This window comes from Scleropages formosus, chromosome 14 (assembly GCF_900964775.1).
Source record: "Scleropages formosus chromosome 14, fSclFor1.1, whole genome shotgun sequence".
Classification (NCBI taxonomy): domain Eukaryota; kingdom Metazoa; phylum Chordata; class Actinopteri; order Osteoglossiformes; family Osteoglossidae; genus Scleropages; species Scleropages formosus.
The window spans coordinates 5,413,171-5,557,349 of NC_041819.1; the positions used below are offsets into that span (position 1 = coordinate 5,413,171).

The 144,179-nt window shown below is 43.8% G+C and overlaps 4 protein-coding genes across 14 annotated transcripts; all 4 read right to left on the reverse strand.

Annotated features, from left to right (window-relative positions):
* Positions 1–7,096: 7,096 nt before the first annotated feature.
* LOC108918543 (rho GTPase-activating protein 6-like) lies at positions 7,097–88,889 on the reverse strand. 2 transcript variants are annotated; one of them, XM_029258027.1, is made up of 13 exons: positions 87,509–88,889; positions 23,225–23,384; positions 21,242–21,313; positions 18,145–18,401; positions 17,833–18,028; positions 17,374–17,429; positions 15,980–16,130; positions 15,465–15,613; positions 12,691–12,870; positions 11,021–11,118; positions 10,174–10,421; positions 8,620–8,700; positions 7,097–8,503 (listed from the first exon to the last, which is right to left on the reverse strand). In XM_029258027.1, the coding sequence occupies exons 1-13, from the start codon at positions 88,010–88,012 to the stop codon at positions 7,980–7,982; spliced, it is 2,676 nt and encodes an 891-aa protein (XP_029113860.1). In that variant the 5' UTR covers positions 88,013–88,889; the 3' UTR covers positions 7,097–7,979. The 2 variants fall into 2 exon arrangements, with proteins under 2 accessions (XP_029113860.1, XP_029113861.1); XM_029258028.1 differs by lacking the exon at positions 87,509–88,889 and adding an exon at positions 45,703–46,314.
* Positions 88,890–93,839: 4,950 nt separating this feature from the next.
* On the reverse strand, positions 93,840–98,736 carry LOC108942515 (uncharacterized). 4 transcript variants are annotated; one of them, XM_029257735.1, is made up of 3 exons: positions 97,817–98,736; positions 97,611–97,655; positions 93,840–97,050 (listed from the first exon to the last, which is right to left on the reverse strand). In XM_029257735.1, the coding sequence occupies exon 3, from the start codon at positions 97,048–97,050 to the stop codon at positions 94,459–94,461; it is 2,592 nt and encodes an 863-aa protein (XP_029113568.1). In that variant the 5' UTR covers positions 97,611–97,655; positions 97,817–98,736; the 3' UTR covers positions 93,840–94,458. The 4 variants fall into 4 exon arrangements, with proteins under 4 accessions (XP_029113568.1, XP_029113567.1, XP_029113566.1 ...); XM_029257734.1 differs by having other exon boundaries at positions 93,840–97,053; XM_029257733.1 differs by having other exon boundaries at positions 97,611–97,690.
* A 16,078-nt stretch (positions 98,737–114,814) lies between these two features.
* LOC108920584 (uncharacterized) lies at positions 114,815–119,709 on the reverse strand. 4 transcript variants are annotated; one of them, XM_029257746.1, is made up of 3 exons: positions 118,791–119,709; positions 118,585–118,629; positions 114,815–118,024 (listed from the first exon to the last, which is right to left on the reverse strand). In XM_029257746.1, the coding sequence occupies exon 3, from the start codon at positions 118,022–118,024 to the stop codon at positions 115,433–115,435; it is 2,592 nt and encodes an 863-aa protein (XP_029113579.1). In that variant the 5' UTR covers positions 118,585–118,629; positions 118,791–119,709; the 3' UTR covers positions 114,815–115,432. The 4 variants fall into 4 exon arrangements, with proteins under 4 accessions (XP_029113579.1, XP_029113578.1, XP_029113577.1 ...); XM_029257745.1 differs by having other exon boundaries at positions 114,815–118,027; XM_029257744.1 differs by having other exon boundaries at positions 118,585–118,664.
* A 16,343-nt stretch (positions 119,710–136,052) lies between these two features.
* Positions 136,053–140,671, reverse strand: LOC114912176 (uncharacterized). Of its 4 annotated transcripts, none has more exons than XM_029257754.1 (3): positions 139,761–140,671; positions 139,555–139,599; positions 136,053–138,991 (listed from the first exon to the last, which is right to left on the reverse strand). In XM_029257754.1, the coding sequence occupies exon 3, from the start codon at positions 138,989–138,991 to the stop codon at positions 136,400–136,402; it is 2,592 nt and encodes an 863-aa protein (XP_029113587.1). In that variant the 5' UTR covers positions 139,555–139,599; positions 139,761–140,671; the 3' UTR covers positions 136,053–136,399. The 4 variants fall into 4 exon arrangements, with proteins under 4 accessions (XP_029113587.1, XP_029113588.1, XP_029113586.1 ...); XM_029257755.1 differs by having other exon boundaries at positions 136,053–138,994; XM_029257753.1 differs by having other exon boundaries at positions 139,555–139,634.
* Between the last annotated feature and the right edge of the window lie 3,508 nt (positions 140,672–144,179).

Below are 144,179 nucleotides of genomic sequence, written 5' to 3' on the forward strand. Positions count from 1 at the left end.
CCCCTTGCCTGATCTTCGACTCACGGTTTTCGGATTCTCCTCGCAACGACATCTGCACCTCGGTGACCCTTGCTAGTTTCCCGACCACGACCTTCGGATCCTCCCATCACCTTGTGCGCCTCTGCGCTGCACTTGGGTCTGATGACCCACTTTCTGGATGGAAACATGACAAACATGATCTGGACTTGCAGCATTACTGAATAGCCTGTCTGTTCCTCTAATTGAAGAAACAACTTCTTTGTTTGCATCTGAGTAATGGCATAAAGAAAATACCAAATGACAAACTAATAAAAAAAAAAAAAATTTAAAGTTGCTCAAGTCGATGTGCATCTGTCCATGTACATCTGTGCCAAAAACTAAAACCTTTTTTGACACAAAATATATCCATTTCTTTCGTATGAATCTAATGTTCTGCCTATGTTTCCTCTACATTTCTTTTGCGTGACTCTTATGAGACTTATATTCCTTTATAATTGACTATTCATAATAAACTTAAATTACTGTGTCATTATGCATTTTGATAATTTACAACTGTATAAATTTGCAAATCAATGCATCATTATGGTTTTTATAAGTCATCTGCAATTCAAGAAGGGTATATTAAAAATAGTGGTGCTGCTTCTGCTGTAACAATATCAGTGTCAGCATTTGATGGTGTATTTGTGCATTTGTCTTCACTCTTTGAAGTTTCCAGATAGCCTTGCAGGTGGCTGATATCATTATCCAAGGAGAAATTACTAGTATAGTTTTTAAGAACAAATATTGGGACAGCACAGTGGTGCAGCAGGTAGCCTGGTTTGTGGATTCAAGCAAAGCTTGTCTGTGTGGAGACATTATGTTCTGCCTATGTTTCCTCTAGATGTTCTGGTTTGCTCCCACTGTCCAAAAAATTATCTAATTATTGGCTATAAGTTTACATTTATTTATTTAGCAGACGCTTTTCTCCAAAGCAGCTTCTAGTGAACTCCATGTAGTGTCATCAGCCCACACACCTTATTCACCAAGGTGACTTACACTCCTATATACACTACTTACACTGGGTCACTCATCCATACATCAGTGGAACACACACTCTCTCTGTCACTCACACACTATGGGTGAACCTGAACAGCATGTCTTCGGACTGTGGGAGGAAACCAGAGCACCCAGGTGGAAACACACGCAGACATGGGGAGAACATGCAGACTCCACACAGACTGAGCAGGGATTGAACCCACATCCTCTCACACCACCTACTGTAGGTGTTGTGAAGCAGAAGTGTTGCCCCATAGTGTGTAAGGTATCCTGTGATGGACTGGTTTCCTGGCCAGAGTGTACCCTGCCACACACCAAATGCATCCAGGAGTGGCTCCAGATTACTGCACAAGCCATTATCAATAGTGAAGGAGTGAGTGAATCTTGAAAATAATTTATTTCTGGATTTCTTCTGAAATCTTTTAATTCATTGCTCTACATCACAATTTACCCTGTTGTACAAGTTCGTTAATTGCCGTTAAATGCCACTTAACTCTGAATTCTAACTGCGTGTGCCAAAAATCATTAGAAGGGTTGAACGTGAATGGACTTGGCTATGAATCCTTTAATCAATAAGTCCACTGAATGGTCAGAACTGTACGTAAAGACTGACTGTGGATAGATTTGGCTTCAGTCTAACCAGGGCTTATAGAATGATGAACACTTTGCTGCTCATCGCCAGTGTCTATAATGAAATATGAAAAAGCTGGAAGTTAATAGACTTTTCAATTGATTTTGTGGAATAGAAGTTTGAAGTGACAGACACCCAGTTGCAATGTACATTATATGCTTGTTGATATTCACTGAGACATAATATATGTCTAGTGATTAAATTTTACATTGTCTTCCTTCACCATCCTTCAGTAACCCTGTCCCAAGAATGGCCCTTTTGTATGATGTTATGTGTTTCTAGTGTTTCCGTGTTAAAGTATGGATACAGGGGACGTGGTTGGATCTGCTGACGGGGGCAGATAGTAATGTAGTGGTTACAGCTACTGCCTTTGGATCTGAAGGTTCTGGGTTCAACACCCACCTTTAACTGTAGTACTGCTGAGGAAGGCACTTACCCTAAATTGCTTGAGTGAAACTAACCAGCTGCATAAATAGGCAAATAATTATAGCCTTAACATTGTAAGTCACTCTGGAGAAAAGTGTCAGCTAAATGCAACCTTATCCTGAGCACACATGTTATGTCAAGGTTACAATCTTTGCCTTACAGTTAAAGGATGTCAGTTCTAATCCTGCTGTACTGCCCCTCACCAACCCTGAAGTACCTGAATCAGAACAGCCCGGATGTGTCAATGGGTAAACAGAGTATTCAGAGTAAATAGCTTAGCATAGAAAAGATGACATTTTAAGTAGCTTTGGAGAAAAGCATCAGCAAAACGGGTGTAAAGACAAACAATGTGGTAACAAGTAGTGTAATCAGTAAGTGCACACGCAGGCCACTTGTTCACCCTGCTGCAATAACAGGCAAGCACAACTTTTACCTAAATTCTTTTAATTGGCTATATAAATCGGATAGATTTGGATAAAAATATTATCTTAGAAATTAGAGTATAAGAAGGACAATAAGAGTGTTTGTTGCAGGCTGGACAGGAAGAAGAAGCGGTCACCAACCGCGTTCCCGTGGAAATGTAATGAGACACCCCTGTCCCACTCGGGGAGCCTCCGGCCCACAGCCGGCCACAGCTGCGGTCACGCCGAGGACCAGTAAAGTTTTACTACATTTTTCAGTGCTGAGGGAAAGCCGGCGGCAGCTGAGAAAGCATCATGTTGGGAAACAAGGGGGCCAGATGTCTTGTTTGGGTGGGGATGCGGTCGCTGATCACAGGAGCACCAAAGGAGGCCACTGCACTACTGCCTACCCAAAAACACCGGGGCGAGGACACATTCAAAGGAAAACAAACTTTCTTTGCAATGTCATGTAAGGACACATGTAGCCTAAAGCCAAAAAGCTATACATATATAATCTAAAAAATCACTTTTATCCAGTGGGCTGAATGTGAACAGCTGGTAGTGTAGTGGTTAGAGGCGTTACCTTTGGACCCAAATGTTACAGGTTTGAGTGTCACCTCTAGCTGTCATACCCTTCAGCAAGGTACTTACCCTGGATTGTACCAGTAAAAATTATTCAGATGTATAAACAGGTAAATACTTTAACATCACAAATCTCTGGAGAAAAGCATCAGCTAAATAAGTAAATGTATGTAATGGATGGGATTATGTATACAGCTGTATATTAACCAATGCTATTTTGCTTACTTGCGTGACAAGAAGTATTGGTAAGACAAGTGGAAAGACAGACACTCCATTATGAGGACATGGAGTATGTGTTGACAATGAAACCCACATTAGGGTGTGTTCTGCTGTGTTTGAGCAGACCAGTTGTAAAGGGTTGGTCTGTAGCATTTACTTCCAAGTCGAGATGTAAAATATACTCTGAGCCATGGTTCCCCCTTGTGGTCGGTCAGACACACACACACACACACACACACACACACACACACACACACACACACACACACACACACACACACACAATTGCAAAAAACCCTGCAATGTCAGCGGCTCCATCAAAGTACTGAATGTAACAACACTATGCTTCCAGGATAGGCTTCATACTCCCAAAACCCTTCACTGGACTAGAGGTTTGTTGTTATTATTATTATTATTATTATTATTATTATTAGTAGTAGTAGTAGTAGTAGTAGTAGTAGTAGTAGTAGTAGTAAGTAGTATTTGTATTTATATATATAAAGAAGAAGATTTGTTAAATTTTGTATTAAAAAAAAATTATACTACAAATACTTGAAGTAATGGCATAATGACCTGGGGGACAAAAATGATGTAATTAGTGTGGGTACCTCAGTGCGTTTATCCACAACATGCAAAATGCAAATGCAAAAATGATGAAAATTTAATTTTCGGCTGTGTATTAAGGGCAGACGATGGGATTTTTAGGCCGCTTCTCCTTTCTCCACAACCAGCCACATCCAGCATCCCACTGTGCAGCCTCTCACCCTGCACCAGTCTCAGTCGCAGCCTGAACAGCCCCAGTCATTCCAGTACCTCCTGGTGCTGGAGTGGGCTCTCCGTGAGGTCGGGTTCAACTGAGCGCAGCTCTTCTTAACAGTGTTGAAATGAAGCCTTTACAAGGACTGAAGCTGCGCCAAAAGCAGCAAGCCTCCCTTCCAATTCATTAGAGCACCCACCAGGCCAGTTGTTCGCCACTTCCTCCGAGGGGAAACATGAAAGTGCGCCACAGTTACGAAAAGGCATCAAGAACCAGCTGCTTCACAGTGATTAGTTCTTTTATGAATAGCGCGCACAATAGGAAAGGTCGAGAGAGACACTTCTAGTGGAGCACTTCCCTTTTATCCAAATGTGGGGAAGATGGATTCTTTTTCATTTCTTGCATGGTGCGTTGCATTTACGTTGTACTGGGACTGAGTGAAAGTATGCAGATGAAATGCAGCAATCAGTTTATTTTCATATTTACTACATCATGGCATACTGAAGACAAAACACAAAAGCTTCTGATGCATTTCAGACCTTACAAATGTAAGTATATTTGAAGCAAAAACAATCGTATGCTTTACAAAACTGAATAAAAAATAGTTTTTGTATCATATAAGTACAAAACCCTCAACAGCTCAGAGCAATAAGAACGATGACGACATTGAAAGAAAACTACTGTGTCATCTATGAAGGCATGTGTTCGAAATGTGTCATGTACCAACGGTTATGGCAGAAAGACTGTCAACCACGCAATGACCAGGCTGTTCAAATGAGCCTGCACCTCACATCACAATTTTAGGATACGCATGATTGATGGTCTGTGTAAAATTCATTAGGTCACCGTAAAGCTCCAAAAATCATAAAAAATTTTTGTATAACTTGGCTTCAATTGTTCTGCTGGAAAATTTCAAAGTGAAAAAGTATTATAAGTATGGCAATCTTGAAGTTTTCGTTTCCTTAGTGCCGCTCAATGACAGTCCTGGAAATATTACTCCCATAGACGTTCTAATAAAGTCGTTAAATAGAGAAGGAACGGATTTCTTCAAGAAGGAATAAAACATTTCCAAACAAAGACAATTTAGGTATTTTACAAGCAAAATATGCAACTGAATCACAAAACATTGAGCACAGAATATATGTCTGGAGAAAGCGATATCAAACAAGAGTGGTATTCGAAAAACCACTAATTTTGATAGCCAACATTACCGATACTCTGGACTCACTTGTTCAGTTTATTGACTCAGTTTGTGCTAATACTTCAAATGATGGGGAAAAAAATGAACCCATCTTAACTCTCATGTTATTTTATTTCTTTAAAGAAACTTCCAGTACTGGGGATGAATCCTGAATATGAACTCTGATGTTACTAAAGTAGAGGTTCCTCGAAGACCCAATTCAACATGAGTAGTTTTATAGATGTTGCTTATATCAAACCCAAGATGTGATGTGACGCTACCTTGCAACTTTACTGACTAAACACAAAAAGCCAGGTTGAAATGTAGGATTTCATGTTTATTGCTGCAGCCGTGGGTGCTGTGTAGTGTAGCTAGTGAAACCAGTGCTAACACTGCGACTGGCAGAAAATATTTGCAAGTGTGTACCTCGGTGAATATTGTATATGTGTTTTTAAATATGTAATAAGTAACTCTTACTGTAAGAAGTACAGCACAGTACAGAAGAAACTTGAATTTATAATGGGTTTGTATGCCATGCTTCTTTGTTACTATCCAGTCCAACTGTAGATATTAAGGAATATGTTATGATAGAGAAATATGACACATTATTAGAAATGTATGTGATATTATTTTCTATATGAAAGAAAGATATGATGGAAGTACTGGTGTGCTTCATGGAACTTCATGGAAATCTACTGTATCCCATATTCATAACATAGCTTGTTAGTGTTGTTATTATATGCACTGAAACCTTAAATGAAACTGCTTAATGGGCCAGTGATCATGATTTTACTGAGAACTTTTTGAAACATGTCCTTGTGAGACACGGCCATTTGTTTTCGTCCACTTGAGCGGACATGGTTTTTCCATGCATATCTCCAAAACTGTGCATGCTACAGTGTCAATCTCTAGTGCACCTTGCAGAGGACACTCTGTGCTTTTAAATTATACCATGTGTTTGGGGCCTTGGCTCGAACCACTTCCAACAAATCCAAGCAATATAGTATCCAAAAGGCTTCTTTGAGGATGTGATGCCAGAATTCCCACGTTAACGGTATAGTTTCCGCACGTGTAAAATGCAATTTGAAGTCTCATTATTTTATCATTTTCTATGATACGATGAATCAAACTATCTTGCATACAACCTAAGATCTTGCCAAAGCCCTGCTAGGACTCATTTGTGATAATGAACGCGCATTTGGTCTGCAGTTACCACAGTGGGGAAAAAAAGTGCAAATGCATTCTATGAAAAGCCGTTGTTTGAGAAAGACAGAGAAAGACACGCAGACAAGAAGTTTAAGTCAATGAGGTGTGACAGCTGTACACCCGGAACGCAGTGTTGCTAGAGACACCCCTTTACAAAGCTCTTTCCTGTGTGCATTCCTACAGATTCCGAAGTAGGACCCAAAGGTCACAGCATAGCCCAATATACAATATACCACTAAAATCACTGCCAAAGACAATAATTGACATTTATTTTGCTAAATACAATGTGGTTTCTGTTAAAATTAAATTATATTTAATTCTTTTTAACAGCTGTTTAGATAGGAACAGTATTTATTTATTATTGCAACCAATACAAATTAGATCCAAATAAAGTGTGGAATTTAAAATTACGAGCAGTTGTCTGTGGCCAGAAAATTTCAGTTCGAACTGTAAAAGAAACTTTTACAGTCATTGAAAGCAACACTGCAAAGTACCAAGTACATTATGGACCCAGGTGGTCAGAAACTGTACTGTGACATCACACTGTTTCATAAATCTGCTGTATCGAACTGTAGATAGGATTTTAAGAAACAAATAACTATGATAATGAGCTATGAAGAGGAAACATGGAAATGAAGAGAATCTGAAAATGGGCAGGAAGAAAATGCTATAACATAAAAATAGTATTTTCTTTTTGTCAAAATTAGTCTAAATAAATATTTTTAAAACGTGAATTTCTCGCATACACTTTTTTGTTCTAAAGTACAATCTCTCTGCATCAAGCGCTTTGTTTTCCGACAGCCATAAACTGTGTTTCAATGCCGAAACGTAAATAAAAATATACAAAATCTCTACAAAAACACTTCAGTTCCGTCCATCTTACAGCTGAACTTTTTGGCAGGTCTTTGTGACACGAAGAGAGAATTCCATTTAAAAGATGCCAGCAAATGTGGAATATCAAAATGGAACTTCACAAGCAGCCTCTATAACAAAGGTTAGTTTCTTAAGGCATATAAGATTTACTGAAAATCATTTAAAAAATACTGAGACTATGGGTAAAACTTTACATTAAGAGAACCATTACTTGATGCTTTTAAGCTGTAACTACTTCATAACTACTGTGTAACAACTGCATATGTACATTGTGTTTTGCTCGGGATCTCAGGTGAGTGGCTTATCACCTGTTAGATGAATAATTTTTAGTCGTAATCCTCACCAGTTCCATCTCATCCCGCCATTTAATTACCACAACGGTTGCATTCCTGTGTCTGCTTGCGGTTACTCCGCAAATTTATTGTAGTACTTTTTCAAATTTGTCGGTAAACTTCTCTACATGCTTTTACGCATTTTCCAAAAGTTCATGTACATTTTATGTTTGTTATGAGGTATGCCTGAAGTTTATCAAAACCATGGTCATTCCGTTGAAACTCACACAAGGTATTTTAAAAATGAGCAAACATAAAACCAAATGTTTGCACATCTGTTGACAGCAGCAATACATACATCACATACCAGAAGGGGGCGCCATCTCAACAGCAGTGGCAGGTCTGGGGCGAGTCTGGGTCACACCAGTGTCTCTGGCAGAGTGTCTGTATTGTCTGACGATAAGAGCTGCCAGATCTGCCACCTCTCCCTCTGCCACTCCTGCCACTCGGAGCTGTCTGAGCCCTTAGTGTCCGTGGTGCAAGTGGGGGGCGCTCTCAAAGGCCCTGGGCTCCCGCCCTTCGGAGGACACTGGTGTGAGTTCGGCACAGAGGACCCCGGTGGTGAACTGGCGAGCTCGGTTTTCCCATGGTGCGGCTGGAGTCCACAGAGAGAGCTGGCAGGGTGTGAGCCTCTCTGCGGGAGATCCTCCGTGCTGCTTGATGCCGACTGTCCGTCCAGCTGGGAGGGGGGTGGGGCGCTGCCCAGCCGCCCGCACCCGGTCTTGTCCTGTGGGCTGCTGAGTGCCCGAGTGACAGGCGGGTGCTGCCGGCACCGAGCTAGACCGAGGGCGGTCTGTGCCCGTCGCATTTGCTGCTTCCCGTTGCCTTGGTGACCATCGAGTCCCTCAGAGGAGCTGCATTCAGACATGCTGCCCTGAGAGCCTGAAAAAGCAAAAAAAAAAACCAAACCGTGAACATCTGTACAATTTCCTAAAAAACATGAAGCACCTTGGATATTGGTTACGGTTACTTTTGCAGGATATGCAAAAGGCGTGTACCTGTGCAGGGAAGATCCTTAAGCCCTGACTTCAGTGTTGCATGCCAGGCTCCCCAGATATTGGTGTGCTCATCAGACGAGTCTAACAAAGACACGGCACACTGAAGAACAGGCATACATACATACATACATACATCCTATCTATCTTCTGGAACAACATCAACTCAGACCACGACTGGGGCACACAGTGTCAACAATAAACACAGTATATGCTATGATGATATATAGCATGGCACAGAAAAGTTACAGGGATATTTCAAATAAAGAAATAAAAAGATATGCAAATAAACATAAAGATTTTACATTAATTAATTAATCAGACCATACAGAACCATCAACCTTCCTGTTTACTCCTGCATTTCCAGAGCATTAATATTGTAGCAAGCTGGATGAAAAGGTTTAACTGCAGATGGAAAGCGTTACGGGTGCGGAGCAGGAATGTCTCATATATCTTCTCTCAGGGGAGTGTCGCCGGAGCAGATAAACACACAGAGGAAATCCCAGGGAGAAAAGCACGTCTGACTGTCTGATCCGTGCTCTACGCACATTGCGGCGCTCTTCATTACTTATTTCAGTCATATTCGACAGGAGCTCAGCCTTGTTCGTCAAGTGGATGCCGCTACTTAGAAGTGATCCTGACACGCTGACTTAATGGCCAATGTGCTGTCTGCTATTACTGAATAATAATAAAAATAATAATCATCATCATTGTCTCAAGAGTGTTGTGAATTTCATTACTCATTACTGCTCACCAGAAGGAAAGTACACTGAGTACACTCTGGAAAGTGCTTCCGTTTCTAGATTTCAACTTCATTCTCTATAAAGAACCAGCTGAAATGCAATGATTTAAAAAACCTGTTCAGACCTATTTTGATTTGTAGTTTACTTTACAGGCCCAAAAATGCATCATGTAGAGAACATAAACCTTTCCATATTTATTTTTAATAACTCTGAAGCACATGAGCAGCAGAAAAACGAAAAAAAAAATAACAAATGACCGAGCTGTTGCTCTGGGAGCTGTAATTACGGTGTGATTTAAACTTGTGTGCAAATATTGAGGTCAGTCTTGTAAAGTGATCTGTAAATAAAGCCATAAGCAAAAACGGCTTGGAGAAACTTATTTTTTTTAATTATTGTTATGTTTAGTAGGATCAGATGTCCAGAAGTACACTTCATGAACTGGCTAGTGATTGATAGCATTAGATATGACTTGGAAATTACTAATGAAGTGATTACAGTTGGCCTGTACCTGTAAAATGCCGCAGACAGCAGGTAGCGTAGAGGTTAGGGCATTCATAGGTTCAAGGTTCAAATCCATATTCCTGCTGTGGTATCCTTAATCAAGGTACTTACCCTGAAGTGCTCCAGAAAAAACTCCCCAGCTGTGTAAATGAGTAAATCGCTGTAAGTAGCATAGTACACAAATCTGAACTAACCTAATGCAGTAAGTCGCATGGAAGAGAAGCACTGGCTAAATGAATGGACCTGGTCGATGCTGTAAATGAAGTAGAACTTTGCTGCTGTGACAGCAGGCACAATAGTGGATGCAGCTCACCCTTGGTGACCCACTGGGTTAAGTGGGGCTCCCTGGAGCGGGATGCGACGTGGCCCGTCGGGCTGCTCTGTTCGGGGACCCCAACGAGCCGCTCCTCCCCCAAAGGCTGGGCGAGCAGGCGGTCTGGCAGCACTGGGGAGTTGTTGTCGTACGGGGACACCTCCCCACTGGAGGCCTTATTGGAGTCGCTGGAGGAGTGGCGCTCACTCAGGGAGAAAGTACCGCTGGACCTCAGTAGGTCTGGGTTCCTGTTGGGGAGGTTAATTAGAAACTGCAGGGGGGGCAGAAGGTCCACTAATGAACAATGCGATCCATGGATTATCCTTGTAGTTCACAGTCTAATGAGATGCGCCATAAGCGAGCGAAAACAGAGAACAGTGCTACATTCTAAATGTGTATACTTTTTGGACATATTTAATAATATATACATTAATAAAGACAGGGAGGAGAGAACAACTGAAATTAAAATGAGGGGGGGGCTTAGTGGCTAGAGCTGCTGACGTTGGACCCAAGGGTCACAAGTTCAACCCTAACCTCCAGCTGTAGTACCCTTGAGGAAGGTACTTACCCTGAATTGCTCCAGTAAAAAAAAAAAAAATTACTCAGCTGTATAAATGAGTAAGTAACTGTAAGATGCTCTGGAGAAAAGCATCAGCTAAATGAAGTAATGCTTGTTTGTTTGTTTGTAAAAGTGTCTAAAGTTATTTAAGGTTAACAGCAGCTGAAGCACCATAGAGCCTCTTGTGGCACCAGACAGAGGTCCTCAGGTTGTGGATGGTGTGCAACAGGAGACCCCTGTCAGTGCAGGTGGAGCATGAGGAAGCAGTGAAGGGGCAACCATACTCACGTGCACTGAGAGGCCTTCCTCCGGAGCAGGTAATCTACCACATCCGGATCCGTCTCCAGCAGGCTCATCAGAACCTCGTTCTGCAGGTCTGGAGGTACCTGCACAGGAGGCGAAGCCAATATTTTATATCTGGAGTTGTGCGATACGCTGCCGCTTATTCATATTACAACAACAGAGATCGCTCTCGGTCATAAAGACCTAACATCAAGTGCCCAGAATTCACATCTTACCAGTTATATCCCATCAAAGAGTCATGAATAACTTAATGTAGAGCAATACACAACTGTGAGAAAGACGTAACCAAAGGTCCCCAGCTTTCTTCCAAAGCTCTCTTAGAAACATGTCACACCCTTCATTTACATTTCTTTATTTTTTACACATCTCATTTTATTATTCATTTATATATTCATTTAGCAGACAGATAGTGCTCAAAGTACACAAGTGCATTTCACGAAGGGCAAAGAGCCACAGATGCAGACACTCGATTACTGAAGCAGCTGGTTCGCCTCATACCTACTACTGGTTTATGCCAGCACACACTAATCCAGCAGGTGCCGATAAAACTAATAGTTGAAAATAGAAAGATGATCAGAGGGATGGTGTTTTGTACATTCACGGAGCTGTAAGGTGTCATAAAAGCAGCGGCTCTGAAAGAGATGCGTTTTGAGACCCATTGTGAATTCAGACAGAAATTAATGTGCGTATAGACTGCATACAGTGTCCAATATGCTGGTATCACAGTGGCGCAATAAAATTAGTGAATTTCACAAGTTTCACTGGTAAGAGCTTTACAGTTTCAACAAACAGGGCAATTCTGGTAACACTAAATGAAAAATAGCTGATGCAAAATTATAAACACACATAGAAACTCCTCTGACATTATGGGACATTTCCAAGAATTCCTCACCCATCCATCTGCTGTGAAGTTGACAGTGGATCCAGGGGATAAGAGGAGAAACAATTAAATGTCGGCTGGCCCAATAAAGCCCCTGGCTCCAGGACAAAGTTCCTATTTTTACAGCGGTCTCCATTTGGGATTTGAGCTGAAGCGGTCTTATCCAAAACACTCTCTGGCAGAAGAGCAGTGTTTACACTGTGTAAGACAGAGGTATTGTCCACTGAGCTCGCTGATCCCCCAAACCTAAACAGCTTGCGGCTGCTCTTTCTAGGCCATGCTTCGTCAGCCTCGCCCCCCGATCCACCCACCCACTGGGCACGGAGACCGGGCCTACCATGTTATAAAAACATTTACAGTAACAGGACTGTCCGAGTGTCCGCTGCTGCACGTGACCTTAATCAAATATGATTATTTACTGTGGAAAAGACACATTCGGAGTATCGCTTAACAGCAAATTATTCATCATTTAAATGCATGGGTAACCAAGGACTCCTCGTGCCTTAGCTGAAGGTTCGCTACTCTCATTGCGACGTTTGGAAATTATTTTCATCGGGATTAAGACATCTGGATAACAATATGAGTGGAATAATCAATAAATGATTCCTTCACTTGTCCAGGACGGTGACCGTGTACGTTGTTCACAATGCCATGTGAAGTGCAAGACGTTATTCGGAAGCTTAGGGCGCCCCACAACGGTGAAGAATGATGTGGTATGGAGGATATCTGCAGTTCTGCTGACAGTTTAGCTTGTAGAACTGAGGTTCCCACTCACCATGAAGAGGTGCTGGTAAGTGGCGATCATCCTCTCCACCACGGCGATGATGGCTGTGCTCTCCTCGGCGCGGGCTGAGCTTTGCACCGAGAACTCCTTGTCTGAGCTCTTCTGCTTGTGAAGCAGGTTGGGCCCAAATATGGTGGCCAGGTTCAGCGATGTCATCTTGTTCCCCGTGACCTGAGGACAGCAGCACGCCCACGTTAGTGACACTTCGCCGCTGAAACACGAGATCGGGAATGGTGGAACGGTCCAGCAACAGCTGCCAACAGCAGCACACCTGAACGCCTTCTGCTCAGCGGGACTGGGCGAGTTTAGTTACGCATCGCCATGACATCCTCCATAATGGGGGATAATGAACTTTTAATTGGGATCACGTCGCTTTTTTTGGCAAGCGCCTCAACATCCTTGAAATTTCACTGTTTCCATAGCAACGGATTGTTAAACCAGGGTTCCCCTCCTCTCCTGCTTCATATCTGATGGCTTAAGAGAGTTCTCAGATATTGGCAGAAACCTGCACTGCTGCAGGAATTATTGCCAGTGACATATTACACCCCATACACTGAGATACTTGGGAAAATTATTTTGCGATGTTCTGTGATATATTTTGACTGTAAAATCTTGATTACAGTCATTTGCATTAGCAACAACTTAATTTTACACATGGTTTCTACGTGATAAGCTATTCAGGCTTCTGTGCTTTCCTCTCAATCAAATTTGATAGAGCACTATTCTGTGCTTTGGCACATACAACATATCATTAGGCAATCATTAATTGATGGGGCTTCCACCATAAACAGCCATCCCCGCTGTATCCAACATCATATCGTAATTGGAGTAACGCAAAACAATGTCACTTGGCAGCAAAGGGGCTTTTTTCATACTCTCAATCCCCCTTTTTCACAGGGTTGGAGCAACGTGATGAGAAGACTGATCTTTTTATCCAAACCATGAAATTGACCAATTTCAGCATCGATTATGCTCTGCGATACTGCACAACCGGTACAGCCTGATCACAGATAGCTCTGTGGGAAAGTACTCTGCGAAGCAGACTTCCTGTGTGCCCATATGAACCCAGCTGTTTCTGTCACCTTGTCGCAGCCGAATGCCAGCAGCTCTTTTGTACTCCACTTTTCCAAGGTCAGAGTAATTGCTCGAATGTGAGGGCTGTATCATAAGTGGTGCAGGATTTAACACACAAACATTTTTTATATATGTATTACCTCATACATACATACATTATACACACACAGATATATATATATATATACACACACACACACACACACACACACACTTTCTGAACCGCTTGTCCCATATGTGGTCGCAGGGAACCGGAGCCTAAGCTGGCAACTCAAGGCGTAAGGCTGGAGGGGGAGGGGGCACACCCAGGATGGGACGCCAGTCCGTCGCAAGGCACCCCAAGCGGGACTCAAACCCCAGACCCACTGGAGAGCAGGACCCAGTCCAACCCACTGCACCACCGTGCCCCCACTATAGATAAATATATATACACACACACACACACACACACACACACACACACACACACACACACACACACACACACACACACACACACACACACACACATAAAAACCCAAGCACACAGCCGGGTGAAAGGACTGGAGCAATCGCAGGGCAAGCACCTTGTTCAAGGGCACTACAGTCGGAGGCGGCAATCAAATCGGCAACCTTCAGAGCCCTACAGATATATATATATATATATATAGACAGACACACACATACACATTTTCAGAACCGCTTGTCCCATATAGGGTCGCAGGGAACCGGAGCCTAACCTGGCAACTCAGGACGTAAGGCCGGAGGGGGAGGGGACACATACACAATATATATATATATATATATATATATATATATATATATATATATATATATATATATATATATATATCACATACTGTATATATTTTTTACTGCTTCGTGGAGCTTGTTTGACTGGGACAAGGTAGACCACTGGTGTGGGAAGCCCTTATTCCAGCACAAATTCACAGGTAATCGCTGCTTTTGAAATACGATGATTGCTGGTAGTGCACAGACTATAGGGAGTGAATCTCTTGGAGAATAGTTCAGGACATTAACTAGAAAACAAATTTATCATGTCCTATGGTTTTGGAGTGGAGTAAAGATAGCATAAGAGAGAAATGTGCTTTTCTAAAAATGAAACAAAGTGTATCACACACACACACACACACACACACACACATTATCAGAACCGCTTGTCCCTTACAGGGTCACGGGGAACCGGCGCCTACCCGGCAACACAGGGCGTAAGGCCGGAGGGGGAAGGGGACACACCCAGGACGGGACGCCAGTCCGTCGCAAGGTACCCCAAGCGGGACTTGAACCCCAGACCCACTGGACAGCAGGACTGCGGTCCAACCCACTGCGCCACCGCACCCCCACAAAGTGTATCATATAATTATAAATAAAAATAGGGACTTTAATAGGGTAGTACTCAGTGGACATGTAAACAGGACCAATGGGTCCACTGCACTTCAGGCATACATATACACACACACACACACACACACACACACACATTTTCAGAACCGCTTGTCCCATACGGGGTCACGGGGAACCGGAGCCCAACCCGGCAACTCAGGGCGTAAGGCTAGAGGGGGAGGGGACACACCGAGGACGGGCATACATATACACTTATCTTTAAATCTGTGGGATGACAGCACTTTCTGAATGCCTTTCAGAAAAGATTAGACACAGATTGTTAGGAAAAAAACCAGTCAGCGTGTCACCTCCTGTCCGTCTTTGTCGTGGGTGTCGTCCGCGTGGGCCGCCACCGTGGATAGGAAGTGAAGGAGGCGATAGAGCGTGTCGCTGTTGCAGGGAGGCAGCAGGTAGATAAGGAGCTGCATGGCACCCTGCTGCTCCTCATATTCCAGCACTGGAGACGAACAAATGCACACGTGATGAGCGCCAAGCACAGGGCCCTAGGGCGCAAAGCACAAGCTCCGATTTCAGTGATTGCAGAATAGTTTCCTGTTGTTAATGATTCCACTTCCCTTTTATCAGACATGGTAAGCTCTGTTATTAGCTCACACAGTTATTATGTTTAAGGTACTGTTATTAGCTATGGGACAGCTGGTGGTATATCAGTAGTTAGCTTCCACTAAAAGAAAGCAGATTTTAATCCCTCCCCTGCTGCAGAACCCTTGAGCAAAGTACTTACACTGAATCGATGCAGTAAAAACAGCAGCACAAATGGGTAAATCATTGGACATAGTTCAACAGAGCAAGAGCATCTGCTCACACACGGTGTTGATGAAGGCCGTGTACAGCTCCCTGGTCAGCAGGGGGTCAGGCATGTCCCGCAGGAACTCCTTGAGCAGAGCCGCCACGTCGTGGACGCTGTGTTCCTCATCGAGCTGCACGTCCACGCCCCGATCAAACTCCTCCCGCAGCTGGGACAAGACGGAACCGCATCGCAACGCTTCCAATCACATCGCATCGCTCCACATCATACACATCACAGGCTCCGGCTAATAGATTAAATGAGAATATCCGAAATGTTCACTCAGAAGTTTCAATAACTACTGTTCATTTGCAGAAGGGAGAAATTGCCCCTAAGGAGATTCAAGCAGAGAAATTAATTTCACATGCAGATGTTCAGGTGTGTGCTCTCCGCCTGCTCAACTTCAAATACTTTTCCTTGTCTTCATCGCATCAGCATGTTTTCCTTTGCAAGGAATCATGGTCAGACACACTCCCTGTGCAGTCTGGACTTCATTTACCGGCAAATAGATGACAGCTGTTACTTATCTCCCTAATGTACTTTCCAAGCTGCTAATGAATATGATAATAGGCTGAAATTAGCAAAAATTTAACAATTTTAATCAATTTCATCAATTCAAGCCTGTTCTTTTTACACATTATGGTGATGCATGGCAGGGATTTCAGTTGGCAGGAAATTAGTACGGGAGATAATAGCTCTCATCCCAGAATGCTCTGCAGCTGGATGTTGCTAATTGTTCCATAGCTTTTTCCCTTTCGTATTGAATTAATTGTGAACACTGGATGTGTTCATACAACAAATTTGCATGCTACCATACTACCAGTAAGTGCTTTTTTAAAATTTTTGGACAACAGCCATCCATAAGTAGCTTAATGGAGTTTGGGACGTATTAATCAAAGTAACAGTTTGAATTGAACTGGTTCACTATAAAATTTGGTACTTTTAGAGAATTGTTGAACCTAGTTGAAGCTCAAATCACAATATGAAGTACCAATAAATGAGATATGTTTATATTATGATTCTTTTAATGACTCAAAGACAGAACCAAGAAATTTTTGGACGGGTCACTGGCCATGGTTCAACACGTTTTGTTTCTGCAGCTGCTCTTCTGTTTTTTTACTCCGTTTCATTTTCTGGGGAAAAGATATGTGGAGCATAAACAACAATGAACAGGGTTCTGAGACAAAATGGCACATATTAAAATGCTGTGCCTTAACATATATAATAATATGGGTTTAGTTAACCATAGGAAACTAGTGACCTTATACCTTCTTGTATTTTCCCCATGATAACGGCAATATCAATTTGAGAGATGACGAACGACGAAAGAAAAACCCAAATAACATGTTTTAATGTGCAGTTGCTCTTAAAACCCTCCTACGGACACGTGCTACAGTATTATTTATTCTTACCTGCCTCACTCTTTTCTTTGAACTCCCAACCCGGAAAATCCCAACCGTTTGAAGACCTTCACCAAATGAAAAACAGAAGAAAAAATGTAGTGCTCCTTCATGAAAAAAAAGCTGTAATCATGAATTTCATGCATTGTGACCTTCAAAAATTCATTTCCAGGATGCCCTATGAGAACTTGTTTACATTTTAGAATTTTAATTTATGATAATGAAATGTCATACAATGTGACAACAGCACCAGCTTTACAATCCCAAAGAAATGTGAATAAAGGTCTGTTTAAGGGTTATGGCACTAAAGCAATATAAGGTTATATTGTCTTCTAACATAAGTCGAACTGCAAATATCAAAGTGCATCTGCCAGGTGCCCTCGGCTTGGGTGTGAAGATGCACTCAGAGCAAACATTCCAGATAACAGAGGAGCCGTTCCATAGGTGTTCTCCTTTGCAGGCCAGGCGTACCATACTTCTCCAGGTGTTGGCAGCAGCTGTCCACCAGCCTGGGCACCTGCCTGTAGATTGGATTCAGGCTCAGCTTCTTATCACGCTGCTTCTCCTTCTTGCTGGGAGCCTCTGCCGGCAGCGAGAGCTGCAGGGCCTCCAGGAGGCGGGACTGATTGTCATCCAGGTCGGTGATGGAGTCCACAGACATCGCTCCCTGCCAGTTGCAGAGTATCGTGAGGGGATTACATGACCACCCAGAGACACCGTCTCCTTCCACTGCCATGAGTAGGAACATCTAAACAAATAAGGAATCTCTGAGGGTGCTCCTACCCGCCTCCGGGCCCGGGGGGCTGCCTCGGGTGTGTTGGGGGAGGTGGACTCGTTGGGTGTCTCTGAGGTGGAGCTGACGGACGAGTTGCTGCTGGACAGCTCCTTGTTGGGCCGCTTGGTGGCAAACTGCAGGATGGAGGAGACCAGATCGGTGGCATCCTTGTGCTCCTCTTTGTGGCTGTCCTGCCGCTGCTTGTGGGTGCGATCGTTGGCAATCACTTGCGACAAGGGCATGCCAAAGGCCTGGGGCACAAACTCTTTGGGAAAGAAGCAGAGAATGAGAAAGGTTCATTTCAATTCTTTCTATTTTCAGCGTACAAATCTACATAACAAGTTGCTGTTTGTGTTTTTGGCTCACATGGTTAAGTGAAAAAAAAAAACGCAAGCCATACAGTATTCTGTGAAGAATAAATCACTTCACTTAAAGATAAAAAAAGTTGAGCCTTTCTGAGACTTGATAAACCTATTCTTTAGTTTATTTACTATCTCGATAAAGTATTCCCTAACCGTTTACTGTTGGACCATCGATAGCATTCAAATGGGCAAATCACATTTACTGAGCTGATGCTTTCTCTGAAGTGACTCACAATGTTAATCTACCTGTAGCTATTTACCCATTTAAACAGCTACTGGAGCAATGTCAGGTTAAGTACCTTGGTCCATGATACTACAGAAGCAGGTGAGATTTGAGCCAACAACTTTTGGGTCAAAAGGCAGCAGCTCGAACCACCATGCTATCAGCTGTCCCATCCAAACCCCCACCCAAAGGAAACGGCAAAAATCGACCGGCACATGGATGTTGGGTTTTGGACAGAATTACTTTTCTGTGCTACATCTGTTAATAATGACTGGTATTATTCTTTTATGCTGGACGTAGATGTTTGTAAAACAAAGTAAGCAGAGTAAGTAAAATAAGGTATAAAAGTGTGAAAACTCCACTTAACTTTCCTTCTGATGTACATGCTGGTGAAAATAAGGGCACATGTTTTGTTCTCTTAGTGTCATCGCGTGAGTCTGGAAAACACCGTTTTATTGTGTTCTATAATGCCAATGATAGTGAAACAGTTCCAAGAAGGAAGTATTTCGCTGATAAGATGTTTTAGTCCTGGAGACTATGAATGGATATATTGTTTTTGACTTACTGGTCTTTTTGGTATTTTAAGACTATTTTTTACCATGTTTTCAGTGTGTGATCCTTAATGTTGTGTTCTTAAATCTGTTTGACATGAATTGCAATGCATAGGATTATGAAAGGTCTTCACTTCAAACTCAATCACACACTTGCCAGAAACATTAATTCCCATTTTTTTTTTTTTCAGTTTGGTCATATCAGATCACTTACGTTGTTCACCTTGTTGATATCAAGCTGTGTGAAATATTACCGCCCGATGTTCCAGTTTGTTTGTTTGCCTAATGTTGCAGTTAGTTTTAAAGCATACCAATGACTCTTCCCAAAAGTGTCATCTTTTATAAACACATTTTATTCTCTATTTTCTCTTCAATGCACAATATTCACTTGTGTATATTTGTGTAAGAAGTGAAACTGCCGTTAATAAGCAATGTACTTCTGCAAGTTCAGTACAATGCATGTGTTTTCAAAATGTGCTGTTGCTGACAACAGTGAACGTGAAAGAAAATACGAAAAATCCTGTGACTGGGGACAAACAAGAGATTCATGAGAATCAGGCATGAAGAAAAAAAAATGTGAGTGCTGAATATTTTATACATGAGTGAAGCTGTTTCAGATTAAACAGTGGTACAATAAAAGTTTATGAAGAGAAGAATTCATTGTACTTTTTAGCCGGGTACCAGGTGACCAGATGTAGTAAAGCCATTGCGGTGCGTGTGTTATTACATGTGGAACAGACCTTCTGAAACAGTCACTGAAAGAGAAGGTTCAATAAGGTCATGACATTTTTCCTGTTCGACGTTCCGCTCCCATAACTATAAAGAAGGAACAAGAAGGAGCCGCCTAAGCATATCCTAGTTTGACCTCCCTGATTGTTTTTGCCCGATGTCCGGTCTGTCCGCATTCCTGCAGACACTGCTGCTGTGAGTGAGTGGAATCAGCCGTAGACACGGTGCTCCTTTCGGAACTGCTATTCCATGTATGTGTATGACTTCCATTCACTGTTATGTCAGCACCCACAGCTGCAGCTGAGCCCGCCCGGCTCGGACCCTGTCCCGCGCTGCTCGGAACCAAGGGATCAAAGGGTCTATTTTCTGCTGGCCAGCGACTGACAAAACAGAGGCCAGCTGTGAGGGAGCAAAGGCCCACAATGCAATACCACTATCCCCGAAGACCCTTTGTCCTGTAACTTACAAGAATTACCTTTGCTGTCATCTTTTTATTAGCAACTTGGTTTGAGAAATCACCATCATCTTTTCCTTTGCCACAATCCCACAGACCCTTCCCTGCAGCAAAATTACTGAGACTGCCTCTGCGGGGACGGACAACCTAACCAGCAGCAGAGCTGGAGAAATGATCTTTTGCTCTGTTTCTGTCCTGCAATCTTGTGACTCCTACGATTTCCTGCATAAAATTGATTTTTTTTTAGCTTATTTGGGAGCAGAAAAAAACGGGAATGTAGATTTGCATCACTGTTGAGTTAACTGGAGGCTCATTTTATAATTAATGCATTCATGTTGCATTAATGTTGAGAACCTGGGAAAAGAGCCGATTCTTTTCTTTTTTACATTTTGAGCTTTTTTTATCTTTTTATGTTGAGGAAAGTGGCTGAATTTCTATTCTGTCCCCTTACAAAGAGTTACCCAGTTTTCTATTTATATCCTGATAGAAATGTACCTGTGTTTTTTATCCCCATAATTTATCAGTTGTTGTGTGAGAGTAAAAAACATTCTGCATTCAGTATAAAACAAAGTGTAAAACAATAAAAAAAAGCCTTGGGGAAAAGCTGGAAAAGAAAAATGACTCTTGCACAAATAGTTTATTTTTCTTTTCCACAGAATTTGTGTTCTCCATGGGCAGTGGTGTCTTGGTTATCATAACGAATAAAGCAAACCACAAAGATATACTCTCACTACATGTATGTATCATAGTACAGCTTCCAAGTTCCCACAGTAAAACTTACAATACCTTTGTCCTTGTTCTTCTCTTTTGCTAAAGAATCTAACTTCCTTCTCAGTGATTTCTTGCGCTTCTGTCCATCTGAAAAGAAAATAGAAATTTGGTTTTGTGCACTTTACTTACTTGTAGTCTGTGTCTCTATGCCTCATCAAAATGTTGGAACAACCCAACTTTGAAATTCTTCTTTGTATATTCAGAGCACTGGGTAAAAAACAACTGTTAAAAGCTATCTGGTAGGCACAAAGCGCTGGAGACTATTCACACCTGCAAATCATTTTAGTGTAAAATGCACCGCCTTTAAGAGTATAAGCGGAAATGGTTTGGATTCTTTGTAGAGAACTAACTCTACGTGAAACACAGAGGAATCTCTTGTCCTTCCCTCGGTGCCAACCACAGTGTCCTAAAGGCAATTTCAAGTCAAAGACTTTTCTGCACAAAAATGTGAAACTATTTTTAAAATAACTTTACACAAACATACCATAGAGCAGCACTGATTACAATCTTAGAAAAAACCTCATGCAGTAAGTCTCAAGCAATAAGTCATTACCAAGGAGATACTGCTGAAGTACGGAATGCCGTCTGCAACAAATTTATAGCCTGCTAAAATACGTCACTAGGAGGGACAACACCTCAATAAATAACTCATTGCATTCTCAGATGGCAAGCTTATATATGTACTTTATAAGAAAAGACATCAGGCAGTAAGGTAAATTCATGTAAGAGTCAGTTTACATAGAAATTTACGAGATGGAATATGACACACGGCCTGAAGACCTGTTGATAAGTATGCTGGTATTTGTGTTGGACACCCGCAATCCAAGGCAGAAATTGGACAAGCGACTTATTGTAGGCCCAAACAAATCATAACTGACCGAGTACGAACCGGGGACTTTTCTAGAAAGGCGCGGCCTCAGTGTCACGCGGTGCCGCACAGGGTGGGGGAGCCGTCCCGGCATCTGTCCCAGATTACAGCCGCTGAGTGCGAGCGTATATGAGGGAATTTGAGCCACGGGCGTCTCAACCTGACAGCGCAGGCTTGACGTGGAATAGAACGGCACGGCACGGCGAAGTGTGCAAAGTTCCCCTTAATCCTGCCGCACACTTACTGCAGGTTGTTTTCTGCCTCACTGTCACCCATCCCACCAAAATATCACCACAGTAATATTTCTTAAATATTTCCTATTCAAATACAAAACAAAATTGTATGTTTTCTTATAAAATAAATGGCAACTTCAATAAAAATCATATGTGCTGTGTTATTGGCAGGGATTTGGACTTAACCTGGCAGCCTATAGGTTACAACTTCACATCCTTAACTGCAACCTCAGCTGTTATCACTGCTTTACAGCAATTTTGAGTCAAGTACCGCATGTCTTTCGAAAATTTATTTCAGAAATTGAACTGACAAAGGTAGCAGTGGATATGCTTCAGTTTGGATGTCCAAATGATAGAGCATTTATGCAGTCAAGGGAAGATGTCAGAAGTAATGCATGCAGTACGCAGAAGCATGCCAACCTGCACAGGAAAAGGAAGAAAAATGAGGCAAAATGAAACAACTGAGAGCTCGTGGTTGAGAATGTACCACCCCGCCACAGCTGCATGGGAACCGATGCAATTGCTGCCTCGCTGCGGCTTGCAGCAACAAACTACCACGTTCACCAGGGTCCACACTAACCAGTACTTAACGCTAAGAGACTGTCGAAAATCAAACTACAATTAAACCGCAATCCAGAGTATGAAACTGACAAAAAATGGAGCAGAGAGAATGTAACTGTCGGACTGCGTCGTCTAGGCGATGGGGAGGAAGCAGAAGTGTTGCAATATCATATTTGACGGAGTTCGTTAAAGACACACAGTATTACGATAGAAAGGCAGCATACAAAGGAGATGATCATTTGAAAAAGAAAAATCCGTAGAGCAAATCTGGACAGTTGTAGTAATCCAAGATGTATCAACAGTCACAGAGCAAGGGGCTGGAGGGCTGCTCTGCACCTTTGGGGATGGTGATCTGACAGCCCAGGTCGTAGTCCTGCAACAAGCGGCTGAAGGCCACCTCCTGCAGACGCACGCGCTCCAGCTCGGAGAGGCTCTGAATGGGCACCGGCTGCAGGCGCACGCTCCGGCCGGACATGCTGCTCCACGTGAAATCGCCCTGGGGGTGGGAGAGAGTCACACACCATTACTACTCTCACACACTGACACAGCCAGCACACTTGAAACAGTAACTGGAATCAGACACGTGGGCAAACTTTTTTTTCTGTTCGTAGCTCCACAGAGATGAGATGCATATTCTACTTGGAGTAAGGCAGATGTCCACGTGACGTATTAACACATTTTAAATAAATGCACAAAGAACCAGAGATTTGTACACTGGGCTCCCCACAAGGCCTCCCTGTTCGTGTGAGGAAGTGTTAAAGGAAGGGAGCGGGCGTTCTGCCAGTGAACACACACTGCAGTTTGTCGGCTACTGGTTACCCCCGGGTCACACTGCAGAATGCATTTTGGGAGGGGCAGATTGCAGGTGCCTGAGGGGAAACAAGGAGGTGTTTATGTGGTCATCAGACAAAACGTCCCCGGAAGGCTTAAGCGCCCCTTCTGAGAAAAGATCTGCTGCTCACATCTGATGGAAGACAGAGGCAGAACTCCGGTATAGGGCTCTGCTGGAGAAAACTGGTCGGTTTCCATTGTGCCGCTGGGAAGTCTTGCACCCTTCCACCTTCAGTGCCAATCTAAAATCATTTATCAAGCTTTATTTACAAACACAAACATTTCCTACATCTTTCTGTATTTCTTAAACTTGAACAAACCAGCTTGTATGCAGCACAGTAAACACACCGATTTCCCACAGCATTTTTAACATTAAGACCAAACAGCGAAATGACCAGTCTTCCTTGAAGAGAATTTCCAAAGCTTATATTGGATTATGAAACCAATGAGACTCTATAATAATGCTGGCAGTTATAGAACTAGCTGGAAGGTAATGGCATGTATGTGCTTCCAAATGGAATCATTATTTATTTCAGTCCTGCAATGTGTTTTTCATTTCTCAGACCATATGAATTAAGACCAGAGTATCAACAGTGACAGTTTATTCTCTGCTTAGTGGAACAGGACCATCTGTCCAAAGAGGAATTTATTTTCCAAAGAGAAATTCATACGGAGGAGTAAATAATAATACAAAGTATAGCCAAGTGCTCTGAAAAAGAGAACTAGGAACACACACACATTTTCAGAACCGCTTGTCCCATACAGGGTCACGGGGGAACCGGAGCCTACCCGGCAACACAGGGCGTAAGGCCGGAGGGGGAGGGGACACACCCAGGACGGGACGCCAGTCCGCCGCAAGGCACCCCAAGCGGGATTCGAACCCCAGACCCACTGGAGAGCAGGACTGTGGTCCAACCCACTGCGCCACCGCACCCCCTTCAACTAGGAACAATGAAACTGTAAACCTCACATATTTTTAAACCTCATACATCGTTAATAATATACCTTGACCAAAAACCAGACTAAAGACCAGAGTATGTAGTAAATAAAAAACAGTTGCAGTATTCATTATAAGTTTCATAATGAAGTTATACCACAAAGTCTCAGTGGGCCACCAATAAGAGCCGAGTGTCAGTTAATCAGTAGCTTTGTCGAGTGGAGAAAACAACAATAATATTGGCTGTATATTTTACTAGTATCTTTGTTATTGGATTATCTAATGTGGTGTCTGCATGTTCTCCCTGTGTCTGTGTAGGTTTCCTCTGGGTGCTCTGGTTTCCTCCGGGTGCTCTGGTTTCCTCCCACAGTCCAAAGATATGCTGTTCAGATTCACCCATAGTGAGTGAGTGACACAAACAGTGAAGAAACAAGAGACAATACAATTTGCTGCTATGCCAAAGCATCATAGTTATTCTCACAGCAAAGCACATTTGCTAGATAAAATCACTCAGTAAATCAGAAATGTATTCCCTCTGAATATGCTCCAGTGGGGTTAGGTGACAGATCAAAAATAAGAACTGAAAAGAGCACCAAGGGTCAATGGAACGTGTGTGTTTGTATGTCAATGAATAATGCTGAAACAGTTTATTATCTAGTTTACATTACATTTATTTATTTAATAGATGCTTTTCTCTAAAGCAACTTCCAATGAACTTTATGTAGTGTTATGAGCCCACACACCTTATGCACCAAGCTGACTTACTGTACACTGCTAGATACACTACTTACAGTGGGTCACTCATCTATATATCAGTGGAACACAATCTCTCTGTCACTCACACACTATGGGTGAACCTGAACAGCATGTCTTTAGACTGTGGGAGGAAACCCACGGAGACATGGGGAGAACATGCAAACTCCACACAGACTGAGTGGGGATCAAACTCTTTTGCACCAACCAGATGCTGTGAGACAGCAGCAGTACTCACTGTGCCACCATGCCACCCGTATCACCTGCAATAAACCATTGGCTGGGTGAGACCTGAGTTGCTCAAATCTGAATTGCATTAGCCAAGGGGCTCCTAGCTGTCATGGAGACCAATTTAGAGAGGTCTCCACCTCTTCACAGAACAAAAAAATACCAGCCTGGATGTCCTTGATGGTCTTATCCAACCTCAATTTACATATGTTCATTCATTATCAGTTACTCTGCTCCCTACTATTTAAAACATTGTAAACAGAAAAATGGCCACGATTTATGCAGTCCTCAATTAAAATTTCAAATCTGTGATAGGTTTAGAGATGGAAGAGTTTATTGCATTTCGCTTAATGCATAAGCAACATTCAGCCTAAGAGATTCAGATCCTTATCTGATGCATTGAATTGGCCAGGGTTATTTTTTAATACCTTGACCAAACCAGTCAATTGTTACAATACAATTGATGTAAAATTTTCTACAGCTAATGTAAGAAAATAGATGATTCTGTGGTTGTCGTTCAGTTACAGAATAATGGATAACTTATTATAGCTGAAAGGCTGACAAATAAAGCTGGGGGTTATGAATTTCACAGCCAACTTAGGAAGCCCAGTAATGTAGATGTTACGTACATTTTCGTACAGAATGAACCCTAACACTAATATAACCTTCAACCTTATCAAAGCATCAGTGTAGTAGTCATTCAAATGAATGTCTTGCAAAACAACAGTATAATAAAGGTTGGAACTGGCACCATCCTGTGGTGTTGTCAGTGCTGAGGCTGGTAAGACACACAAATATTTTTACGGGTTCCACTGTCACCACAATCCAGCAGGAATGGAAAATGATGACTGAGGAGCTCGACTCTTCATAGCATCTCACAGCATCTCCTGGCTGCATGCTTTCCATGGCTCCTTGCTGTCCTGGACTGGGGCTACGCCAGCTCACATTCCAAACTAGTTGTGGACTGTCTCTTCCACATGGTCTTCTCATCATGGAAGTCCACGTTTGGCTCGCTCCCGTGCGCCCATGTTTCAGCAGTACACGTCTGAGCGGAGTTTAAGCCTAATGGATGGTTTCCACTTTAGTGGGGTTTATATAGGAGCAGTGTTCAACGTTGGTTGACAAAAAAATTAGGTTTTAGATCACTGAAAGGCTCAGGGCTTACAAATATAGATATACAACAGGCTAGAGGCATTTTCAAGAGTTCGACCACCTAACTGAGTAAAAGTATTAATGGGGTTTATGCCTTAGCAGAGCATCATCAAATCATCAAAATCAGTATAACCTCTAAGCTCTTGTCTTATAAACAATATCATTTTTAATTCATAGGTATTTTCCAGGCAAGAAAGTGTGCTGCCTTCATGTTACAAATATGTGCATAATAGAGTCAATGTAAATTCACCTACTCTGTAGATGTTAGAAGGCTTGATTTCAGAAGCACATGAACAGATAAAAATAAGGCTTTTCACTGAAGAGAAGGACTGAATAATGCTATTTAACCACACAATAAGGAGTATCTTTCCTTTATGAATTGTGGTTCTCCAGGTAAAACCTTGTGCAAGGAACACGGTGGAGCGTGTCATGTTTAAACAGTACATTCAAGAGCATCACAAGACCAGTATGTCCTTTTTCCATATGTGCCATAATGGTCCATGAAACAATACCAAACAGATTGCTTATAGCGTGACCACTGTGATGACAACCCCTTCCAGCATGTATCATTTGAATGTATCTACCTTGTTTAGAGAAAATACAAATAAAATGAAACGGATTTTTTTTTTTTTTAATATCATAAATACAGTGAAACAGTCAATGTTGCCTTAGTAGGACTTAAATATATAATTGTAAACACTTTCTGAAAGCTCAAACTGACCGTATTTAGATATGCATGTGCTCATGAACAGCCCTCTGTAAATATTCCTGTTAAATCCACTAATAGAATGTGAACTGAACTTCATATAAATAAAATTCATACTATGGGATTTGGCAGAAAGACAATATCTAAAAACTCTTGCTTAATAAACAGTCCCGTTCCAGCAGCGGACAACTATTTCTGCAGAACAGCACTCAGATACAGCCTCTTATTTTTATGGATACACACTGACATTCCTGAACAATTGCATCATTAACAAAAACCCTTAAAGTGGTACTCCACCAAGAAAAAAGAAAAAAAAAAGTGCATTCAATTCTATGTAAAAAACAGAAATTCGTGACTGGGACATATTTGGGACACACCTCACTGCTGAGATCTTAGAGTTGCTATGTAACATTAGAAAATGGACATGACCTTTATTAAAAAAAAAATCACTGAAATCTTTAGAGGTAAAAATAGCAGCATGCTCAATTTGAAAATGGGGAAAGCTGGAAAAGAGAGCAGCAAACCTGCTCACTCTCACGTTTCAAAAACACTGCTTCATGGATTTGCCACAACAGCTGCCCGAAAGCCACAAAGCACATAAAGCATCCTCTTTCAGCAATCGGAAGGTAAACTGTCACCGACATGTGCGGTAGGTAACACCATCGCCACATGTTAGTACACTCACCCGGTGCTTATTTATCAAACTCAGAAAGTGGAGTATCGGATTTGGCACTATGATCTTTCCCAGTTCTCTTCGGTCTTTCCAGGCATGACCAACAGTCTGCACTGCCAAAGCACTTTGACAAACTTTAACAAAGCAGTCTCCATGGCTCGGGGTAGCAAATAAACAATCAGGTAGACAATGAGAAAATAAACAAAAAATTAAGAGGACTGCATAACAATTCTAGGGTAAAAAAACAATCCTGATACAACATAATGGAAATGAACAAACAACGGAGACCACACTGGAAGGCAGTACACTGCTGTAAGGCTATACTATCATAACAGCACAAAACGCCCAGTTCTTCTCACACTCATGATTATTTGCCCATTTATAGAGCTGTTTTTTTTTTTAATTAAAGTAATTCAAGGTAAATACCTGGGTCAAGAGGACTACGGTAGGAATGGGCATTCAAGCCCAGATACTGTGATTTGAGGGGTAGCAGCTGTAACCACTACTCTCCTTGCTGCTCCCAGATGTACTATGCTTGGCAAGTACAACTACTACTTAACACTAGTCACATTCTTTTTTCAATTTTTTTTCAACTTTTTTCTTTTCTTGCCTATGCCCAACAGCGTGCAGGGTGACTCAAGCGAGCCGCTTGAATGACATCACTAAATCACTATGTGACAGTCAGAAAGCTAGCGGCAACACACCTCCCAGCTTGCTGCAGGTCCGCACACACTAGGCTCTGGACCTGTTGACTCACCAGTCTCAACCAATAAAAAAGCCATTATGGCAACGGATAACCATGTTTTACCCATTCAAATATTTATTATCAATAAAAGTGACAAATGAAATAATATTTTTAAATAAAAGATTATTAATCTTATTAATGGGAGGAGCAGACTACGGATGGTGTTTTGTCGATTTAAGAGTGTTATTCATTCATGTTTGCTGTACAGTATCTATACACTTCTGGCCGGCTCGCGCCCAAATGGGTGGCGTCTGGTGCTTTGCTCTTTGTTTGCTTTTTTATCTCAAATCGAATAATGTGAAACACAAGCAGCATTAAGTTTCCTGTTTTTGATAAGTCACACCCCAGTGTTTTTCAGTGTGTTTCACGACACAATGAACAAAAATGTAAGCTCGATGTTAACCCACAAGATGCTGCAGGGTTCTGAAACTGCACATGTGTTTGGGTTTTTCCACAGTGCTGAGTGCTGATGCGTTTAGACAGATGTTTCTTCTATCATTCCCCAAACCTGGCAGCCTACCAGGGAAGAGGAAACGCCCAGTGTGTAGAATGCCAAGGCCTTGAGATCCATTTTCCATTTTCACGCAGTTGGTATTACATCATAATAGCCCATGATGGCTTTGGGAATTTTGCAGTGATGCAAGTGCAGGTGTCGTTCTGAAATCGGTGTTAATTCTAACCCTTTAGGCAACAGAGATGAAAGAAATTACTATTCCAAGATGCACTTTTAAAAAAGCAAAAGGATTTAAAATAAAATAATATGTACACAGCAAGATTAATAGAAAAGTTTTATAAGCTGTGCCATGTTTATATAGTTTTTATGAAGATGCAAAGCATTTCTTATAAAAGTGCTCAACAAAGGCCGCCCTGTCATTAATAACTAGACTGTGGCCTATATTTCAGTTATCTTGATTTATTGATCCTTACGGTTGTGCAAAAAAGTGGCTTGGAGGCTCGGCAATATTTGTGTTAAAATGGCACATTAACATTTCTGCCCAGGAATGCAGTGCAGCAAGTGTGAACCATTTTAGCTCAAGTTAAGCTAACTACAACTGTCAACACTCCCATGGTGGAATAAAGGGTGTTACATTATGGTGATACACATTCCTCTATAGTAAGTGTAATGCTGCAGCTGGGCTGACTTAATAGCAAGTGTTTGGTATTTTGATACACTGGACAACAATAAACCCAATAAATGAACCACCATTAAAACTTGTGATTGATAATACTTCAGCAATTAGACGAGGAAGTGCATACATAAGTGCTCTTTCCATTATTTCTTTAATTTGCCATCAAAATTCTGTGAATTACCTTGTGTAAAATGTCTCATCAGCTAGGAAAGAAAACTATAAATATGCATTCATCCTTGAAAACAATAATATTTAACAATATATGTTACATATTATACAGTATGCTCAATTTTGCTTCTTCACTTAATCCCTACATCTACAATCCTTCCTCTCCAAAAGCTGAAAGGATTACCAGAGGTTTGTAAAATCTTTCCAATATGGTCCACAAAGACTGAGGTTTATATTTCAAAGCCACTGTACAGACAATCAACACCTACAGCTCCATTGAATGCGTGCTTCAGGGACTATTCTATGGCTGTCGGTTTGGTTGATGCCTCCTTTGTTTCGTTCTCAGTGGTTTACCTAGACATATGGGAGCTTAACTTGCATTTATTCTATGAACAGTAAGATGTCCTTGCATGTACTATATATCTATGCCTCTGCTAACAGTGAGCAACATTACGGACACAAACCAGAGGGGTAAAGCACACAAATCACGCAAACTGACCATGCCAGTGTGATCTCTTTATAACCTTAAAGTCTTGTCATGTCAAAAAATACACAGCATCCAACTGTCCAACATGAATTGGATGCTGTGAGCTGTCAGTGATCTGCTTCTGACAGGAGCTGTTATGAATGCACAGAGTGCAGGGTGTCACTGACACTTCAGTATTGCCAGCATCCAAGAAGAACAGCTTCCCTTGAACACAGACATGGTACGTACAGCTGGCACTATCCTATGATTCCCTTGAGGATGGAGTTGACAAGCAATATTGCACAGTAACCAACACCATAAAAAAGAAAAGTGCCAGATTCAGCTGAATTGCTACTAAAAGATTCAAATGAATTATACATGAGGGCCATTTCTAGGTTCCAGGCAGGAACAACAGGTGGGCACTAAGGATGCATACTAAAAAAAGCCCTGAACCATCTCCACCTTGTATAGCCATGTCGTACATAGTTACTCTAAGATCTTGACCACCAGGGCATTCAATGTAAGACAGATGATCTCCGAATGATCATGGGAGAGCTGAGCGACCCACACAGAAAACATCATGAGTCCATTTACACTGAACCATACTAAAGGGACCAAGAAACACAGCAATTCTAAAGGCTAACCAGTCATCGCAGCCATTAAACTAACTGAGCTTAACACCTCCATTCAAGATGGAGCCTGCAAGTCCTCCGGCATATAAAAGCCATCTTGTCAAAGGAAGTCGTCCCAACATGGTCTGTAAATCCAGCTCAACACCAAGGATGGAAATACACTGGACATGAGTCAATAAGTGAGTGGCATGTGGCAGGAGCAAAACTGCATTACAGACTATCTAAAGTTACATGACAACACAGTGCACCATTTGTGTATTAAGTACTCAACATACCAGAACTCTAAATAGCACTAGAATTGAAGTTACCACATTATTCTCAAGATTGTGCTCAGTAAATTGCCAGGAACAAACATACAATGTATTCTAAACACAGTTTACTTAATGGATTTGGACTAAGGGTTTGAATTTTGAAGAATCTTCAGTATTCTAAGCATCTCAAATATTATCTGAATTCCCTATTATACAGGGAAAATCCCTCACAACAGAGGAAATACTAATAAGGCTCAATGCATGTAGTCACCTCTGGACTGATTTTGAGCCCTTAAGTGAGAAGGGCTGGGGGAGGGTAAAGGCTTCTGAGATGAAATTCTTGACCTTAGAGCAGTCCCTCACTTAAATCAGCCCTGACAAGATTATACTTACTTTGATCCACTGAGTCTAAGCTGCCATAGGAGCTATGCAGCAAAGAGGCTTAGAGACTCTCTATTAGGAAACCAGAATAATAACAGTTTTGCTTCGATTGCAACACCCTTCACTCAGTGGTGTTCTCCAACTGCACGAAACGGCTCCTACAGTAAGCCAGCACAACTTTAAGTGAAGTCATGTTGACCTCCAAGCAGAGGTTTTTTCACAATCAAAGTAAAGGTACTTAATATTAAATGTAAACGTTACTTCATTAGGGTTACTACTACCAACAAAAATGACTTTATAGTTTTTGGTTACACCACTTCTTGAATGAATTTTGATATGGATAGTCATTCCTTCTTATTTCTGTCCTTGCTCTAGGGTTGGCTGCATATTTCAATATGCATGTAGGAGGAATATTAATAGCATTATAGTTAGATGTTCTTTCAATATATGTAAATGGCACCATTGACAGATGGAAGCATTTGAAACACTCTAATGATTCTGTTTTGAAGGTAATGGCCTTACATAGTCAGGAAGGAGGGAGCCACAGGGCAGGAGACTGTATTCTTTCACTTTCATTGTTGTCAGTTAGGCATTGCAGGCAGTAAACACCATGGTGAAAATGCCCACGACATACAAGAGTTACATATCAAGAAACCTTGTACTTTCAGAAAGTATGTAACTCGTCTCTAAGCCCTGACAGCATTCCTGGGAACCATACCAAGTGACGAACCCATTCCCCCACTCCTCTCAACCTTAACCTACAGCCAACATCTCAGGGAAGCTCCCCTTGCATTTTATCTCCATCTGACACAGCCAAGAGCTCAGTGGCCAAAGAATGTGCGCAATCTCCCAGGATGCCAAATAATAAACCCAATACACACTGCTGAGCAACTTCAAGAGAACTCAAAACCAACAGCATGAAAGTCCAACTGCCATCTTCGTCAACCAATACATTATACATTACAGATTATATAAAAGAGGTGTGAAATATTCAGCGCACTTTCGTCACAAGCTCCTTCCAACTGGAGGGAGAATGTGTCAGCAAGATGTTAAGATATCCAGACATATAAACTGTTTGTCCATGGGGGATTATTGAAGCTACCAAAGAAGTGCTGACAAATGGCAATATTAGTATAAAACAACGGCAGGGGCGCTTTATTCTCTGTGGTGCCACGTTTTGTTTATACTGACGTTCCAATCAATGCACAAGATGAAATGCCAAGTTGCGGGCCTTACCAGGAGTTTGAACACGATCCAAACCCTGGAGCTCCGTAGTGGTTTTGTCGGGCTGCCAAGTGCTCTGTTTTGATTGCAGCTCAAGATGAAAATAAAGTGGTTGAGTGCTGATGAAGCGACATGATTAATGGAGCTTAGCCAGCACCGTATATACTGAGGCATCTCTGTGTGGCATCTACACTCCCCTCTCCTTCGCCGCTTGTGAACTGCCAATGAGCCACGAGACGACTCATACATTCCGTCCCAAAGTACATGGGTACACAAAGTTAACTGTAGCCTCCCAAAATACAGGATAATAAACACATGAAGACTACTTTTCATGATTTTTCTGTAGAAAAGCTTTCATAGAAACCAGCATAAAACTTTAAGAACCTAAACAATGAAATATGTAGTTTTCCTCAGGCCCTGACTATGACTACAACCTGCAACTCTCTGGTTATGAATTAACGTACCGAATGCTATTTGCTATTTGGTGTTAAGTGCTCGGCAATACTTGCCAAAATTTGCTGTACATTTCTCACATAGAACAGACTGATTAAAATATGAAATATCTTCCCAATCTCACTGTGTTTTAGATGATGGCCTTGTCCAGTTCCTGTGATTAGGTGAGCTTGGATCACCACTTACATCACTTCTCCTACTGTGCCAGCACTTGATATTTTTATGCAGTATCTACTGGATGGTTACTTGGCAACAGGCAAATAATCCTGGCTTCATTTTTTTTCCCAACGGATTTTACATTTCTTTTCAATCTGAAATCCAGTAATTACCCTACATCAGTTTCCCACAGAACCTTTGAAACACTTTTACAAGATGATGAAATAGAAAAAAAAAAAGTTATTTATGTAATGGTGTAAGAAGACCTTACCTACCTTTACACAGCAGGTCGAGGGCCAAGTAGTCAAATGCCAATATTTTGTATGTATGTATATGTGTTTTGTTTAAAGTAGGAAGGTGTATCAGTTTTTGGTGTAAACAGCCACCATTGTCTTTCTCACTGCTGTAGTGGAAGTGAAAAGATTTCACCATTGGACCGAAGTATAGGATGGTTTCGCAAAAAAAAAGTGGTTCTCACCTTCTGTTAGCACAATAACAGCAGAACACAGAATGCCTGATTATTGAATGATAAATGAATTACTATTATTAGCTTCTTTTGCAGTTGTTTGTTCAAATCAAACATACTAATAATACTAGAGAGAGGTCATATGAAAGTAACCAAGATTTAATATACCCTACTGTAGCATAAAAGTCCATTAATGTCACTGTTAAGACATACTAAATTATTCAAAATAAGAACAAGAAAAAACATCAAAAATCATATATTGGCATAACTGTTCAGATACAATACATGTACAAATACAAAAAAAAAAACATCATATAACATCGAATGCAGTTCATTTGCAATTTCACTGTGATTCCAATGTAAAAAGCTGAACAAATAAATCTTTCTGGCTTGTACAAAGCCTTACTGTAGGCAATGGAGTGTAAAAACAATACACTTTGTGATGTCCATATTGTATCCTATGAAAGTCAGTGATGCCAGATTCTGGTTTGTTGTTTTCATTTGACTCCTGGACCACAGTAAGAGCCTAAAACTGATATTACCTTGAATGAACTGAAGCTTCTATTCTTTTGTAACCTGGAGGGCAGTGGATATCACAGCACTAAGGACATATACCTACAACCTCAAGGTTGCCAGTTTGTGCCTCATTCCCCTATAGTAATTTACGGCATACAAAAGAACTTTTTACAACAGACAAAGCACTTTAGACAGAAATACGGGAGCATATTGTTGTTTTGTAATATCACTGTTTTTTGCAGGTACACATTACTTGAGTAGCTCTCCATACAATTGGTGTTAGGAGATCAGGACGAAAGTAGGACTGAAATAAATATGTTCTCCCTCTTCACTTCTGGAAGGGACTGAGTAGTTCCGAGGAAAAGGGGGACTTCATTTTACCGCATTGGATCCAAAACAAATAACCTACAAACTTAATTTTGGACCATTCTTGTACGGGACCCCAAAGTGACCAGAGGTGGAGAAGCCTTTGGGGTCATTCTGGGGTTTACTGTGATCAGGCCCTGTAGGTATTGGAGAGCTGATCTTCTGATTGTCTTATAGGCCAGAGTCTTGAACTTGATATGGGCAACTACAGGGGGTTAGTGGAGAAAGACAAGGAGGGGAGTTACATGGGAAAGAGTTAGCAGGTGAAACACAACTTGTGCCACACCAATCTGGATCAGCTGGAGAGATTTGATGATGAAGACCAGTAGTCTGTAGTAGTCCAGGTTGGCTGTAACCATGATCTGGACATGAAACTGTGTACAGTGTATTGTGAGATATGGATGGATCCTATGAACGTTACACAGAAGGTCTCTGCAGGATCAGGTTATAGCATCAATGTGCTATTTGAGATTTGAGACAAATGTTACTCACGAAGTCTTGAGTGATAATGGAGATGAAATGAGCAGGCAATAATTCATGTCTCTGGCAAACTTCATATAGCTTAGAACAGAGATACACACAGACACACACACACACACACACACACACACACACACACACACACACACACACACACACACACACACATTTTCAGAACCGCTTGTCCCTTACGGGGTCACGGGGAACCGGAGCCTACCCGGCAACACAGGGCGTAAGGCCGGAGGGGGAAGGGGACACACCCAGGACGGGACGCCAGTCCGCCGCAAGGCACCCCAAGCGGAACCCCAGACCCACCAAAGAGCAGGACTGCGGTCCAACCCACTGCGCCACCGCACCCCCCTCAGAACAGAGATATCCAGGGATTTTTGCATTTTAGTGACTGTATTTAAAATAAGTATTGTGTTTCCTTACTTTCCTTCCTTTACTAACACAGTATACATGTTATTAATTACGGCTTAGGGAAGGCTGGGCCAAACTCCCATGCCCCCTCCATTATCTGTGAGATGGTAAAAAGCCGGTGCACTGTGAAACAGTGGACCGGCTTTTCACCCTCTCACAGATAACTGAGGGGGCGTACGAGTTCGCTAATCCAGTCTACTTGTGTTTTGTGGACTTGGAGACAGCCTATGACGATGCTTGCTGAGAAATTCTGTGGGAGGTGCGTTGGGAGTTTGGGGTGCCGGGGCCACTGCTGCAGGCCATTCAGTCTCTGTACACACAGAACGAGACGTGTGTCCACATACTCGGCATTAAGTCAGGCCTGTTCAGTGTGGGTGTTGGACTCCGCTAAGGTTGTGCCTTGTCCCCACTCCTGTCAGTGGTTTTAATGGACAGGATATCAAGGTGCAGCCAACATCAGGAGGGCATTCTGTGTGGGGGCCAGAGGTGATGTCTGTGCTTTTTGTGGATAACGTTGTCCTTTTGGTACCATCACATGGATGCTTCGAGCATGCATTGGAATGGTTTGAAGCCGAGTGTGAAGCGGTGGCATGAGGTTCAGCACCTCCAAGTCTGAGTCCATGGTTCTCTCATGGAAAAGGTTTAAGTATCTTGGGGTCTTATTCATGAGTGAGGGGAGAAGGGAGCGTGAGATTGGCTGCAGACTGGGAGCAGCGGCAGCAGTAATGCGGTCGCTGTAACGGACTTTAGTGGTGAAGGGGGAGCTGAGCCATAAGGCAAAGCTCTCTATTTACCGGTCGGTCTACGTCCCTACCCTCACCTATGGTCATGAACTCTGAGTAATGACCAAAAGAATAAGATCGTAGATTAAAGCGGCTGAAATGAATTTTCTCCGCAGGTTGTTGGGACTCACTCTCCATGACAGGATGAGGAGTTCGGACATCCGGGAGGAACTCAGAGTAGAGCCGCTACTCCTCTGCATTGAGAGGAGCCAGTTGAGGTGGTTTAAGCATCTGGTAAGGATGCCCCCTGGGCACCTCCCTTTGGAGGTATACCAAGCATGGCCAACTGGGACGAGGCTCCAAGGTTGGCCCAGGCCTCATAGGAGAGATTATATCTCCCAGTTGGCCTGGGAACAGCTGGGGATCCCCCGGGTTGAGCTAGAAGAAGTTGGGAGGGACAGCGACGTCTGGGCTTCTCTGCTTTCCATATTGCCACCGCGACCCTAGAAGGACAAGCGGTCAAGGAAATGGATAGATGGATGGAAGCCCTAAGCCATTGAAGGAGTGTGCATTTCTGACTTCTCTGAAATTGAGTATGAAACCACTTCACTTAAGAACATTTGGAATGACTACAAGTGTTCTGTTATACAATGCATGTATTGCCATTATGTAGGGAAAAATAACTGCATATGCATATCATCTATTTACTTTCCCTTGCATTGTATATAACATACCTGTACAAACATATAATGCCTAGTGTCTATTTTGTCCATTGTGTACTTTATACTAGATGTTTTTTTTTTTTATCTTTTAGTAGCCCACTCTACTTTTTATTATCTGTGTCTTGTCACTGTCATTCTGTCTGTGCTGTGGAAGTTCCTGTCACCAAGACGAATTCCTTGTATGTGTAAACATACTTGGCAATAAAGCTCATTCATTCATTCATTCATTCATTCATTCATTAATACTATATGGCAGTTCAGTATGTACCACAGTGTTACTGTATGATTGCCAAATTCAGTAGGCAATATTCATTACGGTCATTGAAAACAATATTTAGGGGCCAAAAATCACTTTCTTTCACAGTCATCTGACTCACCCAAAAGACCTTGCAGAGGGAACTCCAGCCATTACTCCAATTATCTTCTTGTGTTACTGGACAAAATTTGGGCTTTTATCTTGTGTTGATCTTGGCAGGGATGGAAGCAAAGGACTAAGAGGTGGAAGCCTTAGCCACACAGTTTTTTGTTCTTGTGAACAAAGCGTCTAAAAAGTCAAACAACACTCCCTCAGACCCTGACCAAGCACAGACTATTAAATCATGTAAGTCAGAATCCAGTAATGGATCACAAACACACCACAGATATGACTTTTTCTTAGCGATATCAACAGAGCAGATTTGAGGGTCAAAATCCTGAGGTTGTTTGTATTGCTGTGCAGAGAATTTGACACTGCTTAACCCACTGCCAATCACACAGCATGCTATGTTTGCCCTGCGAGGCCCTACAAATTACACCCGACAGGAATAAATAAAACCGACTAGATGAAACGAAACAACCGCAGCCATTTGTCAAGGAACAACTACATGGTTTGTAGAGGCTTTCTGATACATGCAAAAATAACAAGGATGGGAATCACAGCAAACTAACAAAAACCTACTGTTCCTGCAAAATACCTCAAAAATGTTATCATTGACCACTGTGGCCCCCATTCATTTCGCTTTGCGCTCAGAAAATGTTAAAACTGTAAACATGGCTCCCTCCGTTTATACCGTCACACAATTGACTTGAAGTGTAAACAAAATACAATGCACTGGACAGACAACAAGGCACCTACCAGGCTAACCAAACAATACATCTTTTGTTTTTATTTCCACCTTCAAAACACAAGCCTCAAACAGACTCTCAAGACAAACATGGGCTTGTGTTATGTAATATTTTGTTTTCACAGTTTCACTAGGTACTGGTGTAATATTTGCATATACAATTATTTATATAGCTGATGTCTTTCTCCAAGGCAACGTGCAGTGGTAGGTTTGTACACGAGCTCCTTACAATGTTTTTACCCATTTACACAGCTACTTAATTTTTACTCGCACAGTTGAGAGTGAGTACCGTGATCAAGCATCTTAAAATTCAACAGTGTATTTTGCATCAGTGTGCATGTCTGATGCAGAGTGACAGAGTGACACACTGATCCATTCCTTTCTGACACACACACTACTGAGGAGTCCACTCCGGACAGGGGGGACAAACCCTGTGGACATTCAGGTCTGCATTACCACAGGAGGCCAGATGTTTACGGGCCTCCCTCAGGCATAGACCCCCTCTGGGTGGCCCCAGAGCTGTCGAGCACCCCACATACACATGTCCACACATTCCTCAGTGGCCCGTGCGGAAAGAACTTAATAAACATACAAACAGAGCCCATCCCCCAGTCTTGGAATGGCGCACAGTTCGTACTCTCAAACAGATGGGTTTCTCACATGCTTGGATTTGCACTTGGAGCAAATGTGAATCACTTCTTAGAATCACACCCTTCTCTTTCCTTAGTTAATCATCAACCCTGCTAACCACTGTGTAAAATTAAACGTGATTGTGCATGTAAATATTACACGAGTAAAGATTATGTAGAGGGGCTGTGGTGGTGCAGCAGGTTTACCCCGTGCACACTGCGTGGTGGGTCTGGGGTTCGAGCTCTGCTTGTGGTGTCCTGTGATGGACTGGCGTCCCATCCTGGGCGTGCTCCCTCCTTCTTTGGCCTCTTGCCATGTGTTGCCGGGTAGGCTCCAGCTCACTGTGACCCTGCTTAGAACAAGCAGTTGTTGATGTTGGTTAGTAAATATTATATGTGTATAAGCATTTTAAAGAGCGGCCACTGACAATGTTTCTGTGGTTTCAGTGAGACAGACAGTGGCTCAGAAATCCACCTGACACGATGTGGATTACGGCCAAAGCAGTTTCCCTTCCGAAAGCTCTTTAATTGCACTTCTTTTACATGGGATTGACACCTGAAATAAGCTTTGTTGTTTTTTCCCCATTCTTTTCGCATAAGGCTAACCACCACATAGATTCCCACGCATGTGACAAGTTAGTACAGTTTTCTGAATTAAAGGAGTTCTGAAAAATTCCTTCCACACAGCGCTGACACGGAAGCCTCCAGGCAAAGCACAGGTCTTTCTTGTGAGAAAAACACAGAGAAACAACAGTGACGAATTAGTAATCTTAATATGTGTGTCATAATATGTTCTATGTTCTGAAGATACAAGAAGACTAAGAAAAGAGTAACAGAGGAGACATCTTGTCATTAAAGGAGATGCTTAATTAATTTTAATGTCTTTCTATGATACATACATATACATATACAAATTATTTGTATGGGCATATTCATGGATTTAATGATACTTTGAGAATCTTGCTTTTTCCCAGTTTGAATGCAGACAGATGATCATCATTAATTACTAAGCTGAATTTTTTTTCTTCAACTCAGTTTTTTACTGCAGTAATTTAGGGTAAATACCTTGTTCCAGGGTTTCATAGCAGGTGTTGGGATTTGAATCCAGCTACTTAGATTGTAAGGTGTTGCTTCTAATAACTATAGAACCTGCTGTCCAAGGAATGTTTTTTGAAGTAATCCTTATTTCTATTAACATTTCATAAATTGACAAGAGTACATTTCATTTTACTTTGGTCTACAGGGCTATGTTTGCCCCTTTGCCTTTACCTATGGGAAAATACTTTATTAATTTTTCTCAGTTTTATCCATGTCCTTCAGTTCTTTACCTGTGCCCTTTGGTAATGTAGACGCTTTCGAAAATCATAACCTTACAATGGAATGATGTTTGTGATAATGCTATGTAAATATTAAATGGTCACAATTCCCAATTATTTACTGCGAAAATTGGGTCCCTTTGACATGTAGTTGCAACCTTTGCACTGTTGAACTTTAAAAAAGGATCTCATCGTGGCTTTTAAAAGCTATTTTGGCAAGTGACCACAGAGAGAAACTGTTTTCACATCTGCCTTTGAGGAGTCGCCTGAAACACAACAAAAACATCTGTGAAGTTGGCCTCATTAAAATATTTATAAGAATTAGAGATACTTCTTGCTCTTTTTACTGCGACACTTTACTATCATGAGATAGCACGACAGGTCGTAGAGGGTCTGGGTTAGATTTGCAATGCAGTGCATTACAGCTGTTTTATGGTGTTTAAACCACATCACGGAAAAGTGCGAATTGCTGGTGTCTGAGGCTCATTTCACTGCTGATCTGCCGTGGGTGTGTGTGTGTGTGTGTGTGTGTGTGTGTGTTTGCCAAAGGAGTGAGAAAGCAAACATCCTCACTCACAGTGTAGCTATAGCTGGATCAGGTGTAGAGCAACGTACGCCACGGCATGACAGTGTTTTGTCATAAGGGAGGCCTTTATAAGGGTAAACCTTTGATAATTATATAATAATTATATAAAAACCCAATGATAATTACAATGGATGGAATTTTGAACTTGTCGGTGCAGATGCTGCAGCTAAAAAGTCCTAGGGAGATGCGGGCAATCCTGGGGTCTTGGTGTGTGTCAAAGGAGGCGAGGAATGGGGCTGCTGGGTGAGATCAGGGAGACAATACTTTACAAGACATTAATCACCAAAATTCAGGCAGCCACCTCAAACCCTCAGAGTTGAAGTCATTTCAGGATGCCAAGGGCCGACAGACACACCTATGCCTTTACATACTAAGATGACAAAGGTTCAGTCAAAGACGAGCAGTGGACCTGCTACAGATTTCTCTAAGAGAAGAGATTAGATAGGATGAGTGTTTTTTTTTTCCATCCATCCATTATTAATATCTGCTTGTCCAATGAATGGTCACAGTAGTACAGAGCTTAACCTAGAAGCATAGGGCATGAAACAGGGTATACCCTGAATGGGACACCAGTCCAACACAGGTTAATCACACAAACACACACACACATACACATACACACACACACACACAATATCTACAACCACTTGTCCCGAGCGGGGTCATGGCGAACCGGAGCATAACCCAGCAACACAGGGAGCAAGACTGGAGGGGGAGGGGCACACCCCAGACGGAACGCCAGTCCGCTGCAAGGCACCGCAAGCAGGACTTGCACCCCAGACCCACCACAGAGGAGGCCCCGGCCAAACCTGCTGTGCCACGGCACCTCCCTCACAGGTTAATCATCAAGACAGAAAGAAATCAGCGCACGCAGAGGAAAAACCCCAGATTAGAGTGAGGACATGCAAACTCCACACAGACTGAGCTGAATTCAAACCCACATTTGAACCCACAGTCCATGAGCTTTGAAGTATGAGCTCCAGAAGATTTTTTTCTACTATGAAATGGTGTCATACTTTGATGACAAACTAAAGGTTTGTGCAGTCAGCCCTGGTCAACGTGTCCCCTCCCATTCCACGTCTGCACTGGAGCAAAGGGCAATTGTTTTAAAACCAATTAAGGAAATGACCACTAATCCTATGATGTACAGTTCATAATGGATGGAGCCAGTCTGCCATGAGCAGCAGTGGCACTTATACTTTGGATGCATACCACTGTGACTGTTGAGCTAATTCCAAATTTACCTCCACCTCTACTCCTTTGCTGCTTGTCTCAGTAAAAGCTTCTATGAGCAGCTCTCAGCACATGATCTCTGATTTTGATGCATTACTACACCTGTACTTGAAAGTGCAAATAAGTTCGAATAACAGGAAAACCAGCAGTTTACAATCTTAAGCATACTTGAAATCACTAAGACAGCTGAGACTGAGTTTTGCATAACCATCAATCAGGACATCTAAATATTTCTGCTTTCCAAGTACTTCATGTACAAACAAATATATGCATTCTGTGTTGACTCCTGGAATGTGTTCTTTCTTTCTGGTTCACTGTGAATCTTAAATATGTTCACATATTTGAGCTTATTTATATGCAAAATACTGTAAGTGTTGGATGGCACAGAGTAGTAACCTAGGAACCCTTCTGAATATGGAATAGCTGAAGAAAATGATTTGGGATGAGTTAGGCAACTCAGACAATGTGTGTGTGTACGTAATATCACTTGTTGTGTTAAAATAAAAATAAGTGGTCTAACCCAACATGCATTAATTAAAACAATAAAACAGTTCACTGAGAATGATAGTGGAAGAACAGCTGGTTCTACTGTAATAAAAAGTGAAAAAAAAGAAAAAACAACATATGAACTGGATAGAGCACACGCATCACCAAAGTTTTATACAAACTGAACCTTGTAGGAGTCTAGTGTAATTTACTTTTAACCATTGCCAGAGCCTAAATGCTGAATTTGGTCAACATTATTATTCAGCTTGGAGTTTAATTAGTTATTAAAAAGGTTTTTAAAAGGAGAATTAAAAATACATGTTAAAAGAGGTTTCAAGACATGGGTGACTTGCTTTAATATACGTTGCATATTGCCTATATTTTGCATCTTCCTGAGTCTTTCTTTCATGGTATTAAATTTCAGTTGAAAATCTGGAGCAAATTATGTCTAATTGTATAAATTGATGAAAAAAAATGTTAGTGTGTTCACATTAATATAATAAAAGAGTACTTCATATATAAAGTTATGACTCATCTGATATGTCCATCAAATGCTGACATATCAATGTCAATCCACAGAAAGGCCTCAAGTATGAAAAGGAGCAAACAAGAAAAATTCCTCACATCTAACAACTCCTCTTATGCAAAACTGTGGGTTATTTGAATGGATCTGCATATTTATACACTGGTATTTTAAGTGAATAACACTGAATCTTGAGGAGAAATTGAGTACTGTATTCCTTTTGATAAAATAAGTTACACAACCACTGACAACTGGACTTTTCTTTGCAAAACACTACAGTAAATGCAACACATAACATCACAATGTCAATAATACACCATCACTTAAAATCCTCAGTTAACAAAGTTACTTTATTTCTCCAGGTCTCCATAATTTTTGTTCTTGGGCTGTGCAATTCATTGCAAATGTCAAATTGCTTGCATTGACATCAATGTGTATGAAAAATAGCACTTGGTGTTAAAGGTTCAACATTGTATGAATAGCACAATGAGCTTCTGATGTGATAAACGCTGTTACAAAGAAATGCAGATTAAACACCCACATTCTACAGACAATATCACACATAAATCACCCAAGACCAAACAAAAAAGTTGGCAGACAACACAAAAGTGCATTACCATGTTAGCTCAAAAGCTGTATCCATAATTGACCTGATTGAGCTTTACAGGAACTAGTGTCTGTACACTTTATTCAGATGTTTAAAAAATAGAAGGAAAAAAGGTAACTGGCAACCACATAAAATTGGAAAACAAAGCATAAAAAGCTTGATGGTCTTAAAGGTCCATAGGTTCTGGTTTTGTCTCTGATGTGGTTTGACTCTCTCTCCCTCAAAACTGCTGAATCCCTTCCTGCATTGACAAAGGGTCTCAGAACACATCTCTTTCAGACAACTTTTCTCCCAGTTTTCAAACAGCTGCATAAACTTGCATCAAATCTATCACAATGATCTTTCATTTCTTCCTCTGCCTTTCCGTTCTTCACAGCTTCTAAAAACTGTGATGTCATACATACTGCGCTTTAATAATCATCTATCTGCAGTACATCCAAAGCTCCTCATCTATTGTGATATGCACTTTTGTTAGCCTTGAGTTATATGTCACTTTGGGGGAAAGTGTTAAATGGATGATTGTAAATTTAAATGTAAAATAAACCCTTGAGATCTTCAACATTTCTATAACACTCAGGTGGAAAATGCATATAAATCAGGCGTACAATGAATACACCGAGGTCAAAGGTTCCACCATTCAGAAGACACAAATGAACTGTAATTGTCAGTTCTTCTCTTACATTAACAGATACATAAAAGAAAACAGACTATTATGTGACATGACATGGAAAATGACGTGACTCTTCAGCGGGGTCAATCCTGACCACGTGATTTTCCACGGATGGGCAGAGTATCTGTGTAAGCATTTCTCCGTTATGCTACATCACAAGGGTTAAAGTCGGAAGGCCGATGACTTCACATGGCATGACACAAGCCGGATGGTTACTCCTTGAGAAACACTACAGAGAGACTCTCAGCGTAGATCAGAGGAAAGGAGCAGAGAGAGGGGATAACCTAGATAACCAGAAACATTCCCACTAGATTAGCAGTGCAAACCCTAAATACAATCCATAATGCACACAATGGTTGAAGAAACACCATATTTCATCTGATGCTCTTAGCCATGGGTTTTGGGAACTTGTCTTTACAAGTTGAGCTAATCCTCCTTTTACACCAGTGGCAAAGACCTGCACATTTCCCGTCTGCTGTGACACCACCAAGTAAGGCTTAACACCATTTGCCTATACTAGTCTCTAAAAGCCTCTCTTACACTAAACACCTTTTTCCAGAAAAAAACAAGCCTAACATTTTTAATTGCCTTCATTGTTAAAAGAAAATCTCTCTGAGCACTGTCTACTTGCAATTGCAGTTGAGTTTGGTTCTATAAAGTAATGGGTTTTAGAAAAAACAACATAGGATTAGATAAAATTTCTAAACAAATTTCATAATTGCACTGAATTATTATTATTATTATTATTATTATTATTATTATTATTATTATTATTATCTGAGCAATGAATGTGTTTAGCCACTATGTGAATGCGAATCGCTATGAAAAACCCCTCCTCTACACGCGCGCACTGGCACTCATAAACAGACGCTCGCGAGCAGCAGCATAGCGATTCGCATTTCTGTTTGCATATAAACAATATTTGCTAACTTTAGGTCTCACCTTAAGGCTTAACTTCTTGCAACTGTTATAAAACACATAGATAGATAAGTATATTTTTGCTCATTTTTTGTTTCAAAAAGTCAGGACATGAAAAAATCAGTTATGTACTAATAGAGTTATGGACATGAATGGAGTACTTACAAGGTAAGAAATGTGTTTGTCGAAGAACACCGAGTCCCCCATGAGTGCAGTAAACATCCACACACACACACAAACACAACTGGCCAGCTGTGGGGAGGCAGACACAGATTCAGGAGCTCAGTGAATTCCTGCAGGTTTGCAGCGCGCGATGTCCTTAACCATCTTCTTGTCACGCATGGCCAGTGCAGGCGGGCGGAGACAAAAAAATAATATTAACTTTCAAAAAGCCCCATTTCGCGTTGCAGAAATGCACCATATTAAGACGGCGACTCGCTCTGATGTGTTTTATCCATGAGTGGCGCAGAGGATCTGCGAGAACAGCTGCGGCTGCAGACGCGCGCAGATGTGCGCGGTCGGAGCGGCGCGGCGCGGAGCGAAGTGCGGCGCGAGGCGGGGCGCGTGGAGGGGCTCGCGACGGACGGGACGGCCTCGGCGCAGCGCGAGCAGTGACTGACTGCACCTCTCTTCCGCTGCTTCTCACACATGCCCCGCGTGGAGGGGAAAAAAAATTTAGAAAAAAAACGCTCTCAACGGTATTCAATTTCGGTTCCCTTTTTAGAAGTGAAACGTTTCCGCACTGACTGCGGCTGCTGGTCCCACTTACACGACACCCGACGTGCGTCGTCTCTCACAGAGACTGTATAATTTAATTCTTATTCTGTGACCACGTCTCGCTATAAGACACTCGAGTCCGCCTCTACCCCCTCAGACGGACGCGTTCCATCTCTACGTGTAAAAAAGTTAGTCGTTAAGAACTGCTATGATTTAAAATAAAATACTGTAGTATTATATTCTGCAGCCTTTTTGGCTTTTCCTCTGCCACTGACTTTCGCTGTTCAGTCAGTGCCACGAAGTTCAGCGCCACAGCCGGGAAACCTGTCAACAACATGGGTCCACGTTGCGTTTTCCATTGTTTCCTATGGGTCAAATAGCCTCGCTTTGCGTTCTTTTCTGGCTCCCGTTGGAGTGGTAGTGGGGACCCCCCCTGCGCGCCACATATTTCTTTGGATGATTGAAGTTAAATGAAAAAAAAAAAACATTTTTACTCTCTAGTTTTGATTTAAAGTGCATACTGCAGGGGCTTAACGCGGGAAGTCTACTGTACTTCTGAGTCGTTACTCTAGAACTGCTGTTTGCAGTTAAGACAATGGAACAAAATAAAATCGAACAATAATCGTTAATGATACACTACAGCTACATAAATATGCTCTTTCAACTGTTTTCATGTAAGTCCGGGAAATCTATGTAGCAGTGTGTTGCTAGACTACAGCCAGGTACATCCATGATGTAATCAATTTTTATCTTCTGAAGTTGCATTTTTAGAAATCGATTTGCCATGATTAAACAATCTACATTTTGCTTTTTGCATCTTTTTGCAAGGTGTGAAATTGCTGTAAAATTTGTAAATTGTCTTAATTCTGCTTGGTAGCTGACAATCATATCAATCAAAGTAGGTTTGTTCATTATGCACAGATATGTTTTGAGCCCAGACTTAAGGCTTCAGTCAGTCAGATTATCTCAGAAATGTTACCTGACATGAAACAGTACATATTTTTTTTAAAAAAAGAACAGTATTGCTTACAGGTTGCCGACTCGTAGCAATCTCCTTAATTGCTGAACCAACAGGACATTGGCTAAGAGCCTGTTGCTTCAACAAAGAGGGGCTGGTAGCTTTGAGAGATCACATTGCACCAAACATAATGCATGCTTGCAAAGAAATTAAAATCAGATGCGGAAACAAAATAAAGGAGTCATTTAATATAAGAACTGGTCTGAGAAAGTGAAAACCAAGCATCTATGCTTTATTTCTGCAAGCTTCGTGTGAGACATTGTTAAGCAATGTGGACCAACTTGGCTTGTCAGTGTGTTGGAATGCAGAAAGTACTTATAGTTTTCATCTTACAAAGGCTAATAGTGACATGTCACTGAGATGTGTACAACAGCACTTCAAAATCCCTACATAGCCGACTTGTAAGAATCAAAAACATTTGCTGATCTTTTTTCAAGAGCGTGCCACCCAGATGTGCACAGTTCTTAGTTATTCTACAAGAACACATGAATACAGCACTCTAAACTTCAAGGAATTCAGGAATAGGATCAATGAAAGACGATCTTATCAGGACCATTAACCACATACAAAATCCCAGAGTCTCAAAATGCAAAGAATGTGCATACCTCGAAAAGTACCTTCTTTTACGTATGCATTGGCTTCATGAAGGAAGAAGTATTAACAACAATTCAATGGCACTAAACACTAAAATAACATTGTTAATAATAATAATAATAACCACCAAACTAACAAAGTAAACCAAATATATATTTGCTTGATTTGTCCAACAATTTGCAATTAATTATCTTTATAAATGCTGTAAAGTATCCATAAACCACAGAAAACACGAGTCGTGCATTGACTTCTTAGCAGGAGTCCTGTACATCAGTCAGAAGAACTTAAAGCCAAACTCAAATCAAGAGCAGTCTTTGCTTTCATATTTTATTGAAACTGAAAAAAGAAAAAAAAAAAAAACAAATCATATTTTTAGCTCAGATAGAACAAAGGCATTGAGGAGTACTGTTTCGAACATTACCATTATTCTTAACAGAGCCATACACATTGTTTATTTATTAATTTATTTTCAAATTACACAAAGCCAGATCTTGTCCAGGCTATTTCTGTTTCTCATCATCCTACAAATTCAGAATCCTCAGAAATTCAAGGTCACATGCCAGCGAAAGATCACAGGAAGTGGCTCGCTTTAAAAGTTTGTCCTTCTGTCATTCTCACTCATATTGCCATTTAATAGCTCTGTTGTTAACGCAACATGTGCTCATGCTGCTGAGATCCAGGGCAAGAACTGAGCAGACGTTAGAAATCAAGCTACACATCTCTTCATGCTGCTCAGAGTGCCTGGCTGTTTGGGAAAGGAAAACCCGCTCAAGATGCTCAATTCAGAATTTAAAATGGGTGCCCACTTCCCCTAAGACATAAACATGTAACTCAGATGACAACATATTAGATCAGGAAAAAAGATGTTATGACAAAGAAATGGAAGTAAACACATGGGGAATCGGGACTGTGCTTTATTTCTCTGTCTTAATTCTTAACTGTCATTTAGCCTCACTATTTCACAAGCGTAACTAAGAACTGGACCTGTTAACTGCGTCCTAATCATTTTGAAATGCCAAAAAGACGATTCAAATGTTATATGACATTCATATGATTCAAATGCTGACTGTGTCACAGTGTGTCTCAATATATAGTGATAGTAGTGACGTTATTCCCAGGAAATATATGTTTTTGCTGAAATATTTCAGAATTTCACTGTATTGCAGCATCTAACTCAATGGACTATCATATTTCCTGGATGCAGCCTGAATAGTCTAATGTTTTCATGGACTAAATGAAAGCCTTGTACGCTGAATTTTGTTTATACATTCGCAACTTGGATTAATTTCTGTAAATGGTAACTTGGATTAATTTCTATAAATGGGTAAAATCTTATCATCTTTACAGACTTCAAGGACCCAGGAAAAAAGAGCACACAAAGAACAGAGTGTATGTGGATTACTTCCAATACATTTTATCACGAATAAACAGAAATCACTCAGCAATTTCAAACGTTTACATTGTTCCTCCTAATTTATGTGTTCTGCAAAGCTGCAATGCATGCTTTTGCTCTGAAATCACTGACCTGTGTGGAAAGTTTTTTTCTTCATAAAGACAAAAAGTCAATAAAATTGTTTCTTACAGTGATCTAGCAAATGACAAAAGCTGCAAGCCTGCTGACAAATATTATTAAATAAATATAATTTCACAGCGCATCTAACGCTTGACACATCAACTAATTCCATTACTTTTTTTCTAGTTACAGAGCGTTTAAGAGGAAATAAGAGTGACAACTAGTAGAATTTAATTTGCAGTAAGGGGTAACATTCTTACAAGAATCAAAGCATATTCAATTTTTGTTTTTTTTTTTATTTTTTTTATTTTTACATTAATTTTATCATCTGACTTGAAAAGACACATAACCAAATTTCAAAGGAAACTTATAGGCTGGAGAAGGATGTAAAGATCAGACCACATACATTACTACTTTTTGCACAAAGCACGTGGAATGAGTTCATTGCTTGGGAATGTGGTTCCACTTTTCCCAATGGTGAAGGGAAAACACACATTTATCATTACGGTTTCATAGACGTCTTCAAGAGCGGCTGCCATCCCCTCAGGAAGAGCTCAAGGGGAGAAGTTAAGAGCTGGTGGCAGGTAAGTAACAGCACTCCCACATGATAGACTCTTTTTTCAGGACTGGCCTCCTAAATCACTATACGGCTGTAAACTGTAGCTCTGCACAAACTTCTTGATCAAGCAACAAAACCTTGACTTCTTCACATAGAAGCCAGGAAAATCAACTATGAACTAATCTAATAGAACTATTATCATCCCTACATCCACCCATTACTGATAACCAGTTGTCTACTGCATGGTCATGGTGGTCTGGAGCCTATCCTGGAATCATTGAGCATAAGGCAGGGTACGCCCTGGGCGGATGACAAGTCCAACCCCGGGCAAGCAGACACTCGCTTATTCACTCAAACTAAGCGGAATTTAGAGACACCATTTGACCTGAAACGCATCTTTTCACTGTGGTTGGAAACCAGAGCACCTGGAGGAAACCCATGAAAACATGGAGAGAAGATTTACAGCCCCAGCACTACTCACCATCCAACTGTGCCACCCAGAACAATAGTTAGGGAGTCAAAAAACACTCCTTTGAACAACACAGAGATATTTATTTAGGTAGGACAAGGAAGAACAACCTCATAACAGAGCCTCAGCATTGAAAGATGTGCTACTCCTTACTAATAGGGTACCCTGGAGCTTGTAAAAGGTCAGCTTTGTGTTGCACAACATGTTTACTTAAAGACCAACTAAACTGCTTTGGCCAAAAGACAGCAGAAAGAACAACGAAGAAGCTGACACATCAAAGTGTTTCTCGGCAGTCCTGGGAAACGTTGCCTTTAAAACATGCGCTTTCCTCCATTCAACGGATCCAAGTGGTCAGACTTGTTGAGTAAGTGAGAAATCTCTTGTTTTTACTTGGCCATATGAAATCTTGGCACACAAGCAAACTGATAGGGGCAGATTAGACAAAGTGTGTGTTCCCTTATTGTATTTGTGATAGACTGGAACTGAAAATAAAGAATCATCAACCATTTATGGGTACACACTTACTGCAGTTTAGTTTGAGTGGAAATGTTCTATATTTCCTGTATTCTTCTTTTACGTCAGGGTAACACAGTGGTACACCGCGTAACATACTTGGGCTCTTCAGGCATTGCTTTGTCTTTCTCAGTATTTTGCAGTCTGTGTGGAGTTTGCATGATCCCCCATGCTCAGATATATTTCTTCTCGATGCTCTGGTTTCCACTCACAGCCCAAAAAGACGTGTTTCAGGAGGACTGGTGACTCCAAATTGCCTCCAATTCAAGTGCATGTGTGCGAGAGTGGCTATCCTAAAACGGACTGGCATCCTTACTGGGGTGCACCCTGTACTTCTGGGAAAGGCTCTAAACCACCATGACCCTGACCCTGAAGCGATTAATGATAATAAGTGCTCTTCATAAGACCAGTTTATTTCTAGATAATAAACTAATAAATGGTACTTGGTTAAGTCTAATTGTTTTTCCAGTCAAAAGTTTTACCACACTTGCTGGAAACTTGATGGCTGAATCTAAACAATCAGGTTTCTATGACTTGACAAGTTCATCCTGCTAAGAGCTTTCTGTGTTGTTATTAATTGGGTGCTTAATCTTTGTAGAACAGTTGTTCACAGCAGCTGCAAAAGCCCAGTGTATTTAATATTTACAACTACATAACACATACTTCATAAAGACGTGAAGCCCTACATATCAGCCAATTATATACTTAGTCCAAAATGCCTCTAATCTAAAACTCTGCAGTGTACTGTATTTCTTACAGCATAACCATGTTTCATGCCTTTCTGGTTTCTGAGGTAAGAAAACTGGTAGTGTTTGTACAGTCATGCCTTCAAAAGTGAAATAATGATGAATTCAAAGTCTTAGTAAAAAAATATTTATTGTGCTGTTTAAGCAGAAGAAAACGTCATCAGAAATAGTCAATGGTTGTTGTCTTTTAATGGAGGGAAGCTGATTAGAAGCCACAGTAAAATGACCTTGTCAAAGGACAACGAACAAGACCCAAAAGAAAAATGATTCCTTATCTTCAGTGTATCTGGGCCACTTTTAACACCAAGCTCCATGACTTCAACAACAATGCATTCATTACCTTTTGTGAGATATCCATTGTTTCAGACGATAAAGCTTACAGTGTCACAATGAATTTTAGGTACTGGGGCAATTATTTATAAAATGTTTCTGTTGGAGTTACAAGTTTACATTTCAGCTGGTAGTGTAGTGGTTAAAACTGCTGCTTTTGCATCTAAAGGTCGCAGGTTTGATCCCTCTCCAGCAATAGCACCTTTGAGCAAGGTACTTACCCTAAATTGCTCCATTAAAAATGACCCAGCTGTATAAAGGGGTAAATAATTAATTGTAAGCTTGTAATTGTAACCTTAACACTGTAGGTCGCTTTGGAGAAAAGCATCATCTAAATGAATAAATGTAAATTTCAGATGGCATCGACACCAGGAGCTGTAGAACTCCGCAGGCAAGACTGCCGTACCAAAGGTCACTGGGAGCACAACCTCGAATTTAATTTTCAAAACAAATAGTTTTTCCTGAAGTGTGTTGAATTTAAGGAACATGTTGAAGATCTAAGAAAATTCTGTCTCCAGTTCCCTACTGACAGCAGTCTGTTTCCTTCATATTGCATCTATAACCTTTTTACTGCTGTTTCCCAGGTTCTGCATGGCTCTCTCCTAGGGTCCCCGTCCCTTTGCTCAGCATGGCGTGGTAGCATGAGTGTATCCTCACCCTCCAAAAGGAAGTTATTCCTGATCTTTTCCCCAAGGCTTCAGCTTGTTTACGACCAATAGTTTAAAATAACCCAAATTATCCAGATCTGGGCAAAACCAACACCTCCGCTCAGCTAATTTGTGTTAAGTGATTACTTTCAACTGACAGGATAGGCCTTGTTCACAGCATTTACAGATTTTTTAAATGAAACTAAGTTCTGAACCGCTTGTCCCATACAGGGTCGCAGGGAACCGGAGCCTACCCGGCAACACAGGGTGTAAGGCCAGAGGGGGAGGGGACACACCCAGGACGGGACGCCAGTCCGTTGCAAGGCACCCCAAGCAGGACTCGAACCCCAGACCCACTGGAGAGCAGGACCCGGTCCAACCCACTGCGCCACTGCACCACCGCGCCCCTGAAACTAAGTTAGATGATGAAAAAATCAACACGCAGAACTCTTGTTTAACACACTGTTTTGATCAAACAAAGTAATAAGACAGTGCTAATGTTAATTTGTGCCATTACTGTATGTTCTACAGTATGCTATGCCCCAGTGAATATGGATAAAAGTCTGAAATACCACCTGCTCTGCAGTGAAGCACATGAGCTACAGATGGCACTGGCCAGAAAACACATCCTAAGATCTTGCTGCCATTATAAAGGTTTTATTAGGAAAGGTCAAACCGTTCCAATTCCAGCTTGGTCCCCAGTGACTATTCCAATACTGATCCAACAAGGAGAGAAATGTAGTTTTTTTCTCTATTAAAAATAGACTCAACACCGGAGGAAAACTGACAAGGAAAAATAACATTTTTCCATCAGAAAATACAGTTTTAACAGTGGTTCCCAGCCGTTGACTAGCCCTCATTTATGATATTATTCAAAAGACCTTCAAAACCATAATTTATCAGTTAAGAAGCGGAAATATTTACATGTAACAGTGGCAACTGGCTGTACAAATTTTTATAGTATGGAAATGGCTTATTTATAGGTGCAGAGCAGATGATCAAGTTTTATTAAAACCAAAAGCAGGTCAAATCACTTCCCTTACCTTATTCCTACTTTTCCAAACACAACTGTCCCTTTTTAGGGCTATGCGTACATACTATACTGTTTATGTAAATGGCACATAGTTCAAAATCAGCAATTTTCTTGCATACACTTGTCCGTGGCCTTTGTCAAACATGGCACTGAAAGTAATGGAAGCCAGATGAAGGACCAGTGATTACTTAAGTAGCTTTAAAGGTCAGCTCATCACAAGAGGAGCTTCGTTTTCAAACAAAACTGTGCTATCACAGCCAAAAGTTACACGGCAACAGCAGTTTTTCATTTTTAATAGGACACGTGCCCATGCCTTTCCATGTTTGCTCACCATTCAGCTTATACATACAGTAAAAGCATCTGACAAACAACTACACACACACACACACACACACACACACATTTTCAGAACCGCTTGTCCCATATGGGGCCGCAGGGAACCGGAGCCTACCCAGCAACACAGGGCGTAAGGCCAGAGGGGGAGGGGACACACCCAGGACGGGACGCCAGTCCGTTGCAAGGCACCCCAAGCTGGACTCGAACCCCAGACCCACCAGAGAGCAGGACTGTGGTCCAACCCACTGCGCCACTGCACCCCCCTGACAAACAACTAAAAGAACTGAAAATGAAAATAAATAAATAAATCGTAAAAGTAACAATATTTCTTTGCACCACCCACAAATTTTAATCATATTTATTACATTTAAAAAAAGTGCTAGAAAATTAAGTAACAACAAGGAACATAAAGGACCTTTAGCTATATAATAAAAAAAAACATTACTCAGCATAAGCATAGAATGTAACTAGTGGACATATGTAGGTCCAGTAACTGTTTATTTGAAGTACCTCCTTTCTTAGACACACACACACTGGAGGAACAGGAGGAGATGGGACAGCCGATGGGGCAGAGGAATGCACCCCCTCCCCCCTTCTGTTGTGTAGGGGTTGTAGAGTACAGGGTGGGACATGCAAACATAGCAGCCTGTGACACACTGGACCACACAGGTAGTTAACTTCCCGCGGCTCCTGGTCAGTAGTTTTCTCTAAGTCGACTTAAAAAGCCCAACTTAGCAGTACGACATTGTTCTACTGGGTGTCAACCTTCTGACAAGCAAAGTCCCATGTTTCCAGTTCTCATAAAGATCTTACCAGCTCTGCTCAGAATGAAGGAGAAATGTTAGGAAAACTTACATACACAGACTACAGTTCCTAACTACTCTAAAACCCAAATTTAAACACATAACAAGATAAACCACAACTAGATAAAAATAACTATAAAACTACAACTGGTGGGATGACCTCCCTCTCTCACTCAGAAGTACTGATTCCCTGTCTACATTCAAGAGTCACAAAACACGTCTTTGAACCTACAACTTTCGAACCCACTTCTGTCCCGATCTCCTCTGCTCAACAAACCTTCAGTACTTACCTGTAGAAAAGAAAACTTTGTCCTCATCAATTATGTATACACCTGTTTGTGTATAATATGCAGTCAAAAACTAAGTGACTGTACTCTGTGAATTTCATGTCTGAATCTATATCTATGATCTTGTATGTCACTTTGAAGAAAAGCATTTGCCAAAGGAATAAATGTAATATATACTGTTCGTTTATTACTGAATTATTATTTACAGCGAACACATGCCAGTGAGTCATAAATCAATAGTTTAGAGTAGTATTTCAATGATTTGGTGGAATAATCATATGCTTTCTAGAATATTTTTGTCTACATTTTTCTGTCTTTATTGAATTATACAGTCTACTAGAACTGCACCATGAAGATTTTCAGTTTAAATAATTTTTTTGTATGTTCGTTAAGAAAATTAAATGAATAGATCTTTCAGACTGTTCACTTCTGGTATACAGACGAAGCACAGCAAATCAAAAACACGTTTCAGCATGATGACATAATGCATGAGGAAAATTGCAATTTGTAATTACTTTGTTTTTAATTGAGTTCAGTTAATCAGTTTGTCATATTGAAGTTGAGCCTAAAGAAGTCCAGAGTCCAACTGACATTTCATAGAAGTGCAATGGTTTCCATCATGGTAAAGTAGATCCAGGATGAAGTAAGGATCGGCATTCACGTCTTTAAACTCTAAATTATTTTAGTGGGATCAGTTGTGTTTCTGCAGCTGAGCATTGAGGGAAGAAGAGAAAATAACAGTTGCCATTTTGAACCTGTTTTATTGGCACCTATTACTATTCTGTCAGCAAAAACACAGGCTCAAGCATTACTCGTCCCAGCTGTCAAGACACAATGCGGGACACTGTATAGAGAAGTAAAAACCAGAAAAAAAGAAAATTTTTAAAAATCCATTTTTTTTCCCAATTAAATATCATTCATTTTAATCCAGACTTTATGATGAGTTATCTGTGAAAAACCTCGGTTCTGATATTGGACTGAATGACTGGATAGGACTGATGGTGACCTTAGAAACTTCTTCTGATGAAAAGCTTTCCTTTGCTGCTGATCTCATGGCCAGTGGTTTTTATGACTTCCAAAACCAGTTGTGTTAGTTAACATGACAGACAGAATGTTCCAGCAAAGCTCACCACACCCTTGAGATCAAAAACAAGTTTAATCCCTTGGTTTCTTCTTCTCCGAGGCTGTGATTGATATTTTTGTTACTTGGAAGCCCAAGTTGCTCCAGTGTGTGGACATCACAAATTTCTCACTTCCATGGTCTTCTTTGTCAATGCAACTTGTTATAAGGGCATCAGCACAGCAGTTCTTCCTGTGTTCATATAATAAATATAATATGCTAGGAGTGAATCTGGAAACGGGTTTTGGGCATCAACCCCTTATAGTACAGTAGGCGCCTCAAAGTTATTTATCTTCTCGGTGCCCTTGCTGAAGTTGTCAGACATGTGAATCTTCATTTTTTTTTTTACAATGATGGATTTAGAATGACAGGTACATCCATGTCTTCTGTCAGCTCTTTAACTTACTCTGCACTTGATCTCAATTTTTCTTTTCTATTGTAACTAATCACACACACACACACACACACTTTCAGAACCACTTGTCCCATACAGGGTCACGGGGAACCGGAGCCTAACCCGGCTGTAACTAATCATTCATTATGTAATTGCACAAATGTTATATTTATGTGCCACGGTAACCAAGGAAACTACTGTACATTTTTAGTGTTATGCAGCTTTGACACGATACATCAGACTTTGCTGGAAAATGTGATGTCAACATTGGTTGTATATTAGCGGTCACAAGGGGTTGTGTTCTTTGGGTTCTCTTAACATTGTTTTTGTCAACCGCTTCCAGATGTGGTAATGAACAGAGACATTTTTAAAAGTGAGAATCCAGTGTTTTACATTAGCAGCCCATTGTATCTTAATAATACCACACCATAAAGTACATGAAGTACTGAAAGCAATTCAGTTGTATTTTTCTCACCCCCTACATTGTTTTTACTCACAGGTCAGTTTCCATACAAGCTACTGAGATGTGCCTCTGTTCTATGTACTCCGGTTACAAATCATCACCCAGACAAATCTTGACTGTGCAATCTCTAAAGCGGGGCTGGGCCATCATTGCTTACGAAATCCTTGTACCAACAACCTATCAACGTGTACAATCAAGTTCGATAGTAATTTTTCAGAACAAATGTGAGCAATCATGCCTTTTGAGGGTCAATGGGTTTGTGGGGATTTTGCTATCCTGCACTCAACTAATTTCCTAAAGTCATCATTTAGGAAGGAAGCAATATCATCTGCATTTTGGCATTCAGAATAATTTACTGATTGGGCTTAATGCCAATCAGCAGCTAACGTGTGCCTGTGAACTTCAGATAATATTTTCATAAAAAAACTTTCACAAAATCCAAGAAAACCATGAAGTTTGATGAAGATGCTTGATTTTATGTGTTGATCTTTATAGGGTGTAAGAAGGACATAAAAGACTACAGACTACTATTCTTAAGACTACAGGGGGCAAAAAGCAGCTTGACCGGGTTCACTGTGAAAAACAACTCGGTTCACAAGAGTGATGCTCTTTCCCATAAGGACACTCCTCAATAACCAGTTTTTATAGTATCTCCAGGCTGAGAGACAGTCATTGGAATGACTCAGTAGAGGAGCACATTCACAGTGCTGGATCAAAGGATTTCACAAGCCCTGATTCTCTGTGTTGCCTCATTGCAAAATTAAGATGGTATGTCATGACGTCCTTCCCAGCAAAGGCATATCAAAAGAGTTACACTCACTGTAGAAACCAATCTATAAATCACATTATTTGTTGTCTGTACTTGATTTAAAAAAAAAAAGATCCAGAGGAAATCATAAAATCAGAAAACCTCAGAGTCAACCGGGGAAAAATATTCCCTAATCACAGCAAAGGTGGGTGAGTAAAACATTTAAATATGTGAAGAAAAAATCATCTGAACAAAGCAGACCATTAACCACAAATCTGCTAACACTTTGCATGCAGATTGTGGTTTAAGCTGTGCCAGGCTTGTAATCTATGCAGGTTGCTATGTGCAAAAGCATCTACCGTCAACACGACATAGTAATAAAGGTTTTCAGACATTAAACTGATCAGACTGATTGCAGAGACGGTGGCACAGCATTTAGTGCTGATGCCTCACAGTTCCTGGGTTGTGGGTCCAGACATGAGTTTGAATATAGCTTAGTCTGCGAGGTTGTTCTCCACGTCTGGTTAAACAGTTTAGTGTGATTTATCTAACATTCTAAGTTGTCTTGGCAAAAGGTGTCAGCTAAATGTGTTGATAATAATGAAATTATGATAGGTTTGCCCAGGTATGTATGTCTGTGATCTTACACTAAAAGTTCAATAGTTTAGTTTCAGGAGTAGAACTCCAGTCAGATTTTATATTAAATGGTCTATTACTGTGTAAAAAAGATGTACTTTAACTATATCCTGCAGTTCATGCTTGGGAGTAAATTACACAGTGGCTTTCAAAGTGGAAAGGCAAAAGTCACAAGGCCATTTCCTATATTCTTGCCCTCCAACACAGCAGGTTAAGACCAATCTTGTGGCTGGAATAGCAAAATGAAAGTGTATTGGGCTAAAGGTCAGATGGTCGAGTCGGCCTGGCTTGATCTGTTCCAGCTGCCGGCAAGCTGTGAATCCACAAGCGTCCAAAAAGAAAAAAGCATGAAACAAACACAAAGTATGTTTGCAATGCCATTGAATGAGTGTAAGATCAGTTAAATATGCACATTGTACATTAATTCTCTCGCAGCTGTAAGAGCAGTGATGCCTACTTGTAAATGTATAGCTTCATCTTGCACCCAACACTTTCCTTAGAGCAATTTATATACGTGTCTGTGTGTGTGTGTGTGTGTGTGTGTGTGTGTGTGTGTGTGCGCGCGCGTGTGTGTGTTGCCTGCTTACTTACCTTAATAGCGTTTCCCCCAAATTGTTTACCCAACTAATTCTGCTCCTTGGCTGTCGATGGTAACCCTGTTCCTTGTTTGTTTACAACATTCACCTGCTCCATGCCTTTTGTACCTTTTTACCACTGCAACTCGCTTGTTCATCCTCAATTTCCTGCTCTTTTCATACCCAGCTGCATAGCTGTAAGCACAGGATTCTGTTCCCAGTCAGCTTACTCAAATATCCTCGCTGCCTACAGACTTCACCCAATATTGCCGCAGCTGTTTGTTTTCCATATACACCTGCCCTACACTTGTTTACCTTCTTATTCCTGTCCCTAGGTTATTTAATCCAACGTCCCTGCCGCTTTTATGTTTGCTCAGTTTTCACACCACTGTTCAAATACTACTGCTCCCCCCTGTGTTTTTCTCCTGTACAGTAAGAGTTGAAACGAAGAATTATAGCAAAATTTTCCAATGTAGTTCTGCCAGTCCACTGTAATATTATTATTATTCATTAATTTAACTGACACTTGTCTTCAAAGTGACTTACCGTGTTATGCTTGTACACTAACTACTTACAATTATCTACCTATTCAAAGAGCTGCGCAGTTTTCACTGCAGCATTTCCGGGTCAGTACCTTGCTCGTGTGTTACGGCAGATGCAGGGATTTGAACACAGGTCCTTCTAATAGAGAGAAAACAGCTCCAACCATCACACCCCCAGGTGCTATGTTAAAAAAGGAAGGGAAATTGCTTATGTAAACCTTTTGTTTTTCTTCAACAGATGGAATAAATAAGCACTGTTCAAGCAACAGGTACAAAGGATGGCCAGAATATTTCAACTGAAGCATTCTTATTTTTTGTAGATCTCTTTGGTGCAATTTTGTAAATAGCATGCTTGAATTTAATTATAATCCTCTATGTTTTAACATTATTGCCTTTCATGCTTGTCTACAACACGTCAAAAGGTACTGCCCCAGTTTGTTACTCATAAATTCTTTCTCTCTGATGAATACATTTGTTTTTGTTCCTCTTACTGCCTCATCTTAGTTGTTCCGAGGACAGTTTCTGACCTTATGTGGAATCAACACCCTGGCAGGGACAAGGCAGTGAAACACAACCGCTTGCCAGCACCTGTGTCCTCATCTGATCCGAATCATGCCATTTACGACTTTATTTATCCGGCATCACTCATCAAGCCAAGATGTGAAATCCCAGCCACATGCATCGTTCACCTTCTCCCCAGGAACAACAGGACCCACAGTTGACTGAAGGCCCAGTAGTCTTTGTAAGACCTGCTGGTGCTGGTGACGTGTGCTCACTAGGTAACAGGAAGTGGGTCGTTTGTTTCCTGGGCCTCAATTCCAGGAATACAGCCTCTCGAGCGAATGCCGCACGCGAACCTGGGGGTGCCTGAGCCTCAGAGGCCCTCCACAGCAGAACAATGCTTCACTGCCAAAAAATGCAGTGTTTCCCTCTGTATCCTGGATAACAAAAGGATACTTGCGTCTCTACAGCTACACTACTATTTCATTAGCACTCAACTACTGTGACTCTGTCAAGCACCAGACCGCAGGGTCTACGGGAATGCTAGGGGGAGGAGGGGAGGGCGGGAAGACGGAGTAAAAAAAATATTTTCAAAACAATTTCGATAGTTTCGCTTAATCTCCTCCCAGAGTGGACCGTGTGCTTTGTAAAAGGGGGGACTGGGAATGTTCGTCCAGCGTTTTGGAATTGTGCACAGTGTTTACATTCCCTTGCGTTTGGTGCCAGTGCTGCCACTTCAGGTTGGGCTTCCCCCCAGCCCCAACACATCTCCCTATTTCATCCCCCACCCAGTCCACTTGGCTGTTCCCTCTTGGTCTTTCCAAGTTTACCATCATCCCACTTGGGCTTCCTAGTAGCACTGCCAATCTGCATCAGCTCTGAATCCTCAACCAGTTGTAAACCTTGTGCACACCTTGTGTGGAGAGCACAAATATCACACAGTGATTAAAAACACAACATGGGGACAGGTGATCAAGCTCAGCTCATGACTGTGCTGACTTTTCAAACCATGGTCAAAACCTCTTTTCGATTCACCTTTCTTTTACAGTGCCACCAGCTACAAGTGGAATATAGCAATCATGTACAAACAGTTCTCACAGTCCTCAAGTTCCTACCTATGGGTGCTGTTCATGGTCAAACGGAATGACACAAGCCACTCCTCACCCTCCCTCCACCGCACTGTTGAACAGTGTGCTGTAGTAACGACTTACTCATAACCCCTTTAAGACACAGACTATTGCCGAACTGGGACCCACAAGTAATGCATTTAATTTCAGCAGCAGGAAAGCCATCTAGTGGAAAATCCAAAAAGAATCTGTGAGTGATGTTTGAATTTTACTAGGATTCATTCATGAGAAGATAAGGTCAAGAGCCCCCTCTGTCGGCAATGTGAAACACTAACATTGAAAGGAATATACAGTGAAAGTTTCAGCATGTGGGGATTACAAATGCACAAGCAACCCATGGAAATGAATGTAAGCTCAGGACAAACACACTTTTACAATTAATAGAAACATTCTAAATGGGGTTTGCTTTAAGTGTTCTATTTTTCCACGGAGCGTTTATCTCCTGGACAGATAAGAGGCGTCAGTTGAATGCTCAGCTGCAAGAGGAGCACAAGCGGGTAGAGGGGGTGGCCTGAAAGGAAAACAGAGGAGACAAGGGGCACTAGGGGAGGGGGGAAACGACAACACAGAAGAGCAGCGTGAGGAAGATGACGACAGTCTGAACATCTCCACATGCATTTGGGGTAGTAAGACTGTGGCCTCAACATCCCCTTTTCGTCATTGATCCTCCATGTACCAAAAGTGCTGAACAATATGAGTCACATTGTCTCCTTCTCCTCAGTCCAAATGGTCTACTAGCATCGTCACAAAAGGAGTCATCTGGTGACCAGAACATCTCTAAAGCGTCACAAGAATGTAACCACAAGGTGTCAGCACAGATCCTGACGTGTCCTGGTGTCTTCCAGCCTTTGTACCATCTTCCCAGCAATAGCTTACATTTACAGTTATTCATTTAGCAGACACTTTTCTCCAAAGTGACGCACATCTCAGAGAAATACAATTTGTGCATTACATTAGGAGAAAAAGAGACATAGCTGCAGACATGTGATTCTTAAGTAAACCTAGTTTGTTTCTTTCCACTTTATGCACCGATGTTCATCGCACGAGTAGGTGCACAAAACTCAGAATAGACTAATGCTGATCACCTTCATACAGTTTTTTTTCGTTTTTTAAAAAAGTACACAAACATTTACATATAATACAGGAGTAGCAGCTGTGTAAAGGCTTATCTGGGCATGATCATAAAGTCACAGTGCATGAACATTTACACCGTACATGAGCTTGAGAGATCATGGGTGAAGTGAGTCTGGAAAAGGTGATTTTTCAGACCCTTCTTGAATGTAGACAGAGCTTCAGTAGTTCTGAGTGAGAGGGGGAGGTCATTCCATCACAACGGAGCCAGAACCGAGAACCTCCGTGCTTTACCTTTCGTGCACAGGACCACCAAGTGGGCAGATGTGGAAGAGTGTAGTGGTCTGGTTGGGGTATAGCCGTTGATCAAGTCATGTAAATAGCTGGGAGCAGTTCTATTGATGCATTTGTAGGCTATAACCAGGGTCTTAAATTTGATCCGGGCAGCTATAGGAAGCCAGTGCAAAGCTTACGCATGGCAATCATTATTTGCAGCAGAGTCAATTAATATTATTTTCTCTATAATAAAACAGGAACATTTCTCACTACCACTTATGAAGTCTGGTTTAAAAATAGACAACATCATGAAGTAGAAGAACGTTATAAAAAGTTTTTTTAAAAAAATCTGTATTTTAGAACTAAAAATAACCATGATTGATGTAAGAACAAACTTGGTGTAAGAGCAAACAAAATAAAAATATTACAGCCCAAAATCCAATTTGGACATAATACTTCTCAGGGAAAATGTTAATACAATACAATTTTTGGCAAATGTTTCCCAAAAATGGCTGTTAGCTGAACAAATATAATGATGAATAGAAACATATCGAGTTGTTGTAACATAGTGAGTCGCACTGTTGTTTCATAGCACTTGGGTGGTACACAATGATGTGGGTTCGACCCCCCCCCCCCTCAGTCTGTATGGAGTTTGCATGTTCTCCCTGTGTCTGTGTGGGTTTTCCCTGGGTGCTCTGGTTTCCTCCCACAGTCCAAAGACATGCTGTTCAGGTTAGTCCATAGTGTGTGAGTGACACAGAGAGAGTGTGTTCCATTGATGTATGGATGAGTGACCCATTGTAAGTAGTGTGTCTAGCAGTGTAAGTCACCTTGGTGAATAAGGTGTGTGGGCTGATAACACTACGCAGAGTTCACTGGGAGTTGCTTTGGAAAAAAAGTGTCTGATAAATGAAGTAATGTTTTTGATGTCTCATACATAGTAAACATTTCATGTTCCTAGACAGATCTCGGTTTTGGGCCTGAGTACACTGACTTTCAACCTTATAACTTCCTGAAAGAGGCTTTCACCAAGAGTAGTCATCCTGCCATGTAACAGGCTCAGATCACATCAGGGCCCAGAATGGACCAAGATCATATCATAAAAGTACCTCTCAGATGGACCCCACCTGGAAAGCAGAAACAAGGACACCCAGAAATAACATCTCAACTAAAGGAGATGAACCACACCTGGGGCAAAGCACAACATGTTGCCAAAGACAGGATAAGATGGAAACAAACTGTCTCAAGCATTATGTCCCAGCTGGGATGAAGAGGACTAAAAAATGAAGTAATGTAATGTAAACAGAATGGAAATGATTTTCCTTCAAAGACAGATTCATAACATATCATTCTGAAAACTTTTTTTCTCCAGTAAGCAAAGGTACTTGCAAACACAATTGAGATGTCTTTTAAAGCAGTGTTTATGCTTCCTGTGAGCCATAGTTTACCCATAGAATAAGTCATGGAGTACAAGCTTGATGAACAAGGGAAGACAGACATTTGTTTTCCCATGAAGGGAAAAAAAAAAAAAAAAAAAAAACAGTCACACTGAGCTTATGTTTTCACATGCGTAGAGTGCGGACTGAAAATTTTGGATTAAACTAGGGGATGCCACCTCACACACACACACGTCTACAACCACTTGTCTCGAGCGGGGCTGTGGCGAACCAGAGCCTAACCTGGCAACACAGGGGGCAGGGGACACACCCAGGACGGGATGCTAGTCTGTTGCAGGACACCACGAGCAGTACTCGAACCTCAGACCCACCAAACCCGCTAAGCCACCACACCTCCCCACAACCAAAACACACACACACACACACACACACACACACACACACACACACACACACACACACACACACACACACACACACACACACACACACACTTTCAGAACCGCTTGTCCCATACAGGGTCACAGGGAACCAGAGCCTACCCAGTAACACAGGGCGTAAGGCCGGAGGGGGAGGGGACACACCCAGGACAGGACACCAGTCCATCGTAAGGCACCCCAAGCAGGACTCAAACCCCAGACCCACCGGAGAGCAGGACTGTGGTTCAACCCACTGCGCCACTGCATCACCGCACCCCCCACACACAACCAAAACAAACTATATTAATTTCAAAACCATCCACACTTAACATTAACCACAACTTAACTGATACTAGGGGAGGTTGTCCAAGACAACTTACAATGCTACATTTATACACTAATCTACTAACATTTACCCATGTATTTATTCATTTATTTTCCCATCTTTGCTGCATCAATTCATGGTAAGTGCTTTGCTCCAGGGGGTGCGGTGGTGCAGTGGGTTGGACCGCAGTCCTGCTCTCTGGTGAGTCTGGGGTTTGAGTCCCACTTGGGGTGCCTTGTGGCGGACTGGCATCCCGTCCTGGGTGTGTCCCCTTCCCCCTCTGGCCTTACGCCCTGTGTTGCCGGGTAGGCTCCGGTTCCCTGTGACCCCGTAAGGGACAGGAGGTTCTGAAAATGTGTGTGTGTGTGTGTGCTTTGCCCAAGCAAATTGGAGCAGAAGCATGATTTTGGACATGAGGCCTTTGATTCTAAGGCGAGGGGGATATCGGCTCTCACATTCAAAAGTCAAACAAGGTGAGGCCAGATTTCTGATCTATTCCAATGACCCCCTACCCCACAAGAGACAGTCTCCTCCAACTAAAAAGTGGCAGTATACGCAAATTAAAGGTTGCTGGTGTAGAATTTATATTTGCTCTGTTTCGTACATTTGGTGGCTTTGCAGAGGGGTTTGCTGTGCAGTGTGTATTTTGCAGTCAAGGATGTGTGACTGGTGAGGGCAGCTAAACTCTGGTGCTGCACAGCCTCCTATACCTCCCTTGGGCAAACCTCTGTATGGCTGTAGCCCATCCCCACTTCAGCTTAGGGACCTTCATCATGAAGTCCGACTAGTGTAAATGAGACCCTGACTGAGAAGGGACAACCCACCACGACAGAGTAAATGTAACAGTTAATGTAACAGCTTAAAAGCTGCTCATTCTTAGTCTAGGATATGGAACATTATAGATTTCCTCACAGTAGCTTAATGCGTTTTGATACACAAACACACACACACACACACACACACACACACACACACACACACACACACACACACAGTATATATACTGTATGATACAATGCAGGACTACAGCTTTTTCAATCTCTTTATTTTATTAGAAGTGCGTGACATGGATGCATGCATTTATTTTATTTTCTAAATCACTTATTTAATCACAGAATTTCCAGTCTCTTCAGTTTTTCTGTCTTGAGCTTCATATCCTCTGGATACCAAGCACTGTTTTACCACCTCTTGAGAAAACATTTTCTGAGGAAGCACAGCACAGCTTAGGCTGCCCTGCCAAATCTGACAAGAAGTCGCGTTTTTGTTTCTTTTTATGTGCTCTACAGACCATTGGGGAATGTCTTTTTGCTGGTAAAATATGCTGTTATATTTACACAAATGGAGTTTAAAGTACGTGGGAATAGTGTGTGACTATCTGTAGCTTTATCAGTTCAAGAGAAAACAGATTCTAATTTGGGGCTTTTAAAACAAACTCCAGAGCAGTTGGGAGAACTAATTTCGCCTGTCATTCTGTAATACTTGGCAGCGGAAGAAGGGGTAGAACTCTACTGAACCCAAATATGGATATAAAAATCAAATTCTGTAAAGTTTCACATCCCTCCAGCTAAGGCAGAGCATTGCCTCATTAAGATCAACGAAAGAAAGAAAAATACCTTAATTATCAACATAGTGCTCACTGGATGATCTGCTTCTTGCTTATAACATTATTAACTCATTATGATAATAAATGCAAGTTGTATAAAACTAATATTAATGGTATGTTTCTGAAAGAGGGTATAGGATTTAATGATTTATGCACTATGTGCATGTATATAAAGTACATACAGACAAATATATGTATGTGTGCATTTATATTAGAATTTCCTGCCAAAACATCGAAATAAGTTATTGCTTCATTATTCAGTAAATACAAATACTGTCATTACAATAAGCTTAGGAATTTGACATGTATAAAGTGTGAGATGTGTGCATCGTATTTAATAAATTTGGCAATGCCAATGTGAATAGCATTATTCATTCCTGAGGATTATCTATCCACCTTTCATAACCACTTGTCCTTGAAGGGCCATAACGAAGCGATGCCTGCCCCAGAAGCGCAGAATGTGAGGCAGGGTACATTCTGGATATGATGCAGGTCTCTGTGGATTTATGCCCTTTGATATTCATCAACATCTTTATTTAAATTCTGGGTATCGTGCCATCTGATGAAAACAAAGCCTGTATGTGCAGCCTCCCCTCAGTCACTAGGATCTGTTGCAATGAGTTAACCGCTTTCTCCTGTTCCCCTGCCCTGTCAGGAGGGGGTCCTCAACCGCTCTGCACAGCATCAGCACCGCTCCCGAGGTGCAAGCATGGTGGGCGCATGCTTCTGCCTGCTTCGTGAAACCTCCAGATACTCAGCTAAGCTCTCCCTTTTCCCACATTCCCCTCAGAGCTTTCTCAGGACCGCAGGTTTACATTTCCACATGTGTTTGTATTTTTTCAGTTAAACAATTTTGTACTTGATGGTGCCTTAAGAAACTTGCGCACATGTAACGCACTGTAATTCCAAAACTCAATCTGGAAGAAAAGTCAGTAAATTGACATTCACAAACAAAGACTTTTAGGTGCCAGGTGAAGACCGTATAAGCTAACAAGAAAGTGAATCTTTATAAATTAACATCAAATTGTAAATTAACAGTTGTGAGGCAACAGCACAAGTGTGTCCATATACAGCAGCAAAGTGCTGAGTTATGCGGTCACTGTGTATTTATAGTGTGCTAGCTAGGCTGCCAATTCCATTTAGACAGTGAACGAATCTATCCACCAGCAAATTAAAAAAATCTCAAAAACATAAAAGAGTTAATGGGACACAAAAGGAGGAGCTAAGAAAATAGCGAAAAATCATCTATCTATCTATCTATCTATCTAATCTAATCTTCTGGAGCAACATCAACTCAGACCATGACTGGGGAACACAGTGTCAATAATAAACGTACAGTGTATACTTCGAGGGTGGCGCGGTGGTGCAGTGGGTTGGACCACAGTCCTGCTCTCCGGTGGGTCTGGGGTTCAAGTCCCGCTTGGGGTGCCTTGCGACGGACTGGCGTCCCGTCCTGGGTGTGTCCCCTTCCCCCTCTGGCCTTACGCCCTGTGTTGCCGGGTAGGCTCCGGTTCCCCGTGACCCCGTATGGGATAAGCGGTTCTGAAAATGTGTGTGTGTATACTTCGACAATATATAGTATAGCACAGGGGGAAAAAAAAAAAAATTACTTTTTTTTACACAGTTACAGGGATAAGGGATCTATCTGTTTTGTTGTTGTTGCAGCGAAAGGTTTGTGACTTACAAATAATACAGACCTGCAATGGTAAAAAAGAAAATAAAATACCACCAATGTAAACCAGAAGCACAGACATGGTGGGTTAAAAAGACAGGCTGAGAGAGAGGCATCCCCAAGAGGTCATCATTGTGAGAACTGAATAACACACACACTCCTCAGACTCATTCTATTTATAGCACTGAAGACGTGTGGCTGTTTTCTGAGGGCTTTTCTCTCTCTCGCCACTGTTTGTAGATTTCTCAGGGTGGGGCTTTGCTCCAGCTTTGAAGGCTACGAGGTGTTGCTGTGAAACCAAAACTCTTGGGGACACGAGTAACGTGCTCCTCCGGTCGTGTTCACAGAAGGGCCTTAGTCAGAGTGGAAGCTTTGATGGAGAATTTAATTTTGCAATCACCAAAAAGAGAAAAAAGTGACAATAAGAGAGCCGAAGTCATGCAAAAACAGATTTGCTCTGAATACAGAGTGAAGAAAAATCAATAAGAAACCAAAAGAAGATGCTGTACGATGTGCAACAGGCTTGTAAATGTGGAAATTCAGTCATTTTTCAGTAAACAGTGTAGCCCATGTACCTTTGAACAAGAAAGGCTGCTAACTCAGATGAATTAATTATTTCCCTATAAAATACAGGGCCACTTTAACTTAAAATAATAATTAGGCAAATGATTGACTAAAGGAAGCACAGGAGGAGATTCATTGCAATGAAATATCTGTTGAAATTCTCATGAGGGATGAAGGCTCAGCTTTGGGAATGTAGCCAAGGAGTTCAGATCAGATCATGTTCTTCAGCTACAAGAGGCCGGAGTCAGGGATTACTTCATGTAAACCAGATGTCCCTCCTCTTCTTTTTTGACCCACCAGTTTAATGCCCAGCCGTTCCACTGAGTTTCTCAACAAAAGAAAGCCTGCAGAAAAATACGGGAACCACAAACTGAATAAAATAGAGCTAATAATCAAAGAATCTGATCCAAGTGCCAATTAATATAAGTTGTTTAGCAGGCAGATAAAATAGGCTTCCTTCTACACTGACTGCAAATTGTTTTTCAAACTGTATGTCATTTTATTCTTTCATCACGGATTTTAGCCAACACCTTTGTCCAAGATCACTCAACCTCTTAGGTTTGTATACTAAGCTACTTACTTTGATTTATCCCTTTATATGGCTAGGTAATTTCTACTGTATGAACTGTAAGGACCTTCCATTATCAGGAGTACTATAGTTAGAACTGGAATTTGAGGTCTGGACCTGCAGTTTCAGTATGATGGCTCTAAGCACTATGCTACCTGCTGACCCCCAAAAATGGACATTTGGGCAGCGCGCTGCTGGAGCTGGAAGATGTTTGGGTCTTACCAACCCAGAGTTAAGCTCCACAGAGCTGCAGGACCAAACACAGTGGTGTCCCCAATCATAGTTTCTGCCACCATCCTTTGATGAGTGAGCTCAGTTATCTGTGTCAAAAAATCTGCAGACCTTAGCTGACTCCAACGTCATGCTACATCTCAGCCTGATCTGGGTGCACACAGTCCGATAGCCTATCGACAAACATCTTCTCACCGCTTCCATTTTGTCTCTGCCATCCATCATTGCGGTGAAAGTCATCGAGTTTTTTATTTATCCTGTTGCTAAGCACACACTGCTGTGGAGAGTGAGTTATGAAGTGTGCACTTTGCACAGCTAGATGCTTTCTTGAAGCAGTTCAGTTCAAGGATCCTTCTCAGGGGAGGAGTGTTGAATAAGCGTGATGGCAACAGTTGTATGATGATGCTGTTCCACGACGACCTTGTCCGTTATCCCATGAGGTTGTTTTGGCAAACAACAGGCCCCGGTGTTTTCATCAATTACATATAAATGCATTTCATTCCACTTCACCTTCTGCCTTAATTGAAAAAGAAAAAATAAAAACTGATGCTATAAGGCAATGCAATATTCACTGCATTGTTTTCCCCAGAATTACTATATTAATATATTAATACCAAGGGGTCCTGTTTTGCTAAACAGGCTAACAATTTCTATACAAATGGACAAAAGTGCATGCAGTTACATTTCTCCTTGTGCAGATCCTACAAAACATCTGCACAGGCACAGTAAACTGAATCCAGAAAAATAAAAAAATGTGTTTTCTTCTTGTAAAGTGTCCTGCTCAGTCTCAGCTCATGCTCAGGTTTATTCCACTTTATGCCAAACAAGCCTCATAAAAGAGAAAGTTGGACGGGATCGTATTGGGACTGACGAAATGCACTGGTACTAATGTACCGTGTTCAAGAGGATGAAAATAAAACAACTGTCAAAATGTTATTGCGGCGGTCTCTTAGATACATAAGGTACACACAAACAGAGACACACATTTGAATTCCTCAGACACGTAGCTGTGGACAGTTCATTTAAATAAACTGGACTGGGTGACCTGGAATAAGGTGTCCTTATCAGTTAATATGATGAGCTGAAAAATCCCTTAGTATGTGTCCCACAGAATCCACATCTGTACCACTAATGTGCTCTCTGGTGTTCAGAAAACTTGATCCATAAGGTAATTTTGGCAAAGAATCCTTTGAGTCTTTACTGGCCAGATACAGATTTAGCTTTACAGAGTCCACATACCATATGCAACCAGACAAGAACTAAAAAGAGCAAAAAATAAATATTGTCATTCCTTATGTGTTCGATACCTTTACTATAAATAAATAAAATAAATAAATAAATCAATAGAAACAATTCAAGATTTACGGGTTGACTTTGAAGTCACACATCTGTGACAAAGCACAATAAATGCACACAATATATAATGTCTCCATATTAGCTATACAGGTGGTCCCCGACTTCTGATGGGGTTACGTTCCGCAAAACCCATCGTAAGTCGAAAATGCATTTAATGCACCTAACCTACCAAACATCATAGCCTCGCGTATGTGCGATGGCCATTACGGGCTTGCCGCCTTCATGCTGGACAATTATCTCGTTTCTCCTCAAGAGTAATTACCTTCTTCTTCTTCTTCCCACCAGTAGCAGGAGACACAGATGGGCGTTTCTGTGACATTATGGATGCACAATACACAGCGTAGATACGGGGGGTATCTGTATAGCTACCGCGTGACAGACTGGGAGATGCGGATCGTTGCCGCTGCCCAGCATTGCGAGAGAGTATCGTACCACATATAGCTTGCCCGGCAAAAAATCTAAATTTAAAATTTGAAGTACAGATTGTACTGAATGTCTATTGCCAGCTCTCCATCGTAAAGTCAAAAAATCGAAAGTCGAACCGTTGTAAGTCAAGCAGCATCTGTACACACAAAAAAAGCCCCCCAAAAAAACAGTCAGGCTTGCAAAGCACTTTTAATTTTCCACTGTGTGAAGAACAAATACTTAACTTCATTTACGCTACAAAACTGTATAAATACATAAACGACTGTAACTAACGTACCATAAAAAAAACCTGACACTGTGACTCGACCTGGACAAAAGTGTTAGCTGAAGGACAATAATAAACATTTAATGAGAACAGGAATTGCAACAGCAACTGCAAGTCAGTCTATTCCCTTTAATTACAGACATGAGTCCATGATTCTTAACACAAACCTCTCTGATATTGCATATTTTTAACATTTCTGAAAATATGAATTGCCAGCAACATTGTGAACACGCAATACTAGAATATGTATGGTAATTATAGTTTTTAATAGTAAAATCCTTGCCTTACAGATGCTTCTGTTCCCTTATTTGGAAACAGCCAGTTTACTGATCTTAATCTTAATCAAACAGATTAAGGCTCAGGGTCCTGAGGATGGAGGTGTGTGTGGGAACAGTGGGTATTACAAACACCATGGAAAACTAGCGGCTGTGTTTTAAAGCAGCCCTGCTTTGCGAACCACAGGAAATGAAAAGAGCGATCTGATGAGGAATGCCCATCAGAAGGGAATGCTGTGTTTGCCTAGGTTGGAGGATTTTGGAGGGATTTCAGTTTTACGTCTCATCATCTGCATGCCATGTCTAAGTCCAGGCACTCTGCAGAGCCTTTGTGCAGACAGCCGTCAGAATCACATCCATTACAGCAATGAAGAGAAGCATGTATGCAGCACACACATGAAATACATATTTAATGCATTTACCAATTACTTACTTGTTTTCCATGTAAACCACTTTGCGTTCTGAAAGAAAAAGAAGGACTGGCATTTCAAAGGAAAAAAAGGTCCAGATCCAGAAGGGCTGTGATATTTCACAAAGGAAATGGGGGGCTCACTAAACAGACAGGTCTGATCTTTGTCAGAAGGTCTGAATTCAATTTTGCAAATGTCACTTCCGGACAAGAGATAAACAGAAATATGACTGAGATTTCTCTGAGAGCTACTTGAACAAATTTTCTTCAGAAATGCCCTTGAAAAAGGAGCCAGTGTTTATGGATGTTAACTGTAACTTTTTGCTCTCATGCATGTAAAACATGTTAATCTAAAGCCACTTATCTACACTGTAGGATATTTGCATAACTGCATATTTCCATAACTGATGTTTAAACAAATACTTAGAAGGGGACTTTCCAGACCATTTTGACACACTCAGTAAAACCAGGGTAAACCACCTTTATCGTGTGTGAAATGGCTATAAGCTCCCAGGATCAGCAGCAGTTGATGGTCCTTCTGCTCAGTTTGGTCCATTCTACTCTGAATCGCAGCAAGCACGTTGTCAGCAACTGCTTTTTAATCATAACGTATAACAGCTGATGGATAATGGTTAGTCCTGGCATCTTATAATCGAAAGACCAGATCTGATTCTCATCTCCTGCTGTAGTACAAGCTTAAGCAAGGTACTTACGCAGAATTACTCTGGTGAATTACCCAGCAGTCTATATTGGTAAAATTGTGAGTAGATTAGTTTACAAAGCTTACATTTTAGGTAAGGAGGAACTCAAAACTCACAACTGCTGAATATCTCTCAACACTCACTTCTCCCCTGATCTCCTGTGTGCACCATGAACGTGTACTGCGTTATCCGTTTGTCAAAAAATCAAAAAAACAAAAAAAACCACGGTAGCCTATATGCAGCTACTTGTGTAATGTGTGTTAGTTTATACAGTGGTGTGACACAAACACACTGTACTTCAAGAATCGTGTGTCTGCAACTAGATCTCCCAGTGGTTGGTGTAATGCATTGTTGTGCTGTTTTCTGAGATGTACACCATTCTATAGAAAGCGTCTGCTAAATGAATAAATGTATGTGTAATTGTATAGTGTGAAACCTATCATTTATTGTGAGCTCCCACAACCTGGAGCTAAATAAATAGAGAGCCACCACATAAGATCATTGCAACAAAGAAAAAAACCACACACGGAAGAGCCACCAACAATCTAAAGGTCAGGTGTCCTGGCAAAAAAAGACACCTTTCACCTTCCATTTGCAAAGAAAGGGTTAGCAGTACAGTGAAATGAAAACAACCACCAGAATCTTTGTCCAGACAACCAGGCAAACTCAACTGTCCAAGTGTCTTAAGTGTCCATGGGTAAATGGAAACTAATGCCAATTTCCTTGTCCAGACAGCCACGAAGAGTTGTCAGTGTCAGTGAAAACTTCTCCTCTAGACAGTCTGCCAACTTTATTGATCACAGCCTTCTTCCTGGTGTCATCAGTAAAACGTATACACACACACACACACACACACACACACACACACACACACACACTGTCTGAACCGCTTGTCCCATATGGGGTCGCGGGGAGCCGGAGCCTAACCCGGCAACAGAGGGCGTAAGGCCGGACGGGGAGGGGACACACCCAGGACGGGATGCCAGTCCATAGCAAGGCACTCCAAGCGGGACTCGAATCCCAGACCCACCGGAGAGCAGGACCCAGTCCAACCCACTGCGCCACCGTGCCCCCCCATCAGTAAAACATTATACCACAATGTGAGCACATCATAGAAGATGTTCGATAGATGTTATAGCAGTTTTTTGTCTTGAAAGCCTTTGGTGTGAATTCAACAGCTTGTCCAAATCAGGCATGTAGAAACTCAATAGATACAGTGGAAATGAAAAAAAATTGGCAAAATGAATCATGAACTACATAAATATTCTGGGGGATACATTACACTTGCGTGACCACTGAGGGGGTCACGTCCCTCCCAACCACCTCTTGACACAAATGAATCCATATTCCCGCAGAGCAACTTCCAGTGACTGCATGGAGAAAATATGTTATTGTCAACTTTCACATGCAGCACCTCAAAATGAGTCTGTAAAACAAATGCTATACCTGGTAAAACTAAATTATGAAATTATTTAAACAATAACAAATTATTCTGAAGTGAAACCAATCAAGTGACAGATCTTACTGCATAAATATTAAAGGTTGCATGAAGAGCTAGATCAGTTGTTTATTAATTAATTTATTTATTTATTCATGTTCATAAAGCAAAACTTCTACAATATCAAGCTGTCTTTCAGTTTATGAACGTGCCAGAATTTTAGCAGATAAGCCACACTTCAATCAGGGATCAAGGAGCAGAGATATTATTAGCAAACTAGCAGCCTAGATTTGTGAAATATGTGACCCTGTTATATATAGTCGACTAAATCAGTCAGCGTTGCAGAGCCATGCAAAAATTTTCAAATGTTTTTTTTTAATGGGGTTGAAATTCAACAGACTTTTAAAAATGCTGCTTTTTGGTGCATAACATTTTGAGGTAAAGTCAGACCAGACAAGACTTTTAAAGGCCATACAAAACATGAGGGAAGCTGTTACTTCGTCTTCATCTAATTTTTATCTCCGACAGAGCGTTTTGCTTTGTAATGTCAAGAATTGCTATCCTTATTTTTATTGTAGATTCAAAAGCAGAATATTGATTTTGTGATGTACCTGAAAATACCACAGTCAGTTTTTAAAAATATAATGAAATTAATGTCAATCAGAGCAGGAAAAAATGTGAGCGCTTCAATATCCAGTTTCATCAATACAGTACCATATACTGCTTACGCTGGTAATGACTACAGTAAGAACCAAAACAATTAAGAAAGTGTATAACTCTACCCAGGCTATTAGTCTTTAATGAAAATGAAAGCAGTAAAATAATGAAATAATACAAAGTAAAAAAATGTTATGGACTCTTATGGATCTGTTAGTCTTCAGGTCTAAGTGAATTTAGACCTGAAGACTAACAGATCCATAAGAGTCCATAACATTTTCTTGCCATATCCGGGTTAAAGCTAATAATGTCTAAATTGCAAGACATTCAATATTTATTCTGAGAAAAAAGCTTCTTCAGCTGTGAATCCAGCCAAGAGCACTTGAAATTGTTGTTCTATACTTGTACCAATCAAGAATCATCATTCAGCAAGCAGAGCTCAGGATCACAACTCATGCACACACACACACACACATTTTCAGAACCGCTTGTCCCATACGGGGTCACGGGGAACCGGAGCCTACCCGGTAACACAGGGCGTAAGGCCGGAGGGGGAGGGGACACACCCAGGATGGGACGCCAGTCCGTCGCAAGGCACCCCAAGTGGGACTCGAACCCCAGACCCACCGGAGAGCAGGACCGTGGTCCAACCCACTGCGCCACCACACCCCCCACAACTCATGCAAACTCTCAAAAATTGTTCCTGTTTGGAGGACGCTCCCAAAACGTGTTTATGAGATGAAATTACTTGTAAATTTATGTCGACACATTTACACAGCATAGCAGTCACTTATGCTCTGTATGGATACATTTAAGCCACATGAGCTGATGTGATGTTTATGTTCTTGTGATCTTGGAAATATCTCAGCGATGTCTGACCATATGGTTTCCTGGCTTGGTCTTAAACCCATTTTCTGGTTTCTTTTCCCATATTATTTCTTTGGGAAGGTTCTTAAAAAGTGTAACGAGTTGTGTATGAATGCTACAGCTGCACAGGGGTTGGTATGGGGTATCCTCACTTTTGTATAGAGTGCTGATGTGAGGGAATGTTCTAAGTCATCCTATACTGTTCATTGCCAATTTCAGTTTTAATTTTTTTTTTTTTCATGAACTTAGAACATACCATATGTAAGTTATCATATCACAGCTGCTTTTTGATCTTAGCCATGGCTTTGTCATGGAAAGGCAGCCAATGATATCATTCCCTGGAGAGCAACTAACCTTGTTAAAGCTTGAGTCTTTGGAAGCACGTGAAGCTCCCATGCTGTAATTTTCACTTTTTCTTTAATTTATTTCTTTTATATTTTCTGGCCCAGTTCGGCTTACAAAGACCTCTGTAACACAGGAAAATACCTCTGTCCTTTTTACATCAAACATTACCACTATAAACATGAAAGTTTTATATTTCATCAGCACTGGTGGCCTAATAAAGCCTTTGTAATGTGCAATATTGTGCTTATCACTTCCTCTTGACAATGATTTAAATCCTCTTAAACTGTAGCAGCTGGAAACGGTCAGACCTACAAGTTTCCAAGCCTAAATCAAATATATGTGCCATGAGTCCCCTGGCGAGAAAGTGCTACTTTTATTAAATGTGAAACCTGCTCATCAAAATCCATGAACTATATTCACCTGATGCCCAATGCTATTAAGCCTCTTCCTTCCACTGAGCTCTGCTCACACACAAGCACACGCACACACACACACACACACACACACACACACACACACACACACACACACACACACACACACACAAGCACACACCAAAACAATGAGTAATGATGAGGGCAGAGGCTCCGTTTTGATGTGGAGCAATGGTTATGAGAGCAAGCTGCAGGTGCCACCAGTTTCCAAGGAACTGAGAAGCTTTGGTACAGACGGGTAATTAATGGCAGGACTGGGTGCACAACGTGTGCATGCCATGCCTTTCACCCTTGCAAGAACAAATTAAAATCATATCTTCTGCAGAACATAGAAACATCACCATGGTAGTTCCACTTCAAAAGTAAAGAAGACAGTGAACACACGCTACCTGTACTTAGTGACTAATGAAGCTGTTCTTTCTTTAAGCAGTGATGGTCATAATAATTATTAACATAGTGGAGAATACAGAAAAGATGGAAGATACAAAGGGAAATTGGGTAACTGGAGAAAGAGGGCCCAAATATGTATCCCTTCCTGGCCCGAGCACTGCAGCTTGTTCAAATTAAGCACTGATTGAGTGCATATGTTTTAAGCCAGAGCACAGTGACCTCCCAAGTGGATTAGGGGACGTTAGCGCTCTCCCTAAATGTGGCCTCTGTCACTCTTTCATTACGAGAGAGAGGGAAAAATTGGTCAGGGTGTCTTAGCTGCTCTACACAGTTTTAACTTCACTGGTATGTTGGCTGCCCACAGGCCAAGAATTGTCTTAGATGAAAGCGGTCATACCTCTCCAGCAGGCCCTTAGGTCTTCTGACCACAGCCAGAAAGGAAGGTATAGTCAGTAATGACATGAATCAAAGAAGCACACATCAGTTGGCCTCAGCTTCCAGGTAGGAGTGTGATCATTACATGACTACCAAGGTGTGCTGAATTTCAAACTATTAATGTGTGGATGAAGAACAGAGAATAAAAAAAGTGGAAGGAAAGCCTGAGAATGAAGAATATGCTTGTGTATGTAATAAGGATGAAGCATGGGAACCACCTCAGGCAATGCAAGTTTAAACCTCCTGCTACAGTTCTGTACATTGAACTAAAATGAGGGGCCGATTCTCCTCGTGCCAAAATCTTTAGGAAAACACATGCTCAGCAGCCTGCTAGAGGCCAGCCATTCCCTGTGGTTAAGATAAGCACACTCTGGTGTCTGGTACAATGGACCTCAGTGTCCCGAAGTCCAGATGGCCTTTGAATGGATACATGTGGATTCACAGTGTTATGACTGGAGTGTGCCTGGGTATCCTCACCGTCAATGCTCTAGGGTTCAGGCTGAGTGACGCTTTCACGGGTACTTGGGCCAACCCGTGGGCTATGACTCCTTTCCGAGAAAACACCTCCAAACCTGCAATCTCTGCACTGCATTCTAAGCATCACTCCTACTAACTGAACACCTTCATCTTCCAGACAGTAATGCATACAGAAGAGAGAAACCTGGAAATGATATAGGGAGTTTGCTTACCTTTGACTCTGCTTTCACAGTACAGTCAGTATTAGTGAGGTTTCTTGAAAGTATTATGCTTTCTAACCAAACTTTACACAAGTCCTCTTGGTTAAAAAGACAAAGCTGTGAAGAAGAACTTATTTTCTCATCTTGCAACTACTCATCCTATGCAGGTAATAAACACGAAAGAGGATGCTGGAGTCACCAGAACAGACGTTTTTTTGGCAAGCAAATAAAATCACCCACTTTGCAAATCTGCCTCACTTTTCAGAAGGAAAGAAAAGAGTTAATCACGCGTACACAACAATATACAGTATCTTACACTTTCACACCAACTGAAACATCTCATATTTGCTCCTCACTCATGTGGAGTGCCCTAACTGAAGTGCACTTTGAGGAAAGCTGCAAAAGAGAAAGTTCTGGCTGACGATCACACAAGCTGTATAAGTGGGTAAATCACTGTAACTGTATAGATACAACAGACGTATCATTGAAAGGTGCTTTGAAGTTGACGAGTGAGCAATGAATGACAACACTGAAAATGAATGCTGAAAAAAAGTACTGATCATTTCCGGTGCAGCAGATGAGCTCCTTCCATTGGAGTTTGGATTTGACGGCTGCAGGTTTGAATCCTGCATCCTGCTGTAGTATTTTAAATTGCTCCCTTTAAAAAAAATATTCGGCTGTATAAATGGGTAAATAATTGCAGGTGGTTTATAACGTTGTCATTTTGGAGAAAAGCATGAGCTAAATGAATAATTGTAATGAAAGTGGTGGAATGACTGCCCCCTCTCACTCAGAACTGCGGAAACTCTGTCCACATTCAAGAAGGGTCTGAAAACTCACCTTTTCCGGACTCATTTCGCCCATGATCTCTCAAGCTCATATTTGGTGTAAATGTTCATGCACCATAACTTCATGAACATCCCCAGATAAGCATTTACACAGCCGCTAATCCTGTATTGTATGTAAATGTTTGTGTACCTTTAAAAAAAAAAAAATTGTAGGAAGGTTATCAGGAATCGTCTATTCAGAATTTTATGCAGCTACTCATGTGATGAACATCGGTGCTTCAAGTAGAAAGAAACAAACTAGGTTTACTCTGTAGCTATGTCTCTTTCTCCTAATGTAATGCACAAATTGTATTTTCTCTGAGATGTGCATCACTTTGGAGAAAAGCGTCTGCTAAATGAATAAATGTAAAAGTAATGTAATGAAAGCAGAGGTTTGACATCTGGGCCTCACGGCACATGGACGCAGACTCTCCATGTTTGACACCGCTCGCAAATCCACGCGAGGCGATTTTCGAATCTGCAACACATTTTTGCAACTCACTAGCATGTGAAATGTTTCCATTTAAGCTGAAGGGCTACACAAACTTAGAGAGAAGTGAGAGCAAGCGGTTTGTATCGCCATGTTAATGACGACGGCCACACGTAACTGTCACGCCCTCCACTGCGACACAACGAGGAACACCTGTGGCGGATCAAGAGACGGGCACATAAAAGGAGAGCTCGGAGCGCAGACAGACGCAGAACCTTGTTCAGCCTTGCTCGCATCTCTCTCATCGGCTTCCGTACCTCTCTCGCCTTCTCAAATTACCCGTCGTCATCCTCGTTTCCCTGTTCCTTCTCCTGCATCTCCACATCTCCCTGGCTTTTCTCGACTTCTTGCCTGTGTACTGGATTATGATTCTCAGACTCTCCCTTCGGATTACGTTAGCACATTGGTCACCATTTGCCTGTTTCCTCAACCATGTCGTTTAGATTTCCCCTTGAGAAAACTTCCTGTGCCCCGCACTTGGGTCCGGCGCTTCCGCTTTGGAAGGACACCGTGACAGAAGGTTCTGCCTTGAAAACAGACCCAGCGAGGCATCAGCGCTACCAGCATGCGCTTGCCTCTCAGGGGGGCGTTGCTGGGAGCACATGACAGGCTCTTGGCCACCTGACTAATGCTTTCCAGGACGTGGTAAGCGTGCTGCAGGAAAAGGGACTGATCGCGCTGGCCGACCGGTCCCAAAAGAACCTGTCCCGCCAGTGCCGCCTCCCAAACACGACCGCCGGCTGGTCACCCCGTCAAGGTATGATGGCACCTCGTCCCAATGCATGGGTTTTCTTATGCAGTGCGAGCTCATATTTGCCAGTTTGCCACAGGTGTATAGCTCAGACCAAAGCCGAGTGACTTACCTGATCTCTATCCTGACGGGCTGGGCACAGAACTGGGCCACTGCCACATGAGGAAGCTAGTCCCGGGGCTCTTACGAGGGCTTCAAAGCCCGCTTCCAAGAAGTGTTTGGGCTTCCCCGCACCGACCAAGTCGCCAGAGAACACCTCTTGGACCTGGAGCAAGGCAACCGCTCAGCAGCTGATTATGTGGTGGAGTTCAGAGCCCTGGCAGAGCTCAGCGGCTGGGACAAGACTGCCCTGCACCTGTTTTCAGCATGGACTGAATCCCAGGCTACGAAAGGAACTGGCGTTCCGGGGTGAGAGATGGACGCTGGATCAGTTCATTGAAACTGCCATAGCGCTGGTCAACCTCGCCCAACACCGGCTCTGAACGGACGCCACAATCCCCAAGAGAAGGCCGACCCCATGCAGCTCGGACACGGTCACCTCACCTCCGCAGAATGGCTGTCCAAGCTCCAGCGCCGCCTCTGTCTCTACTGTGGGAACCCGGTCCACCCCGAGTCCCAGGTGAGTGGAACGCTCCAATGTAACTGTCTCACGGTATCCGTTGTTCTATCCTGGGGCAAGTACTCTGTGGAAACCCAAGCACTGGTAGACTCAGGGGCGGCCAGTTGTTTTATGGACACAGGGTTCGCCAAGACACACCGCATGCCTAGGTGCCAGTGTACAATTCAGATGAGAGTGAGTGCACTGGACGGACAACCTGGGAGACAGGGCTTTGTCGGCACCCAGACTGAACCCATCCACTTGGGGGTGGGGGCCTGCCGCAAAAAACAGGTGCAGTTTTACCTTATCGCTACTCCCGAGACCCCAGTACTCCTCGATTTTCCATGGCTCGCTCTGCATGACCCTGTCTTTAAGTGGAGTACGGGCGAGTTGGTGTCTTGGGGACCGCAATGTGAAGGGAACTGCTCGTGGCTTCCATGCAGGGACACTTCGGTTGAGTGTTCTGACTCTCCCCCACAGGTGAACATACCCTCCGAGTATCAAGACCTGGCTGAAGTGTTCAGCAAAGAGCAGGCAGCAGTGCTGCCTCCACATCAGCCCTGGGACTGTGCCATAGACCTCCTCCCGGGAGCGACATATCCCTGGGGCCGGGTCTACCTGCTCTCCATACCCATGCAACAGGCCATGCAGCAGCACATCTCAGAAGCCCTCTTAGCAAGTATCATTTGCCCGTCCACATCACCCGCTGCGGCCGGGTTCTTTTTCATCAAGAAGAAGGATGGGGCCTCCGCCCGTATAGATTACCAGGGGTTGAACAGCATAACTGTTAAATACCCTCACCCATTGCCCCTTATCATCGCAGCCCTAGAATACGTCCACTGAGCGCGGTGGTTCACCAAGCTGGATCTGCACAGTGCCTATAATCTGGTAAGAATTCGCAAGGGCAATGAGTGGAAGACTGCTTTTAGCACTGCCTTGGGCCACTACAAATATCTAGTCATGCCTTTCGGTCTTGCTAACGCTCCCAGTGTGTTCCACACCTTTGTTAACCATGTCCTCGAGGACCTCGCCAATCATGAGGTATTGCTCTACCCGGACGACATTCTCATCTACTCCCCGTCTGTGGAATAGCATATGGCCCTGGTCTGGCAGGTCCTACAGCAGTTATTAAAACACCACTTCTTTGTCAAGGCTAAAAGTGCCAATTCCAAACGCAGGTCTCATTCTTGGGCTTCATTCTCAGCAAGGACGGAGTGGCCATGGACCTGAATATGGTAAGTGCGGTCTTCCACTGGCCACAGCTGACCACAGCGAAGGCCCTTCAGAAGTTCTTGGGGTTTGCCAATTTTTATCGCCGTTTCATTCGGGCATTTAGTACTCTAGCCACCATTGTGAAGACCACCATAATGACCATCGTGGATAGAGTTTCCAAGGCATGCCGTCTGGTACCCCTCCCCAAGTTCCGGACCACGCTGAAAATTGCAGCGCTCCTCCTGTTCCTCCAGTGTTTCGCCTCTTTGGGTTGCCGGAGGACATCGTGTCTGACCGGGGGCCACAGTTCACCTCCTGGTTATGGAAGGTGTTCTGGCAGATGTTAGGAGTGTCCGTGAGTCTGATATCGGGTACCATCCTCAGGCTAATGGGCAGGAGGAATGATTCCCCCAGGATATAAGCCGCTTATTGGGCAGCTACTGCACTGATTAGCCATGGCAGTGGGTGCAATACTTATCGTGGGCCGAGTACGCACAAAACATCCTGCCTCATGTAGCCACAGGATGCTCTCCATTCCAGTGCATGTTGGGGTACCAGCCCCCGTTGTTTCCGTGGCAACCCGATTCCAGCAACGTGCCGGCTGTGGACGCCTCGTACAAAGCCAGTGCAGAAGTCTGGCGTACCATTCGATGACACCTTCTCCACAGCCAGACCCAGGTTAAGTGGCAGATGGACCGCTGGTGATGTCCACTTTCCTTCGTACCCGGCCAGAGGCCGGCTGTCCACCAAGGGACTCCGGGGGCCCTACCTCTCCAAGAAACTCCGCCCCCGATACTTTGGGCCCTTCAAGGTGCTCCGCTGCATCATTCCGGTATCCTACCACCTCCAGCTGACTCCACACTTGCGGATCCACCCGACGTTCCATGCTTCCTTCCTCAAGCTCTGTGGCACCTCACTACACCAACCGCAGCTTGACTCACTACCACCGCTGCCCTCGCGGGATGGGGATGCCCCCGCCTAGGCGGTGAGGGTGTTATTGGATTCCTGTCAATGGGGTGGGGTCCTCCAGTACCTGGTCAATTGGGAAGGCTATGGGCCAGAGGAGCAGTGCTGGGTGGCCGCATGGGATGTGTTGGACCCTGACATGATCTCAGCTTTCCACAGGGACCATCCGGACTGCCTCGTGCCCAGAGCCAGGGGGGCAGTCTCCAGCCCGTCGTAAGCAGCAGGGGCCGCACGTGAAGGGGGGGGAACTTTCACGCCCTCCGCAGCAACACAACTAGCAAGACCTGCAACGGATCAAGAGACGGGCACATAAAAAGAGAGCTCGGAGCACAGATGGACGCAGAACCTTGTTCGGCCTTGCTACTTGCTCACATCTCTCTCATCGGCTTTTGTACCTCTCCTGCCTTCCTAGATTGCCCGTCCTCGTTTCCCTGTTCCTTCTCCTGTGTCTCCACATCTCCCTGCCTTTTCTCAACTTCTTGCCTGTGTACTGGATTACAATTCTCGGACTCTCCTTTTGGATTACGTTAGCACATCGGTGACCATTTGCCTGTTTCTTCGACCATGTCATTTGGATTTCCCCTTTAAAAAACTTCCTGTGCTCTGCACTTGGGTCCACGCTTCCGCTCCAGTAGAACACCGTGACAGTAACAAACTGTAATCTGTTCATACTGTAAGCCACACACTCACTCAACTCAGGGCCTCCCTGCGTGGGGAGCGAAGGAACATGTGGGGCTGTGCACAAGTTCGGGTCATTTCCTGTTGTTATTTTCTGAGAAGTAATGAATACCAAAAAACAATGTTTCAAGAAAATGACGATCCCATAGAAGGAATGCTGAATCCATTTTCAAGAGGTTCAGTGCACGGTAACAGCTGAACTGCGAGTACGAAAAAATACATCCTTGTGAACACAATGGTAAAAATCTATTCAGTAACCACAATCTATAAAAAAATAAGAGTTGTGTATCAACCAAAATCCTCAAGTCCCTGTTCCCTGCCCTCTCTCCCTCCCTCTCTCCCCCAGATTTCTGCACTGTCCTTCTCTCTCAATGTGCTTATTTACAATATGTGGGTCACAAAGGTAGGTTAAAAACTACATGTTTCACTGAACATTACATGTGGACTGGAAGTAGCTCAAAGGCACTTTAAGTCCAACTTCATTTTCAGGAGCATCGGAGCGAGTAAGCCATGTGTGAAAGTGCATTATTGGAAAGATTTGTAAGGAGCACTTATCTTCATGGACACCTGGAATTATGAAGTATCATTTCCATTTCAAAGGATTTGCACTTATGGCTCGTAATCAGAAACACATGATCCCCATTCCTAAAACCTGATTACCTGAAGCTCTCTTGAGTGCCGATGCTTTTTTACCACATACCCCAACAGGAAGCAGAGGTAGAACTTCAGATATTTCGAAGGCAGCGAATGAAGCAGTAGTTGAAGAACTGGTGCTGTGACTTAACTTCTAAAGGTTCAAGTCATAAGGCTGATAACTGGACAACACATATTCTAAGGGGTGATTTACTTTAGTGAAATACAGTATTCCTGACAAAATCTTTTAAAAATTGATGAAAAAAGTTATGCAAGTCGCTTTATAAAATAGGCTCGGCAAATTATGCAAAGAAGCAGCAAATTGTATCAAGTATACAAATAAAGACATACGTGCACTTTCGAGATGAAAATAAGATTCTTTAAAAAGGGAAAGAAACTTGTCAAGATGGTTTATTTCACTGCAACACATAACCCAAATAGCGAACCGACGGCTGCTCAGGGGAGTAAATACAGAGGTATTGTATAACTCTTATTGCCCACTACGTAAGGATACAGCAGCGCAGCAGGTTTCGCTGGGTCCTGCTCTCTGTGGGGTCTGGGGTTTGAGTCCTGCTTGGAGTGCCTTGTGTTGGACTGGTGTCCTGTCCTCAGTGTGTTGCCTCCCCCTCCAGTCTTGGGCCCTGTGTTGCCGGGTTAGGCTCTGGTTCACTGCGACCTCCCCCTTGGGACAAGCGATTTCAGACTGTTTGTGTGTGTTATTGCCCACTAAGAGAGTGTACCACACAGAAGAAATGTATGGCTCTCTCCACAGAGTCACAGCTCAGTCTAGCCTTTTCCATTCTATTTTGGATAAAGCAATGTTTCCTCAACTGTTGCTCAAACAACCCAAACACAAAGACTAAACTCTTTTAGGTCTAATACTGGAATAATGAAACAGACAAACTTATCTGATAAAGATGATGAGTAAAGCGTCATCCAAAGCTAATTAACAAATGCCAAACTACCTCAAATTCATAACTATAAAGCACAAATAACCATAAGAAGAAAATGGATGGGTTACAGCTCCACTTAAACCTTTAAATTTTTAAAGTTTAAAATTAATAATTAAAAGTTTCATCCTGCCAACACATACAATAACACGTTACTGAAAATACAGTACACACACATTCTCTGAACTGCTTGTCCCATACGGGGTCGCAGGGAACCAGAGCCTACCCGGCAACACAGGGCGTAAGGCCGGAGAGGGAGGGGACACACCCAGGACGGGACGCCAGTCCGCCAAAAGGCACCGCAAGCAGGACTCGAACCCCAGACCCACTGGAAAGCAGGACCCGGTCCAACCCACTGCGCCACTGCGCCCCCGCAAAATACAGTACAAATGTTGGTAAATAATACAATCAAGTGTTCCAAGCATTACATACCATCTGGGCCACAAAACAAAACAGATGCTTTATTGTGGTGTACATTTATTTAAATGGTTGTCTTATAGTCTACAGACTTCACAACTGGGGCAAGACATGAAAAGGCACGAACAGTATCACGACTTCGCCTCTTATACTTGAGTGTTGTGATTGCATCATGACCTGTCTCGTCACTTTTCGAATTTATTAGCGGTGCTTTCATACACACACACACACACACACACACACACACACACACACACACATAACATAACTGTGTTTACATTACACCTCTTATAAATGCTGTATAAAAGATAGATTGACCAGTTAAACAGAACATAACTGCCACTGAAATCTAGTCCTGGATTTCCGAAGGAACTCATATTTTGGAGGTCCCCTCCACTACGTTTAGGAAACATCTGAAATAAGTAGTTCCAGTTCTTCTGTCAGCATTAAAATGCACAGAACTAATCAGAATCTAAAGTGTGATGAAAAGCAGAGACAGCTGTGATTCTCATGGCATGAACTTGGTGACCTCCACGATATAATGAAACACCGACGGGACGCCGTGTTTATCTGACAACTTGTCAAAACATGTGAGTGTCTTTCCAGCAGCTTCCAGGACCAGGTCAGTTTCTACTTTCAGGAGGACTCTGCACACTGCTCAGAATGAATGTTCTACTGTCCTCACGCTCCTTCCCTAATTTTAGCCAAAATACTTTCAAATCACTGCTTAATGGGTTACAATAACCACTGAACTGTATTACTCTACTTCTGAAAGACACACATGGACAACTAATACACTAGTGATTATATCTACGGGGCAATAAAACATGTAAAAATGCCCCTATCTAGTTTAGGAGCACCGAGTATATTATTACAATCTCTAAATCCTGCTGATCTATCTAGAAAGAATGGGAATGTATTTTAACGTCACTACAGTACACATCAGCAGCATAATGCCATGAAGATGTGTTTGCAGGATCAGCAAGTAGAGAGAAACCTCCCTGCACGAATGAAGACAAACCAAGTTCCTTTTTGCACATAACGCACATCCAGACCTTTCAGCTACACAGTCAGTACGGAATGCCATCGACTATTCTATTTGTCCCTGGAAGTAGCACTAAAAATAGCCGCCAAATACGTTTCTGCTGGAATTTCATTATCTGCATAGCTGCCATAGTGTATATTAATTGAGGGATGTTTTTAGCCGTAAGAAATTTTGCCATGACCTCGCTTGGCAAGGAGAGGGTCGTTTTACTCCTGCGCTTCCTTCTCGAAGTCGGTTTTTATTCTCAATCTTCATTCTCTTTCTATACTATATATATATACACAATACACAACATACTTTTTGGTGAACCGATAGATAGATAGATGGGGTCCATGTTATAGAACACATACATATAACACACAAGGAGTAGTGTGTGTGTGTTCATACTGTGTGTTTACTGTATACCGTGTACTGTACTGTGTATATTTATTGTTTATATTTATTATGTTTATATATTTATTGTTACTGTGTAGGTAACTCTGAGTTGTTTCAATGTAACACCGTAGTCCTGGATGAACGTTGTTTCGTGTCACTCTACTGTACCAGCTGTATGTGGTTGGAATGACAATAAACTAAAGCCACTTTGACTTTTGACTTTGTTTGTGTAACTGCCATGTCCTGAAGAGACTCTGTGTTAGGCACCCTTGTCAATTTGCAAGTATCGACTGTCACTGTTAACATTAATAGTCGCCTAGTATAATCTGGTATCTGTAACGGAACTGTACCGATTGACGGCGCGCGATCTCGTACACAGTTACTGCAGTACACTGGCTGGTGTATGAGTGAAGCTTGCGCTTTCGGCCACTTCTGCCCCCTTTATTCATCGCGGACCGAACTTCCCGGCGGGACCGCTGGGGAGGGAGGGAGGGAGGAAGGAAAGGAGGGACACCGCTCACGACCGCTCGCACGCGTCACCTGGCTGGCGCTCTCACCTCGGACCTCCACGCGGCGCACGGCTGCGCGCCGGACCCCTGCAGCTTCCTCTGGAGCCACCTGCGCGGCGAGAAGATGGAGCTCGTGCTGCCGGGCGGCGTGATCGCGGGGCTCCTGGCCAGGAAGGACAGCTCCCAGGGGGCCCCCCGCTTGGCAGCGCGCACGTCGTAGTCGAAGTGGAAGGCGGCGGACGGGGACACCTGGAGTGGGGTGGACGGGCTGGAGAAGGACGAGGGTTTGAACCTGGGCGCCTTGCCGCGCAGCTCCAGCCTGGAGGAGGACAGGCAGTCGGAGAAGCTCTGCGCCGAGCACAGGGCACCAGAGGCGTCCCGCGAACATGCTGCACACTCCGGCGGCGGCCCGGGCTCCGCATCGCTGCTGCCGTAGTTGCGTATGAGCGCCGGGTCCAGGCTGCGCGTCTGCCGCAGCTTTCGCTTCGAGGAGCTTTTGGCTGCTGGAGAGGAGCAGGAGAAGACGCTGTGCAGGAGCCCTTGAGCGGACATCTTCTTGCCGGCGTCGCCTCTCTTATTCGTCGTCCCTTCGCGCTGGATTCCTCGCCGAGAAGCTCTCCGGACGGCTCTTCAACCAAGGCGTCGTTGGACCGCTGCAGTGACACCACCACCACCATCGTCCGCCTCCGCTATCGGCATCGCAGCCATCCATGGGTTCCGTCGTGGACACCGTCCTCCGATGGACTCCGCACTGGAAGGCTGGCATGTGCAGGAAGGACAAGGAGCGAGTTGAGTTCTCCCGCGGACTCCACGTACTGACTGTACTGTATTCCTGGAGCCACACTGCCTCACTTTGGCTGAACGGAGCGCTGGACCTTCTTCCGAGAGCGGCCGATCTGTACCTGGCTGGGATCCTCCTGGGGGGGCCGGCGGAGTGGGTGGGGCAAACAAGTGCAGGTGCGCTTTTGAAAATGACACTCTCACAAGTAAGGTAAAGGAATGCGCTTACATTCATTCATTTAGCTGACACTTTCCCCCAAAGCAACTTACCCTCTTAAATTACCTCCCGTTATTTAACCCCTAAGGGAGCGCTGATAAAGTGGTGAATGACCCAGCAGCTCTGGATGCAACTGATAATATCCGTCACATACAGACAGGCTAAAAGTAAAGAGCAGAAAAGGAGGCAGTGCTGCTCTGAGATCAACGCCATTGATTTGGCCTGGTTTGCAGGATCTTCGAAATGTTCCTCTCGAGCACCCAAGACATCATCTTATGGGAAATAATAAAGTGGACTCTTCAAAGTATACATAGGTTGCCTTAACAACTGTAGTTTTATACCTATGCAATTAACTACTTATACAATTAAGACCCATACAGGAGTTGTAGGAGGCATCTATTTTAAAACAAGCTAAAAAAAATTGCGGCTGATGACACACACATTTTACATGAGAACTTTGACATGTTGCCCTCAGGGAGACGATTTAGAATTTTGATGTGTAAATCAAATCGTTACAAGAATTCTTTTGTGCAAACTGCAGTTAAATTATTAAATACGGAATTCCAAAACTGAGGTTTTAGACTGGTAGGTTTTTAAACTTTTAATGTTATTAATTTTTTTCTTTTTTTTTTTAATTATTTTTTAATTGTATGTTTCGGCATGCATTGTTTTATGTGAGTCCAATGTTGCGCACTGGCCGTGTCATAGTGTCCAAGACAAATTTCCCTGGGAAGAGACAATAAAGTGTATTCTATTCTATCTGACACTTTTCTTTAGAGGAACTCATAGTTTCAAAGGTTACAATTATTTACCCATTTTTACAGCTGGGTAATTGTAATTTCAGGGTAAGTACATTGCTCAAGGATTCAACAGCTGGAGGTGGGGGGATCACACTTGCAACCTTTGGACCCCAAGGTTTTAGCTATAACCACTGCACTACTGGCTGTCCTTGGCTTTACCTCTCTAGTGTCAAACTGATGGATCAGCTTTTACTGTAACAGTGTTGTTGGCACAGCCATCTCTGCGTTTGAGAAGTGGTAAATAGATTATACTTAACGGAGGTAACAAAGTACACGCTCACACCATCGGTTTGCTTAAACCGGAAGGGGGGAACATTTATTTTTACATACGTGCTTCATCAGAACACATCACGCACAACAAAGGTCATGTGATCGATACTTCACCAACATGAGAGCACACTGAATAGAATCTCCAACAAGTGTGTACGTATTTGTGCGACAGGAAGATTTATTAAGAACATCCACCTTACACCACTTATGCCAGTTTATTCTGTCCATCAACACAGAGTGTTGAAGTTTTATAAATATTAAAGGTTTCGATTTCTAAGGCTCTTGATTTGTGCTGATGCTTATTTTTGAATTGTGCTGTCATATGGTCAGTTTTTCATTCGTTCTGTCAGCTGATAATTATTATTATTATGGTTATTATTTTACCGATAAAGGAACCTTGATAGAGTATTCCTTGTGCTCTGAGCTACTGTGTTTCTCTGTAAACTTCATACTTGTAAAGGCTCATTATTTCAGTGAGAACCACTGAGAAAGAGTATTCAACAATGATTACAGAATGAAAGTGAAAAACAGGATGTACATCATGATGTGTTGCACCCGAACCCATCACTGTCACTTACATTTCTAGCATGGGAAGCGCAATGGAGCGAGTTCGTCCCACTTTCAGTAAATTTTAAACTCTGGGAAATGAGGAGTGACCAGTTGACCTCTTTACTGACATTTATTTATTTTATTATTTATGTCATCACATGGTGCGGTGGTGCAGTGGGTTGGACTGGGTCCTGCTCTCCAGTGGGTCTGGGATTCGAGTCCCGCTTGGGGTGCCATGCGACGGATTGGTGTCCTGTCTTGGGTGTGTCCCCTCCCCCTGCAGCCTTTTGCCCTGTGTTGCCAGGTTGGGCTCTGGCTCCCCGTGACCCCATATGGGACAAGCGGTTCAGACAATGTGTGTGTGTCATCACATCATGTTATGAAGCAAGGTAAACTGAGTAAAGGTAAATTTTCAGGTTTAAACTGTTTATTTTATTTATTGATTTATTTTTGGATGTAATTCACCACTGCTATGCTGATGATACCCAACTCTTCCTCTCCTTTCCACCTGGTGCGTCAGACATCCCCGCACGCATCCCCGCCTGCCTATCGGACATCTCTTCATGGATGTATGATCACCACCTCCAACTCAACCTCTCCAAAACAGAGATTCTTTACCTCGCAGCTGGCCTGTCCTCCTGTCACCACCTCTCGATCAAACTGGACACCTCACTCATTTCGCCTAGCTCCTTCGCTAAGAGTCTGGGAGTAACGATTGATGCAAGTCTGTCATTCTCTCAACATATCGAAACCACGACCCAGTCCTGCAGATACAGACCTTCCCCTGTCCCTCAGAACTGCGGAAATTGTTTTCAGGAAGGGTCTGAATGCCCACCTTTTCCAGATTCACTTCGCCCAAGATCTCTCCAGCTCATCTGTGGTGTAACTGTTCATAACTCCAGAAGCATCCCCAGATACAACCTTCAGCCATTACTCCGGTATTGTACTGCTCATTAGTGTATCTTATAATATTTAATAAAAATAAATAAACAAAGAAATAAAGAAAAAAAATTGGTGTGGGTATCGGGATTTGTCTATCCTGTGTCTTATGCACCTACTTGAACGATGAACCTCGGTGCAGCAAGTGGTAGGGAACAAACTAGGTTTGCTTGAGACTTTCATGTCTGCAGCTATGTCTCTTTCTCTCAATGTAATGCATAAATTGTACTTTTGCTGAGATGTACGTCGCTCTGGACAAAAGCGTCTGCTAAATGAAGAATTCCCCCATTTTTGTTTATAGTACCTCGATAGTGATGTGAAGAGGATCCTCTCTCAGCCTAGGTCCAGATGGCCAAGAGAGAGAGGCAGGTCAGTGAAAAAGTTAAGGCTGGTGTGGAAGGGACCATTTCTTTTCTTTTGTGCTCAGTTCCAGCAAATGCCAAGGCGAACACATCAGTCTTGTGAGGTGTAAGACAGCCGAGGAGACCATTGCGCAGGCTGCCTGTCTCACTGTGTCTGGACTTCCACAGTAAAGTGTTTGTCCCTCCGAGTTCTACTGTGTCGCATCCAGTCTCCTTCCTACCGCTTCGCAGGGAAGCGTATGTGGTAGACGGACTAAAGTGGACGGTAGTGAATGGGAAGAGGTGGACCATTGCCCTGACCACCACGAGACCCACGAGTTTCTCGCACTCAGTAGACAAATCTGACCATCAGCGGTCCGGTCCTGTTTGACTAGTGGGTCACGCACAAGGATCCCATCAGCACCAAAAAGGACTTTTGTACCAATATCAGAGATGGTTCAGGAACTTTAAAAAAAAAATCAGCACTGACTGTGGTAAAGGTTTCCCTCTGCAAGGAAATGAGTAATGTGTAATAAAACAACCTTGTTTTCAGGCTTCTGAAGACATCATTAAAAAAGTAACTGGAAAAATAACACTTACCAAAAGGCTCCTATTAAAGAGCAGCAAATAAACGCATATCGTAATCATATTAAGAGAAAAATTAAGGTATACCAGGTTACGACGCCATTCAAGAAAACATTAAAATGAAGTTCTGCCAGTTATTTAGACAGCTACAGATGTATCGTTTTTCGTTGTAATAAACTAAATCGTCGTGTATCACTTTGTGTCTTTGACGCAATGGGTGAAATAGCGATTGAGGAGAGCGCCATCTAGTGGTGAATGTCTCCAGCATTACTCGATTCTGCTTTATTTTACTGCGCTTCATTGGCATGACAAAGATTTTATACACTTCTACTGCCAAAGCAATGGTTTATGAAGGGTTTCAGGAACATTTTCTGACGAAAAAAAACGGTACATAAATGTAGCAGTAAGCAGTAAAAGTAAACATATCAATAGCAAAAGTGTACTGATAATCCATAATAATAGTGACACGGGTGTGGATGAGTGCGTTCACTTCCCCTTTTTGTGGCAAACATGTACATGCTGTGCTGCGAATTTCAGTCTCTTCTTTCTCCTAATAAAATCGTGAGCAAGTCATCATCCCTGAGATTGTGGAGCTCGGCACAGCTATTTACAAACGTACGGAAGTATTTCTCTTTGATTCCTGTATGTCATCGGTCACCACGGTAAAGTAGGCTGCGGTGGTGCACTGACTGTTTAGGCCCACATAGCACTCCAGTTTACTTTGGGCTTCTGCTGTCGGGCTTCAACGGGTCCGATATTCTTCTTTTTGTTTATTAATGATTTGGTGGGGCCAGATTTTCCAAGTTGAGGTTTGAGTGTCGCGAGGGACACTGTTGTTACTGCTCTGGGACTGGCGGCTGACGAAACTCTACAGTTGCCCCTTAGATTCTTAGCACTTTGAAGCGATAAGAGATGAGCTACCTCGTTTCTAGGCGATTCCAAAATATTACGGCTCTTTCCTTTGGATTTTCATCAGTACAAATAAGGGGTTCCATCTAACTCAGCCTGGTGTGGGTCAACAGGTGCTTTTCTCTGTACCCTGAGGACATTTTAACAAAGCTCTATAGACAGGATTTGTCCCATTTTTCAGATTCCTCATTGCTGAGCAGACCCCACCCCCCACTTTCTTACCACACAGTTTAACACAACTCCCTCCCTCACAACTATACACCACACCTACGTAACAAACGAATGCTGACCAGCACAGTGGTTAGTAAAACAAGCAACAGGTAACTGATAGTGTAGTGGTTACTGGTGCTCCCTTTGAACCAAAAGCTCACAGGTTCAATTCTTACCTCAAGCTGTAGTATCACTGGGCAGTCTAGTCACCCTAAATTGGGCAGTGGAACAGGGAACTAATAGTGTAGTGTTCACAGGTGCTAACTTCGGACCTAAATGTTGCAGGTTCAGTTCCCAGCTGTAGTGTCCTCATACAGTTTACTTACCCTAAATTGCTCCATTAAAATTGCCCCCCTTGCGTAAACAGGTATATCATTCATTCAAAATACACCGGAAAAGATGTTATACCCCATGCATATTTTTCAACGGCTGGACCCAGTCCACCCACCATCCTAATATCAGAGAACATCCAGCATAGCCAACATACATCTTTAATAGCCAACATACTTTATTAATCTCAGACTGAAATAGCACATGGTTGTAGCAGCATCCCAACAATTCAGTTAATTTTATAGAGCACTCTTCTCACGTAGACACAGAGCACTTGAACACAGAAATAAGGCAAAAAAAAAAAAAAAAAAAAACCACAACAACAGACTACAGACTATGGTAACACAAAGCTTTTACAGAAGTATAAGTACGCCTACTGACCACAGAGGAAAAGAAAAACTCCCCACTGAAAGTTGAGGGAGAAAAAAAACACTCCTGGGGGTCCAAGTGTCAGTGGCTTCTCACCCCCCTGGGCATTCTAGATTAAATAAGAATTTTATGTTTACAAGTAATAATAGCATTCTTGCTGTACGCTAGCTTTATTTCCCAGTTCAGCAAGGTGCATCTCGTCAATCACGGCAGCTGGTCTTCGTCTTCAGTCGGCATAGGGTGCACCTGCGACCGCCGGCCGGCTGGTCGACCTTCTCGGGTATGACTGTAGGGAAACAATGCTCAACAACAAGAAATTTAGTAATTTATAACAAACTAATTTAATCTGCTTTGGTCTAGAGGTGGGAAAAACAAACACAGCTAAGTGGAATTACATTTCAAAGTGAAATTCCTGAGTTAACACGCAAGTCTTCGGTCTGGATTTGAAGACAGACAGACGGGGCACTTCTGACTGTAACAGGTAGACTCTTCCACAGTTTAAGCAAAGATACACATGTGATGACTGCGCATACTGTACTTGCATAGAACCACAAAACAACAATAAGTAGATAAGTAAGCACACGAATACCCAAGAAAGGGGGAGAACAAAGTGAGGTCGAAGCCAGCATACGGTATAGTGAGAAGGCACAGAGCAGAGAGTTCAGCGCTACTACGTCAAGAAAAAAGGGACCCCTCCCCCTAAACTTTCTTTCTTTTAACGTTTTTTCTTTCCTGCCGTTTGTCTTTCTGCCGCCTAATCAGCTCCAATTTCAGTTCTCTGCGAGTCACTCTTTTCCTGTCTCTTTGGATTCGTCCCCATCGGACAGCCTTTTCCAGCACAAGTTCCCTCCTTTCATCGTCTAGCTCCTCCAGGTACTCCACCGTCTTGTTCTTGCAGGCTCTCATCCGGGCAGAGAGAAAACTGACCGTGGCACGCGGTGCCTTTTTCTGAAAAGCACTAAACATCCCCATTAACTCTTCTGAATCCATGTTGTGACATCTAACGGAAGCGGTTTCCTCCCGAAGCTTTTCTGTCACTTCTAGCGTGAAGTACTTGGCATACTGGCGCTCAAGGACATCAATAGTTGCCTGAAGACAAGAAGACATCATGGGAACAAATTGGGGATGATGAGGCATTGCCCTCAACTTCGCTAATGTATTGCCCAACACAATCTCTTGCCCAAAAAAATCCTCCGTGGATGACAGAATCTGAAGAGGGTCCTGCAACATCTCCTTGAGTCTCTGAGTGGCCTGCTTGACCAGTTCTATGCCATCAACATGACTTATCCCAGAAACCACTGGGGTGTACAATTTAGTCATCCAGGGACCTGTCAGGTGCTTCCCAATGATTCCTAGGACCTGAAGTTCCACTTGAGCTATTTCACTTGAAAAATCCTTGCAAAGGCTCTCTCTCAAGTTACGGTCTAGGGTTGTGCCATCTTTCAACAACTCCAAAAATACCTCATAGTGCTCAATAAGTACACCAGCACTGTGAAATAACACGTGAAATCGATTGCCCCTGTAACGAGGTAGAATGCCCCTCGGGAGTTTCTTCTGATCCAAAAAAGTCACAAAACCATGGGGGTCTCCCTTTCCGTCCTTGTAACGAAGTTTGCTAAAGGACAGTATGACATTTGCTGCCATACAGTCCCCACCATAAACATTCCCATCAGTTTCTTCAACTTTCTTCAATGCAGACCTACATGCTGTCGCAATCGAATCCAGGGGGTGCAAGTGGCAGTTGATCTCGTTCAGCGTTTTCCCCCACTCGCTACTTACGAGACGGACGGCCGCGTGATTGGTCGCACATTGGTCAGTCATCGCATTTGATATCTTCTCAATCAATTTTGCCCTAGTTTCCTCGAAGTTTGTCCCTTTAGTAAAGAAAACATAAGTGTGGGCCAAATCATCTACAGTTTGGCAGATATGATTGCAGTAGTCTTCTGCTGTTCCTCCTGCCAACTCATCCACTGCAGCTGACATGCTGTCATGTTCGGTACTAAAATGGATTTCGTTGACATGGGTACCTTCCTGGGTAGTTGCATCAAATCCCAAAGTCACATTATTATTAGCCAATATCATTTCAGCCGTCTGCAGTTGAGAAATCACTCCTAATTCCTGGGCCATCAACTCAACAGTGCTTCTTTGGGGTACAGTTTTGAGCTCAATTCCATCACGCTTCGCTATACTCTGTAAGACTACTGGTATATTTGCCGTCGACACTTTACTACTTATACAGTCATATACTTTCATTCTCATGGCTGATGAGTACGTCTTTCTATTAACTTTTGGCCCCTTAGGATGTTCTGTGGTTGAAGTCAAGTCTTCAACTCTTTCCTGAAGAAGCAGGAGTTCATGTTGAAGTTCTGATATCACACTGTCCTTCTCCTTCACCTTTATTACGACTTCATTATATTCTGCCACAGAAACAGTCTCGGTGCTTTTTCTTCTTTTAAGAAGTTTCCTGTGCGTATCCTTCAGTGTTTTGTTGCGATTTCTTTCTTTCTGTAATTCACGGTAGAGGACATTCCTATACAACATACCCTTTAGCTTTTTAATCTCTTCTTTTCTTGTCTCAACTCTATTCTTTTGCCTCTGAATGCCTTGGTTTATGCACTTTCTTGGGGTCTGAAGCTGCCTCCTCAATTCTCTCACTTTTTCTTGGTATCTCTTTTTCACTCCTCTGTGGGTTGACAACATAAAATCCGATCGTTGTTTCATCTTAGCTTCTTGAGGAGTGAGCGGGTCACCTCGAAGACTCCTTGAACCGGCAGAGGACCCTGGCTCAGAATGAACTTGAAGGTGACTGTCTGGAGTTCTGGTCATTGTGTCGGAATCTGTTTGTTCAACAGTTAATTTCTCATCAAAAATTCCAGGTGAAACAACAGGAACTTGAGGAACTGGCAACTGTGCAACAGGAACTGTGAACTCAGGATCAACTGCCTCAGTGAGGTCAAACGGTTCATCACATATTGCTGAAAACTGTTCAAATTCTTTTGGGTCAGTGAGTTGTTTATACTTATTCAATGTTGCTGTCACAACCATTCTTATATCAGAACTCAGGGACTTCCTGAAAGAAAAGCCCTCAGGTGAAAAATGTGTTTTTAATTGTCTCGCTGTCTCAGCTCTATTACTTCCCGCTGCACAGACGTACAGGTGTAATACATGTCCCTTTTTCAACTCAGTGCTGGTAGCAGGAAGTGTTGAAAAATTCTCGTTCAGGTGCCGTCTTCCCACACCCGGTTGGGCATGTGCATTGACAATGAGGTTGCGTCTTTTTTTTGGAGGCATCTTCTAAGAAGATAAATGGTGAACTGAATTAGGTGAATTTCTAGACAGGTCAAAAATCTATGATCCAGATGACCTCAGAGAAAATAATTAAGATATTGGGTACAGGGTTGTTATAAAACCCAAATTAATTGCAATTCACCAGATTTCTAGCACAATGGATAAACCAAGGAACAACAATCAAACATTTGCATTCCCCGCCATGATAGCACACTGACTTGTTTGAAGGAATGCATTTCAGCCTGGGTCCAGGCAAAACCCCCCTAAAACCCCCTCTTTTTTTGAAAGACAAAGAAGTGGGACAAAGCCCACTCGTTTTGTAGGACAAAGCCTTCTGAATTAAATTAGAAAATGCCAAAACCCCCAATTTTCTGCTGTTTCTGCACAAGTCTTATGCCATGATCATTAACTGGATAAAATAATATTTTACAAATTGCAATAAAATTAATTATGCATTTCCCAGGTTCAGAAACAACTTTAAGTTAATAAATACTGGACTGATGCGAAACTTCATCAACATCTACAGATTCTATAGGAAAATATTATATTAAATTCCTACTTACCTCAGAAAAAAATCGGGTCGATCAAACTTGGTAACCTGAGAGAGGCTGAAGAGTGGACCAAGCCACAAAGTACAAGATATCTTTAAATAAAATAAAATAAAAATTCGATTACTCAGGTTTTTTATAACACGAAAGTGGAGCGATGCGGTTTTCAGAGTTAGAAAGCGCTTTTTAATTCAAACGGACTCGCAATGTATGCTACTCACCCCCGGCTCACTGCTCAGCTGTAGTATCCCGCTTCCCACGTGCCACTGCACAGCAGACTCGTTTGTTCTCGCTCTTACGTGTTTTAGCGTACTACAGTGACGTCACTTCACTGTCTACAGTGCCCCTGAAGCCCCATTCCACATGTATTCGCATTCCGCGTTTCCGTAAAGTCCGATGGGCTGTATCCTTGGTCTCCTCGGTTTTTTCCCCCAGCGCCAGGATTCATTTGATCAAGCCCGGCGGTGAACGGGTTAAGGAGTGAGGGGCTCGCATTCCTCCTCTCCTGCTCGCCATCATGAACAAATGAACTCTCGGGCAATGAAATTTAAATTCCACAAAGGAGAAAAAGTTCTCTGCTTTGAATCAGACACAACCAAGCGTGGAAACGGCTGGACGACACTCCCCCATGTTTGTTCCTCGGCAGTATTATCATGCTAAAAAATGTTAGCGTTAATATATCGTATCATATATATATAGTATACGCTACGCTACGTTACAGTTTTATCCCATGATCTTCCGCTCGACTGTCCGCCGTCGTGGGAACGTATAATTTTAATGTCACTACAGTACACATCAGCAGCATAATGCCATGAAGATGTGTTTGCAGGATCAGCAAGCAGAGAGAAACCTCCCTGCACGAATGAAGACAAACCAAGTTCCTTTTTGCACATAACGCACATCCAGACCTTTCAGCTACACAGTCAGTACGGAATGCCATCGACTATTCTATTTGTCCCTGGAAGTAGCACTAAAAATAGCCGCCAAATACGTTTCTGCTGGAATTTCATTATCTGCATAGCTGTATATTAATTGAGGGATGTTTTTAGCCGTAAGAAATTTTGCCATGACCTCGCTTGGCAAGGAGAGGGTCGTTTTACTCCTGCGCTTCCTTCTCGAAGTCGGTTTTTATTCTCAATCTTCATTCTCTTTCTATACTCTATATATATATATATATATATATATATATATATATATATATATACACACACACACACACACACACACAACATACTTTTTGGTGAACCGATAGATGTCCATGTTATAGAACACATACATATAACACATAAGGAGTAGTGTGTATGTGTGTGTTCATACTGTGTGTTTACTGTATATACTGTGTACTGTACTGTGTATATTTATTGTTTATATATATATTTATTGTTACTGTGTAGGTAACTCTGAGTTGTTTCAATGTAACACCGTAGTCCTGGATGAACGTTGTTTCGTGTCACTCTACTGTACCAGCTGTATGTGGTTGGAATGACAATAAACTGAAGCCACTTTGACTTTTGACTTTGTTTGTGTAACTGCCATGTCCTGAAGAGACTCTGTGTTAGGCACCCTTGTCAATTTGCAAGTATCGACTGTTAACATTAATAGTCGCCTAGTATAATCTGGTATCTGTAACGGAACTGTACCGATTGACGGCGCGCGATCCCGTACACAGTTTTTTTTTTTCCATACAAACTTTATTTAATAAAGTTATCAATAATACACACAACCAAAACAATACATTAAAATCCACAATCAAACAAACCCAACACCATTTTCTTACAGTTGGTCAACAAAAATTACTAAGCAACCATTACATAAAATACATTGTCAAGACAGTCTTTCCCATAACAATCCCTTTTCTGACTACGAAAAATATAACTGACCCATGTCCTCCCCACACCAACATTCCCAAAAGGACTGTCCCCCAATAACAGCTCAACCGAAGCCACCATGCTTCCTTCAAAACACATAAAATACTTCCAAATTACCATATAAAACTTGATCATACCCCTAACAAATAAATACAAAACAAACATTCACATGAGTAATCATCAGTATAAAAACTGAAAGTGTACAAAATCACCTGATAAAACAAGGCCATTAAAATTTGTAGACAAAACACACACACGCACACACTTTCTGAACCGCTTGTCCCATACGGGGTTGCGGGGAACCGGAGCCTAACCCGGCAACTCAGGGCGTAAGGCCGGAGGGGGAGGGGACACACCCAGGACGGGACGCCAGTCCATCGCAGGGCACCCCAAGCAGGACTCGAACCCCAGACCCACCGGAGAGGAAGGCCTGGTCCAACCCACTGTGCCACTGCACCCTCTCCCAACAACACAAAATTACTGAAATCTGTGAATAAATATTGCACAAATAAAAACCACACAAACAAATATAAAAGAATAAATATACAAAGGGGTAAGATACAAGAAAGCACAATATGTTTTAAAAGAATACAGTTCCATAAAGCAGACATCCATCCTCAGAGCTTCAGACACATTTATCCACGAGGCCTTCCATCTGTCCTTCGCCTCATGGTAGCCCCAGGCAAGCAGATCCTGCTTTATTCTAAACTACAGTTCAGCTCGGATTTTCAAAAAGGCACCGTAAGCTCCCATTTTCAACCCCTTTCGGACAAGGTTAATGCGTGCATTCCACAATTCTTTCTTTGTCAAACTTATAATCAACCAAATCCTACCGGAGGTTGCTTTGCTTACTTTGGGGGACAGTCCCTTCACGATATTATCAAAAGTCAATGCCAGCTCGCCGTCTAACTCTCCGCACAAGGGCTCAACCAATGACCAGACTGACCCGGCAAAACCGCAATCCCAAAAAACGTGCTTAATCGTTTCCACACCCAAACACTGGGGTCGCGGGCAGTCCGGACGTCCATTATGGGTAATCTTTCGTGGAGACACTGCCAGTTTAAGTCCTGCAGCCTATTGTCAAGCCCTTTTGGCTGAATTCGGTCCCAAATGTCTTCCCCAAGGCCTAACATCACTCGCGTTCCCTTCCTCTCCAACAAGGCATTATATAACACCCTGTGCTTGAGGAAGGTATTTGCGTCAGTGTCTCTCGGAATGATCTTGCCCCATTTCACCATCTGTTTGTAGTGATCTGGCAGAGACTCGGCCTTTGGTCCAGCATTGGACCACGAATTCACCAAATGTCGCGATAGGAAAGACAGCCAGAGGCGAATAAAATGTTGGTGCGTGTGCTCCAGCGGAGCTGCCAGACGGAAACAGTGCTGCGCAAAAAAAAAGGCAATCAAATTTTAGGGGGGAGTCAAGAACTCCCCTTCCGCCCCTGTCCTTCCCTAGGTACATCACCTCCCTCCTCACAAGCTCATGCTTCCCACCCCATACCAAGCCAAACACGTCTTTCATGAACCCTTTCCTTAAATTGCGAGGCATGGGGTAGACATGAGCCAAGTAAAGTAAGGTCGGGAGGACGTCAACTTTCAAAATCAATGTTTTACCTAGGAAGGACAGGGACCTTGCCTTCCACAACCCCATCTTCCGCCTAGCTATTGCAAGACGCTCCTCCTAGTTGACCTGGGCTGCTCCTTTTAAAAGAAAACTCACACGCAGCACTCTGAGGGGACCGCTACAAAGCGAAAGACCACCAAAGGTGTCCTCTCGCGCTCCCCAGAATCCAAAGTACTTTACCTCTGTCTTCCCGAGGTTGAGCGCTGAACCCGAGGCCCTACCGAACGTCTGAGTCAGGCGCAGTGCCTGGGCGAGTGAGCGGTCGGAGCATACAAACAGAACTGTATCATCTGCATATTGGGCCAGCTTAACAGTCCTGCCACCACCTCCTGGAATGAGCAACTCATCGATTCCCGGGTGGGCCCGAATTGCTGCCACCAATGGCTCCACATACAAAACATATAGAGGAGGGGAGACAGCGGACACCCCTGTCTGACTCCACTCGTCTGGGGCAACCACTCCCCGAGAGAGCCGTTAATCATAATCCGGCTACCGACATCATTATAAAGTGTTCGGACCCACCCGAGAAAGGTGGGGCCCAATCCCAATCTGTCCAAAACATTGAACATAAAAGTATGGTCCACCCGATCAAACGCCTTCTCCTGGTCCAGGCTGACCAGCGCAAGGGGAATTTTTCGGTCCTCCACCCAGGCGATCGCATCTCTAATAAGATGTAGATTCCAGACTGCCGTACGCCCGGGAACCCCCCACGTCTGGTCTTCATGGACCAGGAGGGTCATCACCTTCCTCAGACGTTCGGTTAGGATTTTAGCAATTCACTTTACATCAACACACAGCACGGTCAGGGGCCTCCAGTTGCCCAGGTCGGCTCTATCGGCTTTCTTATGCAACAAGGATAAAACCCCCGACCTCATGCCGTCCGTTAACTTACCTCGGGTCAGCACTTCTTCCACAACCTCAAGGAAGACAGGGCCCAGGACATCCCAAAATGTGGAATAAAATTCCACCGGCAGTCCGTCCAAACCTGGGACTTTCCTCCGGTTCATTCTGGAGAGCACATCAGACAGTTCCCCCAGAGTGATGGGTGCCTCTAGGCAGGCCCGGGACTCAGCCGGGAGGGTCGCCCGCAAATGCTGTAAGAAAGAATCCCCTGTGACAGGGTCAGTTTCCCTTCCCTTAAAAAGAGTTTCATAAAATTCTGTAGCAACCTCAATCATCCGGGCCGTATCCTTACCTAGCTTACCTTGCTTAGTACGCAGAGAAATAAAACTCCTATCATGTTGAAAGCCCTTTGTTTTATTAAAGAAGAAGGAGAGACATTTTTCATCTTGCTCCAATTCTCTTACTTGGGCTCTTGCAAGGAGCGCGCTAGCTTCCTGGTCATACAGTCGTCTTAATTCTGCCTTTAGTTCTGCTTCTCTGTCGCTGTTAAAATCCTTTCCATTATTATGGTGGGCATAGAGCTTTCCCAACTTTTTCTTCACTTTCCGCATTGCTCTGCGAGATCGAGCCCTCCTACGAACACAGTACTGCCTAGTAATGGTTCGCACCTTCGTTTTGGTGGCTTCCCACCAATCCGAGACAGAGCTACAGAAAGATTTGAGCTCCTGCCATATCTTGAAATGCTTATAAAAAAGGTCCCTGTACTCTTTCTCCTTTAAAACATCTACATCCAGTTTCCAATACCCAGGACCGTGCAATGGGGCCTCTGTGGAGACCGTGGCCTCTACCATCAAATGATCCGTCGGCCAATGAGGAGAGAGGTGAACCCGTTTAAAAACAACAGAGTCGGAAGCTAAAATATAATCCAGGCGACTTTGTGCTCCTCTACTATTAGACCAGGTAATGCCCGGATGACTGGGGTTGCATACTTTAAAACCATCAGAAAGACCAAATCTGAGCATAAAATTCTTAAAATGTTTGATGCTAACATCCTCTCTACCCTCCAGATGTATATTAAAATCACCCCCAATTATTAAGTATCTATTGCAGACACAAAAGGGGGTCAACTCTTCTAAAAATGTGGAATGTGGCCTCTACCGGAACGTAGACACACATCGCACGGATGAGCTGTCCCCTCCGGGTGGCGTCCACTCCCAATACTCTACCTTGCAGAACTGTAAACGTGCTTACATTCTCCAAACTTCGTTCTCCGAAAAGAATGCCTACACCTGTTGAGTGGATGCCACCCACATTCCAGTATGATCTACCTTTCCTCCAACCTGAAGAGAAAATGGCCACATCCCGCTGATCTCGAAGGTGGACTTCCGGTAAAAAATATAACTGGAAGGCAGAGGATGCAAGCCTATCAAACATCGCTGCTCTTTTCAAAACATTCTTCAATCCTCTGACGTTGAAGGTTAAAATGTTAAAATCAGCCATAAAAGGGGCAAATTAAATAATTAACCAACCATAAGAACAGTAAACGGACCCGAAACTGTCTTTTCCCATTCCAAAAAGCAAGTTCATCCTTCATGTCTTTGTGACCGGGCAGAACTTCAACATACCTCTGTAAAAATTCTCGTATCGACTCCAGCGTAATAAAAGGTTTAAAAACATGCACAGTCACTATGCGCTGGTTGTTAACCCAACGGTTCTCAACGTCATAAAATTTAAATGCAGAATGATCAGCGAGAGTCTTGCAACTCTCAATCATCCTTTTAAAACAAGCTTCTGTAGTTAAAGTGACATCAAAGAACCGCAGCGGGTTGTTCCGTTGAATGCAAATAACGTCCTCCACAGTAAGGCCCAGGAGACCCAAAATTACCTCTTTTATAAAGGTAAGTCGATCGTGGAAGTCTCTATCTTCCTCCTGGGGTCTCCAATAAAAACGGGCTGTGTTTTTCAACGGTCCTCCATCTGCTGCCCGCATTCCATTCGGCGGAAAAGAAGTTCTGCCAGTATTCGCTGTTCTCATCAATGGTCTATCTGTATTCTTCAATGGTGTGCCCATCAAAGGTTCCTCCCTTACAGATGGAGTCCTTGGTGAAAGCGTCATATTTAAACTAACATAAAGCTAAAAAAAGAGATTTAGGAAACAAAAACTCCAGCTCACCCCGTGACAGCAGCGGTCATGCCACCCACTAGACACGCTTTAGGATCGCTGGGCTACCCAAAAGAAAATAAAAGCCATCGAGAGGATAGAGGCTCACCCCATGGCAGCGGCGGACAAGCCACCAACTGGACATGCACTAGGATCACCGTTATCCTCTCTAAGCTATACAGCAGCACCTTGTGGCAAGAAAGATCTTAGCCAAAAGGCCGAGAAGCGATACGGAGAAAGGGAACCCTGCACAGAGTTACTTACTGCAGTACACTGGCTGCTGTATGAGTGAAGCTCGTGCTTTCGGTCACTTCTGCCCCCTTTATTCATCGCAGACCGAACTTCCCGGTGGGGCCGGTGGGGAGGGAGAGAGGGAGGGAGGGAGGAAGGAAAGGAGGGACACCGCTCACGACCGCTCGCATGCGTCACCTGGCTGGCGCTCTCACCTCGGACCTCCACGCGGCGCACGGCTGCACGCCGGACCCCTGCAGCTTCCTCTGGAGCCACCTGCGCGGCGAGAAGATGGAGCTCGTGCTGCCGGGCGGCGTGATCGCGGGGCTCCTGGCCAGGAAGGACAGTTCCCAGGGGGCCCCCCGCTTGGCAGCGCGCACGTCGTAGTCGAAGTGGAAGGCGGCGGACGGGGACACCTGGAGTGGGGTGGACGGGCTGGAGAAGGACGAGGGTTTGAACCTGGGCGCCTTGCCGCGCAGCTCCAGCCTGGAGGAGGACAGGCAGTCGGAGAAGCTCTGCGCCGAGCACAGGGCACCAGCGGCGTCCCGCGAACATGCTGCGCACTCCGGCGGCGGCCCGGGCTCCGCATCGCTGCTGCCGTAGTTGCGTATGAGCGCCGGGTCCAGGCTGCGCGTCTGCCGCAGCTTTCGCTTCGAGGAGCTTTTGGCTGCTGGAGAGGAGCAGGAGAAGGCGCTGTGCAGGAGCCCTTGAGCGGACATCTTCTTCCCAGCGTCGCCTCTCTTATTCGTCGTCCCTTCGCGCTGGATTCCTCGCCGAGAAGCTCTCCGGGCGGCTCTTCAACCAAGGCGTTGTTGGACCGCTGCAGTGACACCACCGCCACCACCACCGTCCGAGACCCACGAGTTTCTCGCACTCAGTAGACAAATCTGACCATCAGCGGTCCGGTCCTGTTTGACTAGTGGGTCACGCACAAGGATCCCATCAGCACCAAAAAGGACTTTTGTACCAATATCAGAGATGGTTCAGGAACTTTAAAAAAAAATCAGCACTGACTGTGGTAAAGGTTTCCCTCTGCAAGGAAATGAGTAATGTGTAATAAAACAACCTTGTTTTCAGGCTTCTGAAGACATCATTAAAAAAGTAACTGGAAAAATAACACTTACCAAAAGGCTCCTATTAAAGAGCAGCAAATAAACGCAAATCATAATCATATTAAGAGAAAAATTAAGGTATACCAGGTTACGACGCCATTCAAGAAAACATTAAAATGAAGTTCTGCCAGTTATTTATACAGCTACAGATGTATCGTTTTTCGTTGTAATAAACTAAATCGTCGTGTATCACTTTGTGTCTTTGACGCAATGGGTGAAATAGCGATTGAGGAGAGCGCCATCTAGTGGTGAATGTCTCCAGCATTACTCGATTCTGCTTTATTTTACTGCGCTTCATTGGCATGACAAAGATTTTATACACTTACTTCCAAATGGTTTATGAAGGGCTTTAGGAACATTTTCTGATGAAAAAACAGTACATAAATGTTCGAGTAACCAGACGAATAAACAGTTGCATATACAGTAGAGAAAATAATAAACTACAGTGAATCTCTTTGATAACTGATATCAATATTATTTTGATATTCCATCCATCCATCCATTCATCTTCTGTCCCGCTTCTCCTAAAAGGGTCACGGTGGCAGCAGGGAGAGCAGAGAGGCCCAGCTGCCCCTGTCCCCCGCAACTTCCTCCAACTCAACCTGTGGGATCCCCAGCCGTTCCCAGGCCAACTGTGAGATGTAATCCCTCCAGCGGGTCCTGGGCCGACCTCGGGGCCTCGTCCCCGTTGGCCGTGCCTGGTATACCTCCAAAGGGAGGCGTCCAGGGGGCATCCTTATCAGATGCCCAAACCACCTCAACTGGCTCCTCTCAATGTGAAGGAGTAGCGGCTCTACTCTGAGCTCCTCCCGGATGTCCGAACTCCTCACCCTGTCACGGACAGTGAGTCCCAACACCCTGCGGAGAAAACTCATTTCGCCTGCTTGAATCCGCAATCTTATTCTTTCGGTCATCACCCAGAGTTGATGACCATGGGTGAGGGTAGGGACGTAGATCGACTGGTAAATGGAGAGCTTCGCCTTATGGCTCCGCTCCCCCTTCACCACTATAGTCCGGTACAGCGACCGCATTACTGCTGCCGCTGCTCCCAGTCTGTGGCCGATCTCACACTCCCTTCTTCCCTCACTCGTGAACAATACCCCAAGATACTTGAACTCCTCCACCTGGGGCAAAAACTCTCCCCTTACCTGGAGGTGGCATACCATCCTTTTCCGTGACAGAACCATGGACTCAGACTTTGAGGTGCTGATCCTCATCCCCGCCGCTTCACACTCGGCTGCAAACCGTTCCAGTGCGTGCTGGAGGCAGCCATGTGACGGTGCCAAAAGGACAACATCATCTGCAAAACGCAGAGACGTCACCTTCCGACTCCTACACACACACACACACACACACACACACACACACACACAATACGAGCAGTTTAGAACTGCTAGCTTCCCTAAAACATTTATATTTGTTAATTTTGTTGACACATGTTATGCATGATGGCGCCGCGGATGGCCGCCTCGGTGTGGAGCTCCACAGTTGTTTTACTGTTTTTGTTAGTTTGCCCTGTCTTTAGTTATACTCCGACAATCAGTTTTACCAGGGAAGAACTGCTGAACATTCGGCAGTACACACCACCCGACATTTTACCGGTTTTCGACTATTCTGACGTTTTGCTGGACATTGTAGTCGGAGGTGCAGCGGCGCTGCTCAAGCGCTCCAAGACGCGCAAGCGCGGAAAGCGAGCCGGCGCGCTTGTCAAGCTCCGAAAGCGCGGCTTTAGAACAGCACTGCCTAGTATCCATCTGGCGAACCTCCGCTCCTTACCCAACAAAATGGACGAACTTTTCCTCCTGTCCCAAAGAAACAAGGACTTTTTAAACTCTGCTGCTCTGTGCTTCACGGAAACCTGGCTGAATGAAGCCATCCCGGACAGCGCGTTACATCTGCCGGGCTTCCAGCTGTTCAGAGCGGATCGCGACGCGGAATCAGCGGGGAAATCACGTGGCGGTGCGACATGCTTCTACATCAACGAAAGGTGGTGTACAGATGTAACAGCGTTGAAGAAGATGTGCTGTCCCGACCTAGAAGCGCTCTTCATCAACTGCAAGCCTTTCTACTCGCCGCGGGAGTTTTCCTCGTTCATCCTCGTAAGTGTTTACATTCCACCGCAAGCGTGTGTGAACGCAGCGCTGCAACAGCTGGGCGACCAGATCACTGACACAGAGCAACAACACCCGGACTCTGTTATAATCATTCTCGGGGACTTTAATAAAGCAAATCTCTCCCGTGAACTGCCAAAATACAGACAGCATATTACATGTCCCACCAGAGACAGTAATATTTTGGACCACTGCTACACCACAGTAAAGGATGCATATCACTCTGTTCCACGGGCAGCTTTGGGGCTCTCTGATCACTGCCTGGTTCATCTTATACCGACCTACAGGCAGAAACTGAAATCAGCTAAACCTGTAATAAGGACTGTTAAAAGATGGACTGGGGAAGCAGAGCAGGACCTACAAGCCAGCTTCGAGTGCACTGATTGGAGTGTTTTTGAGGCTGCTGCTAGCGATCTAGATGAGCTCACAGACTCTGTAACATCATATGTCAGTTTCTGTGAGGATATGTGCATCCCTACCAGGACTCGTTTAACATACAACAATGACAAACCGTGGTTCACTGCAAAACTCAGACAGCTTCGTCAGGCCAAAGAAGACGCCTACAAGAACGGGGACAGAGTCTTGTATAAACAGGCCAAAAATACACTGGCAAAAGAGATCAGAGTGGCTAAGAGAAACTACTCTGAAAAGCTGAAGAAACAGTTTTCAGCCAACGATCCTGCGTCGGTGTGGAAAGGCATGAAAGACATCACAAATTACAAGACACCACCCCCCGGCACCGTGTCAACTCAACAACTAGCCGACGATTTGAATGAGTTTTATTGCAGGTTTGATAAACCCTGTCTCACACCCCACACCCATTCAGACCCTCTCTCCACGAATCAATTAACACCTCCAGTAACCCCCACCTTCCCCTCTCCTGCACCTTTGATCTGCGAAGAGGAGGTGCGTCGGGTCTTCGTCAAACTGAAGACGAGGAAAGCACCAGGCCCAGACGGCGTCTCACCGGCCTGCCTAAAAACCTGTGCTGACCAGCTGGCCCCTATCTTCACAAAGATCTTCAACAGATCACTGGAGATGTGCGAAGTTCCTTCCTGCTTCAAACGCTCCACCATCATCCCCATCCCAAAGAAACCCAAAATCACAGGACTTAATGACTACAGACCTGTCGCCCTAACGTCTGTGGTCATGAAGTCACTTGAAAAACTCGTGTTGGACTACCTGAAAGACATCACTGGACCCTTGCTGGACCCCCTGCAGTTTGCTTACCGAGCAAACAGGTCTGTGGATGATGCAGTCAGCATGGGACTGCACTACATTCTGCAACATCTGGACAAACCAGGGACTTATGCGAGAATCCTGTTCGTGGACTTCAGCTCAGCCTTCAACACCATCATCCCACACCTCCTCTTGTCCAAATTAACCCAACTCTCTGTGCCCACCTCCATCTGTCAGTGGATCACCAACTTTCTGACAGACAGGCAGCAGATAGTGAGGCTGGGAAGATTCTCATCCAATACTCGCACAACCAGTACTGGCGCCCCCCAGGGATGTGTGCTCTCCCCACTGCTCTTCTCCCTGTACACCAACGACTGCACCGCAAAAGACCCCTCTGTCAAACTCCTGAAGTTTGCAGACGACACCACGCTCATCGGCCTCATCCGGGATGGCGACGAGTCTGCTTACAGACAGGAGGTCCAAGAGCTGGCTGTCTGGTGCAGTCATAACAACCTGGAGCTGAACACGCTCAAAACAGTGGAGATGATCGTAGACTTCAGGAGAAACACCTCAGCATTATCCCCACTCACCATCATGAACAGCACTGTGGCAACAGTGGAGTCATTCAGGTTCCTGGGCACCACCATCTCACAGGACCTGAAGTGGGAGCCCCACATAGACTCCATTGTGAAGAAGGCCCAGCAGAGGTTGTACTTCCTTCGTCAGCTGAGGAAGTTCAACCTGCCACAGGAGCTACTGCTGCAGTTCTACTCTGCAGTCATTGAGTCCGTCCTCTGCACCTCTATAACTGTCTGGTTCGGCTCAGCTACGAAGTCAGACATCAGAAGACTGCAGCGGATAGTTCGGACTGCTGGAAGAATCATCGGCACATCCCCCCCAGCTCTCCAAGAACTGCACTCGTCCAGAGTCAGTAAAAGGGCAAGCAAAATCATTCTAGACCCCTCACATCCAGGCCACTTCCTCTTCGAACCCTTGCCATCTGGCCAGCGCTACAGAGCACTGTGCACCAGGACAGCCAGGCATAAGAAAAGTTTCTTTCCTCAGGCCATCTACCTCATGAACACCTAAATCTCTCCCCTAGAGAGTAAACCATGCAATACATAATGCTATTTATATTTATATTTATAACTATTTATCACATTTCTCTTACTCACACTCCCTTGCATTTGTATCTAGTGACTATTTTTGTATATTCGGTACTTTATATTTTTAAATATTTTTTATCCCTTGCTCACATACTCTATCTTTTCACCTGTCTTGTCACTGTCATTCTGTCTGTGCTGTGGTAGTTCCTGTCACCAAGACAAATTCCTTGTATGTGCGAACATACTTGGCAATAAAGCTCGTTCTGATTCTGATTCTGATTCTGAATGCCCTCCTGACCTCGACTGCGCCTTGATACCCTGTCCATGAAAACCACAAACAGGAGTGGAGACAAGGCACAACCTTGGCGGAGTCCAACACCCACACCGAACAGGCCTGACTTAATGTCGAGCCAGTTGCTTCTGTCCAAAGCAACGTACATCTCAGCAAAAGTACAATTTATGCATCGCATTAAGAGAAACAGACATAGCTGCAGACATGTGACTCTCAAGAAAACCTAGTTTGTTACCTACCACTTGCTGCACCGAGGTTCATTGTTCAAGTAGGTGCATGAAAAACAGGATAGACAAATTCTGATACCCTCCTACTAATTTTTTTTTTTTTTTATAAGATACACAAGCAAGCAAATACAATGCCAGAGTAGTGGCTGATTAAAGGCTTATCTGGGGATGCTCGTGAAGTTATGGTGCATGATCATTTACACCGTACGTGAGCTGCAGAGATCTTGGGCGAAATGGGTCTGGAAAAGGTGAGTTTTCGGACTCTTCTTAAATGTAGACAGAGCTTCTGCAGTTCTGAGTGAGAGGGGGAGGTCATTCCACCACAATAGAGCCAGAACTGAGAACCTCTGTGCTTTACCTTTGGTGTGCGGGACCACCAAGTGAGCAGAAGTAGGCGAGCGAAGGGGTCTAGCTGGGGGGGTGTAGCGGTTGATCAAGTCCTGTAAATAGTTGGGAGCAGTTCTATTGATGCATTTGTAGACAATAACCAGGGGCCTGAATTTGATTCGGGCAGCTATAGGAAGCCAGTGCAGAGAAATGAGAAGAGGAGATACGTGGGAACGCTGTGGCAAATCAAATACAACTCGTGCAGCAGCATTTTGTAGAAGCTGCAGAGGTCTGATGACAATAGCAGAAAGGCCACGCATAAGAGAGTTGCAGTAGTCCAAACGGGAAGTCACTATGGCCTGGACAAGTAGTTGGGTGGAGTCAGTCGTGAGGTAGGGACAGATTCTACGAATATTACGCAGGATGTATCTGCAGGACCGGGTTGTGGCTTCGATATGGTGAGAGAATGACAGATTCCCATCAATCGCTACTCCCAGGCTCTTAGCAAAGGAGCTGGGCGAAATGAGTGAGTTGTCCAGTTTGATCAAGAGGTCGTGACAGGAGAACAGGCCAGCTGGGAGGTAAAGAATCTCTGTTTTGGAGAGGTTGAGTTGGAGGTGGTGATCATACATTCATGAAGAGATGTCCGACAGGCAGGCAGCAATGCGTGCGGAGATGTCTGATGCACCATGTGGAAAGGAGAGGAAGAGCTGGGTATCATCAGCATAGCAGTGGTATTTGAATCCATGGGAAGCTATGACCGGACTGAGGGAGGAGGTGTAGACTGAGAAAAGAAGAGGACCCAATACCGAGCCCTGCGGGACACCGGTTGAGAGAGGCAGAGGAGAAGAACGAGCGCTCCACCAGACCGCTTGATATGATCTGTCAGATTGGTTGGACTCAAACCATCTTAGTGCCGCACCTTTGATCCCAAGTCAGTCAAAAGAGGAGACTAGAATCCGGTAGTTGATTGTGTCGAATGCTGCAGACAGATCGAGGAGGATGAGGACCGAGGAGAGCGAGGTGGCTCTAGCAGCTCGAAGAGCATCAGACACTACCAGAAGAGCCGTCTCAGTGGAGTGACCAACTTTGAAACCGGACTGATAACCATCGAGGAGACGGTTCTGGGTGAGGAAATCAGACAGTTGATCACAGGCTGACCACTCTAGGGTTTTAGACAGGAAAGAGAGGAGAGAGACCGGTCTGTAATTTTCAACCAGATTGGGATCCAAGGTTTGTTTTTTAACAGAGGCGAAATTAGAGCAGTTTTGAAGGCAGCTGGGAAAGAGCCAGAGGAGAGAGAGGAGTTGATGATTTTAGACGTGAAGGTGGAGAATTGCGGGGAGATGTTCTGTAGGAGTGACGATGGGATTGGGTCAAGCGAGCAGGTGGTGGCTCTGCGCAATATCAGGAGGTCAGAGATTTCGGATTCAGAGAGTGGCTTGAATTTGGAGAGGATAGCTTTGCAGGGAGGTCCAGCACGAACCGGGCAGGTTGATGCTGAGAACTTGTCAGTGATTGCTTTGACTTTGTCTCGGAAAAACAAAGCAAAGTCATCAGCAGTGAGAGAAGAGGGAGAAGGAGGTGGCGGGGAACACAGAAGGGATGAGAAGGTCGCAAAAAGTCTATGTGGATTTTTAGATGCAGACTGTATTTTGTTGTGGAAGAAGGAGGTTTTAGCAGAAGAGACAGCAGATTGAAAAGCAGATAAGAGTGACTGGTAGGCATCCAGGTCCGATCGAGTTTTGGATTTACGCCATCTTCGCTCTACAGCCCGCAGTTTGGTCCTGTTAGGAGGTAACGTATCAGACACCCAAAGGGTACCAATGGGGCATGCTGGTCTAGAAAACAGAGGACACAGAGAATCGAGGGAGGAGGATAAGGCAGAGAGGAAAGTGTCAGTGGCATCATCTGTAGATAGATCCGAGAACTGCGCACCAGAAGGGAGAGCGGCCAGAGTAGCAGAGGCAAAGCTGGAAGGCAAGAGGGATTTTAAGTTGCGGCAAAAGGTGACAACGGGTGCAGGAAGAGGCGAGGAGTTAGTGGTGAGGCAGGGTTGAAAGGAAATGAAGAAGTGGTCAGAGACATGTAGCGGAGTGACAGAGAAGACAGGACAGCCACAGCTGCGGGAAAATACAAGGTCAAGACAGTTGCCCGCTTTGTGAGTAGCAGGGGATTGGGACAGGGAGAGATCAAAGGACTAGGGGCAACAGAAGGCCGCTTGCATGAACGTCATCGACATGCAGGTTGAAGTCACCCAGGAGAATCAATGGAGGGTTGTCCGCTGGCAGAGAGCTCAACAAGATGTCAAGGTCATCCAAGAAGCAGCTGAGAGGGCCAGGAGAGCGATCCATAATATCCATAATAATCCGTAATAATACCTAATCCATAATAATAGTGAGGGTGTGGATGAGTGTATTCACTTCCCCTTCCTGTGGCAGGTGTGTACATGCTGTGCATGCTGTGGTGAATGGTCCGAACAGCACTCGATTTCGCTTTATTTTATTGCGCTTCATTGGAATGACAGATATTTTATAAGCAGTAAATAAGCAGACGAATAAACAGTTGCATATACGGTAGAGAACATAAACTATAATGAAGCTCTTTGATAACTGATATCAGTAGCAATAGTGTATTGATAATACATAATAATAGTGAGAGTGTGGATGAGTGTATTCACTTCCCCTTCCTGTGGCAAACGTGTACATGCTGTACTGCGAATTTCAGTCTCTTCTTTCTCCTAATAAAAATGTGAGCAAGTCATCATCCCTGAGATTGTGGAGCTCGGCACTGGTATTTACGAACGTACGGAAGTATTTCTCTTTGATTCCTTTATACCTGTCGCCGCATTTTGTTGGTCACAGTTAGAGCACAGCTGCTCCTCTCTGGGTAAGCAGGACTGGGCTGTGAGGTCTCACCTTGCTCTGTCATCGGTCACCACGGTAAAGTAGGCTGCGGTGGTGCACTGACTGTTTAGGCCCAAATAGCACTCCAGTTGACTTTAGGCTTCTGCTGTCGGGCTCCGATGGGTCCGATATTCTTCTTTTTGTTTATTAATGATTTGGTGGGGCCAGATTTTTCCAGTTGGGGTTTGAGTGTCGCGAGGGACACTGTTGTTACTGCTCTGGGACTGGCGAGTCAGATGAGCCTGAGGGGTCGAGCCAGAGGCTGACGGAACTCTACAGTTGCCCCTTAGATTCTTAGCACTTTGAAGCGATAAGAGATGAGCTACCTCGTTTCTAGACGATTCCAAAATATTACGACTCTTTCCTTTGGATTTTCATCAGTACAAATAAGGGGTTCCATCTAACTCAGCCTGGTGTGGATCAATAGGTGCTTTTCTCTGCACCCTGAGGACATTTTAACAAAGCTCTGTAGACAGGATTTGTCCCATTTTTCAGATTCCTCATTGCTGAGCAGACCCCACCCCCCACTTACTTAGCACACAGTTTAACACAACTCCCTCCCTCACAACCATACACCACACCTACGTAATATAAACGAATGCTGACCAGCACAGTGCGGTTAGTAAAACAAGCAACAGGTAACTGATAGTGTAGTGGTTACTGGTGCTCCCTTTGAACCAAAAGCTCACAGGTTCAATTCCTACCTCAAGCTGTAGTATCACTGGGCAGTCTAGTCACCCTAAATTGGGCAGTGGAACAGGGAACTAATAGTGTAGTGTTCACAGGTGCTAACTTTGGACCTAAATGTTGCAGGTTCAGTTCTCAGCTGTAGTGTTCTTGAACAGTATATTTACCCTAAACTGTGCATTAAAAGTGCCCATTTGTGTAAATGGGTAAAAAAATTGTAAGTTGCACTGGTGAGAAACAGCTAAATAAGTAAATGTAATGTGAAAGACTGAAATTCAGAGACTTTATTAATCCCAGACTGAAATACCACACGGTTATAGCAGCCTCCAAACAATTCAGTTTATTTCATAGAACGCTCTTCTCATGCAGTAACACAGAGCACTGGAACACATGAAATAAGGCAGAAAAAAGAAAAAGACAATAGTTGACTACAGACTATGGTAACACAATGCTTTTACAGAACTACAAGTATACCTACTGGCCACAGAGGAAAAAAACAAAAACTCCCCACTGAAAGTCGAGGGAGAAAAAAAACCCCTGAGGGTCCAAGTGTCAGTGGCTTCCCACCCCTCCTGGGCATTCCAGATTAAATAAGAATTCTATGTTTACAAACAATAATGGCATTCTTGCTGTACGCTAGCTTTATTTCCCAGTTCAGCAAGGTACATCTCGTCAATCACGGCAGTTGGTCTTCGTCTTCAGTCGGCATAGGGTGCACCTGCGACCACCGGCCGGCCGGCCGGCCTTCTCAGGTGTTACTGTAGGTAGACAATGCTCAACAACAAGAAATTTAGTAATTTATAACAAACTAATTTAATCTGCTTTGGTCTAGAGGTGGGAAAAACAAACACAGCTAAGTGGAATTACATTTCAAAGTGAAATTCCTGAGTTAACACGCAAGTCTTCGGTCTGGATTTGAAGACAGACAGACGGGGCACTTCTGACTGTAACAGGTAGACTATTCCACAGTGTAAGCAAAGATACACATGTGATGACTGCGCATACTGTACTTGCATAGAACCACAAAACAACAATAAGTAAGTACACTAATACCCAAGAAAGGGGGAGAACAAAGTGAGGTCGAAGCCAGCATACGGTATAGTGAGAAGGCACAGAGCAGAGAGAGTTTAGCGCTACTAGGTCAATAAGAAGGGATCCCTCCCCCTAAACTTTCTTTCTTTTAACGTTTTTTCTTTTCTGCTGTTTGTCTTTCTGCCGCCTAATCAGCTCCAATCTCAGTTCTCTGCGAGTCATCCTTTTCCTGTCTCTTTGCATTCGTCCCCATCGGACAGCCTTTTCCAGCACAAGTTCCCTCCTTTCATCGTCTAGCTCCTCCAGGTACTCCACCGTCTTGTTCTTGCAGGCTCTCATCCGGGCAGAGAGAAAACTGACCGTGGCACTCGGTGCCTTTTTTTGTAAAGCACTAAACATCCCCATTAACTCTTCTGAATCCATGTTGTGACATCTAACGGAAGCGGTTTCCTCCCGAAGCTTTTCTGTCACTTCTAGCGTGAAGTACTTGGCATACTGGCGCTCAAGGACATCAATAGTTGCCTGAAGACAAGACGACATCATGGGAACAAATTGGCGATGATGAGGCATTGCCCTCAACTTCGCTAATGTATTGCCCAACACAATCTCTTGCCCAAAAAAATCCTCCGTGGATGACAGAATCTGAAGAGGGTCCTGCAACATCTCCTTGAGTCTCTGAGTGGCCTGCTTGACCAGTTCTATGCCATCAACATGACTTATCCCAGAAACCACTGGGGTGTACAATTTAGTCATCCAGGGACCTGTCAGGTGCTTCCCAATGATTCCTAGGACCTGAAGTTCCACTTGAGCTATTTCACTTGAAAAATCCTTGCAAAGGCTCTCTCTCAAGTTACGGTCTAGGGTTGTGCCATCTTTCAACAACTCCAAAAATACCTCATAGTGCTCAATAAGTACACCAGCACTGTGAAATAACACGTGAAATCGATTGCCCCTGTAACGAGGTAGAATGCCCCTCGGGAGTTTCTTCTGATCCAAAAAAGTCGCAAAACCACGGGGGTCTCCCTTTCCGTCCTTGTAACGAAGTTTGCTAAAGGACAGTATGACATTTGCTGCCATACAGTCCCCGCCATAAACATTCCCCTCAGTTTCTTCAACTTTCTTCAATGCAGACCTACATGCTGTCGCAATCGAATCCAGGGGGTGCAAGTGGCAGTTCATCTCGTTCAGCGTTTTCCCCCACTCGCTACTTACGAGACGGACGGCCGCATGATTGGTCGCACATCGGTCAGTCATCGTATTCGATATCTTCTCAATCAATTTTGCCCTAGTTTCCTCGAAGTTTGTCCCTTCAGTAAAGAAAACATAAGTGTGGGCCAAGTCATCTACAGTTTGGCAGATATGATTGCAGTAGTCTTCTGCTGTTCCTCCTGCCAATTCATCCACTGCAGCTGACATGCTGTCATGTTCGGTACTAAAATGGATTTCATTGACATGGGTACCTTCCTGGGTAGTTGCATCAAATCCCAAAGTCACATTATTATTAGCCAATATCATTTCAGCCGTCTGCAGTTGAGAAATCACTCCTAATTCCTGGGCCATCAACTCAACAGTGCTTCTTTGGGGTACAGTTTTGAGCTCAATTCCATCACGCTTCGCTATACTCTGTAAAATTACTGGTATACTTCCTGTTGACAGTTCACTACTTATACAGTCATATACTTTCATTCTCATGGTTGATGAGTACGTCTTTCCATTAACTTCTTGCTCCTCAGGATGTTCCGTGGTTGAAGTCAAGTCTTCAACTCTTTTCCGAAGAAGCAGGATTTCATGTTGAAGTTCTGATATCACGTTGTCCTTCTCCTTCATCTTTATTACGACTTCATTATATTCTGCCACAGAAACAGTCTCGGTGCTTTTTTGTTTTTGAAGAAGTTTCCTGTGCGCATCCTTCAGTTTTTTGTTTCGAATTCTCTGTTCCTGTAATGCACAGCAGAGGGCATTCCCATACAACATATCCTTTAGCTTTTTAATCTCTTCATTGCTTCTGTTAACTCTATTCTTTTGCCTCTGAATGCCTTGGTTTATGCACTTTCTTGGAGTCTGAAGCTGTCTCCTCAATTCTCTCACTTTTTCTTGGTATCTCTTTTTCACTCCTCCGTGGGTTGACAACATAAAATCCGATCGTTGTTTCATCTTAGCTTCTTGAGGAGTGAGCGGGTCACCTCGAAGACTCCTTGAACCGGCAGAGGACCCTGGCTCAGAATGAACTTGAAGGTGACTGTCTGGAGTTCTGGTCATTGTGTCGGAATCTGTTTGTTCAACAGTTAATTTCTCATCAAAAATTCCAGGTGAAACAACAGGAACTTGAGGAACTGGCAACTGTGCAACAGGAACTGTGAACTCAGGATCAACTGCCTCAGTGAGGTCAAACGGTTCATCACATATTGCTGAAAACTGTTCAAATTCTTTTGGGTCAGTGAGTTGTTTATACTTATTCAATGTTGCTGTCACAACCATTCTTATATCAGAACTCAGGGACTTCCTGAAAGAAAAGCCCTCAGGTGAAAAATGTGTTTTTAATTGTCTCGCTGTCTCAGCTCTATTACTTCCCGCTGCACAGACGTACAGGTGTAATACATGTCCCTTTTTCAACTCAGTGCTGGTAGCAGGAAGTGTTGAAAAATTCTCGTTCAGGTGCCGTCTTCCCACACCCGGTTGGGCATGTGCATTGACAATGAGGTTGCGTCTTTTTTTTGGAGGCATCTTCTAAGAAGATAAATGGTGAACTGAATTAGGTGAATTTCTAGACAGGTCAAAAATCTATGATCCAGATGACCTCAGAGAAAATAATTAAGATATTGGGTACAGGGTTGTTATAAAACCCAAATTAATTGCAATTCACCAGATTTCTAGCACAATGGATAAACCAAGGAACAACAATCAAACATTTGCATTCCCCGCCATGATAGCACACTGACTTGTTTGAAGGAATGCATTTCAGCCTGGGTCCAGGCAAAACCCCCCTAAAACCCCCTCTTTTTTTGAAAGACAAAGAAGTGGGACAAAGCCCACTCGTTTTGTAGGACAAAGCCTTCTGAATTAAATTAGAAAATGCCAAAACCCCCAATTTTCTCCTGTTTCTGCACAAGTCTTATGCCATGATCATTAACTGGATAAAATAATATTTTACAAATTGCAATAAAATTAATTATGCATTTCCCAGGTTCAGAAACAACTTTAAGTTAATAAATACTGGACTGATGCGAAACTTCATCAACATCTACAGATTCTATAGGAAAATATTATATTAAATTCCTACTTACCTCAGAAAAAAATCGGGTCGATCAAACTTGGTAACCTGAGAGAGGCTGAAGAGTGGACCAAGCCACAAAGTACAAGATATCTTTAAATAAAATAAAATAAAAATTCGATTACTCAGGTTTTTTATAACACGAAAGTGGAGCGATGCGGTTTTCAGAGTTAGAAAGCGCTTTTTAATTCAAACGGACTCGCAATGTATGCTACTCACCCCCGGCTCACTGCTCAGCTGTAGTATCCCGCTTCCCACGTGCCACTGCACAGCAGACTCGTTTGTTCTCGCTCTTACGTGTTTTAGCGTACTACAGTGACGTCACTTCACTGTCTACAGTGCCCCTGAAGCCCCATTCCACATGTATTCGCATTCCGCGTTTCCGTAAAGTCCGATGGGCTGTATCCTTGGTCTCCTCGGTTTTTTCCCCCAGCGCCAGGATTCATTTGATCAAGCCCGGCGGTGAACGGGTTAAGGAGTGAGGGGCTCGCATTCCTCCTCTCCTGCTCGCCATCATGAACAAATGAACTCTCGGGCAATGAAATTTAAATTCCACAAAGGAGAAAAAGTTCTCTGCTTTGAATCAGACACAACCAAGCGTGGAAACGGCTGGACGACACTCCCCCATGTTTGTTCCTCGGCAGTATTATCATGCTAAAAAATGTTAGCGTTAATATATCGTATCATATATATATAGTATACGCTACGCTACGTTACAGTTTTATCCCATGATCTTCCGCTCGACTGTCCGCCGTCGTGGGAACGTATAATTTTAATGTCACTACAGTACACATCAGCAGCATAATGCCATGAAGATGTGTTTGCAGGATCAGCAAGCAGAGAGAAACCTCCCTGCACGAATGAAGACAAACCAAGTTCCTTTTTGCACATAACGCACATCCAGACCTTTCAGCTACACAGTCAGTACGGAATGCCATCGACTATTCTATTTGTCCCTGGAAGTAGCACTAAAAATAGCCGCCAAATACGTTTCTGCTGGAATTTCATTATCTGCATAGCTGTATATTAATTGAGGGATGTTTTTAGCCGTAAGAAATTTTGCCATGACCTCGCTTGGCAAGGAGAGGGTCGTTTTACTCCTGCGCTTCCTTCTCGAAGTCGGTTTTTATTCTCAATCTTCATTCTCTTTCTATACTCTATATATATATATATATATATATATATATATATATATATATACACACACACACACACACACACAACATACTTTTTGGTGAACCGATAGATGTCCATGTTATAGAACACATACATATAACACATAAGGAGTAGTGTGTATGTGTGTGTTCATACTGTGTGTTTACTGTATATACTGTGTACTGTACTGTGTATATTTATTGTTTATATATATATTTATTGTTACTGTGTAGGTAACTCTGAGTTGTTTCAATGTAACACCGTAGTCCTGGATGAACGTTGTTTCGTGTCACTCTACTGTACCAGCTGTATGTGGTTGGAATGACAATAAACTGAAGCCACTTTGACTTTTGACTTTGTTTGTGTAACTGCCATGTCCTGAAGAGACTCTGTGTTAGGCACCCTTGTCAATTTGCAAGTATCGACTGTTAACATTAATAGTCGCCTAGTATAATCTGGTATCTGTAACGGAACTGTACCGATTGACGGCGCGCGATCCCGTACACAGTTTTTTTTTTTCCATACAAACTTTATTTAATAAAGTTATCAATAATACACACAACCAAAACAATACATTAAAATCCACAATCAAACAAACCCAACACCATTTTCTTACAGTTGGTCAACAAAAATTACTAAGCAACCATTACATAAAATACATTGTCAAGACAGTCTTTCCCATAACAATCCCTTTTCTGACTACGAAAAATATAACTGACCCATGTCCTCCCCACACCAACATTCCCAAAAGGACTGTCCCCCAATAACAGCTCAACCGAAGCCACCATGCTTCCTTCAAAACACATAAAATACTTCCAAATTACCATATAAAACTTGATCATACCCCTAACAAATAAATACAAAACAAACATTCACATGAGTAATCATCAGTATAAAAACTGAAAGTGTACAAAATCACCTGATAAAACAAGGCCATTAAAATTTGTAGACAAAACACACACACGCACACACTTTCTGAACCGCTTGTCCCATACGGGGTTGCGGGGAACCGGAGCCTAACCCGGCAACTCAGGGCGTAAGGCCGGAGGGGGAGGGGACACACCCAGGACGGGACGCCAGTCCATCGCAGGGCACCCCAAGCAGGACTCGAACCCCAGACCCACCGGAGAGGAAGGCCTGGTCCAACCCACTGTGCCACTGCACCCTCTCCCAACAACACAAAATTACTGAAATCTGTGAATAAATATTGCACAAATAAAAACCACACAAACAAATATAAAAGAATAAATATACAAAGGGGTAAGATACAAGAAAGCACAATATGTTTTAAAAGAATACAGTTCCATAAAGCAGACATCCATCCTCAGAGCTTCAGACACATTTATCCACGAGGCCTTCCATCTGTCCTTCGCCTCATGGTAGCCCCAGGCAAGCAGATCCTGCTTTATTCTAAACTACAGTTCAGCTCGGATTTTCAAAAAGGCACCGTAAGCTCCCATTTTCAACCCCTTTCGGACAAGGTTAATGCGTGCATTCCACAATTCTTTCTTTGTCAAACTTATAATCAACCAAATCCTACCGGAGGTTGCTTTGCTTACTTTGGGGGACAGTCCCTTCACGATATTATCAAAAGTCAATGCCAGCTCGCCGTCTAACTCTCCGCACAAGGGCTCAACCAATGACCAGACTGACCCGGCAAAACCGCAATCCCAAAAAACGTGCTTAATCGTTTCCACACCCAAACACTGGGGTCGCGGGCAGTCCGGACGTCCATTATGGGTAATCTTTCGTGGAGACACTGCCAGTTTAAGTCCTGCAGCCTATTGTCAAGCCCTTTTGGCTGAATTCGGTCCCAAATGTCTTCCCCAAGGCCTAACATCACTCGCGTTCCCTTCCTCTCCAACAAGGCATTATATAACACCCTGTGCTTGAGGAAGGTATTTGCGTCAGTGTCTCTCGGAATGATCTTGCCCCATTTCACCATCTGTTTGTAGTGATCTGGCAGAGACTCGGCCTTTGGTCCAGCATTGGACCACGAATTCACCAAATGTCGCGATAGGAAAGACAGCCAGAGGCGAATAAAATGTTGGTGCGTGTGCTCCAGCGGAGCTGCCAGACGGAAACAGTGCTGCGCAAAAAAAAAGGCAATCAAATTTTAGGGGGGAGTCAAGAACTCCCCTTCCGCCCCTGTCCTTCCCTAGGTACATCACCTCCCTCCTCACAAGCTCATGCTTCCCACCCCATACCAAGCCAAACACGTCTTTCATGAACCCTTTCCTTAAATTGCGAGGCATGGGGTAGACATGAGCCAAGTAAAGTAAGGTCGGGAGGACGTCAACTTTCAAAATCAATGTTTTACCTAGGAAGGACAGGGACCTTGCCTTCCACAACCCCATCTTCCGCCTAGCTATTGCAAGACGCTCCTCCTAGTTGACCTGGGCTGCTCCTTTTAAAAGAAAACTCACACGCAGCACTCTGAGGGGACCGCTACAAAGCGAAAGACCACCAAAGGTGTCCTCTCGCGCTCCCCAGAATCCAAAGTACTTTACCTCTGTCTTCCCGAGGTTGAGCGCTGAACCCGAGGCCCTACCGAACGTCTGAGTCAGGCGCAGTGCCTGGGCGAGTGAGCGGTCGGAGCATACAAACAGAACTGTATCATCTGCATATTGGGCCAGCTTAACAGTCCTGCCACCACCTCCTGGAATGAGCAACTCATCGATTCCCGGGTGGGCCCGAATTGCTGCCACCAATGGCTCCACATACAAAACATATAGAGGAGGGGAGACAGCGGACACCCCTGTCTGACTCCACTCGTCTGGGGCAACCACTCCCCGAGAGAGCCGTTAATCATAATCCGGCTACCGACATCATTATAAAGTGTTCGGACCCACCCGAGAAAGGTGGGGCCCAATCCCAATCTGTCCAAAACATTGAACATAAAAGTATGGTCCACCCGATCAAACGCCTTCTCCTGGTCCAGGCTGACCAGCGCAAGGGGAATTTTTCGGTCCTCCACCCAGGCGATCGCATCTCTAATAAGATGTAGATTCCAGACTGCCGTACGCCCGGGAACCCCCCACGTCTGGTCTTCATGGACCAGGAGGGTCATCACCTTCCTCAGACGTTCGGTTAGGATTTTAGCAATTCACTTTACATCAACACACAGCACGGTCAGGGGCCTCCAGTTGCCCAGGTCGGCTCTATCGGCTTTCTTATGCAACAAGGATAAAACCCCCGACCTCATGCCGTCCGTTAACTTACCTCGGGTCAGCACTTCTTCCACAACCTCAAGGAAGACAGGGCCCAGGACATCCCAAAATGTGGAATAAAATTCCACCGGCAGTCCGTCCAAACCTGGGACTTTCCTCCGGTTCATTCTGGAGAGCACATCAGACAGTTCCCCCAGAGTGATGGGTGCCTCTAGGCAGGCCCGGGACTCAGCCGGGAGGGTCGCCCGCAAATGCTGTAAGAAAGAATCCCCTGTGACAGGGTCAGTTTCCCTTCCCTTAAAAAGAGTTTCATAAAATTCTGTAGCAACCTCAATCATCCGGGCCGTATCCTTACCTAGCTTACCTTGCTTAGTACGCAGAGAAATAAAACTCCTATCATGTTGAAAGCCCTTTGTTTTATTAAAGAAGAAGGAGAGACATTTTTCATCTTGCTCCAATTCTCTTACTTGGGCTCTTGCAAGGAGCGCGCTAGCTTCCTGGTCATACAGTCGTCTTAATTCTGCCTTTAGTTCTGCTTCTCTGTCGCTGTTAAAATCCTTTCCATTATTATGGTGGGCATAGAGCTTTCCCAACTTTTTCTCACTTTCCGCATTGCTCTGCGAGATCGAGCCCTCCTACGAACACAGTACTGCCTAGTAATGGTTCGCACCTTCGTTTTGGTGGCTTCCCACCAATCCGAGACAGAGCTACAGAAAGATTTGAGCTCCTGCCATATCTTGAAATGCTTATAAAAAAGGTCCCTGTACTCTTTCTCCTTTAAAACATCTACATCCAGTTTCCAATACCCAGGACCGTGCAATGGGGCCTCTGTGGAGACCGTGGCCTCTACCATCAAATGATCCGTCGGCCAATGAGGAGAGAGGTGAACCCGTTTAAAAACAACAGAGTCGGAAGCTAAAATATAATCCAGGCGACTTTGTGCTCCTCTACTATTAGACCAGGTAATGCCCGGATGACTGGGGTTGCATACTTTAAAACCATCAGAAAGACCAAATCTGAGCATAAAATTCTTAAAATGTTTGATGCTAACATCCTCTCTACCCTCCAGATGTATATTAAAATCACCCCCAATTATTAAGTATCTATTGCAGACACAAAAGGGGGTCAACTCTTCTAAAAATGTGGAATGTGGCCTCTACCGGAACGTAGACACACATCGCACGGATGAGCTGTCCCCTCCGGGTGGCGTCCACTCCCAATACTCTACCTTGCAGAACTGTAAACGTGCTTACATTCTCCAAACTTCGTTCTCCGAAAAGAATGCCTACACCTGTTGAGTGGATGCCACCCACATTCCAGTATGATCTACCTTTCCTCCAACCTGAAGAGAAAATGGCCACATCCCGCTGATCTCGAAGGTGGACTTCCGGTAAAAAATATAACTGGAAGGCAGAGGATGCAAGCCTATCAAACATCGCTGCTCTTTTCAAAACATTCTTCAATCCTCTGACGTTGAAGGTTAAAATGTTAAAATCAGCCATAAAAGGGGCAAATTAAATAATTAACCAACCATAAGAACAGTAAACGGACCCGAAACTGTCTTTTCCCATTCCAAAAAGCAAGTTCATCCTTCATGTCTTTGTGACCGGGCAGAACTTCAACATACCTCTGTAAAAATTCTCGTATCGACTCCAGCGTAATAAAAGGTTTAAAAACATGCACAGTCACTATGCGCTGGTTGTTAACCCAACGGTTCTCAACGTCATAAAATTTAAATGCAGAATGATCAGCGAGAGTCTTGCAACTCTCAATCATCCTTTTAAAACAAGCTTCTGTAGTTAAAGTGACATCAAAGAACCGCAGCGGGTTGTTCCGTTGAATGCAAATAACGTCCTCCACAGTAAGGCCCAGGAGACCCAAAATTACCTCTTTTATAAAGGTAAGTCGATCGTGGAAGTCTCTATCTTCCTCCTGGGGTCTCCAATAAAAACGGGCTGTGTTTTTCAACGGTCCTCCATCTGCTGCCCGCATTCCATTCGGCGGAAAAGAAGTTCTGCCAGTATTCGCTGTTCTCATCAATGGTCTATCTGTATTCTTCAATGGTGTGCCCATCAAAGGTTCCTCCCTTACAGATGGAGTCCTTGGTGAAAGCGTCATATTTAAACTAACATAAAGCTAAAAAAAGAGATTTAGGAAACAAAAACTCCAGCTCACCCCGTGACAGCAGCGGTCATGCCACCCACTAGACACGCTTTAGGATCGCTGGGCTACCCAAAAGAAAATAAAAGCCATCGAGAGGATAGAGGCTCACCCCATGGCAGCGGCGGACAAGCCACCAACTGGACATGCACTAGGATCACCGTTATCCTCTCTAAGCTATACAGCAGCACCTTGTGGCAAGAAAGATCTTAGCCAAAAGGCCGAGAAGCGATACGGAGAAAGGGAACCCTGCACAGAGTTACTTACTGCAGTACACTGGCTGCTGTATGAGTGAAGCTCGTGCTTTCGGTCACTTCTGCCCCCTTTATTCATCGCAGACCGAACTTCCCGGTGGGGCCGGTGGGGAGGGAGAGAGGGAGGGAGGGAGGAAGGAAAGGAGGGACACCGCTCACGACCGCTCGCATGCGTCACCTGGCTGGCGCTCTCACCTCGGACCTCCACGCGGCGCACGGCTGCGCGCCGGACCCCTGCAGCTTCCTCTGGAGCCACCTGCGCGGCGAGAAGATGGAGCTCGTGCTGCCGGGCGGCGTGATCGCGGGGCTCCTGGCCAGGAAGGACAGTTCCCAGGGGGCCCCCCGCTTGGCAGCGCGCACGTCGTAGTCGAAGTGGAAGGCGGCGGACGGGGACACCTGGAGTGGGGTGGACGGGCTGGAGAAGGACGAGGGTTTGAACCTGGGCGCCTTGCCGCGCAGCTCCAGCCTGGAGGAGGACAGGCAGTCGGAGAAGCTCTGCGCCGAGCACAGGGCACCAGCGGCGTCCCGCGAACATGCTGCGCACTCCGGCGGCGGCCCGGGCTCCGCATCGCTGCTGCCGTAGTTGCGTATGAGCGCCGGGTCCAGGCTGCGCGTCTGCCGCAGCTTTCGCTTCGAGGAGCTTTTGGCTGCTGGAGAGGAGCAGGAGAAGGCGCTGTGCAGGAGCCCTTGAGCGGACATCTTCTTCCCAGCGTCGCCTCTCTTATTCGTCGTCCCTTCGCGCTGGATTCCTCGCCGAGAAGCTCTCCGGGCGGCTCTTCAACCAAGGCGTTGTTGGACCGCTGCAGTGACACCACCGCCACCACCACCGTCCGAGACCCACGAGTTTCTCGCACTCAGTAGACAAATCTGACCATCAGCGGTCCGGTCCTGTTTGACTAGTGGGTCACGCACAAGGATCCCATCAGCACCAAAAAGGACTTTTGTACCAATATCAGAGATGGTTCAGGAACTTTAAAAAAAAAATCAGCACTGACTGTGGTAAAGGTTTCCCTCTGCAAGGAAATGAGTAATGTGTAATAAAACAACCTTGTTTTCAGGCTTCTGAAGACATCATTAAAAAAGTAACTGGAAAAATAACACTTACCAAAAGGCTCCTATTAAAGAGCAGCAAGTAAACGCAAATCATAATCATATTAAGAGAAAAATTAAGGTATACCAGGTTACGACGCCATTCAAGAAAACATTAAAATGAAGTTCTGCCAGTTATTTATACAGCTACAGATGTATCGTTTTTCGTTGTAATAAACTAAATCGTCGTGTATCACTTTGTGTCTTTGACGCAATGGGTGAAATAGCGATTGAGGAGAGCGCCATCTAGTGGTGAATGTCTCCAGCATTACTCGATTCTGCTTTATTTTACTGCGCTTCATTGGCATGACAAAGATTTTATACACTTACTTCCAAATGGTTTATGAAGGGCTTTAGGAACATTTTCTGATGAAAAAACAGTACATAAATGTTCGAGTAACCAGACGAATAAACAGTTGCATATACAGTAGAGAAAATAATAAACTACAGTGAATCTCTTTGATAACTGATATCAATATTATTTTGATATTCCATCCATCCATCCATTCATCTTCTGTCCCGCTTCTCCTAAAAGGGTCACGGTGGCAGCAGGGAGAGCAGAGAGGCCCAGCTGCCCCTGTCCCCCGCAACTTCCTCCAACTCAACCTGTGGGATCCCCAGCCGTTCCCAGGCCAACTGTGAGATGTAATCCCTCCAGCGGGTCCTGGGCCGACCTCGGGGCCTCGTCCCCGTTGGCCGTGCCTGGTATACCTCCAAAGGGAGGCGTCCAGGGGGCATCCTTATCAGATGCCCAAACCACCTCAACTGGCTCCTCTCAATGTGAAGGAGTAGCGGCTCTACTCTGAGCTCCTCCCGGATGTCCGAACTCCTCACCCTGTCACGGACAGTGAGTCCCAACACCCTGCGGAGAAAACTCATTTCGCCTGCTTGAATCCGCAATCTTATTCTTTCGGTCATCACCCAGAGTTGATGACCATGGGTGAGGGTAGGGACGTAGATCGACTGGTAAATGGAGAGCTTCGCCTTATGGCTCCGCTCCCCCTTCACCACTATAGTCCGGTACAGCGACCGCATTACTGCTGCCGCTGCTCCCAGTCTGTGGCCGATCTCACACTCCCTTCTTCCCTCACTCGTGAACAATACCCCAAGATACTTGAACTCCTCCACCTGGGGCAAAAACTCTCCCCTTACCTGGAGGTGGCATACCATCCTTTTCCGTGACAGAACCATGGACTCAGACTTTGAGGTGCTGATCCTCATCCCCGCCGCTTCACACTCGGCTGCAAACCGTTCCAGTGCGTGCTGGAGGCAGCCATGTGACGGTGCCAAAAGGACAACATCATCTGCAAAACGCAGAGACGTCACCTTCCGACTCCTACACACACACACACACACACACACACACACACACACACACAATACGAGCAGTTTAGAACTGCTAGCTTCCCTAAAACATTTATATTTGTTAATTTTGTTGACACATGTTATGCATGATGGCGCCGCGGATGGCCGCCTCGGTGTGGAGCTCCACAGTTGTTTTACTGTTTTTGTTAGTTTGCCCTGTCTTTAGTTATACTCCGACAATCAGTTTTACCAGGGAAGAACTGCTGAACATTCGGCAGTACACACCACCCGACATTTTACCGGTTTTCGACTATTCTGACGTTTTGCTGGACATTGTAGTCGGAGGTGCAGCGGCGCTGCTCAAGCGCTCCAAGACGCGCAAGCGCGGAAAGCGAGCCGGCGCGCTTGTCAAGCTCCGAAAGCGCGGCTTTAGAACAGCACTGCCTAGTATCCATCTGGCGAACCTCCGCTCCTTACCCAACAAAATGGACGAACTTTTCCTCCTGTCCCAAAGAAACAAGGACTTTTTAAACTCTGCTGCTCTGTGCTTCACGGAAACCTGGCTGAATGAAGCCATCCCGGACAGCGCGTTACATCTGCCGGGCTTCCAGCTGTTCAGAGCGGATCGCGACGCGGAATCAGCGGGGAAATCACGTGGCGGTGCGACATGCTTCTACATCAACGAAAGGTGGTGTACAGATGTAACAGCGTTGAAGAAGATGTGCTGTCCCGACCTAGAAGCGCTCTTCATCAACTGCAAGCCTTTCTACTCGCCGCGGGAGTTTTCCTCGTTCATCCTCGTAAGTGTTTACATTCCACCGCAAGCGTGTGTGAACGCAGCGCTGCAACAGCTGGGCGACCAGATCACTGACACAGAGCAACAACACCCGGACTCTGTTATAATCATTCTCGGGGACTTTAATAAAGCAAATCTCTCCCGTGAACTGCCAAAATACAGACAGCATATTACATGTCCCACCAGAGACAGTAATATTTTGGACCACTGCTACACCACAGTAAAGGATGCATATCACTCTGTTCCACGGGCAGCTTTGGGGCTCTCTGATCACTGCCTGGTTCATCTTATACCGACCTACAGGCAGAAACTGAAATCAGCTAAACCTGTAATAAGGACTGTTAAAAGATGGACTGGGGAAGCAGAGCAGGACCTACAAGCCAGCTTCGAGTGCACTGATTGGAGTGTTTTTGAGGCTGCTGCTAGCGATCTAGATGAGCTCACAGACTCTGTAACATCATATGTCAGTTTCTGTGAGGATATGTGCATCCCTACCAGGACTCGTTTAACATACAACAATGACAAACCGTGGTTCACTGCAAAACTCAGACAGCTTCGTCAGGCCAAAGAAGACGCCTACAAGAACGGGGACAGAGTCTTGTATAAACAGGCCAAAAATACACTGGCAAAAGAGATCAGAGTGGCTAAGAGAAACTACTCTGAAAAGCTGAAGAAACAGTTTTCAGCCAACGATCCTGCGTCGGTGTGGAAAGGCATGAAAGACATCACAAATTACAAGACACCACCCCCCGGCACCGTGTCAACTCAACAACTAGCCGACGATTTGAATGAGTTTTATTGCAGGTTTGATAAACCCTGTCTCACACCCCACACCCATTCAGACCCTCTCTCCACGAATCAATTAACACCTCCAGTAACCCCCACCTTCCCCTCTCCTGCACCTTTGATCTGCGAAGAGGAGGTGCGTCGGGTCTTCGTCAAACTGAAGACGAGGAAAGCACCAGGCCCAGACGGCGTCTCACCGGCCTGCCTAAAAACCTGTGCTGACCAGCTGGCCCCTATCTTCACAAAGATCTTCAACAGATCACTGGAGATGTGCGAAGTTCCTTCCTGCTTCAAACGCTCCACCATCATCCCCATCCCAAAGAAACCCAAAATCACAGGACTTAATGACTACAGACCTGTCGCCCTAACGTCTGTGGTCATGAAGTCACTTGAAAAACTCGTGTTGGACTACCTGAAAGACATCACTGGACCCTTGCTGGACCCCCTGCAGTTTGCTTACCGAGCAAACAGGTCTGTGGATGATGCAGTCAACATGGGACTGCACTACATTCTGCAACATCTGGACAAACCAGGGACTTATGCGAGAATCCTGTTCGTGGACTTCAGCTCAGCCTTCAACACCATCATCCCACACCTCCTCTTGTCCAAATTAACCCAACTCTCTGTGCCCACCTCCATCTGTCAGTGGATCACCAACTTTCTGACAGACAGGCAGCAGATAGTGAGGCTGGGAAGATTCTCATCCAATACTCGCACAACCAGTACTGGCGCCCCCCAGGGATGTGTGCTCTCCCCACTGCTCTTCTCCCTGTACACCAACGACTGCACCGCAAAAGACCCCTCTGTCAAACTCCTGAAGTTTGCAGACGACACCACGCTCATCGGCCTCATCCGGGATGGCGACGAGTCTGCTTACAGACAGGAGGTCCAAGAGCTGGCTGTCTGGTGCAGTCATAACAACCTGGAGCTGAACACGCTCAAAACAGTGGAGATGATCGTAGACTTCAGGAGAAACACCTCAGCATTATCCCCACTCACCATCATGAACAGCACTGTGGCAACAGTGGAGTCATTCAGGTTCCTGGGCACCACCATCTCACAGGACCTGAAGTGGGAGCCCCACATAGACTCCATTGTGAAGAAGGCCCAGCAGAGGTTGTACTTCCTTCGTCAGCTGAGGAAGTTCAACCTGCCACAGGAGCTACTGCTGCAGTTCTACTCTGCAGTCATTGAGTCCGTCCTCTGCACCTCTATAACTGTCTGGTTCGGCTCAGCTACGAAGTCAGACATCAGAAGACTGCAGCGGATAGTTCGGACTGCTGGAAGAATCATCGGCACATCCCCCCCAGCTCTCCAAGAACTGCACTCGTCCAGAGTCAGTAAAAGGGCAAGCAAAATCATTCTAGACCCCTCACATCCAGGCCACTTCCTCTTCGAACCCTTGCCATCTGGCCAGCGCTACAGAGCACTGTGCACCAGGACAGCCAGGCATAAGAAAAGTTTCTTTCCTCAGGCCATCTACCTCATGAACACCTAAATCTCTCCCCTAGAGAGTAAACCATGCAATACATAATGCTATTTATATTTATATTTATAACTATTTATCACATTTCTCTTACTCACACTCCCTTGCATTTGTATCTAGTGACTATTTTTGTATATTCGGTACTTTATATTTTTAAATATTTTTTATCCCTTGCTCACATACTCTATCTTTTCACCTGTCTTGTCACTGTCATTCTGTCTGTGCTGTGGTAGTTCCTGTCACCAAGACAAATTCCTTGTATGTGCGAACATACTTGGCAATAAAGCTCGTTCTGATTCTGATTCTGATTCTGAATGCCCTCCTGACCTCGACTGCGCCTTGATACCCTGTCCATGAAAACCACAAACAGGAGTGGAGACAAGGCACAACCTTGGCGGAGTCCAACACCCACACCGAACAGGCCTGACTTAATGTCGAGCCAGTTGCTTCTGTCCAAAGCAACGTACATCTCAGCAAAAGTACAATTTATGCATCGCATTAAGAGAAACAGACATAGCTGCAGACATGTGACTCTCAAGAAAACCTAGTTTGTTACCTACCACTTGCTGCACCGAGGTTCATTGTTCAAGTAGGTGCATGAAAAACAGGATAGACAAATTCTGATACCCTCCTACTAATTTTTTTTTTTTTTTATAAGATACACAAGCAAGCAAATACAATGCCAGAGTAGTGGCTGATTAAAGGCTTATCTGGGGATGCTCGTGAAGTTATGGTGCATGATCATTTACACCGTACGTGAGCTGCAGAGATCTTGGGCGAAATGGGTCTGGAAAAGGTGAGTTTTCGGACTCTTCTTAAATGTAGACAGAGCTTCTGCAGTTCTGAGTGAGAGGGGGAGGTCATTCCACCACAATAGAGCCAGAACTGAGAACCTCTGTGCTTTACCTTTGGTGTGCGGGACCACCAAGTGAGCAGAAGTAGGCGAGCGAAGGGGTCTAGCTGGGGGGGTGTAGCGGTTGATCAAGTCCTGTAAATAGTTGGGAGCAGTTCTATTGATGCATTTGTAGACAATAACCAGGGGCCTGAATTTGATTCGGGCAGCTATAGGAAGCCAGTGCAGAGAAATGAGAAGAGGAGATACGTGGGAACGCTGTGGCAAATCAAATACAACTCGTGCAGCAGCATTTTGTAGAAGCTGCAGAGGTCTGATGACAATAGCAGAAAGGCCACGCATAAGAGAGTTGCAGTAGTCCAAACGGGAAGTCACTATGGCCTGGACAAGTAGTTGGGTGGAGTCAGTCGTGAGGTAGGGACAGATTCTACGAATATTACGCAGGATGTATCTGCAGGACCGGGTTGTGGCTTCGATATGGTGAGAGAATGACAGATTCCCATCAATCGCTACTCCCAGGCTCTTAGCAAAGGAGCTGGGCGAAATGAGTGAGTTGTCCAGTTTGATCAAGAGGTCGTGACAGGAGAACAGGCCAGCTGGGAGGTAAAGAATCTCTGTTTTGGAGAGGTTGAGTTGGAGGTGGTGATCATACATTCATGAAGAGATGTCCGACAGGCAGGCAGCAATGTGTGCGGAGATGTCTGATGCACCATGTGGAAAGGAGAGGAAGAGCTGGGTATCATCAGCATAGCAGTGGTATTTGAATCCATGGGAAGCTATGACCGGACTGAGGGAGGAGGTGTAGACTGAGAAAAGAAGAGGACCCAATACCGAGCCCTGCGGGACACCGGTTGAGAGAGGCAGAGGAGAAGAACGAGCGCTCCACCAGACCGCTTGATATGATCTGTCAGATTGGTTGGACTCAAACCATCTTAGTGCCGCACCTTTGATCCCAAGTCAGTCAAAAGAGGAGACTAGAATCCGGTAGTTGATTGTGTCGAATGCTGCAGACAGATCGAGGAGGATGAGGACCGAGGAGAGCGAGGTGGCTCTAGCAGCTCGAAGAGCATCAGACACTACCAGAAGAGCCGTCTCAGTGGAGTGACCAACTTTGAAACCGGACTGATAACCATCGAGGAGACGGTTCTGGGTGAGGAAATCAGACAGTTGATCACAGGCTGACCACTCTAGGGTTTTAGACAGGAAAGAGAGGAGAGAGACCGGTCTGTAATTTTCAACCAGATTGGGATCCAAGGTTTGTTTTTTAACAGAGGCGAAATTAGAGCAGTTTTGAAGGCAGCTGGGAAAGAGCCAGAGGAGAGAGAGGAGTTGATGATTTTAGACGTGAAGGTGGAGAATTGCGGGGAGATGTTCTGTAGGAGTGACGATGGGATTGGGTCAAGCGAGCAGGTGGTGGCTCTGCGCAATATCAGGAGGTCAGAGATTTCGGATTCAGAGAGTGGCTTGAATTTGGAGAGGATAGCTTTGCAGGGAGGTCCAGCACGAACCGGGCAGGTTGATGCTGAGAACTTGTCAGTGATTGCTTTGACTTTGTCTCGGAAAAACAAAGCAAAGTCATCAGCAGTGAGAGAAGAGGGAGAAGGAGGTGGCGGGGAACACAGAAGGGATGAGAAGGTCGCAAAAAGTCTATGTGGATTTTTAGATGCAGACTGTATTTTGTTGTGGAAGAAGGAGGTTTTAGCAGAAGAGACAGCAGATTGAAAAGCAGATAAGAGTGACTGGTAGGCATCCAGGTCCGATCGAGTTTTGGATTTACGCCATCTTCGCTCTACAGCCCGCAGTTTGGTCCTGTTAGGAGGTAACGTATCAGACACCCAAAGGGTACCAATGGGGCATGCTGGTCTAGAAAACAGAGGACACAGAGAATCGAGGGAGGAGGATAAGGCAGAGAGGAAAGTGTCAGTGGCATCATCTGTAGATAGATCCGAGAACTGCGCACCAGAAGGGAGAGCGGCCAGAGTAGCAGAGGCAAAGCTGGAAGGCAAGAGGGATTTTAAGTTGCGGCAAAAGGTGACAACGGGTGCAGGAAGAGGCGAGGAGTTAGTGGTGAGGCAGGGTTGAAAGGAAATGAAGAAGTGGTCAGAGACATGTAGCGGAGTGACAGAGAAGACAGGACAGCCACAGCTGCGGGAAAATACAAGGTCAAGACAGTTGCCCGCTTTGTGAGTAGCAGGGGATTGGGACAGGGAGAGATCAAAGGACTAGGGGCAACAGAAGGCCGCTTGCATGAACGTCATCGACATGCAGGTTGAAGTCACCCAGGAGAATCAATGGAGGGTTGTCCGCTGGCAGAGAGCTCAACAAGATGTCAAGGTCATCCAAGAAGCAGCTGAGAGGGCCAGGAGAGCGATCCATAATATCCATAATAATCCGTAATAATACCTAATCCATAATAATAGTGAGGGTGTGGATGAGTGTATTCACTTCCCCTTCCTGTGGCAGGTGTGTACATGCTGTGCATGCTGTGGTGAATGGTCCGAACAGCACTCGATTTCGCTTTATTTTATTGCGCTTCATTGGAATGACAGATATTTTATAAGCAGTAAATAAGCAGACGAATAAACAGTTGCATATACGGTAGAGAACATAAACTATAATGAAGCTCTTTGATAACTGATATCAGTAGCAATAGTGTATTGATAATACATAATAATAGTGAGAGTGTGGATGAGTGTATTCACTTCCCCTTCCTGTGGCAAACGTGTACATGCTGTACTGCGAATTTCAGTCTCTTCTTTCTCCTAATAAAAATGTGAGCAAGTCATCATCCCTGAGATTGTGGAGCTCGGCACTGGTATTTACGAACGTACGGAAGTATTTCTCTTTGATTCCTTTATACCTGTCGCCGCATTTTGTTGGTCACAGTTAGAGCACAGCTGCTCCTCTCTGGGTAAGCAGGACTGGGCTGTGAGGTCTCACCTTGCTCTGTCATCGGTCACCACGGTAAAGTAGGCTGCGGTGGTGCACTGACTGTTTAGGCCCAAATAGCACTCCAGTTGACTTTAGGCTTCTGCTGTCGGGCTCCGATGGGTCCGATATTCTTCTTTTTGTTTATTAATGATTTGGTGGGGCCAGATTTTTCCAGTTGGGGTTTGAGTGTCGCGAGGGACACTGTTGTTACTGCTCTGGGACTGGCGAGTCAGATGAGCCTGAGGGGTCGAGCCAGAGGCTGACGGAACTCTACAGTTGCCCCTTAGATTCTTAGCACTTTGAAGCGATAAGAGATGAGCTACCTCGTTTCTAGGCGATTCCAAAATATTACGACTCTTTCCTTTGGATTTTCATCAGTACAAATAAGGGGTTCCATCTAACTCAGCCTGGTGTGGATCAATAGGTGCTTTTCTCTGCACCCTGAGGACATTTTAACAAAGCTCTGTAGACAGGATTTGTCCCATTTTTCAGATTCCTCATTGCTGAGCAGACCCCACCCCCCACTTTCTTAGCACACAGTTTAACACAACTCCCTCCCTCACAACCATACACCACACCTACGTAATATAAACGAATGCTGACCAGCACAGTGCGGTTAGTAAAACAAGCAACAGGTAACTGATAGTGTAGTGGTTACTGGTGCTCCCTTTGAACCAAAAGCTCACAGGTTCGAATCCTACCTCAAGCTGTAGTATCACTGGGCAGTCTAGTCACCCTAAATTGGGCAGTGGAACAGGGAACTAATAGTGTAGTGTTCACAGGTGCTAACTTTGGACCTAAATGTTGCAGGTTCAGTTCTCAGCTGTAGTGTTCTTGAACAGTATATTTACCCTAAACTGTGCATTAAAAGTGCCCATTTGTGTAAATGGGTAAAAAAATTGTAAGTTGCACTGGTGAGAAACAGCTAAATAAGTAAATGTAATGTGAAAGACTGAAATTCAGAGACTTTATTAATCCCAGACTGAAATACCACACGGTTATAGCAGCCTCCAAACAATTCAGTTTATTTCATAGAACGCTCTTCTCATGCAGTAACACAGAGCACTGGAACACATGAAATAAGGCAGAAAAAAGAAAAAGACAATAGTTGACTACAGACTATGGTAACACAATGCTTTTACAGAACTACAAGTATACCTACTGGCCACAGAGGAAAAAAACAAAAACTCCCCACTGAAAGTCGAGGGAGGAAAAAAAACCCGAGGGTCCAAGTGTCAGTGGCTTCCCACCCCTCCTGGGCATTCCAGATTAAATAAGAATTCTATGTTTACAAACAATAATGGCATTCTTGCTGTACGCTAGCTTTATTTCCCAGTTCAGCAAGGTACATCTCGTCAATCACGGCAGTTGGTCTTCGTCTTCAGTCGGCATAGGGTGCACCTGCGACCGCCGGCCGGCCGGCCTTCTCAGGTGTTACTGTAGAGAGACAATGCTCAACAACAAGAAATTTAGTAATTTATAACAAATTAATTTAATCTGCTTTGGTCTAGAGGTGGGAAAAACAAACACAGCTAAGTGGAATTACATTTCAAAGTGAAATTCCTGAGTTAACACGCAAGTCTTCGGTCTGGATTTGAAGACAGACAGACGGGGCACTTCTGACCGTAACAGGTAGACTATTCCACAGTGTAAGCAAAGATACACATGTGATGATTGCGCACACTGTACTTGCGTAGAACCACAAAACAACAATAAGTAAGTACACTAATACCCAAGAAAGGGGGAGAACAAAGTGAGGTCGAACCCAGCATACGGTATAGTGAGAAGGCACAGAGCAGAGAGAGTTTAGCGCTACTAGGTCAATAAGAAGGGATCCCTCCCCCTAAACTTTCTTTCTTTTAATGTCTTTTCTTTTCTGTTGTTTGTCTTTCTGCCGCCTAATCAGCTCCAATCTCAGTTCTTTGCAAGTCACCCTTTTCCTGTCTCTTTGCATTCGTCCCCATCGTACAGCCTTTTCCAGCACAAGTTCCCTCCTTTTATCGTCTAGCTCCTCCAGGTACTCCACCGTCTTGTTCTTGCAGGCTCTCATCCGGGCAGAGAGAAAACTGACCGTGGCACTCGGTGCCTTTTTTAGTAAAGCACTAAACATCCCCATTAACTCTTCTGAATCCATGTTGTGACATCTAACGGAAGCGGTTTCCTCCCGAAGCTTTTCTGTCACTTCTAGCGCGAAGTACTTGGCATACTGGCGCTCAAGGACATCAATAGTTGCCTGAAGACAAGACGACATCATGGGAACAAACAGGCGATGATGAGGCATTGCCCTCAACTTCGCTAATGTATTGCCCAACACAATCTCTTGCCCAAAAAAATCCTCCGTGGATGACAGAATCTGAAGAGGGTCCTGCAACATCTCCTTGAGTCTCTGAGTGGCTTGCTTGACCAGTTCTATGCCATCAACATGACTTATCCCAGAAACCACTGGGGTGTACAATTTAGTCATCCAGGGACCTGTCAGGTGCTTCCCAATGATTCCTAGGACCTGAAGTTCCACTTGAGCTATTTCACTTGAAAAATCCTTGCAAAGGCTCTCTCTCAAGTTACGCTCTAGCGTTGTGCCATCTTTCAACAACTCCGAAAATACCTCATAGTGCTCAATAAGTACACCAGCACTGTGAAATAACACGTGAAATCGATTGCCCCTGTAACGAGGTAGAATGCCCCTCGGGAGTTTCTTCTGATCCAAAAAAGTCGCAAAACCACGGGGGTCTCCCTTTCCGTCCTTGTAACGAAGTTTGCTAAAGGACAGTATGACATTTGCTGCCATACAGTCCCCGCCATAAACATTCCCCTCAGTTTCTTCAACTTTCTTCAATGCAGACCTACATGCTGTCGCAATCGAATCCAGGGGGTGCAAGTGGCAGTTCATCTCGTTCAGCGTTTTCCCCCACTCGCTACTTACGAGACGGACGGCCGCGTGATTGGTCGCACATCGGTCAGTCATCGTATTCGATATCTTCTCAATCAATTTTGCCCTAGTTTCCTCGAAGTTTGTCCCTTTAGTAAAGAAAACATAAGTGTGGGCCAAGTCATCTACAGTTTGGCAGATATGATTGCAGTAGTCTTCTGCTGTTCCTCCTGCCAACTCATCCACTGCAGCTGACATACTGTCATGTTCGGTACTAAAATGGATTTCGTTGACATGGGTACCTTCCTGGGTAGTTGCATCAAATCCCAAAGTCACATTATTATTAGCCAATATCATTTCAGCCGTCTGCAGTTGAGAAATCACTCCTAATTCCTGGGCCATCAACTCAACAGTGCTCCTTTGGGGTACAGTTTTGAGCTCAATTCCATCATGCTTCGCTATACTCTGTAAGACTACTGGTATATTTGCCGTCGACACTTTACTACTTATACAGTCATATACTTTCATTCTCATGGCTGATGAGTACGTCTTTCTATTAACTTTTGGCCCCTTAGGATGTTCTGTGGTTGAAGTCAGGTCTTCAACTCTTTCCTGAAGAAGCAGGAGTTCATGTTGAAGTTCTGATATCACATTGTCCTTCTCCTTGATCTTTATTACGACTTCATTATATTCTGCCACAGAAACAGTCTTGCTGCTTTTTCTTCTTTTAAGAAGTTTCCTGTGCGTATTCTTCAGTGTTTTGTTGCGATTTCTCTCTTTCTGTAATTCACGGAAGAGGACATTCCTATACAACATATGCCTTAGCTTTTTAATCTCTTTATTTCTTGTCTCAACTCTATTCTTTTGCCTCTGAATGGCTTGGTTTATGCACCTTCTTGGGGTCTGAAGCTGTCTCCTCAATTCTCTCACTTTTTCTTGGTATCTCTTCTTCACTCTTCTGTGGGTTGATGACATAAAATCCAATCGTTGTTTCATCTTGGCTTCTTGAGGAGTGAGCGGGTCACGTCGACGACTCCTTGAACCGGCAGAGGACCCTGGCTCAGAATGAACTTGAAGGTGACTGTCTGGAGTTCTGGTCATTGTGTCGGAATCTGTTTGTTCAACAGTTAATTTCTCATCAAAAATTCCAGGTGAAACAACAGGAACTTGAGGAACTGGCAACTGTGCAACAGGAACTGTGAACTCAGGATCAACTGCCTCAGTGAGGTCAAACGGTTCATCACATATTGCTGAAAACTTTTCAAATTGTTTTGGGTCAGTGAGTGTTCTAAACTTATTCCATGTTGCTCTCACAACCACTCTTATATCATTACTCAGGGACTTACTGAAAGAAAAGCCCTCAGATGAAAAATGTGTTTTTAATTGTCTCGCTGTCTCAGCTCTACTACTTCCCGCTGCACAGACGTACAGATGTAATACATGTCCTTTTTTCAACTCAGTGCTGGTAGCAGGAAGTGTTGAAAAATTCTCGTTCAGGTGCCGTCTTCCCACACCCGGTTGGGCATGTGCATTGACAATGAGGTTGCGTCTTTTTTTTGGAGGCATATCCTAAGAAGATAAATGGTGAACTGAATTAGGTGAATTTCTAGACAGGTCAAAAATCTATGATCCAGATGACCTCAGAGAAAATAATTAAGATATTGGGTACAGGGTTGTTATAAAACCCAAATTAATTGCAATTCACCAGATTTCTAGCACAATGGATAAACCAAGGAACAACAATCAAACATTTGTATTCCCCACCATGATAGTACACTGACTTGTTAGAAGGAATGCATTTCAGCCTGGGTCCAGGCAAAACCCCCCTAAAACCCCCTCTTTTTTTGAAAGACAAAGAAGTGGGACAAAGCCCACTCGTTTTGTGGGACAAAGCCTTCTGAATTAAATTAGAAAATGCCAAAACCCCCAATTTTTTTCCTCCTGTTTCTGCACAAGTCTTAATGCCATAATTTAATTGGATAAAATAATATTATACAAATTGCAATAAAATTAATTATGCATTTCCCAGGTTCAGAAACAACTTTAAGTTAATAAATACTGGACTGATGCGAAACTTCATCAACATCTACAGATTCTATAGGAAAATATTATATTAAATTCCTACTTACCTCAGAAAAAAATCGGGTCGATCAAACTTGGTAACCTGAGAGAGGCTGAAGAGTGGACCAAGCCACAAAGTACAAGATATCTTTAAATAAAATAAAATAAAAATTCGATTACTCAGGTTTTTTATAACACGAAAGTGGAGCGATGCGGTTTTCAGAGTTAGAAAGCGCTTTTTAATTCAAACGGACTCGCAATGTATGCTACTCACCCCCGGCTCACTGCTCAGCTGTAGTATCCCGCTTCCCACGTGCCACTGCACAGCAGACTCGTTTGTTCTCGCTCTTACGTGTTTTAGCGTACTACAGTGACGTCACTTCACTGTCTACAGTGCCCCTGAAGCCCCATTCCACATGTATTCGCATTCCGCGTTTCCGTAAAGTCCGATGGGCTGTATCCTTGGTCTCCTCGGTTTTTTCCCCCAGCGCCAGGATTCATTTGATCAAGCCCGGCGGTGAACGGGTTAAGGAGTGAGGGGCTCGCATTCCTCCTCTCCTGCTCGCCATCATGAACAAATGAACTCTCGGGCAATGAAATTTAAATTCCACAAAGGAGAAAAAGTTCTCTGCTTTGAATCAGACACAACCAAGCGTGGAAACGGCTGGACGACACTCCCCCATGTTTGTTCCTCGGCAGTATTATCATGCTAAAAAATGTTAGCGTTAATATATCGTATCATATATAGTATACGCTACGCTACGTTACAGTTTTATCCCATGATCTTCCGCTCGACTGTCCGCCGTCGTGGGAACGTATAATTTTAATGTCACTACAGTACACATCAGCAGCATAATGCCATGAAGATGTGTTTGCAGGATCAGCAAGTAGAGAGAAACCTCCCTGCACGAATGAAGACAAACCAAGTTCCTTTTTGCACATAACGGTTACGCACATCCAGACCTTTCAGCTACACAGTCAGTACGGAATGCCATCGACTATTCTATTTGTCCCTGGAAGTAGCACTAAAAATAGCCGCCAAATACGTTTCTGCTGGAATTTCATTATCTGCATAGCTGCCATAGTGTATATTAATTGAGGGATGTTTTTAGCCGTAAGAAATTTTGCCATGACCTCGCTTGGCAAGGAGAGGGTCGTTTTACTCCTGCGCTTCCTTCTCGAAGTCGGTTTTTATTCTCAATCTTCATTCTCTTTCTATACTATATATATATATATACACAATACACAACATACTTTTTGGTGAACCGATAGATAGATAGATGGGGTCCATGTTATAGAACACATACATATAACACACAAGGAGTAGTGTGTGTGTGTTCATACTGTGTGTTTACTGTATACCGTGTACTGTACTGTGTATATTTATTGTTTATATTTATTATGTTTATATATTTATTGTTACTGTGTAGGTAACTGAGTTGTTTCAATGTAACACCGTAGTCCCGGATGAACGTTGTTTCGTGTCACTCTATACTGTACCAGCTGTATGTGGTTGGAATGACAATAAACTAAAGCCACTTTGACTTTTGACTTTGTTTGTGTAACTGCCATGTCCTGAAGAGACTCTGTGTTAGGCACCCTTGTCAATTTGCAAGTATCGACTGTTAACATTAATAGTCGCCTAGTATAATCTGGTATCTGTAACGGAACTGTACCGATTGACGGCGCGCGATCCTGTACACAGTTTTTTTTTTCCATACAAACTTTATTTAATAAAGTTATCAATAATACACACAACCAAAACAATACATTAAAATCCACAATCAAACAAACCCAACACCATTTTCTTACAGTTGGTCAACAAAAATTACTAAGCAACCATTACATAAAATACATTGTCAAGACAGTCTTTCCCATAACAATCCCTTTTCTGACTACGAAAAATATAACTGACCCATGTCCTCCCCACACCAACATTCCCAAAAGGACTGTCCCCCAATAACAGCTCAACCGAAGCCACCATGCTTCCTTCAAAACACATAAAATACTTCCAAATTACCATATAAAACTTGATCATACCCCTAAAAACAGACAAATAAATACAAAACAAACATTCACATGAGTAATCATCAGTATAAAAACTGAAAGTGTACAAAATCACCTGATAAAACAAGGCCATTAAAATTTGTAGACAAAACACACACACACACACACGCACACACACGCACACACTTTCTGAACCGCTTGTCCCATACGGGGTTGCGGGGAACCGGAGCCTAACCCGGCAACTCAGGGCGTAAGGCCGGAGGGGGAGGGGACACACCCAGGACGGGACGCCAGTCCATCGCAGGGCACCCCAAGCAGGACTCGAACCCCAGACCCACCGGAGAGGAAGGCCTGGTCCAACCCACTGTGCCACTGCACCCTCTCCCAACAACACAAAATTACTGAAATCTGTGAATAAATATTGCACAAATAAAAACCACACAAACAAATATAAAAGAATAAATATACAAAGGGGTAAGATACAAGAAAGCACAATATGTTTTAAAAGAATACAGTTCCATAAAGCAGACATCCATCCTCAGAGCTTCAGACACATTTATCCACGAGGCCTTCCATCTGTCCTTCGCCTCATGGTAGCCCCAGGCAAGCAGATCCTGCTTTATTCTAAACTACAGTTCAGCTCGGATTTTCAAAAAGGCACCGTAAGCTCCCATTTTCAACCCCTTTCGGACAAGGTTAATGCATGCATTCCACAATTCTTTCTTTGTCAAACTTATAATCAACCAAATCCTACCGGAGGTTGCTTTGCTTACTTTGGGGGACAGTCCCTTCACGATATTATCAAAAGTCAATGCCAGCTCGCCGTCTAACTCTCCGCACAAGGGCTCAACCAATGACCAGACTGACCCGGCAAAACCGCAATCCCAAAAAACGTGCTTAATTGTTTCCACACCCAAACACTGGGGTCGCGGGCAGTCCGGACGTCTATTATGGGTAATCTTTCGTGGAGACACTGCCAGTTTAAGTCCTGCAGCCTATTGTCAAGCCCTTTTGGCTGAATTCGGTCCCAAATGTCTTCCCCAAGGCCTAACATCACTCGCGTTCCCTTCCTCTCCAACAAGGCATTATATAACACCCTGTGCTTGAGGAAGGTATTTGCGTCAGTGTCTCTCGGAATGATCTTGCCCCATTTCACCATCTGTTTGTAGTGATCTGGCAGAGACTCGGCCTTTGGTCCAGCATTGGACCACGAATTCACCAAATGTCGCGATAGGAAAGACAGCCAGAGGCGAATAAAATGTTGGTGCGTGTGCTCCAGCGGAGCTGCCAGACGGAAACAGTGCTGCGCAAAAAAAAAAGGCAATCAAATTTTAGGGGGGAGTCAAGAACTCCCCTTCCGCCCCTGTCCTTCCCTAGGTACATCACCTCCCTCCTCACAAGCTCATGCTTCCCACCCCATACCAAGCCAAACACGTCTTTCATGAACCCTTTCCTTAAATTGCGAGGCATGGGGTAGACATGAGCCAAGTAAAGTAAGGTCGGGAGGACGTCAACTTTCAAAATCAATGTTTTACCTAGGAAGGACAGGGACCTTGCCTTCCACAACCCCATCTTCCGCCTAGCTATTGCAAGACGCTCCTCCTAGTTGACCTGGGCTGCTCCTTTTAAAAGAAAACTCACACGCAGCACTCTGAGGGGACCGCTACAAAGCGAAAGACCACCAAAGGTGTCCTCTCGCGCTCCCCAGAATCCAAAGTACTTTACCTCTGTCTTCCCGAGGTTGAGCGCTGAACCCGAGGCCCTACCGAACGTCTGAGTCAGGCGCAGTGCCTGGGCGAGTGAGCGGTCGGAGCATACAAACAGAACTGTATCATCTGCATATTGGGCCAGCTTAACAGTCCTGCCACCACCTCCTGGAATGAGCAACTCATCGATTCCCGGGTGGGCCCGAATTGCTGCCACCAATGGCTCCACATACAAAACATATAGAGGAGGGGAGACAGCGGACACCCCTGTCTGACTCCACTCGTCTGGGGCAACCACTCCCCGAGAGAGCCGTTAATCATAATCCGGCTACCGACATCATTATAAAGTGTTCGGACCCACCCGAGAAAGGTGGGGCCCAATCCCAATCTGTCCAAAACATTGAACATAAAAGTATGGTCCACCCGATCAAACGCCTTCTCCTGGTCCAGGCTGACCAGCGCAAGGGGAATTTTTCGGTCCTCCACCCAGGCGATCGCATCTCTAATAAGATGTAGATTCCAGACTGCCGTACGCCCGGGAACCCCCCACGTCTGGTCTTCATGGACCAGGAGGGTCATCACCTTCCTCAGACGTTCGGTTAGGATTTTAGCAATTCACTTTACATCAACACACAGCACGGTCAGGGGCCTCCAGTTGCCCAGGTCGGCTCTATCGGCTTTCTTATGCAACAAGGATAAAACCCCCGACCTCATGCCGTCCGTTAACTTACCTCGGGTCAGCACTTCTTCCACAACCTCAAGGAAGACAGGGCCCAGGACATCCCAAAATGTGGAATAAAATTCCACCGGCAGTCCGTCCAAACCTGGGACTTTCCTCCGGTTCATTCTGGAGAGCACATCAGACAGTTCCCCCAGAGTGATGGGTGCCTCTAGGCAGGCCCGGGACTCAGCCGGGAGGGTCGCCCGCAAATGCTGTAAGAAAGAATCCCCTGTGACAGGGTCAGTTTCCCTTCCCTTAA

Excerpts from the sequence above, each read along its gene's own strand:
- LOC108918543 (XM_029258027.1), bottom strand. The coding sequence starts at position 88,012 with ATGTCCGCTCAAGGGCTCCTGCACAGCGTCTTCTCCTGCTCCTCTCCA. Across the intron at positions 21,314-23,224 it reads TCAGATCACCATCCCCAAAG|ATGGACAGAAGCGCAAGAAA; the intron begins GTGCAGAGCAGC and ends TTTTCTTTTCAG. Across the intron at positions 10,422-11,020 it reads AGGAAGGCCTCTCAGTGCAC|GAACCCAGACCTACTGAGGT; the intron begins GTGAGTATGGTT and ends CCTCCCCAACAG.
- LOC108942515 (XM_029257735.1), bottom strand. The coding sequence starts at position 97,050 with ATGCCTCCAAAAAAAAGACGCAACCTCATTGTCAATGCACATGCCCAA.
- LOC108920584 (XM_029257746.1), bottom strand. The coding sequence starts at position 118,024 with ATGCCTCCAAAAAAAAGACGCAACCTCATTGTCAATGCACATGCCCAA.
- LOC114912176 (XM_029257754.1), bottom strand. The coding sequence starts at position 138,991 with ATGCCTCCAAAAAAAAGACGCAACCTCATTGTCAATGCACATGCCCAA.